The 144,179-nt window shown below is 43.0% G+C and overlaps 2 protein-coding genes across 6 annotated transcripts; both read left to right on the top strand.

Moving 5' to 3' along the window:
• The first annotated feature begins 33,193 nt into the window (after nt 1–33,193).
• ARFGEF2 (ADP ribosylation factor guanine nucleotide exchange factor 2) lies at nt 33,194–98,286 on the top strand. 4 transcript variants are annotated; one of them, XM_060230826.1, is made up of 39 exons: nt 33,194–33,535; nt 44,252–44,282; nt 46,166–46,289; nt 46,775–46,921; nt 48,402–48,581; nt 53,927–54,146; nt 56,883–56,954; nt 57,237–57,400; nt 58,892–59,022; nt 60,549–60,783; nt 61,017–61,116; nt 63,152–63,291; nt 65,176–65,284; nt 66,953–67,154; nt 68,401–68,512; nt 69,641–69,846; nt 70,755–70,839; nt 71,716–71,887; nt 73,904–74,055; nt 74,676–74,804; nt 75,765–75,923; nt 77,214–77,361; nt 79,670–79,769; nt 80,771–80,811; nt 80,906–81,075; nt 82,404–82,555; nt 82,670–82,842; nt 84,052–84,212; nt 85,058–85,188; nt 85,290–85,419; nt 86,325–86,460; nt 87,734–87,872; nt 87,952–88,006; nt 88,274–88,388; nt 89,959–90,089; nt 91,626–91,794; nt 93,185–93,323; nt 94,335–94,452; nt 97,146–98,286. In XM_060230826.1, exons 1-39 carry the CDS (start codon nt 33,391–33,393, stop codon nt 97,320–97,322), a joined length of 5,400 nt encoding a protein of 1,799 aa, XP_060086809.1. In that variant the 5' UTR covers nt 33,194–33,390; the 3' UTR covers nt 97,323–98,286. The 4 variants fall into 4 exon arrangements, with proteins under 4 accessions (XP_060086809.1, XP_060086810.1, XP_060086812.1 ...); XM_060230827.1 differs by lacking the exon at nt 56,883–56,954; XM_060230828.1 differs by lacking the exons at nt 33,194–33,535; nt 44,252–44,282 and adding an exon at nt 45,761–45,881.
• Nucleotides 98,287–106,028: 7,742 nt separating this feature from the next.
• On the top strand, nt 106,029–143,952 carry CSE1L (chromosome segregation 1 like). 2 transcript variants are annotated; one of them, XM_060230824.1, is made up of 25 exons: nt 106,029–106,214; nt 114,751–114,846; nt 116,595–116,737; nt 117,901–118,002; nt 118,780–118,925; nt 119,084–119,174; nt 120,040–120,147; nt 120,782–120,874; nt 121,135–121,302; nt 121,395–121,524; nt 122,707–122,772; nt 129,642–129,844; nt 130,931–131,015; nt 131,626–131,687; nt 132,544–132,680; nt 133,003–133,106; nt 134,031–134,128; nt 135,774–135,924; nt 136,781–136,989; nt 137,632–137,729; nt 137,838–137,923; nt 138,520–138,601; nt 139,505–139,651; nt 139,846–140,077; nt 141,843–143,952. In XM_060230824.1, the coding sequence occupies exons 2-25, from the start codon at nt 114,762–114,764 to the stop codon at nt 141,930–141,932; spliced, it is 2,916 nt and encodes a 971-aa protein (XP_060086807.1). In that variant the 5' UTR covers nt 106,029–106,214; nt 114,751–114,761; the 3' UTR covers nt 141,933–143,952. The 2 variants fall into 2 exon arrangements, with proteins under 2 accessions (XP_060086807.1, XP_060086808.1); XM_060230825.1 differs by having other exon boundaries at nt 106,112–106,220.
• Nucleotides 143,953–144,179: the final 227 nt, after the last annotated feature.

The following is a 144,179-nucleotide window of genomic DNA, read 5'->3' as shown; positions in this document are numbered from 1 at the left end:
AACTAGGAGAAATAGTCTTGCTTTCTTCAGGATGGAAAAAATAAGAGCATGCTCTTCATTCCTACACACTTTATAAAGCAGGAAGTAGTGTTTAGCACAAATGTGGCTATTTGGGTTGCAAAATCTGCTGTTTCTTTACAAAGTGGTTTGCTTCTTTGCTTCTGGTCCTTCTCCAGTGGTTGATCTCCATTATAAGAAAATTCCTTGATCTTGTATTAGTACAATTGGCATTCATGAAAAAGGGGATGATGTCGAAGTGGTTAAAGAAAAAATAAGTCTGTGTTTAAATATTCATGTGAGACTCACACATAACACTAGGGAGAGGTAAACCATGCAGCCAGGAAACACTGGTTTCAGTATGAACTGTTTCACTATATTTTGTCTTAAGTGGGCTTTGCTAAAAGGACTGCCATATCTGTAAAGTGGTTATGTGGATGAGCACAGAGCTGCTTCATGTGTTACTTGATTTGTGTTTGTTTACTTGCTTTACTGGCTGTTAAATACTAAAACAGACTCCAATTTAAAAGAACTGTCAGGAGAGAACTATCTACAGATTAGGGTTGCCAAGCCTGTGTTGGAAAATACTTGGAGACCTTGGGGGTGAATCCATGAGAGGGCAGGGTTTGGGGAAGGGTCTCAGCATGGGACAATGCCATAGAGTCCACCCTTCAAAGCAGCCATTTTCTCCAGGGGAGCTGATCTCTACCAGTTGGAAATCAGTTGTAAAGGTGGGAGATTTCCAGGCCCCACCTGGAGGCTAGGAACCCTCCTACGGATGGCCCATTCACATATGACTCTGAGCTGCATCAATTGATGATCATACCCAAAGCAGGGCATCCCAGTGACTGTGTGAAGAATTATCACACGAGCATTGGAACAGTTTTCTGGGGGAGGGGGGCACACTGCTAATTTCACAGACAGAATTAGTCTTTAAGTGGACTGACTGTATCCCAAATGGTAATTTTGCAGTGCCCTGGCCTGAATGGCCCAGGCTATCTGGATCTTCTCAGATTTCAGAAGCTAAGAATGTTCAGTCCTGGTTAGTACTTGGAAGGAGACCACCAAGGAAGTCAAGGATTGATACACAATTGCAGCCAATGGCAAACCACCTGTGCTTGTCTCTTGCCTTGGGAATGCTATGGGGTGACATTAAGTCAGCTGCAACTTAACAGCAGTATCCACTATCACTAGTGTTGTGTATTGTAATGATGTTGGGTTGCTAGTCCTGCCTAGCTCATTGGAGCCTCTACGCCTGAGCTTGGGGACACTGTAACAATGGGAAGCAGGATTCTACTCTTCACCTTTCCGGACCAATAGCAAGTCCCCTGCTGTTTCGAGTGGTCCAATGACGTTCTAGCGTGGGAATCGGAGTTGTATATAGTTGGCCCTGTTGGCCAGTTCTCCAGTCTTAGAGTAACCTTTGCAATGCTGTAATCACTAATAAAGAGCTGCAATCACTCTGTAATGACCTTGTGGCGGAACCGGCCCGATTCTGCCTTCAGGCCCGGTCCCGTCAGCTCCCTATGGAGTCGCCAACTCCTGGAGGGAGCTATCTCTCCTCCTGCCCCTTGGGCGCGCTGCCACCACCTGCTCAGTCCCGGGGTTCAGATTGAGAGGAACAGGACTCCCAATCCCCCTCTCCAGCTGTGAGGCCAGGCCTCAAGGTCCTCTGCCACCCTGCACTTGGGTTTCACAGAGACCTCAGCGCTTCTTTGGGGCACCCCTGGAGGATTGGCACCTTATCCAACTGCATGCCTTCCCCCTTCCCCGGGGCCCCCTTTATAAAAACAGCGTGGTCTAAAGCGGTCTGGGGATCTAGGTGGTACAGAGATTGACTGCTAGCATTTTAAACAGAAAAAACATTTATTTAAAAGGGAAAAGGATAGGGGAAGAAAAACAAAACAAAAACAGTTGCATTTAAAAAGTTAGCACAGCACAGCAAAGCACAGCAAACAGCATAACAAAATAAAGGTGGTTTTTAAACGCATCGTATTGTCCCTGGTCTATACTTGATCTGCCTAAGAAAATGACTTACTTTGTCTGCCTGCCTGGGGGCCTCATTTTCCTGAGCAGGCCCCCCACAGGCCGGAGCTCAGAGGCAAGCAGCCTCTCTTCCCGAGCCTCTGCTGCAAACTGAGAAACTCTTCCTGCCTAGCACATGGCAAGAACAACAGCCCTTCCTGCCTCTCTAGGAGACTTTCCCCCTAGCGTTGTTGGTTTGGCTCTGGAAGGGAGGGGGGGAGTGAGGGGAAGGCTACAAAGCCTGCTGAATGGATTTACTGATCCCTGCCTTTTTGGATGAAGCACCAACACTCTCAGATGGCGTTTCTCCACACGTCCCCCTCCTTAAATTCTGAGCCGGAGGGGTTGCCTCCTACAGAGGTGACCCCGTAGCAGAATCCAAACAAACAAGGAGAAACCCGTTAACCAAAATATTTCACAAACATTCAGGTATTTCTCCAATAATACACAAAGTCCAGCACCCTAGGTGCCCATGTCCTTTCTGGACAAAACGTTGCATGGCTGCATGCAGCAGGAATGTCCAGTCTTTAAGATGTACTCCTCCATCTCCCAGGACCACCTCTGGAGTTTGGTGCTCTCCCTTCGTTGCTGCTGTTGCTGGGGTGAGTGGTCCATCAAAGGAGGAAATTCCTGGCCCCACATATGGGGTTGGAAACTGTCCAGTTCCCACACAGTTGCTTCTTCTTTATCCCTCATTGGTGGAATGTTCCCTCTGTCCACTCTGTCCTCCCAGAAAACTACCTCTGGTGCTGCAAACAATTGCTGTCCCAGCTTCTTTTTGTCTCCTTCCTTCCTACCTATATGCAACACCATGGGCCTCGCAGAGACTGGCTGTGGTACATTCACCTGCACCACTTTAACTGCCTTTCCCATTTTCTCCATAGCCACCACATAAGTAGCCTCGTCTAGGTCATCCACAACCACATGGGGTCCCACCCATTCCACTTTCCGTTCACCAGTATGAAGTGGCAGGGAAACCATCACCCTATCCCCTGTCTCAACTTCTGAGAACTCCACTTTCTGGTCCCTTGCCAACTCACACAGTGGATCCAGCCTAGGGTCACTTTGAACCTCAGACAGGAACATTTCTGGCTCCCCCAGACTTCCTATCATCTGTTCCTTCAAGCCACCCCTAGTCCCACTGTTTCCAGAACACCCAGCCAAAGTTTGATCTGGGTTCTCCGCCCCCTCAGTTGGTTTTTCAGTGTCAACCAACTGAGCTTCTTTCTGCCTGGAAGACTCCACAGCATCCTGCTGCCCTTGCGGAAATTGGCACCCCTCTTCCCATTGGGCACACCCTCCTGCAGGGTTTGAGACAGACTGGTCCTCCCCCTCCCTGGTTGGTGGTGAGGTGGCTGCCCTAAAGTTGCCTTCCTCCCCCCACCTTCCCCTGAGGGTTTGGCTTGGGTTCTCAGTCCCCTCGGTTGGTTTTTCAGCACTACCCAACTGACCCCCTTCCTGCCTGGAAGGTCCCACAGCTTCCCAGGACTCCTGTCTGCCCTGCTTCAAGACAACCTGTTCTGAGAGCGTCTCGGACGATCCCACTTCCTGATCCACAGCTACTTGGTGAACCGGTTCCAACCTAAGGCCACTCCGGACCCCCTCCTGGAACCGCTCCCGTTCCCCCAAGCCTTCAGCTATGTGCTCCTCTGAGCCCACATTAGCCTTGCTGCTCTCAGAACCTCCTGTGAAATCTCCACTCTCCACCTCGGTCTCTTCAGCTTGCACATCCTTTACGCTAGACAGGTTCCCTTCCTCGCTAGGAACATCCACAGCCTCTTGCTGCACTTGGGGAAAGCTACACCCCTCTTCCCCTTGGGAACACCCTACTCCAGGGCTTGAGATAGGCTGGCCCTCCCCCTCCTGGGTGACTGCCCTCTCTTCGTCCTCAATAACCTGGGCTATTTCCCCCTCCCTGGTTGGTGGTGAGGTGGCTTCCTTAAAGTTGCCTTCCTCCTCCCACTTTCCCCTGGGGGTTTGGCTGCGGGGTACAGCCTTGATAGGGTACTGGCCAACCACCAAATCCCGGCCCAATAACACTGGAACTGTTTGTTCCTTCATTACCCCACATTCAGAATAGGATTTACCTTCTTGTGGAGCCAAACCCCTAAACTGCTTTCGGGAGTGGTCTGGCCCCAGTTTAAACCTTTTAAATACAGTGGCTTTATAGGCCGCAAAAGTTATCCCCCCATCTTCCATAGGCATGCTGTAATAGATGGCTGAAAGCTCTCCAGTCAGGTTGCTACAGAGGTAAGACATATAGTCCTCCTCTGCAATCCCCCACTGTTTGGCTGCCCTCTCAAAGTTGGAGAGGTATATGGAGGGGTCTTCTCCCTCTTGGTACACTGCAAAGTCCTTAGGGGTGACTTGGATCTCTTTGCTTAGTTCAGCTTCCAGACGTAGCACCTCAAGCTCATGGCGACGTTGCTCTTCCTGCTCCCGTCTGTAGATTTCAGCTTTCTCTCTTTCTTCCTGTCTGCGGATCTCAGCTCGTCTCAGCTCTCTCTCTCTTTGTCTTTCCTCCCTCTCTCGTTCCTCCTGTCTGCGGACTGCATCCCTCTCTGCTTGTCGTTCCTCTCTCTCTCGTTCCTCCTGTCTGCGCTCTTGGTACGCCTTGGTACGGATTCTTGCCAGTTCCAACCGTAGCCGCAAGAGTTCTTCTGACTGGGTGGGAAACACTTTTGCAAGTGCCCCTGCATGCTGATGATACTCCAAAAGGAGGTCTTTCATATCTACTACAGTCATGTTGTCACACTCCAGCTTGTGCCTTGCACACTCTTCCTGGAGCTGTGGCTTTGTCATCTTCAGGATTTCCAGCATCTTAGCACGCTCCATCCTAACTAGCTAAACTTTCCCTACTCCAGTTGACCCGAAAATAAAACAAAACCGCTGTTGCTTCCTCTGGGTGCTTGCACGTATCAAAAAACAAAAAATGCCTGGCCAATCAAGTTCTCTGTTTGTTCTTATCCCACCGCTGCCGCCAAGTGTGGCGGAACCGGCCCGATTCTGCCTTCAGGCCCGGTCCCGTCAGCTCCCTATGGAGTCGCCAACTCCTGGAGGGAGCTATCTCTCCTCCTGCCCCTTGGGCGCGCTGCCACCACCTGCTCAGTCCCGGGGTTCAGATTGAGAGGAACAGGACTCCCAATCCCCCTCTCCAGCTGTGAGGCCAGGCCTCAAGGTCCTCTGCCACCCTGCACTTGGGTTTCACAGAGACCTCAGCGCTTCTTTGGGGCACCCCTGGAGGATTGGCACCTTATCCAACTGCATGCCTTCCCCCTTCCCCGGGGCCCCCTTTATAAAAACAGCGTGGTCTAAAGCGGTCTGGGGATCTAGGTGGTACAGAGATTGACTGCTAGCATTTTAAACAGAAAAAACATTTATTTAAAAGGGAAAAGGATAGGGGAAGAAAAACAAAACAAAAACAGTTGCATTTAAAAAGTTAGCACAGCACAGCAAAGCACAGCAAACAGCATAACAAAATAAAGGTGGTTTTTAAACGCATCGTATTGTCCCTGGTCTATACTTGATCTGCCTAAGAAAATGACTTACTTTGTCTGCCTGCCTGGGGGCCTCATTTTCCTGAGCAGGCCCCCCACAGGCCGGAGCTCAGAGGCAAGCAGCCTCTCTTCCCGAGCCTCTGCTGCAAACTGAGAAACTCTTCCTGCCTAGCACATGGCAAGAACAACAGCCCTTCCTGCCTCTCTAGGAGACTTTCCCCCTAGCGTTGTTGGTTTGGCTCTGGAAGGGAGGGGGGGAGTGAGGGGAAGGCTACAAAGCCTGCTGAATGGATTTACTGATCCCTGCCTTTTTGGATGAAGCACCAACACTCTCAGATGGCGTTTCTCCACAGACCTCATGCATCGAACCCAGTATTTTACAGCTAGTTAAAGGCTTTAATAGGTGGGACACCTCCAGTTTCTCTACCTCTCTTATAGCTCTTAGAACTCACCACAGAGAGGCTGCAACACAGTAAGCTGAGTGCTCCATTCTGAATGGTTTACTACATGGATCAATGGCATTGCTCTCCACAGAATACTTCCTCACACCCCCTTCCTTAGCCACCATCAGGCTCACTGAAATTCTCCACATGGTGGGGGGGGGGGAGAGGAGGAGGAGATTGGATTTATACCCTGCCCTTCACTCCGAATCTCAGAGCAGCTGACAATCTCCTTCCTTTCCCCTCCCCACAACAGACACTGTGTGAGGTAGGCGGGGGTGAGAGAGCTCTTTCAAGAACGGCTCTTGAGAGAACAGCTCTGCAAGAATCGTGACTAGCCCAAGGTCACATCAGCTGCACGTAGAGGAGTAGGGAATCAACTCCCAGATTAGAGTCCACATTCCTAGAGTCTATACCAAACTGGCTGCAAAATGACTAATGTGGCTAACAGTCCTGTACATCACAGCCAGTGAGTAGAGCATTCAGTGATGTTTTTCAGCAGTGTCCCTACAATGTGCAATGTGATCACTAACTTTGTCAGTTTAGTTAAAGCTCATTAAAACTATCCCATGTAAATGTATGCACAGAGTCTCACGCTCATATCTATGTGATTTTACCCAAGGGATTAGCACCTCTCTATATCTAAGCTACCCTGGGAGGCACTTCCTGCCTCAGCATCCTTGTGTAGCAATAGCTTCCTCAGGATTTCAATATAGCTGTACTATTGTTTAGAAGGCTGGTATGATCTTCCTAGGCCTCTTCTGCTTTCAGAAGTGATTCACACTTACAGGCAATAGCATCAGTGTAAGAGCTACGTCCTTGCCATTTCTTTTTCTTTTCTTTTTTTGCCCCACACCAGGCTGCTGACGTGTGCAAGTAAAAACCACATACATGGGTGGGGCTAAAAAGGTGATGCCTCCCGATGTTTATGTTGCCCCTTCTGCCCAATTCTGTGACACTATAAAAAGAAGGAACCAGATTATTGTCCTCACAAGCATGATTCTTACTTGTACATATGTGGGGAAAAGCCATTGGTGAAACAGAAATGTGAATCAAATATGGTCAGGCTATCTTTACCACAGTGTTTCCTTCTATCTGTTTATAGTTTTCTCACTTAGCTTTGCTACTTTGCTACTGATTTGGCCCTGATCATTCCTTTACCTACAGCAGCCTTCTGTGACCCTGAAATAGCATTATTAGGGATCTCTGGGGTGTGGGGCGGAGCTGCAATGAGGAGTGAAAATATTGCCCTGCTTCATTCTTGCATCAAGAAAAGGTGTGCGCTACCATGCAAGAAGAAAGTGGAAGTGATCTAAGCTAATTTCCTTGCCTTCATACAGCCCATGTCTGGTGGCTTTTCCCCACAGGAGTTCCACAGCCCTCAGCAATGGCTTTTAAGGCATCACATCCTTGGGAAAATTATGTCCCTCTGTGATCCCTGTGGTTTTGCAATCATGTGGGCTCTTAAAAACCAGCTGATTAGGTGCTGGGCAAACATCTGTGGAGTGAGAGTTGCACACAGCACACTTGATCTTCTTAAGGTGACCTTTGAAACCAGGCAAATTTCTATAGGAGTCAGTGAAATGTCCCAGTCCCAAACTGAAATAATGATGTACAGAAGACAACCTAAACAGAGGTTTGGTGCAAATAAATGTTTTCCAAGCAAGAAAAGCATAGCATGTGGACTGACTTTTTGTAAATTAGATTATTATTGAGCCAACAGTACAATAATATAGGGCTGCCAAGCCCCTGGTCCAGGCGGGGATTCCCCCGGCCAGGAGGTTCCCAACCCTACATCGCCAGTGCGATGACATCATCCAGAAGTGATGTTATCATGCCAGCAATGGTGTGCAGCAGCCACTCTAGGCATTTCTGGGGAAACTCTATGGTTTTCCTGGATGCTCTAGCAATTTGGGAGGGAAAACTCTATAGGTACCATAGAGTTTTTTCCCTCCCAAATGGGTAAAGTGTCTGGGAAAACCAAAGAGTTTTCCTGGAAACACCTAGAGCAGTCGCACGTGGTGTTGCCAGCGCAATGATGTCACTTCCAGGTGATGTCATTGCGTTGCATGAGCGAGAAAGTACCCCACTCTGGGACAAAGAGGACTTGGCAACCCTACAATAATAGTTTTCCATCAAGTCACAAACGACTCATGGCAACCCCAGAATCACGGTGTTTTCAAGGCAAAAGATGAGCAGAGGTGGTTTACTGTTGCTTTCCTCTGCATAGTAACCCTTTGTCTTCCTTGGTGGTCTCCCATCCAAGTGTTAACCAGGGTCAGCCCTGCTAGCTCCTGAGATCTGACAAGCCAGGGATATTCCAGCTGCTGGTCTCACAGTAGATGGATGAGGTTTTTTCCGTTTTCCAATTTTCCCCAATGGACTGGCTTTGTTAAAGCAATGTCAGCATTAATCTTGTTAATTATTATGATTATTTTTGTTAATTATTATGTCTAAAAGCATCCACAGTAACTACAGACTGTGCATCAGTAGCATGTTGTCAGAAGTGCAGGCATGTATGAGTTTAGGAGGATAGTGAAGTTGAAACTACAACAACCTTATCGAAATACACACAAGTCAAGACAAGTGTCAAGTTGGCAATCAGATGCCTGAGAGTCTATCAAGTAGCTGCCACTCCACACCAAGATTACCAGAGAGCCTCATTATCACCTCTCTTGGATGCCGGAAGGAATGCAAAGTGGGTCGTTATCCAGCTCTCTGGTGTGGCACATCTCAGATCTTGAAATGCGCATGAGGTACAAATTCTCATTTCTGCCCTACTGCTTTGTCAGGCATCTTATGCTTCAAACAAAGGCCAAAAAAAAAATCAGCTTTCCCCCTTACCATTCATTCCTCACATTTCTATTTCACTCTTCCTCTCAGGAGATTAGAGTGGGATTATCCCATTCTGCCCCCCCACCAATAAATCCTTATGAGGCAGGTTAGGCTGCAAGTGAGAGATGGGCCCAACATCAGTCATACAGCATCATGATCTGAGCAGGGATTCAAGCCCAGGTCTCACTGGTCTAAGACCAACACATACTAAACACTGCATCTCACCCATTACGCTGTCACTTAAAACTAACAGTTGTTTTTGGAACCAAAAAGCATTATTATTGTACCTACTGTTAGTAGACCCAGCCAATTCCATTTTCATCCACGTAATGGTATCCATTCATTTATGTGTGTGTGTTAACTGCAATCAAGTTGTTTCTGACTTATGGTAACCTATGAATCAGTGACCTTCAAAACACCCTTTCCAAATGGGTCTTTCATACTGAGGGTCGTAGGTTCCTTGGTGGAGTCCATCCATCTCCTGTTGGGTCTTCCTTTTTTCCTCCTGCCTTCAACTTTCCCTGGCATGATTGTCTTTTCCAATAACTTTTGTCTTCCATAATGTGACCAAAGGACATTAGCCTCAGTTTAGTCTTTTCAGCTTCTAGGGAGAGTCCAGGGTTGATTTTATCTAGAACCCACTTATTTGTCTTTTTTGGCAGTCTACAGTGTCTGTAAAATTCCAACACTACATTTGAAAAGAATCAGCTTTCTTCCAGTCAGCTTTATTCATTATCCAGTTTTTATACCCATACACAGTGATGGGGAATACTATGGCATGAATTCTATTGATCTTGGTAAGCAGCAACATATCCTTGCTCCTAAGAATTTTTTCTAGCCCCTTCATGGCTGTCATTCCCTGTCACAGTCTCCTTTGGCTTGGTTGCAGACAGTCTCCCTTTTGGTACCCTGACTTTTTTCTCAATGGGGATACAAATAAATTTACACCGTTCTCCACTCCTCCATTTTATCCTCATAACAACCTGAGAGGTAGATGAGGTTGAGAGTATGTGACTGACCCAAGGGCACCAAACAAGTTTCCATGGTAGAGCAGGGATTTCAACTGGGGTCTCCAAGATCCTAGTCCAACACTCTAACCACTACACCATGCTGGTTCACAGAGTGTATGATATGTGGCAATAGAAAGAAGGTTGTTTGGAGTAACTCTCCCACAGCTTGTCAGTCCTATACTATCATACCCAGTATTCTCTGACCCGTAACCAGAGGGCAGAGAAAATGAATTTAATCTTGTGCAGTGTAACCTCACCCTTCCAGTCTCTGCTAATTCCCATATATGAAGGAAACAGGACATGTTTTATTTATTGATTTTTAATAATTCTACCTGCCCTTCTACTTAGTAAGCCTTCAAGGTGGCTCATACACAATAAACATGTGTACATTAAAAAAAAAGTATAGGTTCCAGGATATGCTCAGTCATCACCATGCCATTTTAGGAACTGGGGGTGAGGGTGGTAATTTGACAGGTTCTCCTTTTCTTCATACTTGGGGTCTTTTCAAGCTGTAGTCCTATTTTATAAGTGGATGGCCTAATTTTGCTGCTTATGTGGTCACAAGGGTCAGACCTTACTGTCTGATACATTGATATTAGGGGCAGTGTTCCCTCTAAGCTGAGTTAGCATGAGCTAGAGCATAGATTTTTAGCCTTCAGCTCACACATTTTTGTCTTAGCTTAGGAAAAATGGTCCCAGAGCACAATAATTTATGCAGTAGTTCACAACTTTAATGCCAGTAGCTCACAACTTTAATAGTAGTAGCTCACAAAATAAGAATTTTTGTTCTCAAGACTGCAACGTAGAAAAAAGATTGAGTAGGAGTTGTGTGCATCACTGTCTCCAGACAACTGCAGAAAGGGAGACCATCAGAAATGCAAAGAAGTTGTCATGGGGAAGTAGGAATGCCAGCCTCCAGGTGCGATCTCAGAATTGCAGCTCATCTCCAGATAAAAGAAATTAATTTCCCTGTAGAAAATGGATGCTTTGGAGACTGGACTCTATGGCATTGTACTCCATTGATTTCTTCCCTATTCTCCCCAGGCTCTACCCACAGTCTCCATGAGTTTTCCAGCCTGGGTCTGGCAATCCTAACCCCCATCTCCTGCTAGTGGCCAGGAGAGACCTGGCAACACTATGGGGAAGCAACACATCTCCAACTGGGCAAAACAACTTGCTTTTCCTGATCTCTTCAAATGGAAATGCTCTGGAACATCCATCGGGATTTTAGCACAACTATTTTTTGAAACCAGGCATTCTGAATCTTAAGATCTGACATTCATATGCATAGAAACATTTTTAAAAAAATATTGCGTCTGGAATCAAGAAATAATAATTAAATAAACATTGCGTCTGGAATCAAGAATCAAGTGGCTCTGCATGAACTAACCACACACATGATAATAATAATCATTTTATTTTATTTATATCCCACCCTCCCCGCCGAGGCAGGCTCAGGGCGGCTAACAACATCAGTCAATACAGTAAGTTATACAGTGATTTAAATAATAGGTAACAATTATTAAAATTCTAAAAACAATAGAACGATAAAATTAACATCTTGGTGCTATTCCAGCAGGTGACAAGAATCATTTAAGCAGTCTCTCAGTTTTTAGTCGGTGAAGGCTTCATCAAAGAGGATGGTCTTGCAGGCCCTGCGGAACTGTTCAAAGTCCTGCAGGGCCCGCACTTCTTCTGGGAGCTGGTTCCATAGGTGTGGAGCTACGACGGAGAAAGCCCGGGTACGGGTACTCTGCAGTTTTGCTTCCCTTGGCCCGGGAATAGTCAGCAGGTTCTTCCCTGCTGACCTCAGTGCTCTCTGGGGTTCATATGGGGAAAGACGGTCCCTCAGGTAGACAGGTCCTCGGCCATATAGGGCTTTAAAGGTAATAACCAGCACTTTGTAATAAATCCGGTATGTAACTGGCAGCCAGTGCAGTCCGCGCAGCCCTGGCTGTATGTGCTCCCATTTTGGGAGCCCCAATAGCAGCCTAGCCGCCGCGTAGAGGGCATTACAGTAATCCAGTCTCGGGGTGACCGTTGCATGAATCACTGTTGCTAGGTCCTGGCACTCTAAGAAGGGGGCCAACTGCCTTGCCTGCCTTAAATGAAAAAAGGCTGACTTAGCAGTGGCTGCTATCTGGGCCTCCATTGATAGTGAAGGCTCCAGTAGGACTCCCAAGCTCCTGACCCGTCAAAAACCAGGAGAGGTATTTCCCTCCCAGGAGCGCCCCGGCCCACGCAAAGGACTTCTGTCTTCGCTGGATTCAGCTTCAGCCCACTCAGCCTTAACCAGGTTGCCACGGCCTGCAGTGCCAGGTCCAAATTCCCTGGGACGCAGCCAGGCCGGCCATCCATTAACAGATAGAGCTGGGTGTCATCTGCATATTGGTGACACCCAAGCCCATATTTCCGGGCAATCTGGGCAAGGGGGTGCATATAGATATTAAATAGCATCGGTGAGAGAACCGCTCCCTGAGGCACCCCACAGTCTAGTGTGCGCCTCTGGAACAGCCCACCCCCGATTGCCACCCTTTGTTCCTGATCTTCGAGGAAGGAGGAGAGCCATTGTAAAGCCAACCCCCTAACCCCTACGTCGGCGAGGCGGCGGGTAAGTAGCCGATGGTCGACCGTGTCCAGCCCTATGCATGTTTAGTTAAGTAAGTTCCACTAAGTTCCATGGGGTTTAGTCAAAAGTATGCATATGATTGCATCCTAATGCTCCATCAACATGCCCATGCCTTCACTCTAGTTCAGGGTTGCAACACAGAGGCAGGCAATGGCAAACCACCTTTGTTCCTCTCTTGCCTTAAAAACCGTACAGCATTACCATAAATTGGCAGCAATTTGATAGCATTGTACACACACACCACCGGGACTGAGCTCCTTATTATTGACATCATTTTCTGGCATCGCCAGAGACTCATCACTATGCAAGACTTTTAAAAAGGTCTGCCTGGTGAAGAACCACAGCATTCTATTGGAAGAATTGGGCGCTAGACCATAACAATTTATGCAGGAATGTAATTTTGTTAGGCTTGGATGCCCTTGAGAGTCCTGTTTGTTTTCTTCGGAATAGACTAACACAGGTACCCCTCTGGAATTATCATCAATAAGAACCAAACTAGATGAGATCCATTACTGGATCTTCCCAGCAGTTTTTGTATAGCAATAGGAACTGAGTGCGGGGCTCTGACACTCGGAAAGAAGAACAGGTGTTTCATTCTTCCATCCTCATACATTTTGACTAGCTGAAATCAATCCAGCCTCCAGGTGGGACCAGTTGATTCCCCCAGAATTACAACTCATCTCCAGACAGCAGATATCAGTCCCCTTGGAGAAAATGGAAGCTTTGTGGGATAGAGCCTGGGGAAGACAGGGACCTCAGTGGGCAACAATGCCAGAGAGCTCACCCTCCAATGTCTAAAAATTTTCCAAACCAAAGCTGGCAACTCTGTCCCCCACCCCTGCCAGTGGCCAAGGGGCACCTGACAACTCTAACCCTTACACCTGCTAGTCGTGGTCTTGGAGAGGGGGAATACAGGTAACCAGGCCCACTTTTTTGCAGAAAAAGCCCAGCAGGAACTCATTTGCATATTAGGCCACACCCCTGACATCACAATTGTTTCACGTAGAGCTTTTTGTAGGAAAAGCCCAGCAGCAACTCATTTGCATATTAGGCCACACCCCTTACACCACCATTATCTCACACAGGGCTTTTTGTAGGAAAAGCCCAGCAGTAACTCATTTGCATATTAGGCCACACCCCTTACACCACTATTGTCTCACACAGGGCTTTTTGTAGGAAAAGCCCAGCAGTAACTCATTTGCATATTAGGCCACACCCCTTACAGCACCATTGTCTCACACAGGGCTTTTGTAGGAAAAGCCCAGCAGGAACTTATTTGCATATTAGGCCACACCCTCTGCTGGCAAGCATTCCTATGCGTTCCTGCTCAAAAAAACCCTGCAGGCACCTACCCAGTTAGATCCTAAAAATATGGGCACTCGTCTGGTTAGACCTTAAGGTCATGGTTGAGGATAGAATCAAATCAGCTTCACCCTTTCAACATTACACCTCAGCTCAGAAAATATGGAGCAAAAGTACCGCTGAAAATTCAGTTTCAGTTCACCAGAACACTTACAGAGATTCTTTGAGCACAGATGGAGGTGCTGACAAGATTTCTTTGGTTCAGGAGATGCTGAGGGTATAATTTCTATTATTTATTTATTTATTTAGGATTTTTCTATCATGCCTCTTCAGAGTCTGAAAAAGGTTCCTCCCCCCATATTCATGCATCAAACTGCAGTCTCCCTGTAAAAGGATGTTTGAAAAAAAGTTTTCTGTTGATAACAAAATGCTTCCTTCATTAAAAAAAATGTTTCAGTTTGCTTAATTGGTTTCCCTTTGGAAAACAATAGCTTCAAAAAAGATTTCACACCAGGTGGCTGCCTAAGACTACATAGCAGAAAGAGATTTCCTTTTTAACTGGATGATACTGTCGATTGCTAATATGCCTAGCACTGGGAATTAGGGAAGGGATGTGCTTATTAGGGCACCCTGACATCATATCAGCTTCCCAGATGTTTCAAATTAAAGGTGTTTCCTGTTTACCCATCTAAGAGCAAAGGCACTAAAAGAGGAGTTGGTGATCCCATAAGAACATAAGTGAAGCCATGTTGAATCAGGCCCATCCAGTCCAACACTCTTCTGTGTCACACAGTGACCCAAACTCAGGTGCTATCAGGAAGTCCACCTGTGGGGCCAGAACTCCAGAAGCCAACTGTTGCCCCTCAAGTACCAAGAATACAGAGCATTATTGCCACAGACATAATGTTCCAAATGGCTTCTGTACATTAGCTCACCTGGAATCTCTATAGGAGCCTGTATCAGGGCTGTATTCAGGCAGGAGGAGGTCTTAAATTCTATTTAAGAGGTTGATTTAGTCATTTTCAGTATATACCAAAAAGAACAAAACAGGATTATGAAGGAATTACCACACATGTACAGGGACAGATCTATATGGACATACAAGAACCTTGAACAAGCATTTACTATAATCCTCACAAAACACACAACTGAATTGGATCATTGGCCAATCATGATCAACATGTTCTGATCCGTCTGTCAGTGGCCCTCCAGGGTCTCTGACTGAGGTCTTTCCCATCACCTACCTTCTGATGTTTTTAGCTGAAGAGGCCAGGGGTTGAACCTAGGAGATTCTCCATGAAGCATGAATCATAGCCCCTTCCCATTTTGTGCTTTACTGTCTTGCTTTAGAACTTAGAGGACATTTCATCACCGAATGTACATTAAGGCAGATTTCCAGTGCAATCTTAAGCATTCCGTGAATGCAAAGAATGCAGAACACAAAATCAGAAGCTCTTGAGTCAGCAAGGAGGTGATGGGGAAAGACGAGAGCACTACACTGGGGAAACATGGGGTGGTTTTACACTTCTGGGCAGTGCAAGAAGTTATTACTTTTTTTGTGAAACCACGGAACATGTTTTAATTTTTTGCAATACTGGAAGTCATCTGCAGTGCAATTCTCTGCAGAGTTACGTACATTCTAAGCTCACTGACTTCAAGTGTGTAACTCTGCTTAGGATTGCACTGACCATCTGCTGCTGTCTAATTCAGCTACAGACTAATCAAAGCACCTGCCCGTAACTTCCCAAATGTTGTCTAGAGTAGGTAAACAATCAGCAGCAAAAGTTCCAAATTGATTGCATTTACCTGGATGCTCCCACTGTGGGTGTGTGTGTGAGAGAGCCAGTTTGATGTAGTGGTTAAGCGTGTGGACTCTTATATGGGAGAACCAGGTTTGATTCCCCACTCCTCCACTTGCATCTGCTAGAATGGCCTTGGGTCAGCCATAGCTCTCGCAGAGTTGTCCTTGAAAGGGCAGATGCTGTGAGAGCCCTCTCAGCCCCACCCACCTCACAGGGTGTCTGTTTTGGTGGAGGAAGATAAAGGAGATTGTGAGCCACTCTGAGACTCTTCAATTTGGAGTGGAGGGCGGGATATGAATCCAATATCTTCTATCTTCTGTTTTAGCCCAGCAGAAAAAAAGCTATGCTTGCTTTTCTCTGTACTCAGTTTCTTCTCCTTTTTAAACTAATAACAGGGAGGAAAAACTGCTGAAGTAGACACTAATAGGGCTGTTGCTCCTCGTACATTCTCAATGTCAGATTTATCGTAATTTTTGCAAGCTTTGGCGTTCCCAAACAAACTGAACATAGACAAATTTTTAGACCACCACATCCATATGAGGGTGGTTCCACAAATCCTTCTCATTTTTGAAAACATTAGGTATGACTTCATTTTTCTCCCAATAGCAAACATCAGCAGACAACTGAGCAGAAATTTCCCCAAATGTCACAACTAGCTATCCAAGCAGTGTGAAAGGGGAAAAGATACAAGTTAAAAAAAGAAATGAAAAAAAGGAAACCCCATGGGGCATGAGTGTCCAGCAGAGCTTTTTTGTGACAGTGCCCTGACCTAGGTGGCCGAGGCTAGCCGGATCTTGTCAGATCTTGGAAGCTAAGCAGGGTCAATCCTGGTTAGCCTGTGGATGGGACACCACCAAGGAAATCCACTACACAGAACCAGGCAATGGCAAACTGCCTCTGATTGCCTCTTCCCTTGAAAAACTTACAGCACTGCCATAAGTTGGCTGTCCAGTGTTTCCTCTAAGCTGAGTTAGCCTGAGCTAGCTCACAGTGTTTTAGCCTCTGGCTAACACATTTTTGTCTTACCTCAGAAAAAATGGCTCCAGAGCAAATTAATTTATGCAGTAGCTCATAATTTTAATTTCAGTAGCTCACAAAGTAGAATTTTTGCTCACAAGAAGCCACAGCTTAGAGGGAGCATTGGTGACTTGATGGCACTTTCCACAACTGAGTACCAGTATCTTTTGGGGAGGATGCTCATCCAAGTCCTGATCCTTGTGTGCTGACCCGCTCCAGTCAGCCAGAGAAAAAAATGGTGAACCCTCAAAAGGGTTGCCAGGTCCCCCCTTACCATCAATGGGGGTAGGGAAGCAGGATTGATAACTCCAGGTTGGAAAGCTCCTGGAGATTTGGATATGGCACTTGGCAAGGACCGGTACCTACGTGGGGTACAGTGCTGTTGAGTCTACTGTCCAAAGCATCCATTTTCTCCAGGGGAACTGATCTCTGTAATCTAGAAAAGAGCTGTAATTCTGGGGGATCCCCAGGTCCCACATGGACGCTGGCATCCCTAACCTTCAGGAATAGCCTAGTGGGGATTTGCAGGAGAGAACTGATAAAAATTGGCACAAGCGTAACCAGTGTAATGTCAGTAGCCTGGACTAGGTGTAAACAGAGGACTGGTAGATAGATAAAGCAGGAATATCCATCCTGATTTCAGGTGAAAGATAAGAGGACTGATGTAGCTGTTTAGACTCAGTAGGATCAGTATCTGTGACTGGCCTTTTCTACCAAGTGAGGGGACTCACACAGCCTCGGGGTTTTAGGGAACCAAGTTTATTTTAAACTATAAATCTTGCCCTCAGTTATAGAAATGGGCTCACCGCTGTGAGGTAAATTTTGTGGCATGCAAGTAGAATACAGAGATCATGGAGGTAGTATCAGTATATAAAAACAAAGACATTTATGGGTTTTTATTTTATGGTATTTATGGGTTGGCTTCAAAGAACAGATGAGCAGCACAAGTCTCCAGATATTCAGAGGAGAAACCTGTCCGAGGCACATAAACTTAAGTTAGTTATGACTTCAGAGTGTGGTTTAAGGCACACTTCAATGCTTTCAGGCAGAAACAGGCATTTACAGATTAGCCACTAGGTCAGATCCCACACACAGAGGATTCCATCCACACCAGCCTGCCCTTTCCCAAAAATCAGACTAAATAGTACAACGTCTGCTTATTGCCAGAGACAGGCCTAACAATCAGGTTCTCTCTTCTGTCTTTCAAGTAGAGCCAAACCACTCTGCCACATTACCAAGCAGAGCTGTGCTTCAAACTGTCTGTTCCTTTGATGAGCCAGGCCTGAGCTCTCACTGCTCTTCCCCTGAGGCAGCTCTGAACTCCTCCTGCCATGTTTCCTTCCCATATTCCATCCTCCTTCTGAAAGGTGATAGGAAGCTGGCACAGCACTCCCATAGGCTCAGCTGAATGGCTGTTCTTCATGGGTGGAACATCCTCCTGTGCATCACAGTATCTAATGGAGTTATCTGAGAGAACAGACGACCAACCTAGTGCAGGGCAATACAGGACATCTACTAGGACTGGACTGTCCCCTGGGTGCACCTAAGCACTTGTGTAGAGTGCCAGACGTAAAGGGGAGCAAACCAGCCCTATTGCCATCCTACCTCACTCACCCTGGAAGCAGCAGCCCTCATGGGTCCTCTTCCTCCTTACCACTCTGTGGTGCATAGAGAGGGGTGGGGCAGAGTCTTCCTGCCTCTGCATGGAGGAGAGTGGGCAGGGGTTTCCTGTCTCACCACAAGAGACCAGAGGCAGCCCTGACATCCAGAAAAGCATTGAAGATATCAGGTTTTGCCAACTGAAACATAGTACAATGCTGTCTCTGTGTGAGAGGGTTGGGGGTTTTTTTGGGGGGGAGGGGAGGTATCTGTCCTTTTAAAATCTGGGCATTTTTAAAAATGTTCCTACTGGCACAGGAGTCCTTGTTTCAGTCAGCAAAACTGGGTAGGGATGATCTTCTGGCATTCCTGAACCAGACTGTCTGGGGATTTCTGAACCAAAATAATCTAGGATCCTGTTCAATTTCCCTGGTAAATAGTTTGAACCCCCCCCCCCCCAATTTATGTTTGAATAATTCCATTGATTGGAGCCTCAGAATGCATCTCATTCTATCAATGTAACTTCCTTGGCATAAGACGTGCAACCTCCAATTATTACAAATTCTCACATCCGGCAAGCCCAACTTGACCTAAACTCTGTTAGAGAACATCTCTACTAGCTCTGTGTACCTCATCTTCTGCAACAGCCTTTGGTCACCTGACCTTAAATAACTCTTTTGTGGAAGGAGCTCTCCAGGCAAGAAAATGCTTTAGGAAAAGAAAAGGTCTCTAAAAGAAGATCCATTTTCCAAACCATGCCCTGGATTAAAGACAGAACCAGCTGGAGGAAGTTAAAAAAGCAGAAACAGGCACATTTCTGCAAAGCAGAAATAGAAAGCTGACTTCCTCATAGTCTCAGCTACCCTGACAATGTGGGGAGACAGGAAAGACAGCCTCCTGAGCAGGGGGGGAAAAAAAGCTTATCTGACTAAGAAGAATGTTTAGAGCATCAAATGGCACGGGAGGTCCTAGCCTTTGTATTTTTAGCCCCTAGCATGAAAGTAGGAACAATCCTGGCCAAAATGATTTGAGGCATACTTGCACAAAAGCAGAAAAGTCTGAGCTGTCTGTCTGCTGCATTGAGACCTTTTTCCCAGCTCACAAGATCAGAGGTAAAGCCACATCCAGGACTTGTGTGTGTAAAGGGCCATCAAGTTGCAGCCAACTTATGGTGACCCCAGCAAGAGGCTTTCAAGGCAAGGTTTACCATTGCCTTCCTCTGCAGAGTCTTCCTTGGTGGTCTCCCTTCCAAGTACTGACCCTGCTTAGCTTCTGGGATCTGAGAAGATCAGGCTATACCATGCTGCCTTGACAGCCAATCCAGGATTTAAGAGGATGAGAAAATTGCATATGTAATAAGGTATACTTTGGACATATTTTCCAGTGTGCATACCAGAAAGATGAGCTCCCACTGGTAATCTAAAACAAGGATTCTCAACTACGTTTCTCTTCCATCCAGCCGCACATAGCAACTTTCTGCCAGATCCAGTGCCTTTATTCACTTTTACACGTGTTGTTGGTGGATGAAACAACTGCACAGATTGCAGCAAAGAAATAAGATAATCAAACTGACTGGGCATTTGGAACATCAAATACAAAAATACCCAGTGCATTAACCCCACCTTGCCCCTGGAAAAAAACACATTGGGCATGTGTAAGACATCTCTTTGCATACGACATCAAATGACTGCTCAGTTGCCTGCAGTGCCTGTGAATTGGATTTAACAAGAGCTTTGTGGCTTGCATGCAGATGCAGCTGTGAAGAGAAATGAAGGAAGTGGTTGTCTAATACTTATAAAAGGCTTCTAAATCACCCCTTCTGTTCAAAGAACGCTGCGGAAACATCTGAGCTAACCAGGGCTGGAGACAAATTCAAAACAGAAGCTGTGCCAATCTGCAGCTTCCACATTAAAAAAAAATGAAGAGACTTCTTGCATCACTAAGATCTAGCACAGATCCAGACTCAACTTTTAAAGGGAAAATCAGGATGTACATCCTGTGCATTATCATTTATCCCACCCTTCTGTTTATCCCACCCTCTCTGTTTTTATCCCACCCTTCCTTCAAGGTATTGGGGGTGCCACATGTAGATCCCAAACCATGCTGTCCTCACAACAACCCTGTTAAGCCAAGAGACAGTGGCCCATGGTTATTCAGTGAGCTTCCTGGCTGAGGAAGGATTTAAACCCAGGCCTTGACAATCTAACCCACTATACAACAGGCTCCACACAGAGAATCATCATCTTGTCTAATGCTGGTATCAGATTAGGATCTGGGAAACCCAGGCTCAAATCCCCATGCTGCCAGTGAAGCTCACTTGGTGACCCCTAAGCCCCATTACTCCCTCTCAGCTTACTCTGCCTCATAGAGTTCTTGTTGTGAGGAGAAAATGGTGGTGGGGGGAGATTTTTTAAATTTACTTAATTTATACTCCACTTTTCTTTCCAACAGGGACTCTAAGGGGTTTACACAGGGGCCCAAGGGCCGGATCAAGCCCCTGGAGGGCTCCTATCAGGCCACAAGCAACTCACTGTCATCTGCTTCCTTCTCTCTCTCTTACTTCTTTCTGCATCACTGCTTGCTTTGCCAGGCTTGCTCAATCGCACATGAGCTACAGAGCAAACCCTTTATTTTCTCCATTGGCTGACCAGCACATGAAGCAGCTTATGTACAGAAGCTTTCAATGCCCAGCCATTTCATATTTTCTCCTGGGTCTTTAGCTCAAAGTATTGACTCATGAGGTTTCTGTAATGAATGCCAATAAATCAAAAGTAGGTTTGCAACTTACAGACACACACCTGAACAAAACCTAAACAGCATACTCAAAATCGCTACAGCAGAGACATTGTCTCCAGATTTTGATCCAATAATTCAGAGCAAGAGGTGTCAGTTATCAGACACTGTTAAATAAACAAAATATTGCAGGAGTAATAATCTTTTAAGCATAATCTATTTTAATATTTTAAATAAACTTTAACTGTGTTTGTCTGTGTCCTTTATAAAGTTTATATCTCCACTACCTGGCATTTCATTTTATGACACACATGGCCCAGCCCAATAAGGTCTCATTTATGTCAGATCTGGCCATCATAACAAATCAGTTCAACACCCCTAGTTTGCAACATTCTCCCCTGCTACAACTTATCCTCACAACACTGTGAGATAAGCTAGGCTGAAAGTGCATAACAGTGGCACCAGGCCACCCAGCAAACTTCCATGGCAGATCCCAGATCCTAACCTGACGTTCTAACCATGGAAGCCACTTGGGGTCCCCACTGAGGGAGAAAAGTTGAGTATATCTGAAATGAAAATAAATCTATCCCTGCCCATCTTGAATGAGCTGTGCAATAAACAAAATGAGCTATCCAACAATTTGGATGGAAGCATTTGTACTACACCAAGCATAACTTCTAAAGCAGGATATCGTTTGTATGGAGCTATCCATGGAAGGCAGGAAGCACTCACTAACAAATTCACAGGATAAAGTGTTACTGACTGTGATTAAGAATGGTAGTTTGCAGGGCTTTTTTTAAATGGGAGAATGCATGGAACTGAGTTCCAGAGCCGCTTAGTGGAAACAAAATTCTCAAAAAAAGTTTAAAAAGTTATTGAGGGGCACCCATGTGCTTCTCCTTCATTTCCCTCTTGAGAATTCCAGCACCTCCGGAAATAGTTCCAATATATTGCTTGGGCTTTGTACTCTTGAGCTTGTACTACTTTGTACTGCTTTGAAGATGCAACCTTAAACACATCTACTGGGGAGTGATTTCACTGTAGTTACTGGTTTATTATTATAATTATTGTTAAATCGGCTATAGACTGTTACAATTATTGAGGTCAGTAAGACCTACCACTTAACAGGCTTAGAACTGTGCTACATAAACTACAAAGGACTCCCCAGCGTCTTATCACAGCAGTGAACTAGACCAATGGTGCCCTCAAGTGGAGAACAGTAGTTTCAGATTTAGCTAGAATCTCAGTAAGATTGCAAAGGGGTAACCAAGCTATTCTATTGCAGCAAATTAAACAAAAGCCTGCCCTTTTAAGGTGCCACTGGACGTTCGTTTCCTTTATGAACAGCACATCCAGCAACCCAACCTGCACTGGCAGTTGGTTTGAGACAGAAGATAAACCCTGTTTAGAATTATGTCACGTATTCTAATGGTGAAGTTGGCAAAATTTGAGGATATTTAGATTAGGGGATTTGAGCCCTGAATGGACAAGACAGATCTTTCTACAAACCAGGAAAATGCCCCCACATTTGCAGAAAAATCTAAAGAAATATATGCATTGGGGCTTTAAAGAAACCCAAAATAATAAAAGGAGCACCTTATACTTTAAGAAACAGAAGCCCTCAGTGGCTATTGCTAGGCAACCACAGCATTTTTGTCAGTAAAAAGCAAGGGGAGCTGGTGGGATCCCTTCCAGGGCTGTTTTGGCTTCTGAGGGAGGACTCATAAGAGCCAGGACTGGCAGCAATCAATGGGTGACTTGATACCACCCAACTTACATGAGTCACCTAGGTGCGTGCTACTGTTCAACATAAGACACCCTATGAAGGCCCATGTGACGTAGCAGTTAGAGCAGGGGAGTCAAACATGCGGCCCAGGGGCCAAATCAGGCCCCTGGAGGGCTCCTATCAGGCCCCCAAGCAACTGTCTCTTTTCTGCTTCCTTCTCCCTTTCTCTTGCTTCCTTCTGCATCTCAACTTGCTTTGCAAGGCTTGCTCAATTGCACAGGAGCTACAGAGCAAAACCTTGATTTTCTCCATTGGTTGAGGCTCCTCCCCCTCCTCGTCCCCTGGGGAAGGAGGGAAAGAGCCAGAGCTTCCTAGTTCCCTAGACCATGGGAGAAATGCAAAGAAAGCACCTTTAAGACCAACAGGTGCTAATGTTTTAGGCATGTTTTATTTTAATGGGTTTTTTTAAAGATCTTTGTCGTGTTTGTCTGTGTCCTTTAAAAAGTTTATATTTCTGCTACCTAATCTTAAATAGGTACACACATGGTTCGGCCCAACATGGCCCAGCAAGGTCTCATTTATGTCAGATCTGGCCCTCATAACAAATGAGTTCAACACCCCTGAGTTAGAGCTTCAGAACAGGGTCTGGAAGACCCATGTTTAAGAGAATCAATTTGCCATGGAAACTCATTAGGCGATGTTCCCTATCTCTCTCTTCATTACTTAACTAGAGCGATCTATGCAATAGTCACCTCCAGGCTGGATTACTGTAATGCACTCTATGCAGGGCTACCCTTGGGGTTGACCCAGAAACTTCAGCTGATCCAGAATGCAGTGGCACATATCCTCACAGGGACACCACTATGAGAACGTATACATCCAGCATTTCGCCAACCACATTGCCTCCCAGTTGAATACTGAATCAAATTCAAGGTGCTGCTTTTAAACTTTAAAGCCCTATGTCATCTGGGACCAACATACCTTCAGGACGGTCTCTGCTGGTATGTCCCCCAAAGAACGTTACACTTTATGGATCCACATCCGCTGGTGATCTCTGGCTCAAAAGAGGTCCACTGAGCCTCAACCAGAGCCAGAGCTTTTTCAGCTCTGGGGCCAGCCTGGTGGAACACTCACCCAAGAGAGATGCAGTTTTGAAAGATCTGTAAAATGGAGGTGTTCTGCCTTGCCTATGGTTGAGGTGGCAGAGATCTATCAGTATTGGTTTCCTCTACCTGGCACTACTCTTCTCTTCTGCTCATCTCCCTTGATATTAGTCATCCTCTACTTGCACACAGATATGGAGCTCATTTGGGAGTAGATGTAGTAATTGGTGCTATTACTTGTTATTTAACTGTTTACTGATTGATTGATGCTTGCTGGATTTTATGATTGTTATTTCTTTATCTATTGCATTGCTGTCATGCCCCGATATTCCAAGAATGAGATCCTTTGTTAAACAGATGCATTCATTAGAATTCAGGTGATACTGCACTGACGTGGTCAGTGAAAAGACTGAGGAAATACCAGCTACACAATCACTATATAGGATAACATAAACCATTACTAAATGGTGGCAATCTTCAAACCTAAAGGTTACCAGGTTAACATAACACAATAATTCTATACTACAAAGCATTCTAGCAGGGACCTGCGAACAGATAAGGACTCTGAGAATCAGGGAGGGTGACATCTCACATTCCACAGCAGACACAACAGGAACCATCCTGGGCAATAAACAATAGCATGCCAGATTGCCAGGCCAGCTAAGCAGTAAATAACAGAAGGCCTTGAGCAACAGAGAGAAAATGGAGGGGCTTGATATACTACCCCCCTTTAAGAGGCCTCTCGGGATTTATTGGGATATTGCTTGTAAAATTGTTTAATTAAAAGCGGGGCGTCTACATTTTCTAATGACACCCATTCATCACATGATGGTGGGAAATGCTTCCATCTGATTAGGTAATACAGGACCCTTTGTTTGACTTTAGCATCCAAAATTTCCTCTACTTTGTGATGATTCTGATCCCCCACTGAGATCGGGTCCAACACCCCCAGTTGAGGGTGCCACCTCGTCCCACTGGGATCCCTGTGGAGCAAACCGTAGTGGCGCCATTAGCTCCTCGACCTGCTGCTTGGTGCCGATCAGTGCAGATCGTTCTCGTTTCCCGTTGGTTTTTCTTCCCAGGATTCCTCTCCAGATTTCACTACCAGTATGATCTCCTCGGTTTGGGGCGAGGCCACTGCAGTTTTGCCTCGAGCCAGTTCCTTCTGGCGTGCCTCTGCTTTCTTTGGCTTGGGTGCGCTGGTCTTTGGAGTAAGGGGGGCCTCGAGGTCTCTCTGGGCAATCAGTCGCTAAGTAGTTCATGTCTCTGAATCGGAAGCAGCACCGGGGACCTGGGGTTTTCACTTGTCCTCCCCTAGGACCTGCTTTCTTCCCTTCTGACTTTGCCCCAGACCGAGACTCACGTCCCCCCTTTCCCCCTTGCTGCTGTTGGTGTTGGAGGGTGACATGTCGCATGTGGGTCTCCACTTCCCCTGCTAGCTAGATCCATCCCACCAGTGAAGTTGGTTGGGCTTGATTCAGGGCCCTGTCCAGGATGCTAGCATTCAGCCCTCTCTGGAATTGCTCTATCTTCATCTGCTTGTTCCACCCGCGAACTTTTGCAGTGTTGGCCCGGAACTCCATGGCATACTCCATCACTGAGCGAGCCCTTTGCTACATGTTGCAGAGGGTGGTAAGGGCCCAAGTCTCCTGCAGCGGGTCTTCATACTGGATCAGTATGGCCCTTAGGAAAGCCGCTACTGTATCCAGCTCGGGGCTGTGGGTATTGTAAAGGCTTACGTACCATCTCTTAGCTGCTCCTTGTAGCTTCGACCCAAGATAGTCCACTTGGCTGAATTCATTGGAGAAGGTGTGCCCCCAGTAATGCATAAAGCTGTTAGCTTGTATAGTGAAGTATTCCACTTCTTCTGGGTCTCCGTCAAAGGTAGCCATTAGTTCCCAGCCTGTCCCGTAATCCACCGGTGGCAGGGGATGCGACGGTGGTTGGGCCGGTGGCTGTTGTCTCCCCAGTGGGTCAGGTGGCAGCAGTGGATTTAGGACTCGGTTGAGCTGCCACCCCACTTCTTGGGCCATGAACGCGTTGTTCACCCTCCTCTCTTCCCGCAGGTTGCATGCCATCTCCACCATCTCGAACCTCATGATTTGGAGGAAATCCCTCGGATCAGGATTTTGCTCTTCCTCCTCTCCCTCATCAGGGATCAAGTCTGTACCCTTTTCTTCTCTCTCCTCACTCCTGCTCACCTCCAACTGACCCCACGCTTCCTCTTCCTCGCTCTGGATTTGGAGGGGAGGTAGTCCTAGGATTGTGTCTCATCGTGCCGGACCTGCATCCATGAGGCTTGTGGATCTGTGGGGTCCCCAGTCTTTTGGGATGATGAACAGCCACTGGATGTGCAGCGGGGAACCTCTTCCCACGGGTCTCTGTGCATCTATAATGTACCACAGAAGTTGCATCGGGATGGCTCCAGTACCTCGTTCCTCTGGCCCTGGTGATGCTGGGGTTTACGGGGCTTGACCGTTGTCAGGGGCTTTTTCCGCCATGGCGTTAAAAAGTCTCTAAATTCAGTTCAGTCCTGTAGTAGGAGTCTTTTCACAATGTCAAGCCCCAATATTCCAAGAATGAGATCCTTTGTTATTTCAAATAGATGCATTTGTTAGAATTCAGGTGATGCTGCACTAACATTGTCAGTGAAAAGACTGAGGAAATACCAGCTACACAATCACTATATAGGATAATATAAACCGTTACTAAATGGCGGCACTCTTCGAACCTCAAGGTTATCAGGTTAACATAACACAATAATTCTATACTACAAAGCATTCTACCAGGGACCTGCGAACAGGTAAGGACTCTGAGAACCAGAAAGGGTGACGTCTCACATTCCACAGCAGACACAACAGGTACTATCCTGGGCAATAAACAATAGCATGCCAGACTGCCAGGCCAGCTAAGCCTGGCCTTGAGCAACAGTTAGCGAGAAAACGGAGGGGCTTGACAATTGCACTATTTTATTATACTGTTATAACCTGCCATGAGCCTTGCTATGCAGAGGAGGAAGAGCTAGAAATCAAATAAATAAATAAACTTGCTATACATGTGAGAAGATGTACAGTCTGCAATGCAACATGAAGCTGCCCTCTACTGAGACTGTGATCAAACACACTAAATAATGTGCTTTCAATCCACTTTCCGACTGGATTTTCACATAGTAAAATCCAAACAGAAACTGCATTGAAAGTGGATTGAAGGTGCATTATTCAGTGAGTGTGATCACAGCCTGAGTCTATCAAAGTCACTATTGTCTACTCTGACTGGCAAATTCTTTTAACTGGAGATGCTGGGGATTGTACTTGGCACCATCCATGTACAAGGCATACACGCTAGTATGGTACCACACTAATAGCTGATGTCACTTATTTGCAGTAATTCCACTATTGACATTGTATGGTATATTAATTTTTTTAATAATACTAAGTGAGCAAGCCAGCATGCAGGCAGGGAGGAATAGCTGAGCAGAAGGAAACTATTTGGTTTATAGCTAGTACTTTTAAAATTATTATTTGCCATCAAGTCACAAGCTGACTTATGGCAACCTTGCGGGGTTTTCAAGGCAAGAGTCATGAAAAGGTGGTTTTGCCATTTCTTGCCTCTGTATAATGTCCCTGGACTTCCTTGGTGGTCTCCTGTCCAAATACTGACCAGGGCTGACCCTGCTCAGCTTTCAAGATCTCAAAAGATTGGGCTAGCCTGAGCTATCCAGGTCAGGACATAGGTAGTATTGGACTAGATTTTACAGTTGCTTCTACACCCTGGAGTTTAATGTGCCTTTACTGTGGTTTAGGATTAGGGATGTTCTTTCCCTCTGCCTGGCCATGTGGTGATGACATACTGTATTCATGCCTCAAATGATTTGAGATCAGGCTGTTAGCAGTGCCGGATTAAACCCTGTGGAGGCCCCCAGGCAAGCAAAATCTTGTAAATTATCTCCTAATATCTCCTGCAGGCACCTTCTCAAAAGCCACTTTGACAAAACTGTGGGGGAAAGGCAGAGAGAGGCAAACTGGCCTGGGCCCCCTAAAGGTATGGGGGCACATAGGCCAGTATCTGCGGCCTATTTGTTAATCAGACCTTGGCTGTTGGTCTTCACTTATCTGAACTAGCTAGATAGTTATGTGTCTGGTTACAACCTTCAGAGGTCTGAAGACCACACAATGCATAATGCTTATGAACGCAGCAGATCTGTCAGAGGTCTCTTGCTAGATTCAAAAGCTGCTTGTATTCTGATCAGTGAAGTATCTCCCAATACATCCATTTCACAGCAAGATGTCACATCCAGGAATGTCACTTCTTAGATTTTGTTTGGCATTAAACAAAACCTGACAAGCATGTCTCTGGAAAGCCAAGAAGGTTAATTGAAAGAAATGGTGGCTGTCAGGACAGGTTATGTTCAAGTTGAGAGCATTTGTTTATGAGCATCATAAGAGCTTTGCTAAAATGTTCCTGTACAACCAAAACCGCCTGCTAATCTCAGTACTTGTGAACAAAAGTCAAAGCCTTCTGTAGAAGTTCAAATACAGTCTTCATGATCCACATACTGTAATTGTATGATCTCCATTTTACAGAAGACAATTTGTATCCATTTTGCTATGCTAAATTTGCCTGAGGGGAAAACCTCTTTGGGAGCAAAACTATACAAATCATTCAGTTGGCTAGAAATATCTGCTTTGTTTTCTTGTTAACCTGTGTTATACCTTGTCTACAACACTGATCACATTTAAATCTCACCCTTCCCCCGAGGCACTTAGGGCAGCCTAAAAGTTTCCCATCTCATTTTGTCCTTCTAACTTTGGGAATTAAGTTAGGCTAAAAGACAGTGACTGAAGCCAGGTTACATAGCGAATTTCAGAGTTAATTTGACCAAGGTTAGAAGTGCTACAATGAACTAGAGTCAAGATTAGAAGCAGCCAGATAGACAGCCCAGAAAACCAAAAGCAGGAACTGTGTCCTGAGAATGAATACAGGATGGGCAGGGCTGATATTGAGACCTCAAAACAAAAGTACACCTTTGGCTTCTTCCCTTTGCTACCATTAACCAAGTCCAAGCTGCCTTGGTTTGCACATGGATTGCAGTGACTTGGGTCCAGGAGGCAATGCCAGTCTGTTCCTGCACTGTTGGTAGCTGGGAGGGAGCAAAATCCTAGTTTGTAGGGTTGCCAAGTCCAATTCAAGAAATATCGTGGGACTTTGGGGGTGGAGCCAGGAGACTTTGGGGGTGGAGCCAAGATCAAGGCTGTGACAAGCACAATAGAACTCCAAGGGAGTTCTGGCCATCACATTTAAATGGATGGCACACCTTTTCAATTCATTCCATAGGAAATCATGAAGGATAGGGGCACCTTCTTTTGGGGCTCATAGAATTGGACCCCCTGGTCCAATCTTTTTGAAACTTGGGGGGTATTTTGGAGAGAGGCATTAGATGCTATACTGAAAATTTGGTGCCTCTATCCCAAAAAACAGCCCCCCGCCGAGTCCCAGATACCTGCAGATCAATTCTCCATGATTTTCTATGGGAATAAATCTTTATAGGGAATAACAGAGTTCCCAGGAGACATTTCCCTCCCCTCCCCCCGCTTTCTGACGACCCTGAAGCGGGGGGAGGGCCTCCAAACAGGGGGATCCCCTGCCTCCACCTGGGGATTGGCAACCCTACTAGATTGGTGGCCTCCTCATAACACTGACATAATCAGCACATGGTAATCAAATTGCCAGCTGCTCAGGCCTGCATCTAAAGAAGCTCCCTGCTATCCAGCAGGAGGCACTAATGGACAGTACAAGTCAGCCCTGACCTTGATAGCCCAGGCTAGCCTAACCCTGATCTCATCAGATCTCAGAAACTAAGCAGGGTCAATCCTGCTTAGCATTTGGATGGGAGACCACCATCATGACCTAGAGATTACTTCTTCAGATGCAATCCAGTGGATCTTCAAGGGCAGGCCAATTATGTAGGAAGTCTGGGGGGAAAAAACATGGTCAAGGGCCCGTGAAATGCAGGAAGATCTGGGTGAAATGTAATTATGTAAAATGCAGGAACCATGCGCTAGTTTTGCTGAACTGGCTCACACCTGTAATGAGTGGGAAATCTCAGGTTTTCCTAAGAAAGTTAACAGTAAGAGTGAGTCTATAAGTGAGAAACTGTAAGTTCCTGTTCAGTCCTGGGTGGGGAAAAATACCAACAGCCTCCTAACTTAAAATAGCTTCTTACCAGAACAGTGGGCCATCAAACCTAGATAGAAACCCATGAACCTGCAACAAACCACGATGCCAAATTTGTCCCTATGCAGGGACAATATTACTATAGAATGCAATTACATCTGCCATATCATCTGAGCTTATTCATTTTATATCCTCCAGTGTGATACATGCCACCATGTGTCAGTAATGCCCTTCTGTTTTCTACACTGGACACAGATAAGTTCTTACACAGATACACACACACATACATCTGATGTTAAACAGTTCAGAAATCAGTGGAAGAGCACTTCAGGCTTCCAAAACACTTCATCTCCTGCACAAGTTTCCCTCTAGGTTACCTGTAAACAAGGTTATTTTTAAAATATGTAACCACTGTTTTATACCTAGTTTTTATATAGTAATTTCAAGTGTTCCAACCCTGCATATAGTTTCTTGCAACCTTTACAGCAACCCTGCATAGTAGGTCAGTTGTCCCTAAAGCAAGAGAGGGGAACCTTTTTTCTGCCAAGGGCCATTTTGAAATTTATAACATCATTCGTGGGCCAGCAGGAACTTGTTAGCATATAAGGCCACACCCCTAATATTAGCATATTAGGCCACATCATCTGGAATAATCAAGTGGAAAGTGAACTGGTGGTAGCTGGCTCCCACTCCCAACCCCTGCCACCCCTGCCTCCCTTCATGCAGAAACTGCAGCTGCTCCCACCAGACCTAAGGCACCCACGTACCCCAGCAGCCATCCTTCACAACACCCACCACTCAGGCTCCAGAGACACAGAGAGAGAAATAAAGGGAGATAAAGTAATGAGAGGGAAGAAAAGGAAATTAAAAATGTGGGGAAGAAATGGGGGAAAAAAGGAAATAAAGAAAGGGGAAGAAATGGAGGAAGAAATGGAAATAAAGAATTTGGGGGGGGGGGAGAAAGGGAAAGAAAGAAAGAGGGAGAAGAAAGGAAAACAAAAAGGGCGAAAGAAATAGAAAGGGAAATAAAGGAGGGGAAAACTTACTTGAATTTCCACAGTGACCCCTGCAACGATCCTGGGAGGCTGCAGCAGTGCGGCTGGGCCCCATGACCCCTGCCAGCCAGCCGCCCTGGGGAGGCCACTATGCAGCGCGGCCCAGCCCAGCAACCTCAGCTGGCCAGCTGGGTCCAGGGAGGCCGGTGTGCAACACACCTGGCCCAGGGATCCATGCCAGCCAGCTGGGCCTAGGGAGGCTGGCACATGGCGCGCCCAGCCCAGGGATCCCCACCAGCCAGCTGGGCACAGGGAGGGCTGCACACAGCGCGGCTGGCCCGCAGATCCCCAGCAGCCAGCTGGGCCCGGGAAGGCCACTGCAGTGGTTCCCCATCTCTGCCCTAAAGGATGGAGTCTTGTCTAGTGAATGTGTGGCAGAGGTTAAGATGATAACTTTAGAATTCACTTTTTGAAATCACATTCACTTTGGGCTTTCATTAACATCAACTGTTTCTTTTACTTGAGTAGATGATGTATTTTTCACACAGTATTTCACTTTACTGTGGTGGTTTAAGGATGGCTTCATCCTTTCCTTAGCTTCTTGTTTGTTAGCCCTTCTCCATTTCCTGCTCCCGCCTCCACAATGTCTCCCTAATTCCTCCTCCACCCCTTCCCTGCAAACTCCTGGGTTGCTGACTCAGGTTCCACCCTCCATATATGTGTCTCTGTGGTCATGTAAGAATTACTTCATGAATCTGATAAAGTGAGCTGTAACCCACAAAGGTTCTGCTAAAATATATCAGTTAATCTTTAAAAAGCTATTTTTTTTAAAAAAAAAGGTGGGAATTAGTACATATGAATATCTGTCCCTTCAGCTGTTTTACTGCCAAATTATTAATGTTTCAGTAGCATGTCACAGTTTGGCATACAAAGAGAGTTACAATCCTTGTTTCACCTTACACCAGCTTTGTGATGGCCACTGTAATCCCTCCATTGCAGAAGCAGGCACAAAGGCTGTATCCTCACAATTATTTATTTGTTTACTTCATTTATAACCCTGTTTTCTCCCCAACAAGAACCCAAAGTGGCATTCTTCTCTCCTCGTTTTTTTTTAACACTGTGAGGTAGGTTAACCTGAGAGTTATTTAATAGAGGTTTGTGTTCCTTGCTCATCCAGCATGTTCCCATGGCAGTGTGGGGATTCAGTCCTGGGTTTTCCAGATCCTAGTCCAACAATCTAGATCTTAGCCCAACTGTCACCACAGTGGTTCTCAAAAAACAGATTTATACCCAGATTTTCAGTCCAACAGGGACCCAAAGCAGATTATAACATTGTTCTCCCCTCTTCTATTCCCATCCCCTCACAACAGTGAGCCTGTGAGAGGAGAAAAGAGCAAGAGTCCAGTAGCACCTTAAAACTAACAACATTTGTGGCAGGGTATGAGTTTTCATGAGTCACTGCTCCTTTCGATACCTGTCTGTAGCAGCAGAAAAGAGCAGAGGTCAGTATAGCTCTTTTCTGCTACAGAAAGACTAACACGGCTACCCATGTGAACCTGTGAGATAGGCTGACAGAGGATGGCCCAAGGTCACCCAGCCAGCTTGAATTGCAGAGTGGGGATTTGAACCTGGCGCTTCCAGATCCTCGTCTGACATAAAGAAATCAAAAGGAGAAGATATTGGATTTATCTCGCCCTATATTCTGAATCTGAGCGGTCACAATCTCCTCTACGTTGCCCTTCGTACGTATTCGATAGTTGGCCTCAAGTCTAAAACGAAGTTTCTGTGTTCTATCGTCCATGGAATTAATATTGAAACCCTTAAAGCGATCCTAAGTAAGAGCAATTTTTCATGCACATTCTCAAAGCTGGTTTATAACGATCCGCCTTGAGCTCCTCGCTGGAAGGGCGCCGTACAAAAACATCACAGGGGGATTATAAACGCGAGCAAAGATTTGAGCCGAAGTTTACGCCTTTTCACCTTACAATTCTACTTGCTGTATCATGCTACTAGTCCTCAGCAGAGGGAGACTTCTCTCTCATACCATCAAACTGACTGGGACATTTGCAGCACAGCAGAACGGTAACTTAAACCACTAACATTAGTCTGTACAGACTAACATTTTTAATGTACAGACTAACGCAATGTACAACGCTGTAAATGTACAGGCTTCGATTCCTTCCCAAAAATTAACAACCCAAGAATGCAAGGATCCGGAGCGTGGACAAGCAAGCTCCGCCCATTCTCCCTCCCACCTGGGAGCCAAGCCCCGCCCCCTGGCGTCACTAGCTCTGACAGGGCGAGAGTCGTTCGATAAGGTGGCCTCAAGAAGCGGAGGAGGGTCACGTGACGGTTCCAACATGGCGGCGCCGTGTCGCTGTCCACTCCCTCTGAGGGAGTCGCGTCTCTTCCGGATCATGGAGCCCGGCAGCGGCCGGAGTCTTTGAGTGCCGTTTCCCGCCCTTCGGCGAAGGACAGGCACGGGAGTCGACGGCTCGTCACGGCCATGCAGCCGCCCTCGGCCCGTGAGCAGCAGGACACCCGTACCAAGAGCATGTTCGTGTCGCGGGCCCTGGAGAAGATCCTCTCCGAGAAGGAGGCGAAGCGGCCCCCTCACGGGCAGCTGCGGAGAGCCTGCCAAGTGGCGCTGGGTGAGTGTGCGAGGAGCCACCCCCCCCCCCCGCCAACGCGTATTCGGCCACGGTCCCCCCCCGCGCTTCCCCTCAGAGGGAGCTCCTCAGATGTCAGTGCCCACCCACTGCCGCCTGTCCCCAGCCTTTCTTTGCAACACCTGGCCCGAAACTATCCTTCGCCAGACCCTGGCGCGGGACTGTTGAGGCGGACCTGTCAACGGTCACTCCTGTTCTGCCCCCTCCCCCTCACTGTTTGGCCTCTGTATTCGGCAGAGGTTTTCATGGGACGAACTTCTGTAGAAATTAGAGCGCAACCTTTGCATAAGCAGGTGAGGGGGACCAGCTAGGGAGGTGTCCCCTTAAAACTTGGAACCAAACCTTCATTTCATCTCCTGTAGAAAAAAACCCTGTTCTCGCTAACCCTGTCTTCGTTTTAATAGATGTTTGTTTCACACCTCTGATTAAATAAAACAGGAGTGCTAGTGGCACCATAACAGAATTCTCCCCATTTTAACATAGTTGATTAATATACAATGGGATTTGGCAGGGGTTACTGGCCTGGTTTCAACCAGATCCTAGGCATGTTTGCTTGAAAAACAAATTCTGCTGAGTCCAATTCCCAGTGTTGCTGTAGGATCTCTGACCAGAACTCATTGATAGTGTAACCCAACAGAACTGAATGAAGGACCCCATCACCACATTTTACAGCCTAGTGTTTATAACTTTTTTTTATGCCCTCATTTGATGGGGAGGCCCTGTGTATTGTGTTCTTAAACATCTTATAGGCCACGTGCTCTTAAAGTTTCATCATCCCATGAGGCATCTCTGTTCATCATCCCCTAATGTGGGGATCTAGGTGCTTGGAGGAGCCCTGTCAACCCCCCTGGGCATTTTCTGGTATATACCTACTTTCCCCAGCTTTCCCAGTTGCCAGATGAGCATGTTCCAACTGGCATATATTAACAAACAGCTGAGTGTACTTAGTGATTGTAATTGTCATCCGTTACTGTTTGTCAGATTTACCTGCCACGTTGGATCCTCCTCTGCTTATGAACAGGTGACCTAACTGCCTTGTCTTCTTTCAGGAAGTATTTAACAGATTCTCTGGTTAGACTTGCTTGTGGACAGAAGTGGTAAGGGTTCCTCCCCCTTCCTGAAAGAAAGCACAAGGTTCATTTTGCTTATCTGATAGTAGCAGGCAGTACTAACTACTGCAGATGGTTTGGAGCTAGGAGCAAATCTTTTTATTTAGCCAGTGACAAAAAATGGTTGGGCTGTCTCTATGTGAAACATTTTTCTGTAACTGAAAACTATGCTGTCTGTAATATTTTGATGAATATAGTTGTATTTTCTGGAATCATTTGTGGCAAACCATTTTATAAATTTGTTATAAAAATTAAATTTGCTGTATTACTAAAATTGTGAAAGATAGTTTTAAAAAAAAGATTAGCAGGATGAAAGCAACTAGAGCCGTATTTCTTGGAATTAGCAGTTTGATGTGACCATTAAGAAATGGCCACCACACTGTCACCAGTCTTTATTCATTTATTATGGCTTTACACTTTTTCCTGTATAGGAAGATTTGCAAACTTTCCAGTTAAAGTGCATTAAATGCCTTTTCTAAGCACTAAAACTGAGATTTTATCATTTTCTGTATGTTTAAGGTAGGCTGTCTATTTAAATAGTGTTGTTAACACATTTTAACCAGTTAATTTAGACATCTGAGATGTGTTTTAAAGTGCCAGCTCAGCTGTGAGTTGGTCTTTGGCATGTCTCTATTAAGTTTCTCAGCTGTTCAAGATCCCTGTCTGTAAAATGGGAATTATTGTGGCCTGATCGAAATAAATTTTGTGAGGATTAAGAGATCACTATAAAGAACTCCACATGCTGAACAATACAGCCCTTCAACTATTCTTGTTTTGCTGTATGAAGAAATTGTTATTGGCATTCCAGTTGTAAATGGTAGTATTTGTGCAGGAAATCAAGTGCTATATAAATGAAATTAATAATAATAATAGAGTTCAGGGGGTAGTGGACAGAAAAGGAGGACAGCATCTGTGTTTCTATGCTGTATCATGAATGAGAGCTCAGGGTGGGCATCTGCTTTGTATGCAGAAGGTCTCATGTTCAGAGCCTAGCATTTCTAGTTAAAAGGGTCAGGTAGTAGCAGGTAGGAAAGACCTGTACCTGAAGCTCAGCTACTACCAGTCAGAATAGATAGTGCTGACCTAGATAAACCAGTGGTCTGACTGTATGAGGCAGCTTCATGTGTTCTTGTGTCTTGAATCATGGAGAGTGAGAAAGAAGAGATGCCAGCTGGAGATAGAATGCATGTGTCAGTGCAGTGTACTTCTGTTGTTTACCAGAGCATCCACAGGGTTCCTTTCTATCTCCTGCCACACAGAAGTTGTCACTGAGACAATATATGGGGCAGGAAACAAGAGTGAGGAGCATTGCTTACAAGTTGGTAATGGTTTGAAGTAAAGCATGGAATCATCTTTATGAAGAGGTGACATTTGGTAATTAACAGAAGAGGCATGATGACAGCCAATGTAATAGCTAGGAACATTCTAAGATGGTAGTAAGACACTTAAATTGTATGCAGTGCAGCAAGAGAAGCTGAGGAAGAAATAATGTGCATTTTGAAAGCATAAATGTATAAGAGAAGCAGTTTTAAAAAAAACATGGCCTATCTGGTCTCTTAATTGTTCAAGCCAATGGGATTGATCACATTTGCCATGGGTAAGTAAAATATATATCTTGAAGGTTTATTTGGATGGTTGCAAGTTAATGATTTTGGACTTCTTGTGCAGCAGTGAAGAAGTGGAGGGTTATGGGCAGTCAGTGCGATGACAGGAGATTGCAAGATCAACTTTATACAATGTCTTAAGACGCTTTAGCAAATCAAATTTAAGATTAGTCTAACTAGCAAGCAGCTGTTTGTATGGGGCTGAAAGGAAGCACTTTATGTGCTATTGTAGCCACCAAGGTAGTTGTGGATGGAAAGATGCTGGAGAACCTAAACATTTATTGGCATGTTATTATATCACGGCATGACAGTAAATGAATAGTATATGAGCTGTTTGTGGACAAAGAAGTGTCAGGGGATAGACTTATGGGATAGATTGCTAACCACACTTCACATGTGTGTGACTTTCTCGCCTAGAGCAACCTCATTTTCTCTCCCTGTATCAAACCGACTCTATCCTCTTTTACTTCTCTTCCCAAAATAACCAACTTTTGGGAAGGCCCTTCGTGGACCCCTGTGTGTGTGTGCAAAGTGCCATCAAATTGCAGCTGACTTATGGTCACCCCAATAAGAGGCTTTCAAGGCAGGTGAGAAGCAGAAGTGGTTTGCCATTGCTTCTCTCTACAGAGTCTTCTTTGGTGGTCTTGTTTCCAAGTAGTGAGCCTGCTTAGCTTCGGAGATCTGATATCAGGCTATACCATGCCTCCTTCCCTTCCCTTACAGACTATTGTAGCCTTATATTTATCTTGTTTTTACCACCATTCAACCTTCCATACATAATGAGCCTTGCTTATGCTCTCTGTTAATTTATTCATTCTTATTTTTTAAATTAAAAACATTTTGCGTGGTGCTAATCACACTGTTGGTTGGAATTGTTCAGTACAGAGTTTGTGGGCACTGAGGCACACAGCTGTGTTGCACACTAAAACTCCCTGAATATTCCCAATTTCTTGGAGATCCATGTTCCACAATTTTGATTGTAGCCAATTTACTTTGGACCACTGAACTTAATGAGAATAGCTGAGAATCAGTGAAGCCTCTCAGTTCCATTACTGACCATGCTGTACTGTGACAAAGAAACAAAACCCTCTAATGAACAAAATTATAGATGTATAATCACATTATCAGATAGCTTTAAACTAAACTTTGTTTAATGAGACTCTAATTACTTGCATATTCTATAAAGTGAGAGAGTACAAGTTTATAAATGACCAGTGTTGATTTTGCTGAAGAATAGATTGCATGCTGATTGTAGGTTGGTGTCTTATACTAGCATTCAGTAAATAATTTCTAATGGTAATTAATTCCGCCACAGATGCTTGTCATGAGATTTCTCACATCAACAGCATTAAATGTCATGCTGCATGTAGTCATGATGCTCAAGAACATTGTTCACAAGCCTCCCTTTTATGTACAACCAGCTTTACTCAAAGGCCATATACTGTGCAATCCAATGCACACTCCAGTCTAAGTTGATTGATTTCATTGAGTTTATACTAGAGTGACTTTGCAGCATAAGGTTGCATTGTTAGTCTTCCGGTGACTGGATTTGATCTTCATTTCATTTTTGCTTTAAAAATCGTACATGTAAGTAGATTTTTTTTAATAGAAACATTTCTTTAACAATATTCTGTTTTCTATATTTTAATCATGATCACATTCAGCAGGTGCCATTTCTTTCACATGCTACTTCTTTTGTAGTTCTATCAAGTGAAATACAGTAGAAATGTTATTTTGTTAAGACTGTGCTGTAGTGTTGATAAATAGGAATTATAAATGCAATAGGATTCTCAAATAACAGTATATATATGTAGCTTCTTGGTAGATATTGGTGGCTGCTTGAGAAATTTTGCTCTTAGATTTTGTAGTTCTGGCTTAGATGCTTTATACAATTATACTTTTACAAAATTGTTTGCCCCAGATGCTGCCATTTTGATATGTTCCATGACACACGATTCCAGATTATGGGTATAAGGCCTTATTTAGAGCTGAGTTTGCAAAAGTGATTTTATCTGCAGTTCTCCAGATCCAAGAAAGAAAGGAAAGGTGTGTGGAATCTTTCTAGAGTCTGCTGATGTGTTATCTGTAACAATTTCACACAGTTAAACATGGTAGCTTTGAATCCATTCATCCCTATGTGAAGGAATACATTTGGTGTGCTTAAGGACTTGATGGTTCCAGATGAAGTTTGTTGCTGTTTTGAACAGAAGATCCCCTAACCTGTGTCATAAACTGTTTTCAGAAAGTCTCCTAATTTTCAGAGGCAGTGTACCGCGTGGAATGGGGAGGGGATGCAGGAGGGCTATTGTTCAATAAATAAAAGCCCGAAGATACCATGATGACATGGAATGAGAAATATTTCGGTCTTTGTTGGCTGCTGTGAATGTTTGTGCAGATTATAGGGTTGCCAGGTCCAACTCAGGAAATACCTGGGGTCTTTGGGGGTGGAGCCAGGAGACTTTCCCATTCCCTAAAAATATAAAGATACAACAGAGCAGTTCCCCTGAATACAGTCTTCACTTCCTCATCCTCTTTTTTACCTTCCAAAGCATCCCCAGCAGCTGCACTTCCACTAAATGAAAGTGAAATTTCCTACTCCCTCCCAAGTCCCTTATCATGGCTTTATTAAGGGGCACTCACAAAGCAGACAAAATAAATACAGTTTCCAAGCCCACACTTTTGTGATCTCAGTGGGGCAATTTACTCACAGGAGTTGTTGAATGTAACAGTCTTCTGTATTTCAACCACCTTCTTCAGACTAACAAAGGAAACCAAAAGTAAGGAATAAAGCAGTCTAGGGGGTGGAGTTTTCTAGTTTACTTTTTACTATCTTTTTTACTATGCAAACAACTTCTGAAACAAATACAAAAACAAATGGAGGGACTGGACTCTACTTTCTCACAGCTTCGCACAATCACCAATAAGAGCCACATGTTTCTTGCTGTTTTGAACAGAACTTCCCTGTTCTGAACAGAAGATTCTGCCTGTTTCCCCACCCCCATCCAGCTTTCCTCCTATTGAGGTTCAAAGACACACACAGTCCAAAACACAAACACTTTCCAAGCTTCTTCTAAGCCTGTTGCGATTTAAAGGCACATGATGGCTGTTGGGGTGGGATTTCTCCCGCTGATTTGGTGGCGGGGAGGAGCCTGCAGAACTGGGGGATATCCTGCCTAGACCTGGGGACTGGCAAGCCTAGCAGATTAGAATGTAGAATCTTTGTGGCTTCCAGACAGTGAACTTAAAAATGCAAGAGAAACAGATGTATATGCCTAGAATTTTTAAATCTCAAGATAAAATGTTTGCTTTTTTCTAGAGCTGACCATTTGCATCAGACTCAGTGTCTGCTTTTTAGTGAAAGCAAAAAAGTCTACTCCTTATATGGGAGGTATTATATTCATTGCAAAGAACTTGTTCTGGGATGCCTCCCATTTTGCCAATCAGTGCCTTCCATTAATTTTCTGGAAAAAACAGTTTTTATGAGCTATCACCCACTTAACAAACTTTGTATTTGTTGCCATTTAACAACTAATAGGACTATTATTCTGACCCACTAGTTTTTGCTCTTAGTAGACTACCCCAGTCTGCAGATCCATTCTACTGTTTTCTTATTCCACTCCAGTTCTTTCACAAAAATGAAAATTCTGATCTACAGCTTTTAAAAACTCTAATTATAACATAGTTCTGGAGATTGGCAGAAAACACTTCTAAGGAAAGGAAAGGTCCCCTGTGCAAGCACCAGTCATCAAAGATTTCAGGTTTTCACGGCTGGTAACATCATTAGGGTTTGTAGAGTCTTTCGGGTTCAAGTGCTGTGTTCTACTGGAGAAAGTTTTCCTTCCAGACGTTTTGTTCTCAGCTGCGGAGAACATCCTCAGTGGCGTTGCAGCCGGAGCAGGCGCTCAGACCTTCTTGGCTGCTGTGCATTGAGTGAGGCCAGGGCTGCTGGAGAGTTGCTATTTCTAGGCTGGAGTCCTTTCTACGGTCTCACATTATCATACCCGCCTGAACAGAGAAGCTATTGAGATTTACAAACACCAGCACAATTTTAACAGAAAGGAAGAAGGCATTTTCATCCACCAATCTTGGTACCCAGCTCTGCAAAACACCCTACAGACTATAAATTGCAGAAAGTCTCAGAACAACCAGCAAATTCCACAGAACAATCAGCACAGTCAACAGCCATCTTCCTTATCTTCAAACCCCTTCCAACCCTCCCAGCAATTAACACGGAACAATGGTCACATTCAACAGCCAGTTTCCTTATCACTACCCTTACAGGAAGCCCCACCAAACAATGGGCACATTCACAAACTAATTGCCCTTTCATCACACCCCCTCCAGCCTAGAAATAGCAGCTCTCCAGCAGCCCTGGCCTCACTCAATGCACAGCAGCCAAGAAGGTCTGAGCGCCTGCTCCGGCTGCAACGCCACTGAGGATGTTCTCCGCAGCTGAGAACGAAACGTCTGGAAGGAAAACTTTCTCCAGCAGAACACGGCACTTGATCCCGAAAGACTCTACAAACCCTAATCAAGCACCAGTCGTTTCTTACTCTGGGGTGACGTTGCTTTCACAACGTTTTCACGGCAAACTTTTTACGGGTGGTTTGCCATTGCCTTCCCCAGTCATCTACACTTTCGCCCCAGCAAGCTGGGTACTCATTTTACTGACCTTGGAAGAATGGAAGGCTGAGTCAACCTTGAGCCGGCTACCTGAAAACTAAGCTACCACTGGGGATCGAACTCAGGTCCTGAGCAGAGCTTAGGACTGCAGTGCTGCAGCTTTAACACTCCGCACCACAGGGCTCTTCTATTCTAACAATTCTAAGCAGCCACATTAAAGTTTTAAAGCATATTGGCTCTAAGTGGCCCTTTCTACTGAAGAAGCATTAGATTTGTAACTTGTAATGATTCAATGAGAAGCAGAAGTTGAGCAGAGAATCCTGTGCTGTACATAGAAAGCAGGTTACAGAGAACTGGTTGTTCCCACATTTTCTTGCTTCTCCAGTTTTTGCTCACAAAAGCCAGTCCCTCCCACATGCACTTACATTTTTCAGGACAGATCTCAGCAAAGGGAAGCTGTGATAAATATTTATGCACTTACCCTCCCATTGCACAGTGTTTTGACTGTCATGTTTTATCTGCTCTTCTTCCAAGGAGCTCACTGTGGCACAGGGGGTTCTCCAGTCCTTCATTTTCAACTCTCCTCCCTCCCCCACCAATCCAGCCTGTGAAGTAGGTTAGGCTGAAGAAAGTGCCTGGCCCAAGCTCTCTTTCATTGCTGAATCAGGTTTTGAACTTGGGTCGCCCAGGTCCTTGCTGTCTCATGCTGGCCTGTAAGGAATGGGAGGTTTTGCTTTCATTAAAAAGCAGCCGTTCACTTAAGCGCCACTGGCTGGTTAGCAGGTACCCTTTCCTGCAGCCTGGATCTTGCTGAATAAGAGAACAAGAACATAGGAGAAGCCATGTTGGATCAGGCCAATGGCCCATCCAATCCAACCCTCTGTGTCACACAGTAGCAAAAAACCCTCAAAACAAAACAGGCACTATCAGGAGGTCCATCAGTGGGGCTAGGACAGTAGAAGCCCTCCCACTGTGCCCCCCAAGCACCAAGAATACAGAGCATCACCGCCCCAGACAGAGTTCCAACAATACGCTGTGGCTAAAAGCCACTGATGGACCTCTGCTCCATATGTTTATCCAATCCCCTCTTGAATAATGTCTTTGGTTCTCATAGTTCGCCCCCTGCTGATCTAGCACCATGTCTGATGCACTAGCATGACAACACACACCTATTCTTAAGGACCTGTCCCTTACAGTAGACATTGTGGCATAATTCACAAAGAAGTAGGACCAGATTGCCCTAGCTACAAATTCCCTTGCAATTAGATGGAGAATACTGGTGATCTCTAACAGTCCGTGGCTGTCGGAGTCAACATTCGCACAGAAAATCTTATGCAACACCTTCTCCATTCTGTCTGATGCTGTTTTTCCTGAGAGGCCATCATATGTTGGTTAAGCTATGAGTTTGGTTTAAACATGGATTATGTGCAACTTTCTTATCTCTTAAAAAGTAGCCTGTGTGGGTTGGTTTTGTACTGGACATTTCTTATATAATTTCCCAGAGGCTATAAAATGCAACATGGCAAAAATGACTTAAAGCACCTTGTGTCCAATGAACTGCCATAGAAAATATGTGGATTTCCCCTAGATTCTTTCTTCCCTTGCAATTGCATAAAGTTTATTCCAGAAGTCATGTGGCCCGTGTGAATTAGTGGCCATGTCAGGGATGGGGAATGTAGTAAAGACAGAGTAGGTGAATTTGCTCCCTCCTTTCTCTCGCTTCCATCAACAAAGTTCCCCTGCCTTGATCACATGGGCTATCCAAGGCTGCATTTCATTAAAAACATAAACACTGAGAGATCCGTATGATGTAGTTCAGCCCTTATAGCAGGAGAGAGAAATATCCTTGTTTTTTAAAGATAAGAGTAACAAAATTTCTGTGGCACATGTACAGTGTGTAGTATGTAGCAAGGATTCCTGGCCACTTTTGAAGTAGCAGTTTGGTTAGGCACAACATAAGTAATCTGCTTTGTTCAAGTAGAAAATTAAAAGGTTTCTAGATAATTGAAGCAGTATTGAATATGTGACCTCCTACATAGATAACTTCAGAACATGTTCTACTATTGTCTATGATTCATTGCAGTCCAGTGCTTAAATTATTTAATTTAAGTGACTGCAGTTGGAACTGGACTTCTGGTTTCTGAATCATACTGATCTCCTGCTGTTTCAGCAAGAAACCTTTTAGCAAGTGGATTACTTAATAAAACATGCCTGATTGCATAAAAGAGTAGGTATCATTTGAAAATAGGTATTATTAGAAGTGTAGGCCTACAATACTCACAATGGGGGATTCACTTACCCCTCCCCACTTTTGTGTTGCACTTGTGCCTTTTTCACCTGTGAGCCCGGTGTGACTCCTGGGCTGCTCCTGGAAACCCCTTTTGTAAAACTGCAAGTCATTAATTTTCTCAAATGGAAACAGTGGGGAAATGCATGTGTTGTCGCCCTAACTTTTTGCCATTGTCCAGTACAGAGGTCAAGTGGAGTATGGCAATGTAGGAACTGTAAATAAATGATGAATAGGAGTATAATATCAATTTACTATTAAAGTATTTGACATTATAAATGCTTTGAGATTGATATGTGATAAATTGTTGCACTTCTCTGTAACAGTGTTTCAATAGGCTAGGATTTAAAAACTATTAGTACCTTTTTTCCAGGTATATACCCAAGCACAGGTTTGGTAGACTTCCTAAGCCAAGGTCCACATGATTCTTGTTACTGGTTCATATACTTTTTAGGGATTGGTTCATTTTACATAGGTTGAGTGCCATAGTACCCAGGAAGGATTATTTCTCCTATAAACGTTTGTTTCCTGTTTCTTCCTGGCTATAACATTGTTAACTGTGTATGGGTACATTGGGCAGTTTGTATAGCATGAAGTTTCTCTAACTTGGATTTGCAGCACCCACAGGGTGAACAAAGTAATCTTATAGGCTGATTCCTACTAAAGGGCTACCAGTTGGTTATTCCTGTTGAAGACATTCAAGTGTTTAGAGAGTCTTGTATGGTGTAATAAGAAATTAGTCATGCTAAATTGTCATTAGCTGTTGAAAAATATTAATGACTGGCTTCATGAGAAGTGTTGCTGTCAGCAGAATTTTCAAGCAGCTGTTTATCCAGCATAATAATCTGTTGTTTATCCTATATTTGTAAAAGAATTCTTTAAAAGGCATTTGGAAAAATTAGTCTCCTGTCAAAACACTGCTATTCTATATGCCTTTTGCTCTGTCAGTGTAGCATATATTCTGGTGTCTTTTACATCTGTGCTAAAAGTTACTAAGTTTTGTCTAGCATCAGCAGTTAGTTCATGGTGTGAATCTGTGGCATAAACAGTTCTGTGTTTTTTCCCCTTTTGCCAGATGAAATAAAAGCGGAATACGAAAAGCAAAGGTGAGTACATGCTGTAATTTGGAGGCTGAGAATCAAAATGCAAATGTAAGCATGGCTTCTAGCTACCAACATGCTTGGTGGTATGTAGGCAAAGGCATGTCCAGACTGCATTTATCTAGGTACCTTAGGTGACTTTCTAAAACCTAATATACCAGTGATACACAAATGATGCACTATCGGGTATGTTTTCTTTTGTGTGCAATGGTAGTCTCTGAATGCATGTTTCAAGGCTTGCTTGTGCATGTATGTGGTGCTGAGCAATGAATACAGCAAGACAGTTTGGGATGTGGTAAGTGCACATCAAATGGTATCTCCAGTGGAGGTAGTTGCATCATATGGGAGATTATGGAGAATATGTACAGGTTTAAGAAATTCTTACAGTTGCAAGTGGTCAAGATAAAACTACCACTGTATTTCAGTTACAAGAAATAACTTCCCATACATCCTAAAGATGTCGTTTTTACCACTTCCTTTTCTTCCAACTAGATTTTTCTTTCAGTGTTTTTGATGACGTGGCCATTATTTACTAGCAGAAAATCTTAGTTTCCTTTCTTTCTTTGTAACCTTTCTCATATTGGCCACAAAATATGTATTTAATTGGCCTGATCAGACACCAGTTTACAGTTGTAATTAACTGTGTTGGCTGTTGATGTTTGGTTTTCTCTCTGATGTTTTCAGCTTTTAAAATTAGTTCTATTGTGATTTCCTGCATCTGTTTCCTTAATGGATGCTGCGGCTGATTCAGAGGTTAATGATATTTTAGGAAGGGTCTTAATAAGAGTCTTTTGTAACACTGAAGAAGCGCAGACAAAAAATTGTTTTGTTACCTTTCACATTGGACTTCTTTGAAATTTGGTGTTTGTGCTTTTCCGTTTCTCTTCCTTGCCTGTCTAAAACTGTTGAAAATGTGGAGGCATGGTTCTGCCTCCATAAAAGCTGCAGTTAGTTGCTTGATTTGGAGGAAGCCTGACATATAGTCATTATTTTCACAAGTCTTCCCCTGCCCCACTCTGTTTGTATGTAGGTATGTCTGTTAACCCTTCTCTTTTCATGCTTAAAAAAGATTTTAGACATGGTAGTGACATGTAGGTGTATTCCCATTTTGCATATATGTAATATGGGGAGTTTTTGGATTCATATGAGATTTCCCCTCCTAAATTATCCTGATGCTAACAATTAAAAATGTTTAGGTTGATGTTCTTTCACTTTAAGCCAAAAAGAAAGGAATAATTTTACAAATTAAATGGATTCACATCAACTTTAACAGAAATATCAGAATTGAGGCATGAAAGGAAAATTTTGATATGCCTTCTTGAGAACCATTCAATTAACCCACACGCTGTGGTCCTAAAAACCAAGCATACATGCAAGAAGGAGTTTCTCCATAGATGTTTCTCAACCAACAAATATACTCAGGATGCAGCTAAGCCAATTGTCATGTTGCACAGTGGAACCTGGCAGTGAGCTGCAGTCTTGCAGAGAGTATGGAGAGAGCCCCTGCTTGTGTGTCTGCTGCTTTTGAACAAACATGGATATCTGGGATTGTGGCCCTGGTCTTCAGGTCTTCATTCGCCTGCTCACTAATTTATTCCCAAGCAGGTATGAAAGATTGCAGTCCTACTCTTTGACTTGAGATGGACTGTCAGTGAAAGATGTGTGCAGTCATCTCTATGTAGTCTACAAATCTATCTTGAAACTGGTTATGTACATCTAGTTTCTAGTTTTCATGCATAAGAACAAGTGGGATCTAATTCCATATTTTAAAATTGTACTGTTAAAAATGCGTTTATTTACCTGCTTTCTATGGCTGAGAAGTTAATTGGAAAATAGATGTCTATCAATTCATTAACACAGTGATTTTATTTCATTTTTTTTCTAATTAGCCAAGGCAGTGTAACCACACCGAAAGCAAACTTCATTGAAGCAGATAAATATTTTCTGCCATTTGAATTGGCCTGCCAGTCAAAGTCCCCGCGAATTGTCAGCACCTCCTTGGACTGCTTACAGGTATCTCATTTAAACTAAGATGTCACCAAGCTTTGCTGCAATTTTATTTATTATGTGTAATTTGTATATACATATCTATTGCTAGTCGGCTAGTATGATATTAAAAATCTGATTATATTAGTTTCCTTTCCTTCTCAAATTTCTGAAGTTTCTTGAGTCTTTTGTTTATAGATTTCTATCACTATTTTTCATTCTAGCTTTGCAAGCACCTCTACCATTTTGCATACGAATTACTCTGGTTAATGAACACTTCTGATGGGACTTTTATGTTATACAGATCTATGGGAGATTTCAGATGCAGCATCAGATTATACTTTAAATTTTTTGTCAAATTTTTCTATCAGTGGCTGTAACTCATTTGATCTCCCCCCCCCCACATTCTGAAGGTATTACTGAAGCTTTCCTGATATGTTGTAGTCTTTGAGTGACTTAAAGTCTTTAGTGCTTGAAAATGGTGCTGATGTGGTTTGCTATTTTTTGCCTAGAAACTCATAGCATATGGACATATCACTGGTAATGCTCCTGACAGTGGAGCTCCTGGAAAACGCCTGATAGACCGGATAGTTGAAACAATCTGCAATTGTTTTCAGGGTCCTCAAACTGATGAAGGTGTGCAGCTACAAATAATAAAGGTATTTTGGGTTTGTTATGTTTAGTTTGAGAGCTTTGTTCACAGAAACAGCTGTACAGATAATCAGAGAATCCCCAAATCTAATTTAGTGAGACTCACCATTTTATTCCTTCAGGTACCAAACTGTGTATTCACTGGGTTGACATCTTGCTAAATATGAATGCTATCTGTATGGTGTGCCCTGTATTTATAGACCCAGTTTACTTTCTCAGAGTCTGCCTCTTATCTCTTGGAATCTGATTTCACATTGCCTTGTGGATATTGACTGACTATGTATAGTGGTTATATGATATGTCCTGCTGCAGCTTCATCTCTACTATTTTAAGACTCCTTTTGAGCTAGAAACAATCTCAATCTCAATTACTTTACGAGTAGAAAATCCACTGATTTTAAAGGCCTTTCTAACTTTTAAGTTCAGTGATGAGAGTCCCAACTTGTAATAGGTATCCAGAAAGAGCTTGTGCCTTTGCTAGCAACAGTCTGCTCTTCTCCTAGGCTTCCCAGTCCCCAGGTCCCAGCGGGGGATCCCCCAGTTTTACAGGCTTCCCTCAGCCAGCTGGTTGGTGGGGGAAGCCCCTCCCCCACAGCCACCATGTACCTCTAGATCTCCGGCAGGACCAGCAAACAGGTCCAGTTTTAAAATGTGTGTGTACCTTTAAATTGAAGCAGGAAGCAGGAAGTACTATTACAACAACAGACCTCGTCAGAGTGCAGTCCCTCCATTTTGCTTTTGTTTCAGACAAGTGAATGTGTGTGTAAAAGAGAGCAGCGTGGCCCCTGTACTTTCCAGACCTCATTGTGGAGACACCAGAGACAGTTAAGCATGTGTGTGAGTAGGAGAGAGAAAGAAAGCGGGGGGAGGGGAGGGAACTCTATTATTCCCTTTGGAGACTTATTCTCATAGGAAATAATGGTGAATTGATCCACGGGTATTAGGGGCTCTGGGGAGCTATTTTTTGAGGTAGAGGCACCAACTTTGCAGCATAGCATCCAGTACCTCTCACCAAAATATCCCCCAAATTTCAAAAATATCGGACCAGGGGGTCCAATTCTATGAGCCCCAAATAAGGTGCCCCTATCCTTCATTATTTCCTATGGAGAAAAGGGATTTAAAAGATGTGTGGTCCCTTTAAATGTGATGGCCAGAACTTCCTGGAAGTTCAATTATGCTTGTCACACCCTGGCTCCGCCCCCAAAGTCTCCTGTCTCCACCCCCAAAGTCCCCGATATTTCTTGAATTGAACTTGGCAACCCTATCTTCTCCATAGTGCTTCCCCAGTCCCCCACTCCCCAGAAAAATGGATGTGATGTGCACTATTACTATTTTATGGAATGATTTTGTTTCTTTAATCCTTAAATGGAATTATACTTTTGTTTAGAATGCTATATATTGCTAGTACTGTTCCTGTGTGTGCATATAAATATAGATATATAAGATTTGTTCCTCAGTTGTTCTCTGGTGTTTTGTTTTGTTTCTTCAGGCTCTTCTTACTGCTGTTACATCCCCATATATAGAAATTCATGAGGGAACAATTCTTCAGACCGTTAGAACTTGTTATAACATCTATCTAGCCAGTAAAAATCTCATCAATCAGACAACTGCCAAGGCTACCCTCACTCAGATGTTGAATGTTATTTTCACACGGATGGAAAACCAAGCAGTATGTAGTAACTTGTTTATCTGTCTATCTGTTAACATGCCATCTTGAAAACATGTATTTTACTATTGCTTCCCTTCTGAGGCAATTGTAAGATAGAAAGAATGACTTGATTAGCAGTGCATTTTGACTGTTAGTGTAACGTACTCGGAACGGAGACGAGAGTAGGGCAACATGGTTTATTGGGAGCACGTAACAAGAGAGCGAACACGCGGGCCGGGTCCCGCTTATATACAATCCCGGGTATAGCCTACTGGGTTGGTCGGGCCAATCCTGCCCAGTTGAACTTCCCGCCACAGCTGGAGATAGGCGGGGAACTGGCTCCCGGCGCTGGGGCTCCTGGGACTGCCCAGTGGCCCCCCCCCGTCTGGTCGCATGACATTTCTTGATACACTACACCCCTCCCCCCCTGGTTAATGTACAAAGTCCTGTAAATATGCGGGGGGCCGGCGCTCCCGGGTGGACCGTCTGGGGGTTTCGGGTGGAGGCGGCGCGGCCGCCGTGGATGGTGCTTCGGGGGGTCCTGGCGTGGACGGGGGCGGCCCGTTCGGTTCTGCGGATCCCTCGGGTTCGGTCGGCCCCGGTACCTCTGGCGCCCGCATCCCGGATGTTGGGATCGCGTCTTCTAGGCGGCCTCCGTTTGGCTCCTCGCGGGATATAGCCTCGTCTGTGTCTGCGGGTGCCTCCGGGAGAGTGCGGCGCCTCAACTGGTCAATGTGCCGCCGTAGCACCTGGCCCCCCTCAGTCGATATGTCGTAGTGGCGGGACCCGGTTACCCTCAGTACCCGCCCCGCCACCCAATCGGGGCCCCTTGCATAGTTTCGGGCGTAGACTGGGTCGCCCGCGAAGAAGCCCCGGACGGTGTCTCGGACTTCGGGACTCCCGCGGGTGTCTGAAGCTCGGTCGGGATGCAGCCGGTCCAGCCTGGTTATGAGTTTGCGTCCCATGAGGAGCTCAGCCGGGCTGACTCCTGTGACCGGGTTGGGTGTGATTCGATTATCGAAGAGGAACGCGGCCAGCCTGTGGTCCCAGTCCCCCTGTACAATTCGGCCGAGGGCCTCCTTTGTTGTGCGGACCATCCGCTCTGCCTGGCCGTTGGTGGCCGGGTGGAAGGGAGCCGACCTTATGTGCCTGATCAGATATCTTTGCAGGAACGCCTGGAAGTCGGCTGAGGTGAAGGCAGCCCCGTTATCAGAGACTATGGTGTCCGGGATGCCGTGTGTGCATAGGACCCTGCGCAGAGCTCTGACCGCGGCTGTGGACGAGGGGGACCCTACGGGGATGACCTCCAGCCATTTGGTGTAGGAGTCCACTATTATGATGAAGGTTTGCCCCTGGAAGGGGCCCGCAAAGTCGATGTGGAGTCTCGACCATGGTTTCCGGGTGGACTCCCACCTAGTGACGGGGGCGCTGGGCGGCTCGGGCCGCGATTCCTGGCAGGTCTGGCATCTGCGGACCCAGCCCTCGATCTCCCCGTCCATTCCCGGCCACCAGACGTAGCTCCTGGCCAGAGCCTTCATTCGCACTATGCCGGGGTGAGTCTCGTGTAGGGATTCTAAAACACGCCTTTGGAGCGGGGGCGGAATCACTACCCTACTGCCCCATAGTATGCAGCCCTTGTGTGCGGCTAATTCCTCCCTCCTCGCCTTGTAAGGCCTGAATTCCTCACCCATGTTTCCCTCTGGCCACCCCCTCACCACCCAGTCGAGCACCCGTGCCAGTGTCTTGTGTTTCTGAGTGGCCTTGGCCACCTCTGCGGCGTGGAGTGGCGGCTCCGGGAGGCTCTCTATCATCATGACTTGGTGTGCGGGTGCGGGGTCCGGACCCGTCTCCGGGAGCGGCAAGCGGCTGAGCGCATCCGCGTGGCCCATAGCCTTGCCGGCCCTATGAACCAGTGTGTATGTGTATGAGTTGAGGAATTGGTTCCACCTCAACACGCGCTGTGAGAGTATTTGGGGGGTCTGTCTGTCTGGGGCTAGTAGACCTAAAAGGGGCTTGTGGTCCGTGGCAATTGTGAACCGTCTCCCATATAGGTACTCATGGAACTTGCGGACCCCCGCCACGATTGCCAAGGCCTCTTTGTCGATCTGCGCGTAGTTGCGCTCGGCTGGGGTGAGCGTGCGGGAGTAGTATGCGACCGGTACCTCCCTCCCATCTGGCAGCTGATGCCCCAGGACTGCCCCCACCCCATACGGCGACGCATCGCATGCCAGGATGACGGGGAGGGCCTCGTCAAAATGGTGGAGCACCGCATTGGACACCAGGACGTCCTTGACCGCCTGAAACGCGGCGGCCTGTCGTTTGCCCCAAACCCAAGGGGCATTCTTGTCCAGCAGCCGGTGAAGGGGCTCCGCGAGGGCAGCCTTGTGGGGGAGGAAGGAATGGTAAAAGTTGAGCACCCCCAAGAAGCTTTGTAGCTCCGCTTTGCTCGTGGGGGCCGGGGCTTGTACGATGGCTCGGGTCTTTTCTTCCGTGGGGTGGATTCCAGTTGCGTCTACGGCGAACCCTAGGAACTCCACCCGTGGAACCCCCAGCAAACATTTCTCCCTCTTGACCTTGAGCCCCGCGGTCTGGAACCGGCGGAGCACCTCTCGGAGGCGGTTGCCAAATTCTTCGGGGTCCGGGGCGGCGACTAAAACGTCGTCGAAGAACGGCTGGACTCCGGGAATTCCTTTCAGGAGAGAGTCCATTATGCTCTGGAAAATCCCCGGAGCGACGCTCACCCCAAACTGCAGCCTCTTTACGCGGAAGGCCCCTCTGTGTGTCACGATCGTTTGGGCCTCTGCCGTCTTGCTGTCTACTGGGAGCTGCTGGTAGGCTTGGGCTAGGTCTAGCTTCCCGAATATCCTAGCCCCCGCACCGGATAGGGGTTGTCCTGTAGAGCCTTATTTATGGTGCATTTATAATCGGCACATATCCGCACCTCCCCGGTTGGTTTGATGGGGGTAACGATGGGGGTTTCCCAAGTGGCGTAGTCCACCGGCTCAAGGACGCCTTGTGCCGTGAGGCGGTCTAGCTCTGCCTCAATCTTAGGTTTCAAAGCGAACGGGACCCTCCTGGCCTTGAGCCGAATCGGCCTGACTGTGGGGTCTAGGGGCAGGGAGATGGCCGGCCCCCGGTAGCTTCCTAGGGACCCATCGAATACCTCGGGGAATTCCTTGCAAATCTCCCCGAACCCACGCGGCGTTAAGGTCTGCCCCACCCCCTCCACGCGGATTCCCATGGGTTTGAACCAGGCCAGACCTAGCAGGGTAGCCAGCTGGCGCTTTACCACCAGGATGTCCAGCGGGCCGTGGAAGGACCCCCGCTCGACTTGTACCCGCGCCCACCCTGCAATTTGCACCGGGTTCTTCTGGAAGTCCCGGAGTATGAAGTCTGCCGGCCGAAGTTGCAGCCGCTGGCGGGGACACAGTTCTCTTAGGGTTTCCTCCGCTATGAGGGAAATGGAGGACCCTGAGTCCACCTCCATTTGGCAGGGGTTCCCCTCGATAAGGACCGTCACTTTGATTTTATCGGGGGAATCGTGGGGCAAGTTCAGTACCTGTAGGGACGTAGAGTCTATCGCGTGGGACTCCGCGGACTCGTGGTACGTGGTCGGCTTCCTGCGGTTGGGCTTGGCTCGGCAAGCCCTGGCGATGTGGCCGGTCTTCCCGCAGCTCCTGCAGTCCCAGGTCCGGTACTGGCAGTCTCTCCTCTCGTGGGGGCCGCCGCAGCTGGCGCACTTGGTGGCCAGGGCTCGCTCCGACGCTGGTGGTCGATCGGCCGCTCGGGGGCGTTGGGTCGCTCTGTTGGGTGGCCCGGCTGGGCGGCGTAGCTGATGGGCTTCCTCCTCCTCGGGGCCGTCGTGGTCCAGCTCTTCGTGGTGGGCGGCTTCCATCTTGGCCCGGGGAAACGTTCGGGCGGTTCGTTCCCACGCCACTGCCTCGCTGAAGGCGGCCTGGAGGGTAAGCTCTTCTTTGGTGAAGAGCTTTTGCTGGAGCCTTTCGTCGCGGAGGCCCCACGTGAATCTGTCCGCCAGGGCTTCCTCCAGTTGGGGGAGGTTGCAGTTCCCGGCGAGTTTGCGGAGGGCCGCCAGGTAGTCCGCGGCGGACTCGCCCGCGATCTGGTCCCGTTTGTGGAACAGGAACCTGCGAGCCACCCGCGAGGGCTGTGGTGAGAAGTGTCCCGTGAGGAGTCGGATGATCTCGTCATAGGATTTCTCCGCCAGACGGGCGGGTGCCGAGAGACCCTTGGCGATCTCGAACGTGGCAGGCCCGCAGACGCTCATGAGAACGTCCCTCTTTGCTCCGGCGTCCGTGATCTTGTTGGCCCGGAGGTAGAACTCGACCCGCTCCGCGTAGGACTCCCATCCCTCTGGATTTGTCGGGTCGAAGGGCTCGAGGTAGCCGGTGATTCCTCCTTGGTTGGCCATGATGGCGGCGGCGGTCGCTTGTTGCCCAGATCTCCGCCGTAGCCGCTGAGGCTAGTATCCCATCCTCGTCGCCAGTGTAACGTACTCGGAACGGAGACGAGAGTAGGGCAACATGGTTTATTGGGAGCACGTAACAAGAGAGCGAACACGCGGGCCGGGTCCCGCTTATATACAATCCCGGGTACAGCCTACTGGGTTGGTCGGGCCAATCCTGCCCTGTTGAACTTCCCGCCACAGCTGGAGATAGGCGGGGAACTGGCTCCCGGCGCTGGGGCTCCTGGGACTGCCCAGTGGCCCCCCCCCGTCTGGTCGCATGACATTTCTTGATACACTACAGTTAGTCCAATGAATTTTGATATCCAAGGGCAAACTGTGGGCTTACACACTCCCTCCACTTCCCTGTTGCCCACAGAGTCCTCCTTCCTTTCCTGATTTGTTGGAACTATAGCTTTTCAGGATGTCCAGAATAGGCAAATCATGATATGCTAGCCAGGAATATGCTCGCAGATCTGACAAAAGTAGCTTTGACTCTCAAAAGCTCATATCCTAAAAATCTTCTGGTCTGAATCTAGCAGTTTTATACATGAGAACCCTAAATTAATCTTGGAATATCCATTACTATCTTGGTAATGTTGAAACTGAACTGCTATAGAGAGCTAACAAAATGGAGAGACAGTCTGAATTGGGAAAACCAAGAATCGCATCCAAACACAAATGGCTTGTGAAACACTTCCCATCATTATGGGTTGGAAAGAGGAAGCTTAATGAACCTCACCTAGTGGGCTCTGGCTCATGGAAGTTTGATATAGTAAATTTGTAGGTTACTTAGGTGTCATGAGACCTCTTGTAGCTGGATAAAGCAAACTTTTTCTATTAAATACTGCTTTGTTTATGCTGTGATGTATGCTGAAGAAACATTTCCGCCTTTATTTTTTAGATACAAGAGGCCAGAGAGTTAGAAAAAACAAATCAACAAAAATCCCACTCTCCCATAATTTATACTGCATCAGGGTCTCCAAAGATTGGCCGACTGCAGCATAACCTACCGGAGAGCAAACCTTCAACTCCTGTAAAAGCCGACCTGACTAATGGTGAGGCAGAAAGTGCAGAAAATGGAGAGCAGAAGCCAAATAACAATTTGACTCCTCCAGTACTCGGTAAATAAGCTTGTGATGTTTGTGCTGACATAAAGTAAAATGATTTGTTTTGAAGAAGAATGCTGATTTATACTTCCTCTCAGGAGACTTTTGCATTTCTTGGAACTTTGATAGTGTTCCTTTTAACAATCATTATGAAGTTAGTTTCTCTCCTATTTTTCTCCATTTTAACATACTTACCAAGAACAAGCAAAATTGCTTCTAATCCTGTTTAGGAATTGACTTGCCGCTACACATTGCAAGTCACAAAAGCTTTTTGAAATTAATAAAATGTAGTTAATCTGTGAGTATATGTGCAGTCAATGGATATGTGCAGCCGCCCTAAGCCTGCTTTGGTGAGGAGGGCGGGATATAAATTAAATAATAATAATAATTATTATTATTATTATTATTCTATTAGTTTCCTCCAAGTTTTTGGTGTAAAATTCAGTCCTGCAGGAGATTCGGTTCCTCAAGGCCTGTAAAACAGAAAAGTTGAGGCAGCAAAGTTTCCATTTATTTGGCATCCCGCAGTGCCCTCCTTGATACTGATACTCATTATTTGTACCAACTTCACAAACACACAGGTAGCACAACCTCACTCAGATAAAAACTGCTATTAGTGCCTAAGTTGCCATCTGATTTTATATTTGACTGCTATTATACTAATTTGCTTTTAATAATTAATTGTATTATTGTTTTTTACTTGTTGTACCGGCTCTGAACCTTGCAACACAGGGGAGGGGAGGGTAAAAATCTGAATAAATAAATGAAATTTTGAAAAGGACGGTATTTGGCAACATTAAAAAGTATTTGCATGGCGAATAGGTGGCCAAGAGGGAAAATGGACAAGGAGACAGAAACGTCATTAGCATAACCAGCTATTATTTGATTTTCAGTACTATATTTGAAACTGTGATACAAAGTGTATAACCTTTCTGGAGACTGTTAGTAGGGGAAATTATTATAGATGTGTAAACACACTGCAAAAACAAAGGCATTATGTCTAAGCTTTGAAAACTAGTGATTTGTTCGGTAAGAAATGAAGCAAATCAGGTTAAAATTATACTTGGATGTATTACATCTGGGGCTGGAGCTCTGTGTATTAGACATTTATCTATAGAATGAAACATCGGGGGAGCAACTTAATTTAAACCACTTTTAAACCAATGCAGGCATTGGATTGGATCTTTTGAAACATTAATGGAAGAGAGATCTGACAGCGCTGTTCCTTTGGCGCTAGCTGTTTAATGTTTGTGTCTTTCTTTGGTGTACTCCTGAGGTTGTGCAATGGCTGCAGTCAGATTTTTGGGACAATTTGTAACTGAAGCACTCTTGCCCATTAGTACAGCTTGTTCCCATGTGGCAGCACTCCTCTTCATGCTTCCCTTTCTCTCCTTCATAGTGCACTGTTTGAAATTTCCTGGAATAGCCCCTAAACTGTGTATCTGGTTAGACAAAGTATGGAATATTTATACATTGGAAAAGATTACAGATCATTTATTGCAATCTGAACTCTCCCCTAGACAGTCCAATTTCACTGAGAAATGGTTGCCTGCTATAGAATTTTTTGTCATCCCAAGATATAGTTCCAGACAAAATTAAGTCTCTTAACTTATTTTAATTTTTCTTTGCTACAAGTCATTGTTCCTGATACTTGGTTAAAGATTCTTCAATTACTTTGTTTAATGTTTAATATTAAATGTTGACTATGATCGTTTGTGATGTAAGTTACACCTCTTTGATATTGGTGAAATTCCTGTTTTATGAATGGATATTACTTGTTAACTGTTATTCTAACATTCTTATTCTTGTGAAACAACTGTTGAATTCAAAGTGTTCAAAATTTTTTTTTAAAAAAAAAGAAATTTCCTGGAATGACCATACTCCAGTTGGTTATGATGTGCTTTGGCAAATACGTATTTATATATAAAGAATCCAGACTTCTGGTGGAATAAACATCAGGTTACTGAGGCAGCTCTGTTTGGATGTGATTGCCTATTGGAACTTGATGTCCAGGAAGAGTTTTCATTGAAACTTGCAGAAGAAGAGAATGGAGGGCAGAACAAGTGGACTCCCTTGCACTGGCAAGATGCCACACTCATGGATGATCACCCTTTCACCTCAGCTTTTCCTGAGATGTTATTGCAGACCCTTGCTGTAGTAGAAAGCCAGGTTAGGGACAACGCAGCACACTTAGTGTTAGACCACTCTGTGACCACTTGCTGCTGTTTGCTGGTTATATAGTAATTATCCCAATGTAAGAGAGATGCAGTATCGAAGACCTTATTTTTGTTTTATCACTAGTATCAATCCCTGGTAATCTATATTATGATATGAAGATGATTAAATTAAAGTGCCAAGAATTGCTATTACTCTGAATCCCAAACTTTCTGCTCCATGCACTGATCATTGGTTTGCTAGGGATGACCAAATGGCCACTGTGCTTCCTAATAGTAACAGTGAACCACTGGGAAGTGAGAAATATGCAGTGGTAGGACCATTTCTGCCTCAGGCAGCTTGCTTTGTGTCACTTTAGAAATGCACTAAATAAATACATAATTGGCTTGAATATTTCTGATCAGTTTTTCATAACCAGAGGTTCATACTGTGTGTTAAAAAAGGCAATAAAAATAAGACAAACTTTCACCTATGAAGATGCGTCTTGTGTAACTTAATTATTTGAAAATATCCTTTAAACAAATTTTAAAACACTGGAAACATTTTCAAATGACCTTTTGATATATATTTTATCAGAAGAAGAAACTGATGGATGCAAACAAATTGTTAAAGAAATCTTGGAGGATGTGGTCACTTCAGCTGTTAGAGGTAAAACTTCTTTGGGAAAGTCTCTTGCTTTCTTCATGCCTTTGAGGAAATAGCCTCTTTTCTCCTAAACTATAGATCTTGAATGTGTTAAATAAGAAATAAATGCCTTCCTCTTATAAGATTCTATGTTGTAACCTCTTATCTCTGTCATAAAACAGGAGAAATGTTATCTGATTCTTTAGCAATCCTGTGTTCTATCAGTGTTTTCCAACTGATCTGTGTGAGATTATTAAAAAATAAATATTTATGGGAAAGTATATGGTAAAATGTTTGTCTTCTTAGCCTCTTTAGAAGAAGAAACAAAAATGCAAGCTGCATCTGAACTGGGTAGAATTCCGTCTGAGCTGGAAACTGTAGCCCCTGCCTCTCCCAGTGCTATTAGTGAAAATGCACAAGCAAATGGAATTCCAGATGATAGACAGTCGGTCTCTTCTACTGATAACCTGGTAGGATTCATAAGTGTGTAGTGAATTTAGTTTAGGATCATGACTTTCTGGGAAGAATTGGTAGGAGGCAAAGAGAAATGAAATTCAACTAAGGTGCTTTATGCACAAAAGTGGTCTTTTACACACATTGTTCTCTTGATCAGAAATCATGGGCTTATATTATAGGGATAATTACAAAAATCTTATTAGATCAACCTGTACAACTGCATCAGGTATTCTCCCTTCCTCTGTGTCTCAGTTGCTTAGATCAAATCCTGATCTATTGAACTTCCAGCGAGCAGGGTTTTTGTGGGCTGTGGTTCCAAACGTCCATGCTCTTGTGGTTTGAAGATTAGAGCAAAAATGCCCAAATCATTCTGTTACAACACAGCCATGTTTCCTATTTAAAAATGCCCTCCTGAACAGTTCGGTTTTACATAGTTTGTGGAAAACCAAATGTGTGGAAGACTGACCTCAGGCAGGCCATAGAGTGGGCACTACGGAGAATGCACATGTACAGGCAATTGTTGATCATGCCCATTGGAAGGGTGGCACCAGTAGAAGGCCCTGTTTGGATGAGCAAAGATGTCATAGCAGGATATAAGGAGGAGAGGTGATCCTACAGACCTAAGAGTCCAAGGCTATGAAGGGATTTGTATGTACAGTATTTGGTTAAGTAGCTTGCTTGGCTGAGGGCTGACCAGAAATATTTTTTTCAAAGTGTGTATGTGTTAAAATGGGTGAATTCACAGATTCTAATACATGTGCAAGTTGATATTTTCAAGATAAAACTTGGCTGATAACCCTTATTCACAGTGCTCTTCTAGAAAGCTAAAGGTTAGTTCAGATGCAACACCAAAATAATGGCTTAAAAATGTGTGAATGAACCCTGTGCTTGTGTGTTGTTTTCCTTCCAGTTATATGCAGGTGGAGTTGATTGTGAGTTACCACACACAACTGTTTGGTGTTACATCTGAAGTGGCAAATGATGGGCTGCTCTCCCTCTGAACCAGGTTGCAAATCTACTTCAGCTACAGTAAACTAGTGTGGCTAGAATGCAATGCCAAGCCATGGTTTATGTTAAAATGAAATTCACCGACTCTGACTCCATGAGTGGGGGAGAGAAGAGGAACACACAAGCACACGGCTGGTTCACACAGTTCCAAATCATGGTTTCATGTTCTGTCCCAGCATTGTAGTGCTCTTAAATACAATAAATAACTGCTTAATGTTGTTGGATTTTTATCTTTCTATTTCTTTGTCAAGGGCTATTGTGTTTATCTCATTTAGTGGGCTGAAACCAAATTAGCTTAGTTCTTGAGTTCTCTTACAGTGTAAACTGTTGTTCTTTTGGCTATAAATACAACTTTCTCTCCATTCTTAACCTGACATAAGCATTGCAGCTGAGAAGCATTCCTGTTTAGGTTAAACTTAACACTATAAGCCATATCCTGTTTCTAAACATCTGCACATTCTATATCTGTTCTTCTAACTAGTGATTTTCTGTTTTAGGAAACAGATGTCCCTGGTCCACAGACAACTGCCAAGTTCTCCCATATCCTTCAGAAGGATGCCTTCCTTGTGTTCCGGTCACTGTGCAAGCTTTCGATGAAACCTCTTGGTGACGGGCCACCAGACCCCAAGTAAGAAAAGATAAATCTTCCTGAGTTGTACCCCATCCAGAATGTTTATAGTCAAAATGAAAGAACAAATCAAACCCTAGTTGGCAGCTTGGTTTTAACTATCCGTGCACTGGAGCTAGTTTGGAAAATTCAAACAGTGTGCAGTGTGCAGAAGGCACATGGAAGTTTCCCATGTTCCTCTCCTTCACTGAAACGTCCTCTGACTGCTAGAAAGATCACTTCTGGGATCACTGGATTTGCACAGAGAAACAGCTGTGTGGGTCTGTAAGCTGGTATGAGGAAGGGCAAGGGAGTGAAATTTTTCTTTTCCCTCATTGGAGCTGGGTGCACAGAATGGGGAAGAGGAGCATTTTCAGCTCCTTGTCACTCCTCACTGCAGCCCCCCTCTCCACCAGTGTGGCTGTTCTCCATGTAGATTCCACAGTCATGGGACTGTTCCCTTTTGAAGTCAGAAACAGCCACACCAGTGGAGAGGAACGCAGAAGACCTATACCTGGGGTGGTTAAATTTGCTTAACATAAGAGACACATAGAATAAATGTCAGATGTTTGAGAGCTGTAAGACATGAATGCCAGATGTTTTAGAGCTGGAAGGAAGGCAAATAGATGGGGAGAGAGGAGAGGTGAAAAGAAAGCAACTTTAACTTTAAATGTATTCTCCCAGCTGCCAGCTGGCTTGGCTTTGAGAAGTGATTTCAAGAGACAAATGCCTTCTCCGAGCCGGCCAATGGGAGGGAGGACTTTGAGAGTCACACAAGAAAGAGTCACAAGTGGCTCCTGAGCTGCAGTTTGGCCACTCCTGACCTACACCTTCTGCCTGTAGAGTGGTAGGATTCTGTCTGTTGCCATATTAAAAATGATACTGTAAGGGGCAATCAGTTTTTAATGAATATGCCTTGTGGCTGTATTGGTGTGTCATTGTTGTTAGCGTTCCATTTAATGAAACTAGTAAGTGATGGTTTTCTAAATGATGATGGCTGGTTCCAGTTCAGGAGACACATCCTGAGAAATTCTGATGGGGGCAATTGCTTGGCTTGGCTTCACAGACTCAGAGGATTTGTATATTATCCTGCTTCCTGCAGAAAAGAAAGACTTGAGTATGTGTATGAGTTAATTACTGTATGCAAAAGAGAGAACTATATTTAGCACCTTAGGGATATTTTCTTTATTTACTTAAAACATTTTTATGCCACCTTTCTGCCCCTCTATCGATAAAGGCAGAGGATCCTGAAATACTCTTGAATGGCTGTTTAGTTTTTTACAATGGGAAATGGATGAAGGTGCTTGTGGGGCATATAAATGAAGGGCATTATTAAATGGCCTTCAGCAGAACTCTAGCATTGCAAAGGTCAGCATCTGGGAAGGTCTGTTTCAAAGTAATGGGTGTAGCCAAAACTACTATGTGTACTGAAATGGCTTAGAAACTATCCATTATTGAACACTGATGCGCAGTCTGGAACACTGTCAGACTGAAGCAATCTGTAACACAGCCCCACAAAGAGTTTGACTCAGTTCTCCTATTTTCAGGTCCCATGAACTGCGCTCTAAGATAGTGTCCCTCCAGCTGCTTCTCTCAGTCCTGCAAAATGCTGGCCCAGTCTTCCGGACTCATGAAATGTTTATAAATGCAATCAAGCAATATCTCTGTGTAGCATTATCAAAAAATGGGGTGTCTTCTGTTCCTGATGTCTTTGAGCTGTCCCTTGCCATCTTCCTCACCCTTCTTTCTAACTTTAAGACCCATTTAAAAATGCAGATTGAGGTAAGAGAGCTTTATTGTTTAAGTGTGTATAGTCTTTCTGTTGTATGAAAAAAATAAAAGGAAACATACATTGCATTGCTTTATATATTTCTGTCTCAAATTGGTATATTACCTAGTTGGAAATAAGTGGTGAATGGTTTCTTGTAACAAATGACTGTCTTCGGAAAAAGGTAATGAGGTACTCAGAATATGGGTCATGTTATGTCATCTGTGTTTCCCTTTGCTTTTAAAAGGTGTTTTTCAAAGAAATCTTCTTGAACATTTTAGAAACCTCTTCCAGTTCCTTTGAGCACAAATGGATGGTGATTCAGACGTTGACTAGAATTTCTGCAGGTATTTCATTTTAGAAATAAGTATCTTCACATCACTGAGGGGCCATTTTCCCTTTGTAGTTGCTTAGAATATAAATATAAAAAGAGTATTGGAAGGAATAGAGAAGGTAGATATAGTGCGTTGGGTCCAGACAGCTTTCCCCCTCACTCTTCCAATTTCTCTCCTTACTCCCATCCCACATGGGTTTTATCCACACATGTCCAGTGATTCCCAGCATAGCCTTTTCCACCAGAGGAAGATGTGGTTGGATCCATTTCTCTAAATATAATTGAGGGAGAAGACCACTAGTGTAGAATCCTTAGATAATAGACTGTGTGCTTGAGGTATTTCCTAGATACACCTGCCTGGACCAGAAAATCCCTAAACTATGAGGGTGGTTGGGCAGAGGGTAACAGGAGGAAATAAGGCAGTTGAATATTCCAGAAAGATCTGCAGAAGGTTGAATGCAAAGAAAAACGGGCTCAGGAAGGGCTTTTCATCATTATAATCACTTCTTTGTCTAGGATTTCTGGCTCCTGTGGCCTTCCTAGGTCCTCAGGGCAATAACTGCGTCTGTATTTGGATGCCTTAACCCAGGGCCTCATGTCTAATGGGGAATTTCTGTCTATGGGACTGAGGTACTAGTCCTTTTTGTCCTGCCCAAAGTTCCCAGGGCAAATTCATGAGCTCAGAAATGGTCCTGGCCCATTCTGGAGGGGAAGAAGAAGGGGCAAAGACTCTGGGGAAACATCTCTTAAGAGTTCAGTGTGCGTTTCCTGGAGTTGTTAGCCAGGTAGTTGCTGTGAGTAGGAAAGTGTACCCTCCCACAAGGAAGTGTGGGTTTGTTGGTTGGTTTAGGGATAGGAACCAAGGTGGTATGGCTGAACTAGGAAGCAATTCATGGTAGGCTTGTTAAGAACTTTACTCCATTAGCCCAGGGAGAAAAAAATTGAAACTAAAGTTTAGGGCATCTTTTAGTTATTTTAAAATTGCAAGCTATTATCAGCTGTTTGCACTTTGTTCTTTTTGTCCTTTTCTGTTAATACAAAAATTTTCTGTCCTTTTAATATAACTTTTAAAAACTGTCTCACAGGTTCAGTTGTGCATCTAGACTGCACTCTGCTAATGAAAGGAGGTGCTGCCCAGGAAGTTAGATAGTAGGGATTGGCTGGATCATCTCCAAGTTACAGGAAAATCCTAAATCCCGGTTGGTGGCAGCAAGACCATGGTCTCCTCCAAGGGTTAACAGTGACAAGTGGAATAGAAAGGGCCAAGGGTGTGCAGATTTACCTGCTGCTTGCAAAAGGGTACCTCAGTTGGATCCCCTTTCCAACCAGAGTCTTCTCATTCCATTGACAATTGTGCTGAGGGTTTTATAAAATCAATGAGGGTAGGCTAAAGAAAAGACTGAGGGACAGTGACATGCTTAGTGTCTGGCCAAGGATTTAAAACTGAGCCTCTGTAGCACTCTACTTTGCTCATATATTTTGACTGATATAGACTGTAGTCAGCCAAAGGATAAAGACCAGAGATTCTTGGGGATATAGAGGAAGGTTAGATGAAAATAAAGGGTCTTAGGGTTGCTGGCCTCCTGGTGGAGCCTGGAGATCTCTTGCTTTTACAACTGATCTCAAGACTACCAGGATCAGCTCCCCTGGAGAAAATGGCAGCTTTGGAGGATGGACTCTATGGCATTGTACCATGTTGAAGTCCCATCCTCCCTGAACCCTGCCCTTCTCAGACTCCTCCCCCCAAATCTGCAGATATTTCTCGACCCAGAGAGGGCAGTCCTGGGTCTTAAAGATATGGATGAACATTAGGCATTTCTTGCTTTCTGAACTTTAAGTGCGGAGTATCTTTTTTAGAGGGGGAGCTAAAGTGTTTTTGTAAGCTAATTTCTAATGTTCTAGTACACCAGTATGTTTTGTTATCTCTTCATATGCCCCTATCTTATACATTTCCTAAATTAAAAAAATGCTACTAGTTGTGAAGTTTTGTTGGATTTGTGCAGTATTTCCAGTTAACTGAATTCTCACCTTGTAAACCTTTGTTTCAGATGCCCAATGTGTAGTGGACATTTACGTTAACTATGACTGTGATTTGAATGCTGCTAATATTTTTGAAAGGCTAGTAAATGACTTGTCTAAAATTGCACAGGGACGGAGTGGACATGAATTAGGAATGACGCCTCTACAGGTAAGACTTTTACAGTGATATCCTGTGCAGAATTAAACAGTCTAAGCCCATTGAAATTAATGTGCTTTAGACTAGAGTAATTGTTTAGGATTGCACAATTAGTGACGTTTTGTTGGTTTGTTTGTTATATTTTTAAGCCCCCTTCCCTACACACAGGGCTCAGGGTGGCTTTTTGTTGTTCAGTCGCACAATTGACTCCGACTCTGCGATCCCATAAACCAAGTCATGCCAGGCCCTCCTGTCTTCCACCATTCTCCGAAGTCCACTCAAATTCATGCTTATAGGCAGTGTTGCTTGGAAGAGAGTGAGTTAGCTGAACTGATTGACAGCTCATGGCTTGGGAGACTTTCTAGTGTGAAAGGAGTCTAAAAAGTAGAGTCTGTTTCAGAGCAAGTGTGGTGTGGCTTTGTAAAAAGGAGAGGCTCTGGAGGAGATGGTTCAATTAATTTAATCAGTCTCTGTGTGTAAAACAAAGAGACACAACTCGAGAAGGGAATTAGTTCTCCATTTATAAGCTTAATATCCAGTGTGAAGACACTAAATCTGGAAGATAAGGATTTGGAAATGGTTTGAAGTGGCACTGAAAGGTCCTAAACATGCCAAATGCCCAGGTTATTGATCTTAAATAGAAGATAATAATCTTGCCAGACAAAAAGGGTCTAGTAGGAAAACTAGTCTTAAACACAAAGGGATAAAGCTGAGTACATTCTCATGAATATTAAATTCAAAAAGAATCATAAGGAAATCATGAGCAAGTAATATCTAAGCAAAAGCATTGTAACATCATTGTACTACCTTCAGTGTAATACCGTCAGCCTTAAGTCTCAAAACGTCTCTTTTATATTCAGCACCATGAGATGCAGTTTTGTAAATATATTTAACTTTCTGTCTGCCACTTCCACATCCTAAGCACTATGTAAATATTGATTCCCTTCCCTACCAGCTGGTTCAAATGAATCTAAACACTGTTAAATCTTTAAGTGTGCCTAGAGTGCCATTTCTGAAGGGGAGTATTGGAAAATTGATGCAATGTAAGTGTGATCATTTTGGAGGTGCTTAATGAAATGGTCACATAGTTACAGGGGCATATTGAGAGAGGCAATCCCAAAGGTGTGTGGTTCCGTGATGTTAGCATTTCACACTACTGATTCCTTGAATTAGTATCTTCTAGTTTTTCTGTTAACTTCTACAGCTTGTTCTTAAAGACAGTTTTGGTTCATACTCGGGATAGCACCAGTGGGACTTTGTTTCAGATTGGGTGAAATTAATGCAGATGATGTTGCTGACTCTTACACGGGCCAGGGGATGCGGGGGGAGGCCCCACATTTGCATAGTCAGCCTTCAGTCCCTAAACCCTGGTTAATTGAATGTTTGCACCAAAAACATAGACATTTGCTGATTGGTAATTCCTATATCCATGTCGATTCTACATTTTGGTTTTAATTCAGATATTTTGCCAAATTCCAAGGCTTAACCATGGCTTAGTTAGACTTATGCACTAGGAGAACATGGCTTGAGATTGACTGGCAAATTAGAAATCATGGCTTGAATTTGGCATGCTGTCATATTTGGTTTATAGCCGTATTTATGTTAACTGTAATCTGGGGTGATAAACCACAGTTAAAGCTGTAGCTGTGCTTCTGGAGGCCATTGAATCTAGAGACTAGAGTCTTAACCATATAGAGAAGAAAATCAAGGAAGGAGATCTAAACCGTGCTCTTTCCTTTGTGTTTGGAATTTCAGACTGTGGTTTTTGTTCTCAATTCTGTCTGGCTTGATGTCCAAATGGAACCTATTCCTTTAATTCTTGGTACCTGAAGTCCTTGACCTGTTGATAGTATAGTTTCTCCTTCTTTGTTTTGTTTTGTTTTTATTTCTGTACAGGAACTAAGCCTAAGGAAGAAAGGTCTTGAATGTTTAGTCTCAGTTTTAAAGTGCATGGTAGAATGGAGCAAAGACCTATACGTGAACCCAAACCATCAGGCCACCCTCGGTGAGACATTGCTGTGGTTTCTGCATATAGAAGCATACTTAAAATAAGGGTGCACATGAGTTTCCGGCTATTTTCCATCATGTTCCAAAGGCTTGATTTTGGTAATTGGTGTTCTGTTATCCCAGTGCAGGAATTTCTGAGACAAGCTTTGCAATGTGACTTTAATTTTTTTTTTAACTAAAGAACAGTGAGCAAGGATGTACATCATGGAGTGACTGCGGCTTATATAGATGGCAGCTTCCTGATTGGATGCTGCTGCATAAGAACTATCCTGATGAAAAAAGGTACCTCTTGCCCTGAGGCATCCAATGTTCACTTCACAAAGCCAGCTGCCCCTGCCATGGGCCTGTAAGAAACTTGTGGAAAAACATGAGGTTGAATTCTCACTTGAATTTCTGCAGGTGAAGGGCTGGGGGCAGTTTTCACTAATTCTGCCCTCCATGGGAAACCTCTGATATAACTACAAGCTATTCCTGGGTCCATCATCACCTAGAAGCAACACTTCAGGGGGTGTTTTGGACTGTTGATTGAGAGGGGGTGGGAATGTCCACAAAATTTACCTCCCCTTGCATCTGTAGAAATTCTAAGTGCAAGCCTTAAGAATTAGTAAACTGGTGGGCTATATTACTTTTTGGTCTCTTCTAACTCTAATTCTGTTATGTAAAATTGTTGGTCAGTATTTGTTTTCTTTAACAATAAGTGTCAGGCTCTGTAACTCTATCATACTGAAATTATAAAATACTAACCAAATGGACTTTTCTATACGAACCCCTAGCCTTTGTGATATTGTAGTCACCATGCATATCAAAGGGGACGTTTGAAGTGTTAACTTTGTTTAGGTTGTTAAGGGAGCAAAGGAATGTGACCGTTAATAGATACCGCCGCTGGCCAGCATCTTCCCAGAGGCTAGGAGATAAGCAGAAACTCTCGTGTGAAAGTTTGCACCTTCACTCCCTGTTGTTTTGAGAATAATGTCTTTGTTCAGATATTGCTTTGATATAGATTCCATAAGACCGAGAAACACCCCTGCCAAGGTGTTAGTCTCAATTTCTGTTTCAAGCTATGAGTGTCCAATAAAGTATTACATTGTCTCAAATGAATACAGCCTTGAGTCTCCATCGCCTGACAATTAGCTCCATTGACCTGAGGTCTTGAGCTGAACAATACAATGTATTTAAAACAAGGATCACGTCAGAAGCATTATGAATAATATTTAAAAAAGGATTATATCACTAATAACATTAAAATATATAAAATCCTCAAAGTCGTTGCATTAATGCAGAGGTGCATCTTACAGATATCATAAGAGTAAAAATTGGCCACAGCCTACATTGCCTCAGGTTTAACATCAGCCAACAGAAAAGAGTCTACCTAGAGTTCAATGGCAAGATTATATTTGCTCAGATCCAATGTTCTTGTAATAAGGACTATTGATTGCAAGGATAACAAAACATGATCAATGGTTCTGATCATGCCAGATGCACAAGAACAAAGACAATCAGAGAATGGAATTTGTACAAATCACCCCCTCAATTCAGCTGTGGGCAAAGAATTCAGCCTGCCAAGCATAAAGGTGCTGTGATTGCTGAGAGTGGAGTATCTGTTTTCTGCCAACTTACTTCATTCATCACTTGTTTTAATTAGTATCTCCTTCACTTTCACATGTAGGTCCCGATAAGTCTTCTGATCAGGAAATGGGTGAAGGCAAATGTTTGGACATGGGAGGAAGAAGAAGTAGTGCAAGCTCCTTAGATTCAACAGTTTCCTCGGGAATTGGGAGCGTTGGCACCCAGACCATGCTCCATGATGATCCTGAGCAGTTTGAGGTTATCAAGCAACAAAAAGAGATCATTGAGCATGGGATTGAATTGTGAGTTGGAGTTATTTAAATAGAGTGAAATGTGCATTTCTTATGGGGGTTTTTTTGGTTTGCTGAGTTTCCTTTATTATTTACTGCATGAATGAAATGAAAAAAAGGGCATTGGCAAAGGAAGTAAAAAGAGAGGTGTGCCCCATATTGGTGTTGTATGGGGAGTTATGCTGGAATCCTGAACACACCTCCTGGGGAGTAAATCTCATTCAACTCAGTGGGATTTAAATCTTGAAGTAAGATTTAGGATTTTGTTGCTGCTGTTGTATAAAGTGTGTGTGTGAAGTGCAGTCAACTCGCAGCCAACCTTGTAGACTTTTTGAGAGACTAACAGAGGTGGCTTGCCATTGCCTGCCTGTGTGTAGTAACCCTGGACTTACTTTTGGTCTCCCATCCAAATACTAACCAGAGCCAACCCTGCTTAGCTTCCGAGATCTAATGAGATCAGTCTGGCCTGGGTCATCCAGGTTGTATAAAGTTTTATCCTGTAAATTTTTTAGCTGGCATGTTTGAGAGATTCACCTCTTTTGTATTTCTTATGTGTTATGTCATGCAGCTTAAAGAGAGACTGGCAAATTAATAACAGAATTCTTACAGACCACATATTGGAGATTGTGGTGAAGGTTACAGTGACAAAAAGATGCCTCTGCTTGTTGCTTAGTTGGCCTGTAGAGTTAGTTCTACCATATTGGATGAAAAATATGTAGCTTTTGAAAAAAACTTGCATCTCATGTGGTGGTAATTACAACTTGTTGAACTGATTTTGTACAGCTTTCCTCTAATTTTTGCTTTTCTTACTTGAGATGCTGTGCATATAAACATAATGTTCCTTTTTTAGAAATAATGTTGACATGTACTGGTGTAGGTAAGCCAGCCTCCTGGGGATCCCCTAGAATTACAACTGATCCCCAAAGAACAGAGATCAGTTCCCTGAAGAAAATGGATGCTTTGGAGGATGGGCTCTATGGTACTGTACACCGCTGGGGTCCCTGTCCTCTCCAGGCTCCAATATCCAGGAGTTTCCTGACCTGGATCTGGCAACTATACTCCCACCGCATCCTCTGCCAGGGGTGCTGGTAACCCTACACTGTAGTATACAGTTGGGATTCAAGCAAGTGTCTTAAATCTGATTTATATTTAATAGCTTCTAGACATGCGTACTTCAGGATGCACATTTACTTTGATCTTTTAAGAATACAAATGATTTCTTTTCTGAATCTAACTGATCTTTCCTTCCTCATTGTAGGTTCAACAAAAAATCAAAGAGAGGCCTGCAGTACTTGCAGGAGCAGGGAATGCTTGGCGTAACAGTAGAAGACATAGCACAATTTCTGCACCAAGAAGAGCGCCTCTGTTCTGTAAGACTGGATCTTGCATTAGCTCCCCTTCAGTGTGATTCTTTCAACATTGGTGTACATCATTGTGCACTTTACACAGCATATCACCTGGGGAATGTGTGTGTGTGTATAGATATCACACCATTGTGCACATCATTGTGCACTTTACACAGCATATCACCTGGGGAATGTGTGTGTGTGTGGCTGTGTATAGATATCACACCAGTGAGCTTGCCAATGGTATTTGGCTGCTTCCTTCTGCAGGAGCAGAAGCAGTATTATTTAGTGGAGGGAGTAGTGTGCTTTGTTGCTTGTGACTTCCTTAAGGCTTGTTAACATGCCTTGCAGTTGTGTTTTGCAACTTAAACGTCAGGCATGTTTTTGCAATGGTAATTCTGTTTTTAAAATACTAATATTGTAGAAGGTATCTTTCTAGATTTAATTGAAATCAATTACAGGTGAAAGAATTCTGTAATGCAGTAGGAGTGTCTGGTGTAATTTCCTGTGTGTTCGTCTGTGCTGCATTGTAAAATTACTGACATGAGGTCTTGAAATACTTGTGATGCCCCCATGACCTGGATAGCCCAGGCAAGCCCGATCTCATCAGATCTTGGAAGCTAAGCAGGGTCAACTGTGGTTAGTACTTGGATGGAGACTTCCTTGAAATGTGCATCTAGGAGGAACAGGGACAAGCTGTATTCAGGCCCTCAGTAGGGGTCAGTCACCAGACTTCGTGCAGGCAGATAAACACACATATATTTGCACAAATATACAAATTATACAAAAAAAGAGAGATACTTGTGATGCTTTTAGATCGTGCTAATATTTGAAGAAAGGTACAAACAGTGGGCTGGGGCTGTGAAGAAGATCCTACTGGGAACATGAACATACGTGATCAGGTTCCAATAAAGAGATTGTACTTAAAATCTCTTGTTTCTGTACAGAAAATAAACCACTTCACATTGCTTACTTTCCACTGATGGCTTTGAATGTTGTGGTAGTGCTGATGGTGAACATGATGATTTGGCTTTGCGATATATTTTGCAATGTCATTAAAGCAATTTATCAGTGTCAGATGTTCAAAATGTTTCACAAGTGTTTTTTCTTTATTTCTTTTCTGTGTTGTTTTGTCTTCCTTTGTGTTGTCAGAGCCAAGTGGGAGAATTTCTGGGAGATAGTAACAAGTTTAACAAGGAAGTGATGTACTCCTATGTAGACCAGCTTGATTTCTGTGGAAAGGACTTTGTCTCTGCTTTGCGTATATTTCTGGAAGGATTTCGGTTACCTGGTGAAGCCCAGAAGATTGATAGGCTAATGGAAAAATTTGCTGCTAGATACATTGAGTGCAACCAAGGGTAACTTGAAACTCATCAGTCAAACCATCATTTAAACAAATTAATCTTTAGAAATATCAGTTTGGAGTAGATAGTTCTTAGGCTACCTTTGATTATGAGCATGCTAAGCAGGATGTCCAGGCAGAAAGTACATTCATAGTTATTTAAAGAAATACCTTTTTAATTACCAAGCATTATACCTATTTTATTTAAATAGGCTGTGATCAGCAATGCATGACCTCTTCAAATCAGCAATATGTATTCTAAAAACACAAACTTCTTGTGTCCAAATTCTAACTAGATGGTTAGGGGTCAAGGATCTAGGTTCAGATCTCCACGTTGCCATGAAGCTGCCTGCATAACCGTGGGCCAGTCATGCACTCTCGGCCTAACCTATCCTGCAGGGTTGTTGTGAAAATAAAATGGGACTGGAGGTCCATTCTTGCCTCTCTGATGTTCATGGAGAAAAGAAATGATTTTAAAATGTGCTAGGTAGATACAAAAGTGTAGTTGTACCTGAGGAGAAATTTGTTTATTATTTTTATATTGTAGTTATTAATCACTGTGAGACATTGAATTCTGTGTAAGCTCAGGCAGAATGTTTCTGCAGATTTTTAGCGCTTGGTATTTGGCAAGTGGTCCTCCCCCATTAAGGTTGAATGAATAGCATGACTCTGTCATATTCTGAATTCCTGAGCCTACGGAATTATAGAATTAGCAGGCCCCTGTTGATCTTTGACCATATCTGTACAAACTGTGGGGACAGCCACCACCCACAGCTGGACAAGCAGCTTAACGTCTGCTTTTCATTAGGAAATGGCTGCAGTGGAATCTTTCTAAAGGTGTCTTCTCTCAATTGGATCTCTACATGTAATGAGATGACTGAGCAAGCTTTAAGGTTCTAAAGGTCTGTTTTCTTTTCTTTTCAGACAAACTCTTTTTGCTAGCGCCGACACTGCCTATGTTTTAGCGTATTCTATTATAATGCTGACAACAGACTTGCACAGTCCTCAGGTATATTTTTTACAGTGTTACTAATATGTGAAAAATTGCTTCCCCTGCGACCCTTAGCTCTTTTATTTTTTCCCTGTTTCTCCTCCTCATTGTGGCTACTGCCACCAGAGCGTTTCGTTACCAAAGCAACCCCTCCCAGTGGCGAGGTCTCTGCCTCACATTGTGCTTTTGGCAGTCTGCTGCAGGTTTTAGTTCCCTCTGTCAAACATCACCTAATGCTTGAAGGAAAGCACCAATATCTGCTGCTGATTCCCCACGGATCTCATTCTTGTGACTCAATTGTCTCAGTAACTCAGAAGGGTGGCCAAGAACTGGTCATGTGTTCTTGCAAGAGCTTAGCCAACAAGGAAGTTTGTGGTTTCTTTTTGTGATGTCTGTGCACATGCATATATCGTTCTTTATTTTACTGAGTTGTTAAGGTAACCCACTTCAACTTTTTGTATTTTTCTGCAAATTTTTTTTTGGGGGGGGAGGGTGGGTGGGTTTCCTCTGAGTTTGCAGAAGCCTACAATGTAGTGCTGTATGGTCCCTTTCCTGAGCTAGTGTGATGTAGTGACTAAAGTGTTGGATTAGGATTCAAGAGGCCCAGCTTTAAAACCCTTCTCTGCAGTGGAAGTTTGTAAATGTCTCTCTCAGCCTGGCCTTTCTCACAGGATGGTTATGATGATAAAATGGAGAGCAATGATGTTAGACATTTTGGGTCCCCGGTGGGGATAAAAGTGGGCCACAAGTATCTAAAATACATGAAACAGTAAGTGTTTGTGGATTTAATCTGCGCTGTATGGGTGAAGCACATGTGGCTGGTAGATATATAGATTTCTGAAGATATAAGGATCTCTGTACAGTTCTCAGAACGTATCTATTTTGCCTTTAAAGGTGAAGAATAAGATGACAAAAGAGCAATACATAAAAATGAATCGTGGCATCAATGACAGCAAAGATCTTCCAGAGGAGTACTTATCTACTATCTATGATGAAATAGAAGGGAAGAAAATAGCAATGAAAGATACAAAAGAATATGCAATTGCAACTAAATCTACTAAGCCAAGTAAGGTTTCAGCAGCAAACCTCAACTGATAAAAGGATTAGGCTTTTTGGTATTTTATTTTCTCCGGGTATCTACTTCTGGCACATTGGAATTGTGATTATTGGACTTTGAGCAAGGGAAATTTGGGTTTGTGTTCTTATTCAGTTCTGAAGCTCAGTGGATGATTTTGGGCCAGTCTCTCATATAGAGTCTAAACTACTTCATAGGGTTGTTGTCAGGATGCAACTGTGCATATATTTAATTCCTGCCTTTTCTCCAAGAAGGTACATGTACTCATGGGACCTTAGCATGGGAGTGGATTGGGTGTGGTGGGTAATTTGATCTTGCAGTGTAGTGTGGAGTTCAGACTGCAATCTTGCTAGCTCTGTAAGGTAATTTCAACTTCAGCAGCATACATTCCTATGCATGAAAGAGAAACACAGGAGATGAGTAAACAAGGCATAATGTAATACTTTGGATTTCTGTCTTATCATTTCCCAAATTTAAGCTCCCATAAAATTGATATGAGATTAAAACTCAACATTTGAAATAACTTTCAGATCTTTGGCACACAGCAACAGTGGAGGAAAAGAGGCTGAGGTGGTATTGAAATGTAGCTGCATAAAAGATAAGCTTTGTTTTAATATGCAACTGGACTGAAGCTCAGATAAGAGGAAGGCGTAAACTGCGCATGGTTGCTGTTTCAAAGGGAAACTAAGCTGGTATATCATGAGACCAATCCTTCTGGGTGAAATAAGTTACAAGTGTTAGGCTAGGGAAGACTTCCAGCAGCCAGGACTCCTACGCACTGTTATAGATCTCTTGGGTCTCTGTCCTCTGCCAGTCATAAACTATAGACTCTCATTTGATTGTACCAATATCTGGAGCATGGACTGCAGGTTTGGGAATTATAGCAAGACAGAAGCTACGCTGTTTGCTGCTGCTTCTGCCTATAATTTTGCTAGGAAAAAGAGCTTTCAATTGTTGCCTCAGCAGAACCCCTGAGTGATCCAAACAACTGCTAATGGAAGCAGGTTGTTCTGTATGGATGCCATTAGCTTAATTTAACTCTGGTGAATTTCCCCCTCTGATATTTCCCCAGGAAACAGGTCTGAGAGAAGTGGCAGGGGAAGAATGATAATAATGATAGCAACCATTGCACGTTTGAACACTGCAGATTTTTCTTCAGTCCTATCCATAGCTTAATGAAGGTTGAACATTTAATTGGAATGAGAGAAAGTGGGGGTGTGGAATCTATTCACTGTCTTCCTGAAATCTGCAACAGATAAAAGTCAGGCTGAAGTGACAGTGAAAGATGGAGATTGTTTACAATTTTTTCCAAGCCCGCAAGCTTAGATAAACTCCTAGGGATTTTTTGTTCATGTAATGTGAGCAAGGGAGAGAGAGTACACCAACTTGGAAAAGAAGTTAAGTACATCTTCTGTATTCCAAAGAACTTTCTGCTGTTCTGGAACACAGAATAATGCATCAGATTTCATATTTTGTGTGTAAATGGAAAAAAATGGCATTAAAGAGAACACTGCAATTTTAATATTATGGTGTTCTTTAATTTATAAAGATATATAATATTTTTAAAAGATGAATGATACAATAAAATATAGTGGTAACTGCAAAATGAAAATCGTACCAATTTCCTAGAGGAAAGCAGACATGAATTAGCTAGTTTTTGTCTGCTCAGAGCTCTTAAGTTTTGATGGTAGACTTCTGTTCTGATGGTAGTCTTTTGCCCTCTCAGCGAGGAGCAGGGGAAAGAAACAAAGAAGAGCAGAATTGTGACACTGGTAGCCCTGTATTTACATCACTGAAAGTCACTTGAGATATACCATAAATTAGCTTTATGTTTTTAGATTGTTTTATGCTCAATGCAAAATGTTAATTTCTTTAAAGTCCTGTTTCTTTTGGGATATGGAAAGTAGTATTTGTTTGGAAGTCTGTATCATGACTTGTGTAGAAGTTAATACCTGGGATTGCCTGAATGACATATTTTAATAGTTTTGTGTCTATGATGTTTCTTAGATGTAGCCAGTGAGAAGCAGCGACGGTTGTTGTACAACTTGGAGATGGAGCAGATGGCAAAGACTGCTAAAGCTCTGATGGAGGCAGTAAGCCATGCAAAGGCCCCTTTCACTAGTGCCACTCACCTGGATCATGTCAGGCCCATGTTTAAAGTGAGTACAGAACTCTAAAGTCACAGATGACTTCCAAACATGCCAGTTGTGAATTTTTTGCATCTCTTAAGGGCACGTTTGCAAAGAAGATGTAGCAATTCAAGGATCTGCAGTGATGAGTTGTGCAATTGTAGAAGGGGGGCTAGAAACAATAGAGTGATAGGGCATGAGAGCAGGTGGAAGATACTGTCATTTTTTAAAAAAATTATTGTGATACTCCTGATAGATGACATGTAAATACGGATCTCTAAATTAAGTACTCATCTACGGCAAAATGTAGTTGTAATCAGGGCTCTTTTTTTAGTAGAAACGCACAGGAACGCAGTTCCAGCTGGCTTGGCAGTGGGTGTGGCCTAATATGCAAATGAGTTCCTGCTAGGCCTCTGTTTTAAAAAGCCCTTTGCGAAACATTGGTGATGTCAGGGGGTGTGACCTAATATGCAAATGAGTTCCTGCTAGGCCTTTGTTTTAAAAAGCACTTCGCAAAACAATGGTGATGTCGGGGTGTGTGTGACCTAATATACAAATGAGCTCCTGCTGGGCTTTTTCTACAACCCCCCCCCCGGTTGTAATTGTAATCAGACAAAATGTACAAACTTTTATTTTTTGTCTTCTGTTAGCTCGTGTGGACTCCATTGCTGGCTGCTTATAGTGTTGGCCTTCAGAACTGTGATGACACTGAAGTTGCATCATTGTGCTTGGAAGGAATACGATGTGCTATTCGAATTGCCTGCATTTTTGGCATGCAGGTTGGTGTGTAGCAGGCTTTCTATATCTAGGCCAGTATTAAGAGTTCCTGATCTTGTCAAAATGGTGTTCAGAAGCACAAGTTTTATAAATTATAGCATGAATTTTCTGTCCAGTTGCAGTAAATTGCCTCCCTAAGTATGAATATTTTTGTGTAAAAATCTAGCTCATAGAGCACTACATTAATTTAAACTAAGACCATTTTTGCACACAGCTTACCACGCAGTCACATTCCTGTTCTCTCTGCAGCTTCTGTCGGATTTCCCACTATCTGCGCCGGAGTTACAGAAAGTGCCACAGCTTTTGTGTAGCAAATGTAAACCGCTAAAACCCAGTTTACGTTTGCTTCGCAAAAGCCGCGGCACTTCCTGTAACTCCGGCGCAGATAGTGGGAAATCCGATGGACGCTGCGGAGAGAACAGGAATGTGACCGCATGGTAAGCTATGTGTGAAAACAGTATAAGTGTTTATGGGTCCAGCCTAAATAGGCAATGGCTACCAATTGCCCCTTCCTACTTCAGACACCCTCATGTCATTCCTCAGGGTCCCCTATTCCCAAGGATCTCGGTTTCATGGAGGCCAGTTGGAAAAGGGAGGCAGGAAAGTTCCATTCTGCCACTGGAAAATTTAGTCTGGATCCAACCCAGTGCCTACCAGCCTCTTCTCAGAACTGATATCATAAATAATATTTAATCATCTTCTCCAAGGGAACGGCACTTATTCAGCCTAGCTTTGGTGTATATTAAAAAGCATTTTCCCCCACCACGATTTCATTCCACTGTATTCCCACTGTGATGATTAGTTCTTCATCCCACTCCATTCAGATGTCCTCTGTTTTCTGACTGTCTCTTCCTTGCCCCCACACTGCTTAAAAATGGAGGGTTCTCAAATGTTCTACAACCCATTTATTTCATCCTGCTTACTCCCATGCTTATGTCTGCTTTTAATGTCTTATATTGTAGCTTGAGAGAGATGCTTATGTGCAAGCCCTTGCCCGCTTTTCCTTGTTGACCGCCAGCTCCAGCATCACAGAAATGAAACAAAAGAACATAGATACGATCAAGACTTTGATTACTGTGGCCCACACTGATGGCAACTATCTAGGGAATTCCTGGCATGAGGTAAACACCATGTGAGATTTGGAGTGTGCTGTCTGTCACTTTTGTAGAAAGCTTGCTGCCTTGAAGTAATCTGATTATGGGGCCTAATTTACTCAATATCTGTGACTGTAGAATTTTTTGTGAAAACATCCCACTGCTCTATTTATGTGTATGTCTTTTAAGGGAATGGTTTTACATAGAGTGGTTTTTATAATGTGAACTGTGTGATGGTTTGGCTAGCTTTTCTAACATTGCTTATTATAAGCTGGGTGTTACCTCACCTGGAGTCATCACTAGAGTTTAGTCTTACACTTTGTCCCTGTATTGCTGCCCAGCAAAGTGTACAGTGCAGTTTATGCAAACTTTGACAAGACTGGGGTAGTCAGGGCTACTTCAGGCTGCTGCTTTTTACATACTAAAAATTAAATTTCCACTTACTCTGGAAGTTTATGATTGAAATTAGAGTCCTTCTATTCTCTGCAGTAGAAAGAGCCAGCTTCTGGCAGTCCCCAAGGTTGCCATCATTTCAAGTTTGAAGTATCATGTATTTGGCAGTCTCTGTTGTTGTCTCCAGCAGACATTGAGTGGCAGAAGTAATAATAACTAGGAACCTGCTAACATTGGCTTAGCCTAAATTAGCATCATATAAAAGCACAGTCTTTCTAAGAGCTGACTTGGCTTGTGCCCTAAATCTTTCTCCAATGAGTTCCATTTAAAAAAGGCAAAGAGGAAAGTTAATATCTTCAACTAAATAAAGCTTGTAATTAACTTCTATATGCAGACTTTCATTGATCTTAGCTTTTTTTCTACTGTTGTTTATATACTTTCATCTCAATGAGCATTTATCAGTACATTTTACATACTTGTATTTTAATGCCCTGGACTGATGTATACTACAAGCTCAGAATCAGCCAGTGCGCCTTAGGAGTCTATACATTATTGATCTAACAGAAGTGTTCATATGGAAATTGGAAGGACTCTTGCATGTAGAGGAACTTTGGTCATAAGCCCTGCCCTGGAAGTATAGGGTCCTTGGCAATTTCTCCACAAGTGACCCCATATTTGGCAGTGGGATAGCACCTCAGAGTTGTGGCCCAGAGGAGTATGTTTGCATCAGAACTGTGACCTGCTATGAAAAGGGAGTGTAAAGCTCTACAGGAAGTATGTACATCAGCCGGTCTTTGAGTATTGTAGTGAGTGGAAAAGTCTTGCCCACGTAGACTTTTGTGTTTGTACTGGAACTCTAGGGAGCTTTTTATCATTAGCCTATAATTGCTTGCACTAGAACTAAATTTGAATATATTTTGTTAGATCTTGAAATGCATCAGCCAGCTGGAGCTAGCACAGCTCATAGGTACTGGAGTTAAAACACGCTACCTCTCTGGGTCTGGACGGGAGAGAGAAGGAAGCCTCAAAGGTTTCACATCTGGAGGTGAAGAGTTCATGGGGCTCGGGCTAGGTAAGAAGCATATATTTGATTCTCTTCTCCAAGTTAATTGAAGTCAGGTGTTCTGTAATTGTGATGAATGATCTATTCCTTTATTTCAGATTACATCAATAACTGCTTTAGCCTTAAGTGCAGGGAGACTTGATATTACATAATTGATGTTCATTTTGCATATTCTACTGGTTTGAAAATAAAAAAACTGAGCAAGAGACTAATCCTCTGGATCAGTTAATAGAATGCGGTGGATTGTTTACCCAAATATACCATGTGCTCTACGGTCTGTGTAGTACACCTACATACATTGCGTCAGTTCTATATTAATCCTTGTGGATCCAGGAAAACCATCTAATATTACCTTGTTCTTCAAAAGTCATTGTGACTGAGAATTTGTTAATACCCCATCCTATGATGTTTGACATCACTACCATTTTAAACTGTATGTGTGTCTTTTGACAGAGGGCGACAAGTGCAATATTAAAAGTGGCTACCTGTTTGCAAGGTGATGTTTACGGGTGGGGTACTAAACCTGGTATGGATGGGTTTATGTTACATATTCAAATAAGAGGTAGGCGTGTCCTCTTCTAAAAGATGTCTGGCTTCTAAATAAAATAGCACATAGAAACTATTAAAATGACATTATCAAAGATTTCAGGTTTCCACGGCTGGTAACATCATTAGGGTTTGTAGAATCTTTCGGGCTCAAGTGCCGTGTTCTACTGGAGAAAGTTTTCCTTCCAGACGTTTCGTTCTCAGCTGCGGAGAACATCCTCAGTGGCCTTGCAGCCGGAGCAGGCACTCTGACCTTCTTGGCTGCTGTGCATTGAGTGAGGCCAGGGCTGCTGGAGAGCTGCTATTTCTAGGCTGGAGGGGATGTGGTGAAAGGGCAATTGGTTTGTGGATGTGCCCATTGTTTGGTGGGGCTTCCTGGAAGGGTAGTGATAAGGAAACTGGCTGTTGAATGTGACCATTGTTCTGTGTTAATTGCTGGGAGGGTTGGAAGGGGTGTGAAGATTGTGGATCTCTCATATCTTGGCCGAGCGCAGCATGTGGCGGCTCTGTTGTGTGGGCTTGAGTCTACAAAATACCCTGCTCCTGTGGTGCAGTCTACATTGGCACTACCCAACGCAGTATCAACACCCGTCTCACCGAACACAAGAGACACTGTCGCTTCTTTCAGCCAGAAAAATCAGCTGTAGCTGAACATGCACTTCAAAAAGACCACGTCATCCACTTTGAAAGAACTGAAGTCCTTTCTACGGTCTCACATTATCATACCCACCTGAACAGAGAAGCTATTGAGATTTACAAACACCAGCACAATTTTAACAGAAAGGAAGAAGGCATTTTCATCCACCAATCTTGGTACCCAGCTCTGCAAAACACCCTGCAGACTATGAATTGCAGAAAGTCACAGAACAACCAGCACATTCCACAGAACAATCAGCACAGTCAACAGCCATCTTCCTTATCTTCATACCCCTTCCAACCCTCCCAGCAATTAACACAGAACAATGGTCACATTCAACAGCCAGTTTCCTTATCACTACCCTTCCAGGAAGCCCCACCAAACAATGGGCACATTCACAAACCAATTGCCCTTTCACCACACCCCCTCCAGCCTAGAAATAGCAGCTCTCCAGCAGCCCTGGCCTCACTCAATGCACAGCAGCCAAGAAGGTCAGAGCGCCTGCTCCGGCTGCAATGCCACTGAGGATGTTCTCCACAGCTGAGAACGAAACGTCTGGAAGAAAAACTTTCTCCAGTAGAACACGGCACTTGAGCCCGAAAGATTCTACAAACCCTAAAATGACATTATTTTAAAATAAGCTTCAAAGAAATCTGGTGCTCTTTGTACTTGATGTGGCAGCGGTGAGTGAGCAGCAGTGTGCTCATCACTGTGTGAGAAAGACCTTGACAACTGGCTCTGCAGACGGAGCCATGCCCTTTTAATGTTATGGTGGAAGAATGGATGAACCTAGCTCTGACATCTTAAGAGCACTACACACTACTATCATCTAAAGAATGCCTCTGACTACTATCAAAGTGCTTGTCATTATGCCAGATAATGGAAATATTTTTCAGTGGCCTATGAGTAACTCATCCTTGAGTGCTCAGTATAATTTGTTGTCTTATATGTAACTTGCAGAAAGACATTCTGGAACTGAATTATATTTCAGATCTGTAGTTCTTACTTTGAACCTTTACTTTGATCCTATCCCTCTGGTCCTGCATTTTCTTTGGTTACTGTCATAACAGATACTAGTAGTGTGCTCTTCATTGGATTTAACTTTTTTTTGGGGGGGGGGTTCTTCTTGAATAGGCAATCTTGTTGGTGGAGGAGTTGATAAAAGGCAAATAGCTAGTATTCAAGAATCTGTGGGAGAAACCAGTTCACAAAGTGTGGTGGTGGCAGTCGACAGGTAACTATAGTGTGTGTTGACTTTGTACTTAAATAGGAAGCTGTATTTTCCTTGTTATCACAATATCTTCTACTTTAGGACTCAAATAGAAGGGTTTTTTCAAAAAAAAAAGTTGCAAAATACAGCAATATTTCACGATTGGTCCCGGGGCTGGGTGTAGAGTGGCCCAAGATGCTAAAAAAAGTTTGACTGGGGAACAAAAGAGAGGTGACCATTGCTATATCTCAGTCTCCACTTTCTCTCTTCAACCCCCCTCCCCTCCCCAGGATATATTTCCTTAAGCCAAAACCAATTTTTCCCTAATCAATGTGGAATTCTATGAAATGAACACTTCCCTATTAGAACATTCACTGCATTAAATCCTAACACCTACTTGTGTAAGCAGAAGACCCTTCTTCTTGTGTAAAGTTGATAGCAGTGGTCTCATTGTTTTTTCACATTTCCCCTCCAAATGCAGTCTTCCCTGCTACATCTCCTGCTGTTCCTGAGGGGCCCCTCTATCTACAGTAGCAGATTGGTAGGGAGTTCAGATGCTTTCATGAAAGAGGAGGCGAGAAAACCCCTTTCTGTGAGTGGAACTCTGCTCATGATCCTGTAGATCAGGGATCCCCAAACTTTTTGAGCCTGTGGGCATCTTTGGAATCCTGACACAGGATGGTAGCCACATTCACAAAATGGGTGCCACAGGAGGTGAAGCCAACCACAAAATGTCAGGGAGAGAGGTTATTTATGTCTAATAGCACTTCTTCAGCATTTCAGGCAGAAGTTCTCTGTAACAGAATGCCTTTCAATCTGTGCAGCCAGTAAGAAGCCCTGCTGTGCAAAAGCCCTGTCACTTTCTAAAAGGTCTTGTGGGGTGGGGTGCCATTGTGCCTACAGTCACCATCTTGGGGACCCCTACTCTAGATCCCACCTTTCATGTTTGCACTGTAGATATTTGTATACTGTTCTTTCAAACATTGACTCTGTTCTTCACTGTCTGTGCAACTGTCACTCCACAGAATATTTACTGGGTCAACAAGACTGGATGGAAATGCAATCGGTATGTACGTTTTGCAAAATACACTGACATGAAGAGCAAGTTGCACTGGACACCTTCTTTCTTATTGACATGTGTCTACTCTTAAAATATTCAGTTGACTTCGTTCGATGGCTGTGTGCTGTTTCCATGGACGAGTTGGCTTCTCCTCACCATCCCCGCATGTTCAGCTTACAGAAGATTGTTGAGATCTCCTACTACAACATGAACAGAATTAGGCTACAGTGGTCCAGAATATGGCATGTGATTGGAGATCATTTCAATAAGGTATGTAAAGCCTGTGAACAAGCTGCTCTTAGCTTTCACCTTAGATCCAAAGTTAACTGGTGTACACAATCACATAACTTCAAGCTCCCATTCGCTTTATCACCAAGACTGGACTGTTTTAGAGACTGGACTTGCTATCCACACTGCTAAGTAGAAATATGCTGATCAACACAGTGAGCTTTTTCATTCAGTCTTGCTTAATTACCTTCCTTACTACATCCCATGTCAAATGGGACCCTACCCTCCCTTTTTCACCCACGGAAAACCTGATTGAATCCAAGCTTATATGACTTGACTGGAAAATGTACAGCTAGAAACCTCTACAAAGGTGTTTTTTTTATTTTTGTAAAGTAAGTTAAATGCAATTAGAAAGATCTTCCAGGAGATTTGAAGGCCCCATGTGATGGCAAGGTCAGTAATTCTGCCCATTTCCTGCATGGATACCTAACTTCTGTTGGGCATAGCTTTGTTCTGCTTCAATGTGAATTACACTTTGGGAGCTTGGAGGCAGCTGCAGGTAAAAATGGTTCGCATTTTGAAGGTATCACAACCTCACAGATTGAGAAGCTTATAACAGTTTAAATTTTAATTGGCCAACAAATTGTTTAAAATGTAGAAACCTCTCAAAGTGTGTGGTAGTTCTCCATTAGGTCTGAACATCTGTAGAGAAATATTACACTGTACTCAATGCACAGCAGCCAAGAAGGTCAGAGCGCCTGCTCTGGTTGCAACGCCACTGAGGATGTTCTCCGCAGCCGAGAACGAAACGTCTGGAAGAAAAACTTTCTCCAATAGAACATGGCACTTGAACCCGAAAGATTCTACAAACCCCAATGATGTTACCAGCCGTGAAAACCTGAAATCTTTGATTACACTGTACTGTTTGAGGCAGAGTCTCTATGCCATCCTAGGTCTACCTTTCTGTTTTGTGCTGCTTTAGTGTGTTTTCCTTTGGTGCACTTGCTTGAGACTGATGGGAACCATTGTCTTAGCTACACATGAATGCGCAAGATTCCCCCTCCCCCCCACAGGGATTTGTATGTTGTTCAAAAACAGGGAAATAAGCCTTACTGAAATCAGCATGGTTCTCCCAGTAAATGATGACTGAACTGGAAGATTAGGGTGGCAGAGGCTCATTTCACACTTTTTTTTTTAGAATCTCATCTCTAGGTGAGCTCTGATGTCTTTGGCTGTTTGTCTTTGGCTGTTTTGCATAGCCTCTACAACCCAATCATATTAATGGTTGTCTTCAAAGAGTCCAATTACTTTATGCCTATGTGTGTTTAGAATACACCTTTTCTGAGGCAGTGCCTTTTCCTCCTTGGTAGGTTGGTTGTAATCCTAATGAAGATGTGGCCATATTTGCTGTTGATTCTTTGAGACAACTGTCAATGAAGTTTCTTGAAAAGGGAGAGCTGGCCAACTTCCGATTTCAGAAGGACTTTTTGAGACCCTTTGAGCACATCATGAAGAAAAATAGGTAAGTGGTCCTTACAACTCTGGAGGTTAACTTGCTTTCTTACAAGCATTCTGCTGGTGTCATGCACAATATCATAAATAAGACAGTGTATTTTTCTTTCTCTCTGAAAATAAGATCTCCGACGATTCGCGACATGGTGATTCGCTGCATTGCTCAGATGGTGAATTCTCAAGCTGCTAATATCCGCTCAGGGTGGAAAAATATTTTTGCAGTATTTCATCAAGCAGCATCAGATCATGATGGGAATATTGTGGAGCTGGCATTCCAGACAACAGGACATATAGTCAGTAAGGAAAAAAAATTAAAAAAATAAATAAGTAAAGTTTGGCTGATGTGACAAAAGAATGCTAGAAGCCAGGGTCAAAACAGCTAACCTGCTTCTAGCAGACACACTTCAGGTAACTTTTTTCCTTCACCTTAGGAGAATCTCTAGAATTTTATTATTATTTTAAAAATCAAAGGAATTCATTTTAAGGAGAAATTGAATCCCCTCTGATATCTCACTTGACAGACTCTCCTGCTTTCTCAATTTCTCATCGCATATGTTCAAAAATTCTCTCGGAGCTGTAGCTCTGCTTGTAGCAACAAGTGATGCAGGTCTGCACGATTCCAGGCATCTTGCCAATGTTCTCAGTGTTTACCACTCTGGCCTGGTGCAGCATGCTCGAAATGGGAGCAAGCCTTTGCTGCTCATGTATGATGCATGGGTAGAGCTTACACTGAGAATGAGCAGGACTGCTTGCTGCATTGTCATCGAATCTCCAGTTAGCAAAATCAGAGCTGTGGCTTGAATTCGTACTCTTCTTCTACTCCTCCTCCCTCTCCACAGGCATGCTGCCTTCCCACATTCCAATCAATTGTTGCTACTGGCAGCTGTCAAAAATCATTTATGAGTAATAAAGTGCTTTTTAAATCCCCCTCTTAAAGACAGTGGTGGAAATAATTGGAAGCAATTGCTGTTAACCTTTCTGACACTTGGCTTCCAGCATTTTAGGAAATGTAGCTAATTTGTACTGTAAGACCTCCTCCATGACTCTGAACACTTAATCCTAGACAAGTCACATGGAGAAAACGTCAGGCAAGTATAGTTTTATGGTGGATTTCACTGTCGTGATCCAAGTATATACAACGTGTGATCCATTGAGCCAAATAAAGCCATTAAGTGTGGCCTGCAAGTGCTTGACAACCCAGTTGTATTTCAGACCTGGGCAGGTAATAAAAACAGGTGATTTCTTCAGCCTTTGGCTGCATGTTCTGCATGGTGGGAAGGTCCACATTATACAGGCTAAATTCAGTTGATTAGGTGTCTGAATTCCAACTGTGTGATGTGTTGGCATCAGTAAATGTGGGTTTAGTGATGTCATTTACAGCCCAATAGATTGGGCTTCCATATCTGTTCAGCTATCTAATCTACCAAGATGTGCCTGCACAGTAGAAATGCATTTGAAAGATGGTGATTTTTTCCTAACTATTTCATCTTTTTTCTCCCCTCTCAGCCAATATTTTTCAACAGCATTTTCCTGCAGCAATAGATTCATTCCAGGATGCCGTCAAATGCTTATCAGAGTTTGCTTGTAATGCTGCATTTCCAGATACCAGTATGGAAGCAATTAGGCTTATCCGGTTTTGTGCTAAATATGTTTCAGAAAGACCTCAGGTATTTCTTTTTCCTTCTTGATTGATTGTATTTCTTTGCTTTTGCAGAGGCTTAAACTCGGTAATGCGCTCCTGACCTACTTTAAGAGGATCATGAGTTTGTTTTCTAGCTGGGGAATTCTTATTTCATGTTTCTCCATTATTTTTAGTAAGAAAAAGGGTTTTTTTTACCATCACATTAAGAAATCATAGTTTTCCTTTCCTGCCACAACTAAGATTAACATGCTTCCGAGAAGTCCTAACATTACCATGTAAAATATCCTAGATTTTTACTGTCATTAAATTATTTTTACTATTAAATTACTATCATCACCAATAGAGCAAAGATACTAATATGTAAATACCAAACATATTTTAAAGATCTAGAAAGAGAGAGCCAGTGTGGCATAATGGCTAGAGTGCTGGACTAGGTTTGGAGAGACCTGGCTTCAAATCCTTCCTCCACTGTGATGTCCTGTGGGTGAAGTTGGGGCTAGTTATTCATACTCAGAGTGACCTATGTCACAGGGGCTGCTATGAAAATAAGACTGCCTCATTGAGTAGTATGGGATTACTTCTGAGCAGATATGCTTAAGATTGCTCCCTAAATGAAAGAGAGGAGAGCCACATATGCTTCCCTGAGCTTCTCGGAGGAAAGGGGAGATAAAAATGCAATGGCTGTTGTTGGGCGATTTCCTGGCATTCATAAATCTCAGTGCTTCGCTTTATAGTGAGCTTTTGTCATTGCACTGAGTTGTTGAACTTCTGACTTTTGCAATGAGGCCTGATTAGGTAGCATAAGCATTTATTTAAATTGGATTGCATTGTCACTTCTGTATGTGTGTGTATATACATCTATGTTTACAGGTTTTAAGAGAATACACAAGTGATGACATGAATGTTGCTCCTGGAGACAGAGTCTGGGTCCGAGGATGGTTTCCTATTTTATTTGAGCTTTCTTGTATTATCAATCGGTGCAAGCTAGATGTACGAACAAGGTAAACAGCTGAGAAATCACTTGGGTCTTTCGAACTCTGTTCAGCTTTTCAAATTTCTTCCCTGTTAACTTGCATTCTTATTGTATTTTTTCATATTGTAGAGGCCTAACAGTTATGTTTGAAATTATGAAGAGCTATGGCCATACCTTCGAGAAGCACTGGTGGCAGGACCTCTTTCGCATTGTGTTTAGAATATTTGATAACATGAAGTTACCAGAGCAGCAAACGGAGGTACCAAGAGCTCTTACAAAAGGGATCCTTGTAATCCAGTAATCTAAATTCCTCAGAGCAACAATCAAAGCCAGCATTAGAAAAAATATTTATTTATTTAGTTGTTGTTGTCAAGTTATAGCTGATTTATGGTGATCCAATAGGCGTTTCAAGGCAAGAGGCAAACAGTAGTTTCCCATTTCCTGCCTCTGTGTAGCAACCCTGGGCTCCATGGATGGTCTCCCATCCAAGTACTAGCCAGGGCCAGCCCTGCTTAGCTTCTGAGATCTGATGAGATAGGGCTAGCCTGGGCTTTCCAATTCAGGGTTTTAATGAAATTAGGGGCTCTTAACTGAGAAGGTGGTATTTTCTTTTGTGATGCGATGATAACTTTGTCAAAAGGCAATATTAAAAAACTGTAAATAAATAAGAAATGAACAGCAAAGACAATGCTAATGCAAGGGCTTTCTCTCTCCCTTTTGCCCTTATGCTTCACTCAAATTAAGGAAAATGACAAACACCCTATTCCGCAGTTGATGTTGTTTTAAACTGCATCATGTGTATAGTATAGTAGTACTAACAAGCAAAAAATGTAATTTTTGACAGTGGAAGAAGAAACAGAGGGTGGTCATGTGCAGTGTTCCCTCTAGCTAGCTCACAGATTTTGAGCCTCCAGCTCACACATTTCTGTCTTAGCTCAGGAAGGATGACCCCAGAGCACACTAATTGATGCAATAGCTCACCACTTTAATGCCAGTAACTCACAGTTTTAATGCCAGTAGCTCACAAAGTACAATTTTTGCTCACACGACTTTGCAGCTTAGAGGGAACATTGGTCATGTGTTTTATAAACTGCTTTGTGGTTTTGATTAAATGAATTTCCTGTCTATCCCAGTAAGAATTCAGGCCTGTTTTTCTCTCAACAGAAATCTGAATGGATGACTACTACATGTAATCACGCACTTTATGCAATCTGTGATGTATTCACACAGTTCTATGAAGCTCTGAATGAGATTCTTCTTTCTGACATATTTGCACAGTTACACTGGTGTGTAAAACAAGGTAGCTTATTTAAATACATGTCACATTATTCTGAATGAATACCATTTGTGGGAAGGTATATATAAATCATATCTTCATCTCCCCCTTCTTCCATCACTGTCTGATGATTTTGTACAATAAACTCTTCAGATAAAAGGTTTAAGGTTTTTTCTTGAAACATGTCATTTTTACTACCTTAAGCATGGGATGCTTTTAGCTGCCCATTTATTAAACCTTTTTTGGTGCTGTAGCTAATACTGTGTTGGAAAAAAACTATTAATATTTTGATATGAAGCTTTTTTTTTAACTTTGATTTCCGTTATCAGGAATTCTGTCTTTAAAATGCTCCCTCATGCCTTCACACTTGTGGGTTTTTAAATGCTGAAACTTGCTAAATTTGTATCACATCTTTGGAATTTCAGAAGATCAGCTAAATAGTTGTTGCAGTCCTATTAGGGCTGTTTTGAATATTGGCATGAACCAAAATCACCCTCTAAACTTTTCTATATATCTTGGAGTCAATAATCAGCCCCTAGATTTAGTCATGTTTAACTCCAACCTCCCCCCTCCCAGAAATGAGAAACACACACAAAAAGGTGCTTTAAATATAAGTGCTCTCTTGGTAATCTCTGCCAAGGAAACTGTCTTAATATTTATTAAAACATTTATATCCAGCTTTCTTTGAAATACAACACTGGGATATAATATCCCCCCCCCCAAAAAAATTACATCAATATATTCAACAGATCTTAAACAGCCTAAAGAAACCCTGCAGCTTATGCCAGTCATGCACCCCAAATTCTAACCCCCTCACTGAATTAGGGCACCTTTACATGCCCTACAGAAAATAGGGACCAATGGTGCCCTATTCACCTCGTCAAGCAGGCCATTCCATAATTCCATAATTGTCACAGAACCCCACCTTCTCACTTGCCATTAATCTAAGGTTTTTTTCTTTTTATCACTGGTACAAACAATGCTTAATGCTGTTTGTGACTAAATTGGAAAACCCAGGTTTGATGTATAAGCCAACATGATTTTAAAGTCTGGTTTTCCAAGGGCACCATGGTTACCATGGTTAAACTACAGTTCTTTAGAGATTGGAGAAAGAACTGCTTCTGACTGCATTTTGCAACATTATGTTGGGTCATCTGGTAATAAGCATTACATATCAGCCTATCCAGTTTTCAGCTCAGGTTGCTTACAAACACCTTTGGATCCTGACAAAATAGTCACAATAAATGTAAATTTTGTTAAAAGGATTTTTTAAGACAACTCTTATTTTTTCCAACAGATAATGAGCAGCTGGCTCGATCAGGAACCAACTGCCTAGAAAGTCTGGTAATATTAAATGGGCAGAAATTCAGTCCAGATGTTTGGGACCAGACCTGCAATTGTATGCTAGAAATTTTTAAAACAACAATTCCTCATGTGTGAGTAGAATTCCAGACAATGCAGAACATTGCCTGGTGGCTCATGATCACTGTTATAATCAGATTTATTCATTTGCAGATTACTGACATGGAGGCCAGCAGGGATGGAAGATGATTCATCTGAAAAGCACTTGGTAAGTGCTCTCACCTTATCCCCTCTGGGAAAAAGGGTGCAAAATAAAGGCCTCTGTGACTAGGAAAAGTTAATGTGAGGAGAGAAGGCATTTATAGAATTCTTCTATTCATAGGTATGTATTGTCATTGTAAAAACTTGAAGGAAAAGATTTTTTAAAAAAACTTGAAATTAGTGGTAGCAGAAGTAATTTGTATAGTGTATAAAGTAAGAAATGTTGTAACTAATATATGAAACAAACATAAATGCAGATTCTGTTTATTTCTAGGATGTGGAGCTGGATCGTCAGTCTTTAAGCAGTATTGATAAAAATGCTTCAGAAAGAGGACAGAGCCAATTTTCAAATCCCACAGATGAAAGTTGGAAAGGTGGCCCTTATTCAAGTAAGTTTGCACTTCAGCTTCCTCAGCATCTGCATATATGAAAATGACCCAATCCTTGGGTCCTTACAAGCAGCCCCACCCTAATGCCCTAAGAAGAAGTCCTAGTGGTCTACACCATGATGTTATGGAGCTCTTCTGCTCTTTGAAAGTACATACATGCACTTTACATACACAGCTCTACACATCCACTGTAGCGCTCTACACATCCAGCATACCTGTTGTGGGATTTGTACCGCAGGAGCAAGAGGCTTGGAAGCTTTAACTCAAATACTATGAACAGTTCACAGAAGAGAACTTTGCCACCTCTGTCTTCCCCCTTTAACTCCCCAAGTCCATCCAAAAGCTGCTCCTGATAGTCAAGAGAACATTTAGAATAGTATGGGATTAAGGATGGGAACTGGGAAAAGTCGTTCTCTCCTCTTGTGTGCACCTTTCATAAAAAGATCAAAAGCTCACATTATGGGGAGGGCAAGGGAGAGCAGTTGCTTCCTGCACCACATCCCAAGTCATTTTGAAGGGCCCACTGACTCTCAGGCGTGGCTTTTAGAAGTCAGACCTCAAAGGACTCCAGTAAGAAGCAGGAAGTGGCGAATATCCTTTCTGTGAACTCTGATCTGGTCATGGTTTATAGCAGGGGTGGCCAAATTGTGGCTCAGGAGCCATATGTGGCTCTTTCACATATATTGTGTGGCTCCTGAAACTCCCACCACCCCACCGGCTGGCTTGGAGAATGCATTTAAAATTAAAGTTGCTTTCTTTCCACATTTTCCCCTCCCTCATCTTTTCCTTCCTTCCTTCCTTCCTTGTCTTGTGGGTCAAACACCTGATGTTCATTTCTTGCAGCTCTCCAATACCTGGTGTTTATTATATGTGCCTCTTATGTTAAGCAAGTTTGGCCACCCGTGGTTTATACGATCCAAGCCCCTAATTTCTACGTGTATGCTGTGTGTGTACGCTTAAAGATTTATCAGTCAACATTCAATAGCCCAGTCATGCTTTTCTAGTTCCTTGCTTTTTAGCTCAAGTCAAGTCAACTGATTTATTTACCTAAAACTGAGCTTAGGAATACGAGCCCTGATGTAGCTATAACAAAAAACTTGCTAGCTAGGGCATGGAGTTTTGTGTTTGGGGGTGGTTTTTGCGACTTTTAATTACAAGCAAGGCTCATTTTGTAGCAGGAGCTCCTTTGCATATTAGGCCACATATTATTAGGTCTGCAATAAGAGCCCTGTAAGCTCTTGGAGGATTGGCTACATCAGGGGTGTGTGGCCTAATATGCAAAGGAGCTCCTGCTACAAAATGAGCCCTGATTACAAGAGAGAATGTATTCTGTCATGAAGTGCTCACAAAATGACACTGTCACCAAGAGTATGGTAGTAGTTTAGGGTGGCATTAGATCAGGATCTTCATGGGTCCCTGTTTGCAAAGCATGTCATACAGTGCATGCTTATGAAAGAAATGGTCTGGGAGCTGTGGGGTCAAAGTGGCTTACGTGTCTACATCTGCTGATCTTTGTGAACAAGCTGAAATTACTTTTGGATTAAAAGCCAGCACACTGGTATTTTCCCAGACCAGAAACTTTTTGCCAGTCTCCTCATCAAATGTGTTGTGCAACTGGAACTGATTCAGACCATTGACAACATAGTATTTTACCCAGCAACAAGCAAGAAGGAAGATGCTGAGCATTTGGCTGCTGCTCAGGTGAGAAGTCTCTTATATATTATGAGTCCACAACATCTTGTATATTTGCTGATCTATTAGCATTTGTTTCCTGGTACGGCTGAGGGGAAGAAAAGAGGAAGGGACTTATGGATTGCATTTGATGTCTTCCTGAAACAATTATTTTAGTTCATCTTAATGAGAGTAGAGCTCTATCCTAGCTATGCAGAAATGCATAGCAACTGAACCATGCAAGTTTTTCTTAAACTATGTATCGCAAGTCACTAATTGTACAAAGTCAGAACAGAACAAAGTTTGAGTCCAGTGGCACCTTTAAGACAGTGTTTAATTCTGCATGCATGCAAAAGCCTATACCCAGAATTAAATTTCGTTAGTCTTAAAGGTGCCACTGGACTCAAACTTTGCTTCTTGCTTCAGACCAACATGGCTGCCCACCTGAATCTAAAGTCAGAACAGACAGTGATTAGGAAGGATAAGTCTGAAATGGATATTGCCCTCGTTTTCTCCAGGCTAGAGGAAAAATTGGATAGGCCTCTGATGGTAGAACTACATTTGTACTGAGAGCAGCTGTAGCATAATGGCTAACAGGCTGAGGAAGTCTCTGATTTAAATGTAATTTCCGTCACAAAACCACTAGGTATGCTTAGGCAAGCCATCCTTTCTTGGCCTCATTGCCCTGTCTATAATAATGAGAGTGATAATATTGACTGACTTTACATGGCTGTCGTAAAGATCACACCAAGTAATGGGTTAGATCCAGACAGGTTTTTGGCTCTTGAAAAAGGAACCGGGGTGGGAATCCCCTTGGAACACCAGAAAGGCTATTCTGCAAATCAAAGGACCAGCATGGACAAAAGCCACGTGGAACAGAGGCCTGTGGTAAGAAGGGGAATTGGGCAAGATTGAGTGGAGAAGCTGACTGGATTCAACCCAATATATGTGAAAGTACAATGTAAATCTAAATATTATAATTAACAAAACCTGAGACTGAGACTGTGCTTTATATTTTCCTTCAGTGTAGCAACTATGATTTGTTTCTGTGTGTGTTTCCCTTCTCACAGTATGGAGGAGAGACTACACATTCATATTATAACACCATGTTTCTGAATCCATTGTGCTTCAGCATAGCATATGGACTTTCACTGATTGTGTCACACAGAATCTTTAGGATGTGTTTCTCTGATTCTGGTTGTGTATGGGTCCTCAGTGCTTTCATGGTGCATTTACGAATATGAGTGGTGGTCTCATAGAGGGGAATACAGGGCAAATGCCCCACGTACTGCACTGGGAGCCCACCACCACCACCACCACCATGTAGTCACCACTCCTATGCTGCCTGAGACTGAGGTACAGGGAGAGAGTGATGAGTTATAGGCTAGTGGTGACCCTCATTGCCCTACAGCTGATCCCCCATCCAACTCCCTAAGTGATTTCAAGGGCCCATCCTTAAGTTTTGCCTGGGCCCCACTAAGACCACATCTGTGCAAACTGTGAAGTACTTGGGAAATGGAGATGATATTTGGACAAGACTTCCTGTAACCTAATTTTCTTCTTTAGAGGGATACCCTAGATACAGACATCCACATTGATACTGAAGATCAAGGAATGTACAAATACATGTCTTCGCAACATCTTTTCAAGTTGCTAGACTGTCTGCAAGAGTCTCACTCATTCTCAAAAGCTTTTAATTCAAATTATGAACAACGGACTGTCCTGTGGAGAGCTGGTAAGCATGTAAAAAGTGTAAAGTAAAAAGGTTGTAAAATGCCTTTCAAGTTTTCCTGCATCGTAATCTTACAGATTATACTGTTTGAAATCTTAAACTGAAAAAAATTAAAATATTCATCTAATGACATGGAACCATTGCTTTGGTTTTCTTGTTGAATATATCATTTAGAATGTTCAGCAAACTTACATCACTGGTGTAGTTATCATTGTATGCAATAGCTGCTCATGCTGCTTGCATCACTGAACAGTTCAGCAGATTTCATTCCAGGGAACTGAAGTATTAAGGTGGTAGAGCCAACTTTGTGGACTTTGGGAATGAGATTGTCCCTCAAGGCATATTTCTCTGCAGAACATACAGTTTTCATTTAAGCCCTGAACTCAGCCTTGTGATTCCCAGCTAAAGGCCAAACTACCCATTTCACATACATGCATGAAATGGTAGTCCAAATAACCCTGCTTTAAACTGGAAAAGCCACTTCAGTTAAATCACAGGGACACTTTCTTGGCTAACAGTGGGATTTGCCCTGTCAAATTGTCTGAAACTCTGCAGGATTTGAATCGGAGGAGCTGTGGACAACTAAAGGGTTAGACATCTTCCTCCTGTACTTCTACAACCATTTCTCATAAATCAGTTGTCCCACCAAAAAGTGGCTTTTCCATTTAAAAAAGGACTGTTGGACTGTCTTATGTTCCCAAAGATGTTAGCTAAGGGTCTGTATGTTTGGTGGCAAATTCCATTTATTGATGTTGAGTTTCTTCCACCTACTCAGCCTCATCATCTTGAATTCTTGAGTATTGACTATGAGTGTTTTTCCCATGGTGGCTCTGCTCAGTGATATGCAGGTTTTGTAATTACTCTGTATTACCAGCTGTCCTAGTGATACAGTATGTAAGCAAATTGGCTTGAATCCTGTGTCTACATTCCACATGCTGTGGTCCAGCCATATCCCAGCTTGCTTTGACTGCTGTACCACTTCTGTTTGCCCGCTTCGGCGGGGGAGGGCGGGATATAAAAATAAAGTTATTATTATTATTATTATTATGTTTGTGCAAGGCTTACTGAAAACCATTGATCTTGCACAAACAGAAGTACTTGTTGCAGATGAAGTGAACGGTGAGGTGTCTGAAATGAAGTGTGTGTAGAACTTGGCTGCAGGATCCAAGCCTTGGTGCCCGTCTTCAAAGGCTCCTGGTTTTTGAGGCTTGCAGTACTGATAACAGCTAGATCTTTCAATAACAGGTCAACATTTAAATCTTTAAGAAGCAGATCTCAGATCCTTTGGGCTCCATAACTAGGCTACTTCTGTTAGCTTTTAGATGTGAAATTGATTTTGCCTTAATTACGCCTTTAAGTCAGCTAATTCTTTGTACTGCCCTTGTTTTTCTAGGATTCAAGGGTAAATCGAAACCAAATCTTTTAAAACAAGAGACCAGCAGTTTGGCTTGTTGCCTGAGAATCCTTTTCCGAATGTACGTTGATGAAAACCGCAGAGATTCCTGGGATGCTATACAAGAAAGGCTTCTGAAGTAAGAATTATTTCCTTCTTTGTGGCATTGGGATACAGCCTGTTCATTGTTTATGGCTGCAGGATTCTAGTGCCTATGCAGATTTCTGTTCTCTAGACCATTCTATTCATTTCACTATAGGAACCTCGTCAAGACATGAAAAAGGATACGCATGCAGACTGAATGCTTCTGTTGAAGCTAGTGAATGTGAAGGTTGGATGTGCTCATAGATACCTAGCTTAGGGTACTACTCTGTACAAGAGGCTATTGAGCCTGATTCCAGTGTGCCGCTGTTAAGTTTAATTTCCAGTGTGATAGGCAAAGTTTTTTGGAGATGGAAAGGGGAAATGTTGTCCTATTGGAAGTGTCCAAGTAGAACAATAATCACAGGTTCCAATGTTGGTCCATTAAAGGGGAAAAAAACAAAACAGACCCAACAAAATGCTTTTTATTAACCAACCTCAAATGTCACAACTAGAGAGCAAGCCTGTGACATTCTCCAGAACTCATGAGGACAGATGTTCAAAAGGAAAATGGAGGGAGGAAGGGAGAGATTTCAGGGTATATGAGAAAGCCCCAAGTCTAAAATTAAATGTTGGAAATGTTGCAGACTTAATTAGATTTGATGGCACTAGATGCTAAATGGGCTTCAACTTGTAGCAAAAATCCCTGGACAAAGAAACATGGCTATTTCCTTGGGAAAATAATAAAAGACAGATATAATTACCTCTTGCATTGTTCAGTAGAATAATGGCAACCTTTTGTATGCCAGATGAAGAAAATCACCAGTCTGTTGAGTCAGTGACAATACTTGCAAACTCAATACGGTCCTCAGCAGTATGATTTTTAAAAAGGTATCATTAAGTTAATTAATGTTTCAATAAAGCAGGTTTCCTCCTGTCATTAAACTGCACCAATCAAAACCTGCATCTTTCACTTTACTGGAGTAGAGGGGAGGTAGGAAAACCTTCTTACGCTATTTGCTTACTGTTCCTTTTTATGTGAATTAATGTGTGCGTAATCTTCCTCTAGTGTATGCAGTGAAGCATTGGCCTATTTTATTACTGTGAACTCAGAAAGCCACAGAGAGGCCTGGACTAATCTTTTATTGCTGCTTTTAACGAAAACACTTAAAGTCAGTGATGAAAAGGTGAGACAAATTTGTACTAAAGGTTTTTCTCCTCTCCTTGGTTTATTCAGTCTTTGTGGTAGTACCAGACAAGAAAATTTTACTGCCTGGCTTTTTAAATTCCCTTTCTGTTAAGCAAAGGGATTCTAATTTCACATAATGCATGAAGAGTACATATACAGATCAAAGATGGAGAAATGCCCCAGGGCAATGACATTGACTCCACGCAGGAAACTTACGAGCTAGCAATTCATATTTTTAGAATTGTTATAATTTAGTAATTTTGCACATACTTTAACATTGGTTTGGGTCCCAGGAGCTAAGTTTTTATCAGCCAAGTATCATGACCAGTGAGCAAGCTCTGGATAGAACAAAAAGATCAAAGGAAAGGTATCCTGAGGTGAAACAAGCAGGACAGTGCGGTTGGGAAGAGGGGGATGTGGAGCTGTCCCAAGACACTGAAGCCTTTGACACATCACCATCATGGGGAGTTAAAATTCACCATCAGCTGTAAATTCTCATGGGAACTCATTTCTCAAACATGTGGAGGCTTAATCTGGATTGGGGCTGCAGCATTAAGAGGACAGGAGCTCTTGCTTTCCGCTGGGCCATTTTCATGACCTGAAACAAGAGCTGGGGGCTGTTATGGGTTAGAAAAATTGCATTGGTGGGGGAGGCCCTGCACTCCTGAGAACTGAGTTCCAATAAGTCTGTGTGGCCACCTAACCTATATACTTTGCTAAACACCATCATGTGCTCTCAGTTGGTCCTGTGCAACAATGAGAGCTAGGAGCCTGATTTGAGGTTTCGAACAAATCGTTAGGCTATTTATCACCTTAGTTTCACACTTATACTTTTGCACTTCAAACTGAAGCTGCTGTGTCTTCTGTAATAGCATCTGGCTCTGGAAGAAGATCTACGCTTCTGATTCCAAATGGGTTTAGCAGGACAAAAGAGGTCACATAGTGCATTGCAAGAAGTATATGTTATATATGAAGAGTGTCTGTCTGTGTGTATAGTGCATGTATATGAAGTTTATATATATATAAGAACATAAGAGAAGCCATGTTGGATCAGGCCAATGGCCCATCCAGTCCAACACTCTGTGTCACACAGTGGCCCAAAAAATATTTGTACACACACACACACACACACATATATATATACACACACATACACACACACTGTGGCTAATAGCCAATGGCCCATCCAGTCCAACACTCTGTGTCACACAGCGGCCAAAAAATTTATTTATATGCACCCCCCCCCCCCCACACACACATATATATACACACTGTGGCTAATAGCCACTGATGGACCTCTGCGCTATATTTTTATCTAACCCCCTCTTGAAGCTGGCTATGCTTGTAGCTGCTACCACCTCCTGTGGCAGTGAATTCCACATGTTAAATCACCCTTTGGGTGAAGAAGTACCTCCTTTTATCCGTTCTAACCTGACTGCTCAGCAATTTCATCGAATGCCCACAAGTTCTTGTATTGTGAGAAAGGGAGAAAAGGACTTCTTTCTCTACTTTCTCCATCCCATGCATATATATATATGAGGTTTTATATATATATATCTCGCTCTTTATCTATCTGTCTGTCTGTCTATCTGTCTAGTGCATGCTTATGAAGTTATATGTATCTTGTACATGAAGTTATACAAGAGATGCAGTCTTTGTCTAGTAGTCAAAATAACATGCAAGAAAGCACCACAAGCAGTAAGTTAGACTCTGGACTCTTTCTGGCTACTGAGATTTCCCCAGAGCCCCAGAGAGAAACTCACAAAATGGTAGAAGCTGACCAGCCCATTCATTTGCTGTACTGGCACTGATCAAAATTACCTGACTGAGACTATTTAGAGGAGGGGTGTCAGATGTCCAGCCCACCCAGGGCTTTAATCAGCCCCGCTGAGCTCTTTTCTCCCTGCTTTCCCTTCTGTCCTTACCCTTTGAAGCTCCGAGGCTTGCTGAAATTCCCTGCTCTTTCTGCCTTGTCTGGCTGCAGCATGAAACAAAGCTGCAAAGAAAATGTGGAGTGGATTTTCCATTAAGGTCTCTGTGCCCAGATAGATAGGGTCCAGAGACCTTAATGAAAAATCTATTCCACATTTTCCATGCAACTTTGTGCTGTTTCAGCGTACCTACTGCCAGTCGAAGCACATGCTTCCTGGAGTTGGGTCCTTGCAAATAAAGGGTTAATACTTTGAGCCAGTTTGTCTCTGCTCAGTGGACCTGAGAATTGGTGCATGGTGAGTATTCTGACTTGGGAAGCCGCAGCCAAAGGGGGATATTACATTGGAGAGCCATTGCCAATCTGATTTTGGGGGGTGGGGGGAGAGAGAAGCTCGCAATGCCATTTAATTATTTTCCCAGGCTCAGAGCATTTTGTATTTGTAGTTTCTGCTCTACTTTGAGCCTCAGCAAGAAAGACGGATTATAAAGTAAATACATAAAGAAAAGGAGAGAGATCTGGCTCATAGGTTGTCAGTTAGCAGATCTGCACTAGGTAGATCTTGGTTTGATAAGAAAGTAGTGAATAGGCTTAGTGATGGACCCAAGACTTGTTGACAGTTCAGTGCAGCATACCAGGATATTGCTATACCACAATCTTACTAAGTCAACAACTAAGTTAATAGAAGTTACCTTTTCCCCTTTTTCTTGCTTTTGTAAGGTCATTAATTTTTTTGCCCTTTCTTCTTTTTTCTTCCCAAGTTTAAAGCTCACGCTTCAACATATTACCCCTATCTCTGTGAAATCATGCAGTTTGACCTGATTCCAGAGCTCCGAGCCGTGCTGCGGAAGTTCTTCCTCCGTATAGGTGTAGTATTCAAAATCTGGATTCCTGAAGAACAGTTACGGACAACTGGGACACATTCACTTGCATGGTAGCTCCATGGCTGCTTTCCCCCAAAATCTATTTAAAGAATGATGGTTGGAGGAGAAAAATTCATAACTAGCAGGTCTGTCTGAAGAAAAAGAAGAAAACCCTTGGGAGCCGCAGGGTTAAATGATCAAGCTGGTATTTCTGAACGAAACCTTGTCATTCTGGCTGCTCTATAAAAATAGCTGTTAGCATTTTCACAATTTAATGCAGTAAATGTCAAGTCATTCCTATCACTAAGCTTGTCTCTTCAAATCTGTTTGCAATGGTTCCCTCTTTTAATGCCTTCCAGTAAATTCCCTTTAATCTGCTGGAACTGATTAATGAATGGAAACTAATTCCCACAGATAATACTGAATATATTCATATAGGCTTGTGATGTTAGCAAATATATTAATAGTAAAAAAAAGGAGTGAAGATCATTGGGAAAATCCTGCTGAAATATTTCTCCTTTCCTCATTGCTGTGCATCCAATTTTAAACTGGGTCCTTTTTCTGCAGTGGTTTGGTACAGTCTCTTCTGTAAACACAAGAGAGTGTTTGGGCAGTCTGAACCAGCAAAAATCCAAAGCTGTCTTTATCTGCACCCATCTATATTGCCAACTAGCTGTATGTTATAGGATACATGTAGTATGGTGGTGCACAGATAGCCCATACTAGATTGGCCTGTAGCTGATAGGGTTTTTTCCCCGCCACTCTTTGATACGCTGTGGTCTCCAACTTCAACAAAGTCATTTGGGAAGAGATATTGTTACAAAGGAAACACAGCCCTTCAAAAACCTGGCATGCAACCATAATCACAGCCTCTTGATCCAGTTTGATATCTCTAATAATCTGAGTGGGCAAGACTGTTGAGATCTTTGGAAGTCCTTCTGATTTTTCTATATTTAATAACATGGAGCAGATGGCAAAATGAAACTTTAAATCTCTGAAGTGCACATGAAATGAATTAAAATTTATACTGGTTGATCAACCCTTTTTCATTTTTGAATAGTACCTAGAATAGCATTTGGGTGGAAGCCGTCTATCTTTAAGTAAGGTGTGTTAAGATATATTCTATTTTTACTGTGGAACTGAGAAAGATGGTTGTTTGATTGCTTGGTTAGTACTGATTATCAGTGGTGGTATGAGAGAAAAGTCTGGTTCCTTTTGGGACCACCTGATTAAGTGCACATGTACTTGCAACAAAAGTCTGTTTGTTGGGAGCAATAGGAAATAAATTTGGGATTATTATCAGTGCAGTTCTGTTAGCTCTTCTGACTTTTGTGGCTGCAGGATTTTTTGTTTTCTTCTGTAAGGCCGCATTTTAGTATTCTTGGCCCACTGACGGCGATAGTAGTTTTGTAAGGTACGGCAGGCTCGCGCCCATATAGTTGTATTCAGGACTGATATAACAAGTATATTATTTGTACGAGAGGGGAAGAAGAAAAAGGATTCTGTCCACGTGTATTAAAAATGCAACTGCAGAAGTATTATCAATTATATGCCACCGATATCTGCAAATGAGAACTGCTAAGAGTATTAAAGCAGGGGGAGGGGGTGTTATGAACTGTAATTCTAAACAAAAAATCTTTTCAAGTGAGTTCCTTTGAAGATGGTGGCTTCTGAGTTAAATTGTATTTAGCATTGGAGGCCAATGTGTTTAACACTGAATGACCAGAAGTATTGCCTGGGTTTATTTTGTTATATACTGGTGCTCTCTTTTTTTCTGTCAACTTAATTTTTGTTTTTGTCATCAATAGGATGAGTGAAAACTGTTTTGAGATTTAATTTCTTTACCAAAGAATTTTACAAGTGCAGCATTTTGTCCCATGTAAAGTATGGTGGCAAAACTGCAGCTGACTTAAAGATTAAATGCAAAAAAATTCTCACTTTTTTCTGCATAGAAAGCAATTAAGATTTACATTTTACAATTTAAAGAGGCATTTCAAAAAGTACTGCAAAATCATTTATTTTTATATTGTTTAATTCTTTATCTTGCTCCACATTCTTATTTATTTTTCACTGTTATAACTCTATTAATGTGTAGTACAAATATTCCTATTTGTCAAATGTCACCTGTTCAAATTTGCATCCATTTGATTCATTTTAGGAACCACGGCAGCATTACAACTAATCCTTCAAATTTGAATGAGAAGTGCAATACATACCGATTCAAACAGTTTCCAAATCTTTTCAATGTAAAATACTGTGAAGCTTTAGAGATCTATGAGATATTTGCTTATACGTAGAATATTCTGGTCATAAAACATAGAGCCTTTGAAAAGCCTGAGAGTTAAATGGCTTTATTTCCTTAGGAAACTATGTTTAGCAGTCAACACTTGCATTTTCAAATGACTGAACTTTAAAGATACTTGGAAAATAAACTCTAGATTACTATGTGTGTTATCATGGGATGGGAAGAGGCTCCATAACAGCCTTACTCCAGATGAGAGTTTGTGTGTGTATTAGATTTGTAGAGAGTGATACAGTAGTACATGTAATGTCTGAATGTGTTCTTGCAGTGGCTGTTTCTCCAGTATACTCTATTTTTCCCCTTTTTCTCTTTGGCAACACTAAGTTCCCTGGACAATCATAACAATGACATGTATTCTCCTCAGAAATTCCATCTGCCGCCCTTCCAATGCCCATGTAATCATGGCTAGGAGATCAAGAGGAAACTATGAGCTCACATGGAAAACAGGTGCCCTTTTGCCCTGTCTAGTGCAATTTCCTCTCTCCGTCCTTCCTTGACAGGTGTTATCATAGTTAAAGACTGCATTTAAACTGTGGTTAATCACGGGAAACATTAATAGGCTTTCTCCTACTCCTGGTTGGCAAACCTGCTTCAAAGCTTGAATTGAAGATGTGTACCCTAGTTAATGCTAATCATAGTTAGAGCCAGTGCAGATGTAATGTCAAACCATAACTGAAGCAGAAAAGGGGAGAAATTTCTACCATAGAAGAGAGGAACACAGAAATCTACAGTCTGCTCCTGATCTCTTAACCATCACTGAATTATTACTGCAGTGGGCCACCGTACTTTCTTTTATAGCTTAAATAAATAAATATTTACAAGTTCCGGTTACAGAAAGCCATGCTACAAATGAGTATATAAATATCTAATTCTGTCAGTACTGTAGTGGCAACCTACATGAAACAGGTAAGACAGAAGAGAGTGAACCTGTTGAGAGAAGCCCTCAAGAAGACTTTAATTTTGATCTGTGCATTATTATGTAATGGAGCAAATCGCATTTATCTTCTTTTACAACCCATCTGGATGAGAGCTTTTATTTATGCAAATTCTAAAACATGAAACAAACATCCAGTACAGTTTCTTTTATTAAAATTTGGTAATACAACTTCACACCAGGACTATACAGGCGACAGATGTCTTAAGCCTGCATATTTGCACGTAAGCTGGCTGAGTTTTAATAAAAATGGATGGAGTCAGGTTAGGTGAAATAGTTTGTACATTGCATTTTATAAAAGCAGTTTGGTTACTGCTGAAGTTAATGTAAGCCAGTGTAAGTGGCCAGGAAAATTTAGCCCCTAAATACTTTAGAATTAACCAAATGATGTGCTGTGATGTGATCCATGGCTTTTAAAGCAAACAACAAAATAGTGACCTGTGAGAGGTGCAATTCTCTAAATGTCTTGACATTTTGTCCAGAATATCTTTGCAACTTTAAATAAAATATACTTTGTTCAAATGTATGTTTTATCTATATAATGCCTAAAATGAGTTACAAGCTACTTTTTCTTAAGAGATCTTCTATTATGAAGTGCATTTAATATCATTAAGTTAATGAAAAGCATTCCTTGCCCGATGGATGTATACATTTTTGAGAGAATAGCAGAATAATTATATAATATGAAAGCGATGTAAAGTTTTTTACATAAAATATTATGTATAATACTGTTGTATTCCATGCTTTAATCTGGTGGTAAATAAAGTTTAAAAACAAATGTCAGTTTTTAAATGTAGTGATTTAAACCTTACAGAAACAATTTGTTTGCATCCAGTTTGATGGTGGCACTGTGAAAGCTTCTGCAAAGGAAAACAGAGACATGGTCCACACATAGCAGTAAATCTTGTTCATATGAATCATCTTATGTCGCTTTTGTTATTTCCAGGTTTGCAACAAACTATAGTTTGCCATTTCATCTAAACTGGCAACTATGTTACGCATTTTCTCTACAAATCAAGATCAAACTACTGCTTTTATAGCAAATGCAAGCCACTGTTAGGTTTTCAGATGCAAAAGTAATTAATTTTATCACTGTATATGAGGGAAGGAAAGAGGCTGAAGTAGCTGGAGAACCTCTTCAAGGCTTGTTCACTCAGCAACAACCCATGGTTTATTGTTATGTCTGAACCATACCACGTGTTTGCATCTGTGAAGGGACTGAGTTGATGCACTGCCACAAAATGGATAGGCACAAAGGGTGTGGTATCTCACATAATAATGAGGTGTCTAATACATGTGGAAGTCAAACTGTCTTCCAGATGTTTGCCCTGTACAGAAAACACTTTCTCTCTCAACAGGTACCTTATGGAGGAAATGGCTGATTGGAGAGTTAAGTCTATGGCACAATAATCTTCTGAGGTCCCTCTCCGCTTCAAACCCCACTATCCTCAGGCTCTACCCCTCAAATCTCTAGGAATTTCTTAACCTGAAGTTGGCAACCCTATCTCCTTGCCACGCAACAGCCATCCTGCCTTCATCTGCCCCTCTCTGCACTCTGGCAGCCTCTACCTAGGAAAACCATGCCCCAGTACTGTGGTGGAAGCCACTGGGCCAGGGCCGCTTGCATGGTAGGGAACCCTAAAGGACTTGTGGGAGAGGGTGCCTCACTTTCCTCTCCCCATAATATTTCATATTTCCCTTATTTTCCCCCTCTACCTGCCTCTTTTTCTCCTCAACCATTCACCAACCTACCTTTTATTTGCCTCCCATCTTATTATTTATTTTTTTACTGGAGAGCAAGTTTGGTGTAGTGGTTAAGTGCGCGGACTCTTATCTGGGAGAACTGGGTTTGATTCCCCACTCCTCCACTTGCATCTGCTAGCATGGCCTTGGGTCAGCCATAGCTCTGGCAGAGGTTGTCCTTGAAAGGGCAGCTGCTGTGAGAGCCCTCTCAGCCCCATCCACCTCACAGGGTGTTTGTTGTGGGGGAGGAAGGTAAAGGAGATTGTGAGCCGCTCTGAGACTCTTCGGAGTAGAGGGCGGGATATAAATCCAATATCTTCTTCTTCTACTATCATATCCCACCTTTTTCCACAATGGGGACCAAAGCAGCTCACATTCTCTCCTTTTTATCTACACAATGGCCCTGGGAGGTAGATTAAGTTAAAGTATGTGATTGGCCCAAAATCAAACCCAGTGAGCTACAGCATGATGAGGAATGGAACCTCCATCTCCCAGACCCTAATATGAAGTTCTAACCATTATACCACACTAGTTTTCATAGGGTGGCTGCTGCTGAACAGAAAACAGCCAGGCTTAGTTGAGTTATAAGCAAGTTGGGTGGTATCAGCCAGAGCTTGCTGCTAGGCCTAGGGTTGCCAACCACAAGGTGGGACCTGGAGATATCCCAGAATTACAACTAAACTCTAGACAACAGGTTTGTCCCCCTGAAGAAACTGTCTACTTTAGAGAATGGAGTTTATGGCATATCCAGCTGAGTCCTCTCCCCTTTCCAAACCCTGCCCTCCTCAAGACTCCACAACAAATTCTCCAGGAATTTCCCAATCTGGACCTGGTAAGCTTAGTCAGGCTTGGGCCCATGGAGTCCTCCCTCGAAGGCCAAAATAGGGTCCTTTCTTCTGCTTTTACTGACAGAACCAAGCTTTCGAATGCTGTGGTTGCCTAGAAACAGCCACTGAGGAAATCCATTGCTTAAAGCTACAGGTGCTTTTTTATCATTTTGGGAGTTTTTCTATCATCTATCTGATTTCACATTTTTCTACAAACCTGGTGCCCTTTTCAGGCTTGTAGAGAGATCTGTCTTTCCTGTTCACATTGTCAGTCACCAGATTTAAGTATCCAAAAATCTGACTAACTTCGCTATAGTACATACATCATTTGGGATTATAAGCCAAAAAAAAAGCATGGCACCAAACTGCCACTCACTTTTGAATCCTGGTCACATGAACTAGTTGTCACATTTATTGCTGTTTCGCTTCCTCCAAGGAACTTAAAGTAGCACACACAGTTCTCCCTTTTATCTTCATAACAGCCCAGTGAAGAAGGTAAGGCTAGACAGAACAGCCCTGCTGAATTAAACCAGACCAGTGGTCCATCTAGTTTAGCATCCTGCTTACATAATTTACCAGCCAGTTGCCCTATGGTTAAAAGAACACTGTTGCCTCTTCACTTTCCTCCCATTCAGATACATACTTCTTCTAGACATGAAAGCTCCCTTAAGTAAAAATGGCCATAGTCATTGATGGACCTCTCCACTATGTCTAATCATTTTTTAAACTCCTGTTTTATTTGTCTCCTGGCCATGGAAAGCCCAGGCAAGCCTGAGATCGGTTCTTTAAGCCAAGCAGGGTCAGCCCTGGTTGGTATTTGAATGAGAGACTACCAAGGAATACCAGGGTTGATATGCAGAGACAGGCAATGGCAATCTTAACTCTGAATGTCTCTTGCTTTGAAAATCCTACAGGGTCACCCAGAAAGAAAAATGCCAGTGGTCCCTACATCCATTGGCTGCAAATTCCACAATTTAATTTTTATTCATTGAGTAAAGCAGTATTTCCTTTTGTCCATAATGAATCTATAGACTCATTGGTGTCCCAGAGTTTGAAGTCTTATGGAAGGGGGAAGCAAGTTCACTAGCCACTGTCCATCCATCATTTTGTAAACCTCTATCATATTCCCACGAATAGTTGTCTTTTTCTAACATGAAAAGCTTTCCTCAGATGAAAGGTACTCCAACCCCTTAACATCTCAGTTGCTCTCTTCTGCATTGCTGCACTGAGACATGGTGAGTAGCCCAATATTACTCAGTGAGCTATATGGCTGAGCTAGGAACTAAATCCTTTTTCAAGCCCTAATAGAATACTCACTACTTAAAGGAAGTGAAAAAGTGAGCACTGACACACGAAGGCTCATTCCCTGCCACAAATTTTGTTACCCTTTAAGGTGCTACTGGACTCTCACTCTTTTGTACTACTACCAACTGACTTAACATAGCTACCCATTTTGACCTACTCAAAACACAGGCTTGGATTATGAAACAGAGAATACCAGTTCTGCAATTACTCTAGATAAGTGGTTCTCAAACTTTATGAAGTGATATCCATTTCTAAATGCACTTTAAAAAAAAAGACATTTGCAAAGTAACCCCATGCTTCTTGATAAAATGGTGGATTGACAAGGTTAGACAGAGGCCTGGTCTCTATATAAAACATGAAATGGTAGAGTCAGACTATGAGTCTCCTATAAACAAAAACTTCGCCTCTTTTGGAGGGGAAGAGGGCATCTGGGGAAGTGGTAGCCAACCCATAAAAGCTTATGCGGTAATAAAGTCTATGTTTGAAGGCACCTGAAAACTTTCGTTTGTTTCCATATTGCTCCACTAATTTCCTCTCCCCCCCCTCCACTCCCAGCATAATCTCTACTGGTGTAAACTCATGCAGCAGTTTCTCTCAGCTCACCAGTACCAATTATTCCAGCCCCTCCAAAGTTGGGCGTCTGTTGCTGCCTGATAATGGACTTTTTCTGTGGCCTCCCACAAACAGTCTCCCAGAAGAACATCAGGAAATTGCTGTCTCTATTCCAATTCCATAAAGGCTTCAAGGTTGAACTTTTAAAACTGCATTTACTGTCCCTAGGTTAGTTTATTTTGCGGGTTGAATTTTACGAAGGGCAGCAGTGTGTTTCAGACATTACATTTAAGGTTTTTAACTTTGTGTATAGTGCAGAACAAGACACGAGACCTCTGTGAAGAGTAAAAAAAATTATTTCAGCATAAGCATTTGTGTGATATGTTGGTTTAGCTTTTGTTATGTGTCCTGAGTTTCAGTCATCTGAAACAGAGGTGTGCCTATGCATGTTTTAAATAAAACAAAATATATGCTTAGGGTTGCCAAGTCCGACTCAAAAAATATCTAGACTTTGGGAGTGGAGCCAGGAACAAGCATGATTGATCTCCCAAGGGAGTTTTGGCCATCACATTTAAAGAGACTGCACACCTTTTAAATGCCTTCCCTCCATTTGTAATAACTGATAGGGGCACCTTCTTTTGGGGATCATAGAACTGAACCCCCTGGTTCAATCTTTTTGAAATGGGGGGGGGGGTGTTGAGGAGAGGGACTCGATGCTATGCTGAAAATTTGGTACCTTTACTTCAAAACACACACGCCCCGATATCCACGGATCAATTCTCCATTATACCCTATGGGAATCAGTCAAACCTGGGGATTGGCAACCGTATATGTGCTACATCTCCTAATTACATCCTCCCCACAGACACACAAACAGTAGCCTGAAGTGGCACATTCCGCCTTAGTATCCCCACCCTCTCACTTAGCCACCTGCGTAGACCGGGCCAGTCTCCTCTACGGGCAAAATGATGAGGCAATCCCCTGTAGCCATACTTAGCTCGCTCGATAAGGCTTGGCCATACTCCGTTGCATTCTGGGACGGCCCTGCGAAAATGCAGGAGCCCATTGGTTCGTCCGCTTCAGAAAGGACCGTGTTTGGGATTGGCTGGACCCCTGGAGAAGCCGGCCTGTGATTGGTTTCAAGCGAGAAAGCGGCGCGGCGTCCCGCGTCATTACGTCAGCACGCCGCCGCCGCCGCGCCCTCTTGCCGAGGTTTGAATGTGAAGCGGAGCTGGAGCTGTAGGAGGCGTTGCTGCTGCTACTCCAGTCGCCCCTGCCGCCAGTGTTGTCGGGAGACCTGTCAGGTGAGGGTGCGTCGCTGAGAGCGCTAACCTGCCTCTCCTTCCCTGAAAGCGGAGTTAGGCGGACGGGAAGGCCTTGAGGGACCGTCGAGGTTCCCATATTTTTCCTGGGTGGTGGTCGGGCTGCGGGCCCACAGAACTACGGAGGGAAGCATCTGAACTTGCTGTGTCCATCTGAGCCCGCCCCTTTTTGGCTGCGCGCGCCGGTGTTGGTTCCTGGGTCTGTTCCGCTACAAACGGGCCCCGTTGATTGGCCCTCGTAGCTGTCACTCCCTCGGGTGACTGGCTAGTGTGGCCTGAACACCCTCAATCACACCGTCTCTCTCGCTCTTACCCCCACTCCATTTTCCTTCCCCCACCCACCACCAGAGAAGAGCAAGCCCTTCTTTTGCACCTTAAGTTCGAATTAGGCGGGGAGGCCTTCATCCCCAGGAAAGAAATAAGGGGGTGTAAAGAATAGCTAGTGAAGAATGTTCCCTTTAAGCTTCATTCTTGTGAGCAAAAATTCTACTTTGTGAGCTACTGGCATTAAAGTTGTGAACTACTGCATAAATTATTGTGCTCTGGGGTCATCCTTCCTGAGCTAAGACAAAAATGTGTGAGCTGGAGGCTAAAAATCTGTGAGCTAGCTCACACTAACTCAGCTTAGAGCGAACACTGCTATTGAACTTTAATATCTTTTGAAAGAAGGTGTGGTGGGGTTCAAGCTTTTATGGAAGTACGGTGTCCCCAAATACAAGATGGCCAAAGGTTTGGTGCAGGCACCAAATAGTAAGAGAAAGCCAATCTGCGCCTACTCAGAGCACACTATTTCTTTAAAGCTCATTGTGCTTAAAGCACTCTGCTCCTATTGTTTAAGTGTTCCTTAATCCTCCTTAGGAAAAGGTCTTTCACATTACCTGATCCTTTTAACTGGAGACACCAGGGACTAAATCTGGGACTTTCATGAAAAGTTGAGGCACTGGTGCTGTACCTGAGCCGCAGCCCAACTTTGTCATTTTCCCTGTAATCACTGGTAGTATCTTTTAAGAGTGTTGTTACATTCACCACAGTTTTAAGTAGATCCAATTCATTTCAATGTAGAGACTGGGTCTGAGGAGTGCCATTTCTTCACTTTGCCTAAATCCATTGGTTTTGTAGAGTGCAGTTAGCATGCTGGTAAAAAGGTCTGCTGCAGAGTGCAGAACCTGTATATCCTTCTTCTGTTTGTGTGAGCTTGCACATATATTATCAAGTAAAATATAGCTGGGGCAGTTCATCTCAAGTGTGTTCTTGAAGTATCTGTATTGCTTTATCTTCATCTTATTCTTTCCTTCTGTCCCCCATTTTATTGTTTTTTCTACTATGGAAAAGTAGATAGTTAGCTCCTTGTTTTCTGTTTGTTCTAAAGTGTCCTATATAGTGCATAAATATTTGGTAATAAAAGTTAGTTTAGAATTATAATCATCAATCAGTAATTGATGAGACTAACTATTCAACAGTTTGAAGTAACTAAAATCAGTTTAAGGGAAAATTTACAAGTTTATAAAAGAAATGTGTGCGCTGTTCACTGAGGTGAGGTCTGTAATGCACAGGAGAATCTCTTTAGAAATAAGCAAAAACTGAATTGTATGTTTTGCTTCTGAAAGCAGAACAAGTTTTGTGCTGCTTGTGCTTATTTATAAGTGGAATAGTGGGTTATAACTGACAGTATTCACTTTATTGGTTTTAAATTATTTGTCTTCAGTATGGATGTTTTTGTGTGGATATATCTTTAATTTATTTGCCGGCTTCCCCTCACACAGTGTCTCCAAGTTCTGACTCAGAACAGAACACTCTGCTTCTTGGACGTGTAGTCAATGCAACATAGATGCCTGTGTCATTTATTTTTATTCATTTGTAGTCCACCTTTCTCCCATAATTATGACTTACATAATTCTGTTTTCCATTTTATCCTTACAACAACCCTTAATTTGGTGTTAATCTGATGGTGACGGGCTTCCTCCGAAGTTCTTAAATGCCAGTCAGTTGTATGCTAACCAGAAGAGGACAGTCTTGCAGGCCTTGTGGAACTGCCCAAGGTTCCTCAAGGCCCTCACTTCATCCGGTAACTAGTTCCACCAGCAGGGGGCTGTGATTGAAAAGTCCCTATCCCTGGTCGATTTCAGTCGGGCCTCCTTCGGCTCGGGAATTACTAGCAGATCTAAGTACTCGCTGGGGAACATGTGGGGAGAGACAGTCCCTAAGGTGGATAGGTCCTAGGCCATATAGGGCTTTAAAGGTGATAACCAGCACCTTGTAACGAACCTGGTATACTATTGGCAGCCAGTGCAGTTCCTGCAGTCCCGGCTGAATGTGCTCCCACCTGGGAAGCCCTAATAACAGCCGGGCCACATCGTTCTGCACTAGCTGCGACTTCCGGGTTCGGCACATGTAGAGGGCGTTACAGTAGTCCAGCCTCAAAGTGACCGTTGCATGGATCACTGTTGCCAGGTCGCCGTGCCCTAGGAAGGGGACCAACTGCCTTGCCCGCCTAAGATGAAAAAATGCGGATTTAGCAGTGGCTGCTATCTGGGCCTCCATTGTCAAGGCAGGCTCCAGTAGTACCCCCAAACTCCTGACCTTGTGCGCCATTGTTAGTGGCGCACCATCAAAGGCCGGTAGGGGAATTTCCCTTCCCGGACCACCATGACCCAGGCAAAGGACCTCTGTCTTCGCTGGATTTAGCTTCAGTCTACTCAGCCTAAGCCATCCAGCCGCGGCTTGCAGCTCATGTTATTTGCAAGATAATTTTCTGTTTTACCACACTTCAAAACTACAGGTGATCTCTTTGAGGAACCTTAATTAGATATTTAAAAGTATGAGTAATTGTATGAGCTAACGTGCTGGACTGGCCAGAATACTGGACTAGGCTAAGGGAGCCCCAGAGTCAGATCCCCACTGCCATGGAAACTCCCTCAGTGACCTTGAACCAGTCACACATTCTCAGCCTAGCCTAACTCATGAGATTGTTGTGAGAATGTTGTAAGTCAGTCTGCCTTCTCATTGGGGAGACAGGTGGATATAAATAAAGTACACCTGTTGCAAACATACCAGCTCCCACTGAGCTGACCTCAGTAATGGTCATCTTCTGATAATTACTTCACAAAATAGATGGAGCCCGTTGGAGAGCCAGCCATGGTAAACTGATGGTTGTTTGAAACATATTAAGCGAATGATGTGGTTCCTAATGTCAGAATTCAGTGGTTCCAATGAGATTAACAAAGATATATTATGTATATTGATATCAAAGTGATGATCTACCAAGGCTGTTAAAGCTGTTTGTCCCTTTTTGCAGTCTGTGGCTACAATAAAAAATGGAGAGGAGGGACAAAAAGTTTGCTTTAATCCTCCCCCCCCCCCCCGGATCATCATCCCCTAGCAGGGGCGTCAAACATGCGGCCCGGAGGCCAAATCAGGCCCCCGGAAGGCTCCTGATAGGCCCTCAGGCAACTGACTGTCATCTGCTTCCTTCTGCCTCTCTCTTTCTTCCTTCTGCATAACAGTTTGCTTTGCAAGGTTTGCTCAGTTGCATAGGAGTTACAGAGCAAAACCTCTGTTTTCTCCATTGGCTGAGGCTCCTCCCTTGGGGAGGAAGGGGGGGATGCAGAGCTTGTTTTTCAAGGCACTCTCAATCGCACAGCAGAGCTACTGAGCCAATCCTCTCTTCCTTCTTTTGGCTGAGGCTCCTCCCCCTCCTGATCCCCCGGGGAAGGAAGGAAAGAGCCAGAGCTTCCTTTGCCCAGTTCCCTGGATCCCATGGGAGAAATACAAAGAAAGCACCTTTAAGACCAACGAATGCGAACATTTAAAACATGTTCTAAGGGGTTTTTAAAAAAAAAAAAATCTTTAATTGTGTTTGTCTGTGTCTTTTTTAAAGTTTATATCTCTGCTCCCTAATCTTAAATAGGTATACACATGGCCTGGCCCAACAAGGGTTCATTTATATCAGATCCGGCCCTCATAACAAATGATTTCAACACCCTAGCCCTAGAGCATCCCAGTTTCCATTTGGATCCATAAGTCTTCACGGCAGACTAGCCTAATCAATCCTCCACTTTTTACAGGAGCTAGTCATTGTCTTAAAGCAGGTAGTTATCTGACTGTTGCAGTGGTATAAGAGCAGAACCTCAGTCACTGCAAAAAAGTAATTCCAGCAAGTGTGTGCCGGCCATTTCTGTGGAGTCCACAAAGTTCTGAGTTACACCAAACCAGAGATTGGCATGGATATTCAAGTTACCCAGCACCATCTCAGACTCCCATAATAGTTTCTTTTGTGCTTCTCCAAAAAATTTCTGACACTTTGGTGGAATTCTTTGATGATAAAGATAATTATGATGAGCAATGTGCTTCCTAATTTTGATTATTTTGCCAATATTCAATATGAAATAGTGTTAAGGGTCAAGTATATTGCAATTACTTGCCCTGGACTGGCACCAAAGAACCATGTGGGCAAACAAGAATTTTCACACATTAAATGGGGCTCTCTGATATTCTCCTTCCAACTCTGCCCCCATCCTATTCCATCATGCTATGTTGAAGAAAGTGACCAAGAGGCTCTAAATTTTCCAGAACGACTTTAGAAAGCAGATAACTGGTGCACAAGGGCTAATTCAGAAATTGTGAGGCACAAGTAAATGTTCTGTGTTGTGTCCAGTGTCTATGCAGCACCAGCAAAAGGCACTGGAGATGAAAAGCCACACAAGGGGGGCGGGGTTGCATCAGGGTGCAGGAAGCAAGCAAAATTGCCCTTGTCTGCCTTTTTGCATGAGCAGATCCTCTAGCACCAAAATAGACCTGCTTTCCCCTCTTCACTACAGCCAATTGTGTTGTATGGCTTTAAATCCGTACGCTTTCTGAGGCTCATCGGTGGCTGTAGAAAAAAATGGGAAGGCAGGGGAAAATCCACTTTTGCCAGTACCTTGTGCTGGAGGTGCATAGGATTCAGTATCTTGTTGCTGAGGTTACCAGAATTGTCAAAGTACACTCATTTTGGATTTTTTTTTTCCTGTGTAAAATTAGCCAGTGGCATTTATGGAAAATTTTCATATGCCATATTTTTCCATTTTAAAAAAATCGTTGTTTACTAATGATAATTAGTAAACTAATAGATAATTAGTTTACTAATAATAATTAGTAACATACTGAAGCATCCCCAGTCAAATTGAGCAGTTTTAGAGTTCTAATAATTTTTTCTAAGTTTCCTCCCCTAAGGAATTGTGCATTGTTATACCTACACACACAAAACATATCTCAATTGCCTTCTCCAAGCTTTATGGAGAGACCTAAATCTAAATATTTATAATAAATTAAATATTTATAATAAATTAAACATACCATATTAAGTATGTCTTACTGCATTTTTTATATATTTCTGTTCAGCTTCTTTTCATTATTGAGAAATAACTGAATGGTTTACATAATGGGTGGGGGGCTGTAAGAGTCATGGGGGGAATTCCAATTCCTCCACTCACCCCTCAGTACCAGATTAAATCTTGTGGAGGCCCCTAGGCAGTCAAAATCTCCAGGGGTGCCCTTGCAAATTATCTCTGAGTCAGAGCACCCGCCCCACCACCCGCGGTCCCCGCTGCAGCCCCCTTCTCAAAAGCCCCTTTGACAAAGCTGTGGGGGAGAGGCAGAGAGAGGCAAACTTGGTGACAACACCAGCAGCAGCTGCACCAGGCAAGTTGGGCAAAGAGTGGCTCAGTGGCTGGCTGCACATGCAAGCTGGAAGGGCTGCAAGTAGGAAGAAAACAGGGTGGAGGGAAGCCAGCCCAGGGCTCCTAAAGGCATGGGGGCCCATAGGCCAGTGCCTGCTTGGCCTAATTGTTAATCTGGTCCTCCCCCCCCCCCATTGCCAGGTCCAGTGCAGCTCCAGGCCTCACCACACCCGCCTTTGAACCCGCCTTTGAGCTGTCTGGAGTGGCTCCCAGACTCTGCCACTACAGCTGTGCAGAACCAAGGCAAATACATTGTCTTTGCCTGCACAGACATTATTTTCTTGAGGGAGGGGGTTTAAACTCCCCAGTGTATTCTTTAACTTCGTAGTTTTTTTCTGCAAACCTGGAGAGCCCCCCAGATTTGCAGAAGAATCTGTCTATAGTCATTGTGGCCCCAGATTTAGGTATCGGCTCACACTTGGCTATTAGATGCATAGATGTCAAATTAACATGGTTTATTTTGTTGACTAGCTGATTATGTAAAACTGATTGTGACTCATGAAAGCTTGTGTCACAATACATTCATTAGCCCTCAGGGTGTCCTGAGATTTATTTATTGTTTTGGCTGTAGTGATCAAATACAACTTCTCACCTGGACTTCTTTACTTTTTTTATTAAATACAAGTTAAATAGACATTCTGAGGTTGTTTATGTGCTATCAAGATGCTTCTGACTTAAGGTGACCCTGTCATTAACAGCCTTGCTCAGGTCTTGCAAACTGACGCCAAGCCATTTTCAGTGGGAAATTATTCAAACCATTTTTTTTCTGGGAAAAGCTACATCATTGATTGTCGTTGTTTTTAGTGTTCACTGTAGTTTATTTTTAGAAGTACCGTATTTGCCGGCGTACAAGACGGCTTTTTTGCCCCGAAAAACATGCCTCCAAGTGGGGGGGTCGTCTTATACGCCGGGTGCACTCCGCCGCCGCCCGAGGAAGGAAGCCCTGAGGAGGCTATGGGATGCGGCGGCAGCGGCAAGAGCAGCGCCCAGAAGCCGGCCGCGCTCTCGCCTGGCCCCATGGCCACACAGGGCTCGTCACCGGTGCCGCTCAGGAAGAGGAAGAAGCCGCCGGCACCGGAGCCTGTACAGGACGAGGCGGCGGCGGCTGCTGCACTCATGGCCCCCATCCCCACATGCTCCGCTTCGCGCTCGGACCCTTCCCTCAGCGCCTCAGCAGCCCAGCCATAGGGAGAGGGAAGGGGAAGGAGGCCCACCGCCGCCCCAGCCAGCAGCGCCTCACTCACTCACTGACAGGCGCTCGACCCTTCCCCTTTGGCTCTCGCGCGCACCCATGCGGGAAGGGACGGGGGGGGGAGAAGGGATCAGAGCCCGCCGGACCCCGAGCACGGGGCGCACTGACGTCATGTCACCATGCGGGTGGGAGCGCTCTGTCTCTCTCTCTCGTTTCCTCCTTTTCTACCTAGCCTCCCCACACCCCTTTCGGGTGTCAAAGCGGCTGACAACGGGACGCAACTGAGCCTGCGCAGCGAGGCCCCCCTTTTCTTTTTCCGCCCCTCGCCTCAAACATAAACATTGTCCCACCCTGAGGGAGTGCGGAAAGCTCATGCGCATTGGTGGAGCTCTTTTCTTTCCTTTTCGTCCAATGTTTCTTGAGGAGAGTTTCTGGGAAGGCGGGAGGGAAGGAGGAGATAGACGTAATAATAATAATAATAAATAGGAATGGTGACTAAATAGCAAATAGAGATTAGAACTGTGGCTGGTGTTTCTAACAATAATGGGTTTCGGTTCAAATCTCCAATTCCTGTAAGAAATGTTGGGGGGTCGTCTTATACGCCCAGTCGCCTTATACGCCGGCAAATACGGTAATGGTCTTTTCAGCCGTTGAAAATATACAATAAGGGTAGTCATGAAAATTAATATTCATTTTCTAGCTTACTAGATGGTTGATAAGCAAAGAAGTGCTAACCTTGTTTAATTTTTCTTGTTTGTTTGGGTAGTTTTTGTGTCTCAGAAAAATTTTCTGAATCGTAAAGGCTGTTGTTGAATGAGTGTTGCGGGGAACATGAGACATAAAGGATTGTGCTGTGAGGAGAGGAGCAATACTGTGGATTATGACAGATTGAAGAATATGATGGAAAAATTCTAGAAGCCTGGTAGCCTGGGTGCTTAAATACATGATGTCTGCTCATATAAAAGAGCTGAAAGATAAGTTGTGCAGAAAAGTGAATTATATGCTCAAAACACATATTAAATGGTGTATTGTGGGAAAATCCTAGTTGGGTACTACAGATGTAAACTAGTTTAGGTTTCAGGGCTGTCTGTCTAATAGCTTGCCCCAGCATAGTATTTCAATTTTTTTTCTGTTTTGAAAGTCTGCTGTACTGGAAACATTTATCTTGAAAGTTTCCAATTGCAGGAAAATGCTACTAATGATTCTTTGAACCTCTGGGTCTCAAAGTGGACTGTCGCTGTGACCTGCAGGACTGTCTGCTGCTTTCCGTAAATCAATGAATCGGATCAATGCTTCTGCTACATTAAAAGAACTTGGGGGCAGCATTTCAGAATCCATGCTTTAGATGCCTAAATGGATTGAAGGAGCCACACAGGGTGTAACAGTTGACAGCCATGCATTTAAATGACAAATTATTTCTGCTTTTTTTAGCTCATTTTTGTCGGCAGGAGAGTATCCAGTATATTGTACTTTCTGCCATCACAGGGAAATGTTCTTAACACTAATGTCCTTTTAAAAAATTGTGTGCAGAGGTGCTTGAAATGGGTCACTTAGTTCTGTGTATCTAATACCTTAAAAGTGTACTCAAGAACATTTTGTTAATTTTTAGGTTTTACAGTTATGGAGCTAAGTGATGCCAATTTGCAGACTCTGACTGAATATTTGAAGAAGACGCTAGATCCTGATCCCGCTATAAGGCGTCCTGGTAAACAGTTTGTGTTCTGAAAAATGGTGTCTGTTTTGCTATTCTCTGCCTAAGCATTCACTAGGTTTTTTTCAGGCGTAACAGTACCGCCCAAGAATTAGGGACTTTGCAGACTAACAACATCCCATGTTAAAAGAAGGAGGCTTGAAACTTTCTGGGACATGTTTCTCTAAAACAACAGGCATGGTCCTCAAATGAATAAGCAACAGAGCTTCACATGTGCCAAACAGGAGGGTGTCTACCAGGGCTGCAAAATAAGTGTTGGGAGAAGAAGAGAATATTAAGCCATGATGTGGAGTCAAGCAGGTGCTTTTGCAGAATCTGAAGTTTTTGCCAGTTTTCTTTTCAGAATTCACAAATTGTTCTTGAAAATTCCAATTTCATACAGAAATCAGTTTTGGTATAAAAGCTGCTATTAGCAAGGTTCTGATCGGGTGAAACATGTGGGAATTGTAAGAGACACAGAAATAATTTCAGTAAGATAAGGGAAAAGGGAGGGAGGAAGTCATTTTCCATGTACTTATTAACCTTAAGACAAATGAGGATAGGAAGGTTTTTCCAACTATTAGCTTCTCAAAGACAGGGTAGCAATTCAATTCTTTTTACAAGCACAAATGTATTGTATAGTGCAGAAGTCCCCATTGTGTTGCCTGTGGGCACCCTGGTAGCTGCTGACACCTTTTCCTGGTAATTGCCAAGGTTGTTTTTTTTTTTAGAAAGAGGGTGTGATCAGGTGGTGCCAGCAGGGCTTCTGATTGGCCATTGGAGACCTGCCCAATACTGCCAGATGAGTGTTTCTTAGTGAGCTCTGTAGGCATATTTTTGTGTATACAGTATGTTCATTTTGAAAAGCATCCTGCTAAACAGAGCTTCTGCCTGAAATGCTGAAGAGCTAAAATCAGAGTTATACATAACCTGTACCCCTGACATTCTGGGACTGGCTCTGCCTCCTGTGACAAACATTTTGTGGCTGTGCCCACCAATGTTCCCTCTAAGCTGCAGAGTCTTGTGGGCAAAAATTCTACTTTGTGAGCTACTGTCATTAAAGCTGTGAGGTACTGGCATTAAAGTTGTGAGCTATGCATAAATTAGTGTGCTCTGGGGTCATCCTTCCTTAACTAAGACAAAAATGTGTGAGATGGAGGTGAAAAATTTGTGAGCTTGCTCATGCTGGCTCAGTTTATAGGAAACACTGGTGCCCACCACTCTGTGTAAGGTTTCTAAAGGTGCCCATTGGTTCAAAAACACTGGGGACCACTGATATAGTATATACAAAACAGAAAACTTATTTCATTAATCAGCTTTTCCCAAACTGATTTTTGCAGGACTCTATACATTTCCTGACTTCAAATATCTTAGTAAATTGCCACCTTTCTTCTCTCAACTTAATGCAATGTTACCTTTAACAGTCAGGAATTAACTAGGATTTTTCTTAATCAGGTTTGGAGCTGGGTGGATGCTCTTTTTTTTTGTTGGTCTGCCAACAAGAACATTGTTTAGACAATGCTGGTTTATCAGAAATTAGCGGGGATTCAGAATTTTAAGCAGCCACAGCTGCTGAATCTATATTCAGAACTGGTTGCAGTTGACAAGGCAGAAATGGAGCCATGGTCAAAGTATTGTAGATATGAGAACTATTCTCTGTTTCTTTACTTTATGAGCCATGTTAAATGTTAGCAACTGCTGACTGAAATAAACTCTGTGGAATTGTTCAGACTTTTTGCTAACTTCAGGATATTCCTTTACAGCGGAAAAATTCCTTGAATCTGTCGAAGGAAGCCAAAATTATCCACTTCTACTCTTAACGCTGCTAGAGAAGTCACAAGATAATGTTATCAAAGTCTGTGCCTCTGTCACATTCAAGAATTACATCAAAAGGAACTGGAGAATTGTAGGTATTGTGGTAAATCAAGCCAGAGCATAATGTTAGGACTGGATCCTATAGAACTTCAAGTACCCTTTGAGCTTGTGTGGGTAACAGTGGAAATTTCACAACTGGATTCATCCATTACTGGCTCACCGTATTTGTATCTCTTTTGTGAGGCCGGCACCAAGCAGAACCTTGCTTGCTTTGATCAGCAAATTCCACCCATCTTGCCTGATGCATTCATTTTCCCCATACAGAATGTACAGCTGGGGCTATGTCAGACTTCTTTGATTCTAGGCTTATTGGACTTTTTTATCAGAGATGGGAAGTAGGGAGGCAGGTTTCATGCTTCCATATGCCAGCTAGACCACAAACTGATGCCAAAGTCTTGACCCACTACCTGGAAAAATATCTTGTAAAGTATTTGTCACTATTATGAAGTACCCCTTGAACATGAGACACATTGAGCTTCTCCAGAGTGTTCACTGTGAAAACGTTTTTATGCAGAGATACTGTTAGTGTTATAATTCCTGGTAATGCTGATCAATGCGGCTGTAATCTTGAGAGAATAGATTTTTTGTAATGCATTGTATGTGAGGCTGGCTGTCTTTGATCCTGTGCACCAACTACGGTTGTCAGGTACATCACTTTCGGCAGTCTCCTCTATTTGGGGAGGTTTGCTCATGTGCAGCACATGCACACTTATTTTTCATTGGCCATGGTCACAACAGCCTGCTGGATATGGTACAACAAGCCTTTCATATTCTCTCTTCCATAAAAGGTGCAAAGTAGAATTATTTGATGTGTTTTTGGTGGAAATAATGAGGGCTTTTTTGTAGCAGGAACTCCTTTGCATATTAGGCCACACACCCCTGATGTAGCCACTCCAGGAGCTTATCAGGGCTCTTAGTAAGCTCCAGGAGGATTGGCTACATCAGCAGTGTGTGGCCTAATATGCAAAGGAGTTCCTGCTACAAAAAAAGCCCTGGGAATAATGAACAATAACTAACAGCTGTCTCTGGCAGCTGGTTATGGTATATGTTGCAACAGTTGCAATTAATCTGATGTAGATATTTGTGTGTGTTTTAACTGTGTATGTTTCCATTTTGTAAGCCACCTCCAGATTTGTGGAAAGGCAGGATATAATTTTTTTAAAGAAGTGAATGAACTTAACATTTTGTTTGTAGATTGAAGATGAACCAAACAAAATCTGTGAAGCAGACAGGATAGCCATTAAATCCAACATAGTGCACCTGATGCTTAGCAGTCCAGAACAAATTCAAAAACAGGTGAGGAGACAGTGACATCAAATAGAAGCCTTATTTCAACAGGGGAGGTATGAATGCAGAGAAGAGTGTTGTGTTTGGTGTGGAATATTTATTTTGTTGGGTTTGTGTCCCGCCCTTCCCACAAGCAGGCTCGGGGTGGGTTCCATCACATGTCTGCAGCAGTTAAAACCACAGCATTTAAAATGTACAGATTAAAACAGCTAAAATTCAGCATCAATAGCCAGTGCATCGACAGATACAGTCAGCAGGTGCAGATGGTCATTCGGGGCCCTGGGGGAAGGTCTACCAGTAAGGAGATGCCCGCTGCCTCAACTAAAGGCCCGGTGGAAGAGCTCCATTTTACGCATTGCAAAATAAACTACAACGCTCTGCAAAATAAGATACAGTATATGATTCAAGCAAAAATATTTTTTTCAAACCAAGTTAGAATATCTGCACATTCTTCAAAAAATATAAATGATTCTTAGCAGTTAATTGATAACTATCACATTGTCCTAAAAGCCATGATTTCTTTGACAAACAGGAATGGGAATCCAGGTTCAGTGGCTTTGGGTAGCTCATGCCTTGCTAAGCATGACTGGGGAAGAGATGATCATGACTATGATATGATTGTAGTTTCACGTTACTGGCCTGTATCCTACTGTTCCACTCAGCTTCTTCACGTTAAGGCATGCTTCCTCTAGTGCAAGGGCAACTTAAGTAGGAGGAAGGCTCCCTGGTTAGAGGACAGGTTGGCATTTTCTTTAAAATCACTACACGTTTATACTTCCTTTTCAGTTAAGTGATGCGATTAGCATCATCGGTAGAGAAGATTTCCCTCAGAAGTGGCCTGACCTCCTGACAGAAATGGTGAATCGCTTTCAGAGTGGAGACTTCCATGTTATTAATGGAGTTCTTCGCACAGCACACTCTTTATTTAAAAGGTACAGAGAGACAACATAAAATTCTGAATTCCAATTTTAATGCCAAAGCTTTATTTTAGCAAGAATAGCTTTTGATTGCTGCCTCCTTTCCTTTACGTAGTTGGCTGTCAACCCACCTAAAAACTATCAGATACAAGTTGTTATGACTTTTTTAACAGGTACCGTCACGAGTTTAAATCAAATGAACTGTGGACAGAGATCAAACTTGTCCTTGATGCCTTTGCACTACCACTGACAAATCTTTTTAAGGTACAGCATTGTGAAATCTAGAATTTACTTAAGAGAGCTGAATTCTAATATCTGTCACCTATGGAAAGGTATTTTTTCCATCACATCTGTCCTTTCCATGTTGCTGTAGGCTGTGAGATCGCTACTTTTATTTTATTGGCTAAGAGACTTACCATATGATTCCAAATAGCTAGCCTAAATTGGTCTGTAGCAGCAAAATAAAGCAGGAGTTCAGTGGCACTTTCGTGACTGACCAGATTAATTCCAGCATCATGTTTCATTAGTCAGAGTTCACTTAATCTGGTGCATGAAATATACATTCATAAAGTTGATGCATTTAGATACAGTGGCTCAGTTTTGTTGCTGAGGTGAAATTTGCACCCAAGTTTCTCACTGATTGGATGATACATTTCCTCCTTCTGTGAGACAGTTTTACTTTAGGAATGTTTTTAATGAGCTGGGTTTCTGAGTTTAATCATTTGGGGGAGAGAGCAAACATCTGATTTTTATCCTCTAGAATTATTTTGCAGGACTTAAGCTGATTTCTCCTTCCTACCCCTTTTTTCTCTTCTCTTACCATCCTTCACCAATCTAGCACATTTTAGTTCTCCCTTTTTTCTTTTTGGTTAATTATAAAATCACATTTTTGCACAGTGAGTGAGACATTCCCACCATTTCTGTGGGAGGTTTGGGTTTTGTTTCTATCATTTACATAAGGGCTGATATGTTAGTGATGTTGGTAATAATATTGAGTCCTTTATGCTGCTTAGCTGCTGGTTTTGTTTTGATTCTACCTCTCACTATAAATATATTTTAACCAAAATGAAACATTGTCAGGTACGTTGTACTTACATCTGGCTGATGGTGCTGCTCTCTTTTCATCTAGGCCACAATTGAGCTTTGCAGTACTCATGCAAATGATGCCAGTGCTTTGAAAGTGCTCTTCTCCTCTCTGATTCTGATTGCAAAGCTGTTCTACAGTTTAAATTTTCAGGTAAGCCATCTTTGTTTTAATTTGTTATTTTCCCAGTAGCTGATAGATCTGCTCTTCAGAGCCATCGCCTAACATGTCCATGGTGCCTGAAAATTAAAGCAGCAGCTTCAATAGAGAATGGCTGAGCGATCAAAGATCTCAGTATTGCTAGTTGAAAATGTTGAAATATTGATAATTTCTCAAAAATCTGGCTTCATGACTGTGTTAGTATAAATTATTTAAGCTGCATTAACATGTCTAAAGGAATGTGCAAGTTCCCTCTTGGCATTAAAAATACAATTTTCTTGATCTTTCACACTTGAATGCTTCTTCCATTCCTTCTGATAAGAGTCAGTTTAATAAAGCTTGTGATAGGAAGCAATAGGAGAAAATGAATAATGGCTTTTGACAGCCAAGATTTTCTGAGAGTGCTGGGCCTATTTAAGTAAGAACAGACTGTGATCTTTCCAGTTAAAAAGTTCTTTCCCTATATAGCTAGCGTCCTCTGTGGGACAGGATTCATGAGTTGGGTGTATTGGTATTCTTCTTCAAGCAAATACTTTGTCCTTTTTTGAGCAGATTGCCTGCCAAAATAGAGCAGAAAATATGCTGCTTCTAACTGAATAAATTAAAATCCGCATCTTAATTTTGTTAGGACCTTCCTGAATTTTTTGAAGATAACATGGAAACTTGGATGATGAATTTCCACAACCTTTTAACTTTGGATAACAAACTCTTACAGACAGATGTAAGTAATCACATAAATGTGTTGTAAGGCTTCCATGTAATGAGAACTTTTGTTAATGTACACATTTTTCAATAGTTCAGGCTTATCTAACTAACAGGTACAGAAATAATTGCTTATACCATCCAGCTTAATAACAGAATATTACCTCTGTTACTGTTACCTTAATGTTTTATGACATAAGCACATTTGTATGACGCAGGCAGGGAAAATGGCAAAATTAAATAATAAAGGGTTTGGGGTGTACTTTTATTTATTATTAGGATGAAGAGGAAGCTGGTCTGCTAGAGCTTTTGAAATCGCAAATTTGCGATAATGCAGCCTTGTATGCCCAAAAATATGATGAAGAATTCCAACCTTACCTGCCACGTTTTGTCACCGCAATCTGGAATTTATTAGTCACAACTGGTCAAGAAGTTAAATATGATTTGGTAAGCTTAACTGTGTGTCTCTTTTCTATCCAGATTGAGGGGAACTTTTTAGTACTTATTTAAACTAAGCTCACTTTATGTCTGTCTTGCAGTTGGTAAGCAATGCAATCCAGTTTCTGGCTTCAGTTTGTGAGAGGCCTCATTATACACACCTTTTTGAAGACCAGAATACGCTGACGAGTATCTGTGAGAAAGTCATTGTTCCCAACATGGAATTCAGAGGTAATATTTTTATTTCCTAAAAAAGTAGCTTAATGGGATCTGCTGACTGCTCAGTGGAGAGGGTTTCAGGACATTAGGTATATTACATCAGAAAATTTGTGATAACCTATGGAGTAGCTTTTTGCTAACTCAGATCTTAAATAGCATTACAACATGCAATTGAGTAGGCAGAATGATAAAAACCCACTTTGCCTGTAGATGTTAATAATGAGAAGTGAAATTCCTTCAGATACCTAGAAAAGTTGTTTTACCTCCAACTGCCTCAAAGTTTTATTTCTTTCCAATTTAAAATGGAGTTTGCTTTTAGCTTATTAAATAACTGTGGCAAGAGCTCTTGAACCATTCTGTTTTTCCCAGTCTATTCTCAAAAGTCTTCCTATTTTTAGCAGTCATCAAAACATACTGACTATTGCACAAAATGCATGCCAGCTTAATGCAGGAGCTAATGAGGCTCATGCTGCTTGCAGTAGTCCAGATGAATAGTTCTCTCCCCACCCCCGCCCCTTTGATGACAAAGGGCTTTAAAATCATCCCTTAGCTTCTCAAGCAGTTTGTTGTGCAACAAGGGGAGCGGGGGGGGGGGGGGGGGGTTGCTGTTCAAAAGTGCAAATCAGTGTCCTCTATGGGCTCATGAAATACTCAGAGTTCAGTCAAATTAATGAACATTCAGATATGGCAAGACAAAGTATTGATTTTACACTGCTTTCAAAGATTAATTTAAGGCAAAACACAGGGAATGTAGCTCCCCCTGCAGATATAAGAATGAATTACATATGCTTAATTATAACTGCCATCGATAAAATGGCTTTGGGCTCACAAGATACCATGGATACAGTGATCTTGGGACAGTATGGGAGCCTACTGACTTTACATAATGGTTACAAATAGAATAAAAAATTATACATTAAAAAAAACCAGATTGCATGATGGTTTGGATCTTGATCTGAATCCCAGATATCAATAAGAGTTTTGCATTTACCAATTCCAGCTTGCACATATTGGTGTTTCCCCAGCCTTAGTTAAGTACCTCTCATAGACCTTTCTTGATCCTAGTAACTTCATCAAAAAGGGTATATTTTATTTTAAATGAAATAAATATATTGCAGACTTAACATATTAATTCCATGAGTGGATTAATATTAATACAGATTAATTATTATTCTGTGGACTACTTTTTTGCAGCGGCAGATGAAGAAGCTTTTGAAGATAATTCTGAAGAATATATCCGAAGAGACTTGGAAGGATCGGGTAATCACAATTTTTTTATATTGGCACTAAGGAACTGAAGCAGTTGCCTGAACTTTGATAGGGAAAATTGAAAATCTTCTGATCCTTGTGTAGGTGATCAGTTGTTAATGTTTTAAATACTACTGTCCTTCAGGCTTTAAATATATAATGGGTGTATTTTTGCATTTGTCTTGAGATTCTGGCATCACACAAGGATTAGCACTTACTGGGATATATCTGATGGCCCTTGAAGCATTTCTGAGCTTGTGTTTAGTAATGTGTAGATTTGGATATACAGGACCCCCCCCCCCCCCCAAAAAAAAAGTGTTTCTGGGCGGGGGGACCACCAAATTCCTATTCTAGTATGATGTTCAGATTCAGGGTTTTTAAAAAAAAATCCTGACTTCTTGCTGGTTCTATTATAGCCTATGGGACCATTATAGTCAATGGGGAATCTGTCTGGGGATATCCAGGGGTTGGGGGTGGGGGGAGGCATTTTTTGAGAAAGAGGCATCAAAATTTCAGCATTTAAGGGAAGGCTCCAGGTTTTGCTGGGCACTAGTACATTATACTGGTACCACTTAGCACTCTGTACATGTACTGTCAGATTTCTGAGGCAAAGGCAGCAAATTTGCAGCATAGCTGCTGGTGCCTCTCCTCAAAATCTTCCCTAGTTTCAAGGGGTCAAATTCTATGGGTCCCAGAAGGAGGTCCCCCCCATCCTCCATTGTTTCCGGGGGGGGGGGGGAATGCCTTGTGGGCTGAAGTAGAAATCCCTGAGCTGCCTGTTAAAATTTTGTGTGCCAGCACCCCCTAATACAATTTAGCAGGAACTGTACTCAGGACTCCACTGAAAGCCAGTGTGGCTGGAGCAGCACAGGTTGTATATGTGCCACCTGTGGTGTTTCCTTCAGGACTCATGCTGCCACATTCTGGATCATTTGGAACTTCTGAGTCAGTCTCAAGGGCAGACCAGCATACTGAGTTACAGTAGTCTAGCCTGGAAGTGACCATTGCATAGATTACTGTGGCTATGTCAGGACACGATAAGAAAGGGGCTAATTGGGACACTTGGTGTAGGTGGAGAAACACCAGCCTGGCAATATTCATGACTTCGGCCTCCATAGTTAAGGAGGCATCCATGATCATGCTCAAACTCTTGATGGATTGCATAGTGCCAGTGGTGCCCTGTTAAGAGTGGGGAGCGGGAGTAGCAGAGTGAGGGAGATGACTTGCCCGACACAGGGCTTCAGGAAAGAAAATCAGGCAGACACGTGCAACTAGTGCCAAAAGGTGTATTAACATATATACACAACAAGTGCTCTCTTGTGCAGTCTATACAATATCACCTCCACGGACAAAGTGCTTCGCCTAACCACCATCTCACAGGGAGAGACCTGTGTGATGCACACACAGATCATATATAGTCCAAGCAGCCAATCCTGGCCGTGCTGACTCAGCAGATTGCATCACTTGGCTTCTGCCGGCTCAAGCCGGTCTGCTGATCAGGTCACTGTGACCTAGCCTGGCAGCTAGATCACCAGCTGTCATACTGTAGCTGTCAGACTGGGTTTATGTAGATTCTTGCTCCAACACACCTCCTAATCTATTTAAACCCAGTGCACCAAGACACTTCACACAGTTTACATACATGTCCACCAGCAACATTACAGTTCATATTTACGTAGCTCGGAACCCTTTCCGGAATTCGTTCAGGAACTCATCATGATTGTAAAACACATCATCGTGTTCCTGTTCAGCCAGCTCTTTCAGACGCTTGGCTTCAGCCTCCTTCTCCCTTGCCTCGCACTCTGCCACCCAGGCTTTCCATTTCTTAGCCTTTTCTTTTAACATTTCCTCAAATCCGGGTGGGTCTGGATTGACAGTCAGAGTGACATAGGGACACTTGTACCTAGCGGGACGTTGGCCTTTGGTGGACCTGGCAGACACCCGTGGCCCTGTGCTTGGACCAGCTTTGTCTTCTTCGGGTTGCTCTGTTCCCACCTCCTGGGCTGGTTGCTCTGCCCCTGTAATTGGGTGTTGAACCTCCTGACTCTCACACTTTACCTCCAGTTCCTGCATTTGAGGCTCTGCCTCCTGATTCTGCTCGTCAGGCTCTGTGCCAGCATTCGGCTCACCTTCTCCAGCCCCACTGGGTGCCACCTCCTGGGCTGGAGTTCTGGGCTGCGCTCCAACATCGTTATCGCTACTTGGCAGCAGGACAAATTGTTTCTGCAAGGAGTGCAACCTTGGCCAGCTGCTTTCTTCATTGAACTGGGCACTCTTATTAAGTGTTATCTTGCTTTTGCTATTGCAGAAACGATAACACCTGGCCCTTGGCTTGTAGCCCAGAAAAATTAGGCTCTCTGCCCGGACATCCCCCTCCCCGCTACTCGTGGAGTGGATGCCAACCCGAGCCCGTGACCCAAAGACTTTTAAAGAACTCAAATCTGGGGTCTTGTTCAACAGTAACCTGTAAGGCACATTTTTCACAGTATTACACCAAACCCTATTTTGCAAAAAAACAGCTGCATGTATGGTTTCTGCCCAATAGGTCATTGGCAGTTGTGCATCCTCTAACATGCAATACATCACATTCTGCAATACAGCCCCATGCCCATTTTCTCGGGGCGTTGCCGGGTTCGTCAGACGGTGGGCAATGCCCTTGTTCTCCAGCCAACGTTTCATCTGGTTAGATAAGAATTCCCCCCCTCTGTCGGTTTGTACAGCCAGGAGATTAACCCCTAATTGTCTCTCCACTGCTTTGACCCACTTGGTGAATGTCTTATACACCTCAGACTTATGCACCATGGTGAAAACCCACGCGTACCTCGTGTGGTCGTCGGTGGCCACCAAGCAGTATCTCCTCCCCGACAGACTCTTTGGCAATGGGCCAATAACGTCTAAATGGACTAGTTCCAGGGCTCGTGTGCTTTCCCTTGAGCTTTCTTTAGCAACAGCACACGCCTTGCTTTTGGTCTTCTTGCAGACCTGGCAATCCAAGTAACATTTGCAAGGATTTACTTTCAAACTAGGCACAAGCTCCAGGGTTTTCTTTAACGTCCTAAATCCGCAGTGCCCAAGTCTCCTATGGAGCAAATGTATACAATTATTGTGCACAGGCTCATTCGACACCTGAGCCACCTGGGCACAATCACTCTGGACCACATACAGTTTACCTTCCCTCTTTCCTGTCACAAGCAACTTTCCCCCACCTCCCAGGATTTTGCAGCAGGTTTTCTCAAATCTCACCTGGTATCCCTGGTCAACCAGTGTGCTAACACTCAACAGGTTAGACTGCAGTGAGGGTACATACAACACATTTTGCAACATACATTTCAGTGCAGGAAATTCCACATTGCCTGAGCAAACAGAATTGGCAGTGGTCCCATCAGCCAATCTCACATACTTATGCTCAGGACTGTCAATGTTTTTCAACAACTCCTTCTCGCAGCAGAGATGGCTCGTTGCCCCGGAGTCTAAAATCCAAGCAGACCCTGTGCTCTCTACTGCAGACGTGACCAGCCGGGTTGCTTCTTCACACGGGCTGGCGGTCCTCCGCTCTCGCCGCACACGCCCCCGCCTCTTCTTCCTCTCAGGGCAAGCTCGGAGCAGGTGCTGCGACGACCCGCATCCATAGCAGCGACGGACTGCAAACGCAGTCGGCTCCACTTCCTCCACCTTCGGACGCCTGCCAGCAGCAAAAGCTGGCTCATTCTTGGCTGTCTTCCCGGACACACCGATAACAGCACGCTGCCCGGCCGACACCCCCGGACAGCTCACGGCCGCAATTCTCTCTTGGAAGTCAAGCAGGTGGGCACAGACGTATTCCATGGTCAGGGTCGCTACGTCCACCGTCTCCAGAGAAGTTATCAGGGGAGTGTACTCAGGTGGCAACGACGACAGCAAAATGTACACTCTGTCGTCTGGAGCTACAGTCTTGCCTCTTGCCTCCAGCTCAACGAAACAGTCCGTTAGCCGTTTGATGTGATCTTTCACACACCCTCCAGCCGGCATAACGGTGCGGAACATCCTCCTTGTCAAGGCCATGAGGGAACCAGCAGTGGTGCTAACATGCACCGCACTCAACGCGTCCCAGGCAGCCTTGGGAGTGTCCTTCCCTCGCACATAAACCAGCTGGTCATCTCCTATAGATAGCACTATGTTGGCCAGTGCCTTATCCGATAACACAGTCTCGGCAGGAGATAAGTCAGCAGGGGGGTTACTCACGAACAGCCATTGCCCTTCACGCTTGAGGTAGTGTTGCATTCTCAGGCTCCACACCGCGTAGTTGGCTGAGGTGAGCTTCTCAACGGCTACTCCAAGCTGTTGCTGAGCCATCGTGCCGACTCCTCCTCACAGCTGGCTGCCGACGTCCCTCTGGCTCTCAAACAGAGAACGGTGGTGCTTCTGTGTCCTTCACCGGCGTTCCTCGCCTCCGGCTCTTTCCAAACTCACAGTCAGCTCAACTCTCAACTCTCTCCTCCGCGCAGCGGAACCGCCCTGGGCCCATAACCCTGTCGGAGCGGGAGTAGCAGAGTGAGGGAGATGACTTGCCCGACACAGGGCTTCAGGAAAGAAAATCAGGCAGACACGTGCAACTAGTGCCAAAAGGTGTATTAACATATATACACAACAAGTGCTCTCTTGTGCAGTCTATACAATATCACCTCCACGGACAAAGTGCTTCGCCTAACCACCATCTCACAGGGAGAGACCTGTGTGATGCACACACAGATCATATATAGTCCAAGCAGCCAATCCTGGCCGTGCTGACTCAGCAGATTGCATCACTTGGCTTCTGCCGGCTCAAGCCGGTCTGCTGATCAGGTCACTGTGACCTAGCCTGGCAGCTAGATCACCAGCTGTCATACTGTAGCTGTCAGACTGGGTTTATGTAGATTCTTGCTCCAACAGAGTCTATGCCCCAACCCTTAGGTTCCCCCTTCCCAGCCACAGTACCTCCATCTTTGTTGGATTCAGTCTCAGCCTACTCTTTTTTCAACCATCCCACCATGACCTCCAAATCCATGGCCAGATTATGTGGGACAGTGTCTGGGTGGCCATCCGGTAGCAGATATAGCAAAGGACATCATCAGCATACTGGTGACAGTCCAGCTCAAAACTGCACCAGCTGGGTGGGGGGGCACATATAGATGTTAAATAACATCAGGGAGAGGAGTGCACACTTGTGGAACTCCACATATTAAGGGGTACTTAGTTGACACCTTCTATTCCAGCACCACCCTCTGTATTTATTTGTATTGTATTGTGATATTTGTTTACTTTATAACCTATCTTAGTTGCTGAGACTCAAGGAAGATCACACAGTATAAATAATGTAATTGGACAGCAAAAGGCATCTGCTGAACAGTTCAATAGGATCCGGATTAGAATATAAGGAAAACAATGAAAGAAAAAACAGTATCATACAAGATAGTGTAGTCCGTGGCCATAAAGGGGTTTATAACCAATATCTTGATTTTGTACCTAGTAACAGATAGATAGGAGTAATTGCAGAATGGGTGCAATATGCATACTCCACATAACTCCTGGTAGTATCCAAGTTGTGACACTCAGTACCAGCTGGAGTTTCCAAGCTGACTTTAAGGACAGATCCATGTAAAGTACAATGTAATAGTCTAACCTCAAAGTCTATGTGTTATGGATCTATATGGCCAGGTCAGCCAAGCTGAAATAGTGAACCATCCTGAAAGCTAAATAAAGGTTGTAGAAAGCAATTTTTTTTGCCACTGAATTATCTTGTTTCTCCAGCTGGGTCCAGAATATCCCCTAGTCTGTTAAGACCAAGTCAGCAGGGGTTAGCTAGACCCTGTCAAATATGAGAAGCTGTGTTCTTCAGGATCACAGCCTTGTCATCCAAGACTCAGATTCTCAGGACTTAAATTCAGCTTGCTCACCCTTAGACGTTTAACCACGGCAGTCAAGCAGTGGCTCAAAATCACTACAGGGTCACTAGACCAAATTTGGATAAAGAAATGCTGAGCTGGCTGTCATCAGCTTGTTGATGACAACCCACGTTGATGACCACTGATCCTGAATGTCAGCCCTCTTGAGTCCAGTTCATGAGGACTTATTTAAACCACTCCAAAGCACATCCCTTGATTGCTAAATATCTCAATAGGATGGTGTCAGCAGCTGCTGATAAATCTAAGAGCTACAAAGATGCCTGGCTCCTATATACATTGAAACTGAGGTTATGAACTAAAGCCACCAATGCTGTCTCCTTCCTTGAGCTCAGTCTGAAAGCAGACTGAAAGGGGTCCAGAGTAGATGTGTTATCCAGGAAGACCTGAAGTACTGAAGCCTCTATCATATTGCCCCAAAGAGGCAAATTAGAGATTGCAAGTTAATTGCCCACATCATCCTTTGTTAGCAATGGTTTATTAAATAATGGACAGAAAAAAATCTTTGAGAGGCAGAGGAAAGGCACCCTGTGTCAATGATTGATTTGTGATGGACATCAAGGACTCATTAATATGATCCTTACCTGTTTTCAGCAACTAGGATGGACAAAGTTCCACAACACAGGTGGTAGTTTTCACATTCTGAGATTCTATCTACAACCATCATAATAACTGGGACAAAATGAGCCATAAATGCACAGGATGTTGTATCTCCTGTCTGAACTATATTACAACATTTAGTAATTCTTTATTGCTACATCGATCATGATTAGAGTAGGCTTCTATTACCCTGTTAAATTGCTCCACCCCTATAAAATGATGGGCTTGGGCTTCAGTTGTTCTGTGTTCACAGTGGAATGGATCTGAGTTCCATGTGCTTGCCAAGTAGCTCTTCAAAATCAAGTTAAGTCTATGTTGATTGTAACCTGCCATATATTTTATTTTCACTTGTGTCTTCTACAGATATTGATACCAGGCGTAGAGCAGCTTGTGATCTTGTGCGGGGTTTATGCAGATTTTTTGAAGGACCTGTAACAGGGATCTTTTCTGGCTATGTGAACTCTATGTTGCAAGAATATGCAAAGAATCCGTCTGTCAACTGGAAGCATAAAGATGCTGCTATCTATCTTGTAACATCTTTGGCTTCGAAAGCTCAGACACAAAAGGTACTGTTGGTCTTGATGGGAATTAGCTGGCACTACAAAGGTTACCTACTGTAGGCCCTAAAAACAAACAAAACCATTGTTTAATATTAAGTGTCATTCTTCAGAAATGCCAGATTTCTGCTGTATAACATTATTTTTCTATTTTTAGCCCACCTTTCTTCCCAAAGTATTTTCCATTTTTACCCCCACAACAGTTCTGTGCGGTAGGTTAGGCTGAGAGTGACAGACCCAAGATTACCCAGCAAGCTTCCATGGCGCAGTGGGAATTTGAACCTGAGTCTCCCAAAACTTACTCTGATACTGTAGCCCAGAGTTCTTCACCTTTTTGAGCTTGCAGGAACCTTTGGAATTCTGACACAGGGTGGTGGATGCAAGCAAAAAATGGCTGCCACAGGAGGCAGAGCCAAGTAAAAAAAATGTCAGGGTGTGGTCTGCACAGCCAATCAGAAGCCATTCTGGGCACCACGTTGAGGACTCCTGCATTAGCCACTAGACTCCACTAGCTTTTGAAATATTTATTCCCTTTTCTGTATCTGTCATCTTAGTCACTTCATTACACATAAGTGAATATTAGCACACAGACTGCTTTGGGGATCATCTATTCACTAATAAAATGGGGATTTGCCCTGGGTACTTGTCCTGCGGTCATGGTTCTCAAGTTCACTCTGCACCCACTGTTAAAAAACACTTTAATTGTGGTTAGTGTAACAGTCTGAACATGAATCATGATTAGTTAGAATTTGTTGCACTTTGATTTGTTTATTAACCACAGTTACTCTTAACTATGGTTTCACATGTCTGTATTTGTACTCTGGTGATACCTTCCCAGACTAAGAAGAAAGATAAGTGAAATGAACATTTGTTGAGGCAAACCAAGATTTGAGTAATTATCCGTAAAGTGAATCCTCTTTTTGCAAACTTAACTATAGTTAAAGTAAAACATAATTTTGCATAATACCTAAACCTACGTTTCATGGGAAGCAACTCTTTACACTTTAGAGTTTCTGAAAGATCAGAAAGGACTGATATATTTGTTATGTTTTAAGTAAGTTATTCTGAACACTGTTTTGTTTTGGTTTTTTGTAGCATGGAATAACACAAGCCAATGAACTTGTAAATCTGACAGAGTTCTTTGTGAACCATATTCTACCAGATCTCAAGTCTCCTAATGGTAAGTTTTGAATTCTATGTGCAGTCTCTCTTAAACATATAAATATAAATTGATTAGGACCTCTGTAGCTCCTGCTTGCAGAAAGCCTCTGTGTAACTGCAGGTGAAAAACTTAGAAGTTACCGAGACTGCCTAGTTTATCTTTTGGGGGAAATTTAAGTAGATTTCTTAGAGTAGGAAATAGAGAACAGTTTGAAGAAAAAGTAGGTTATGTATGAATGTGACATTTCACATCTGCAGTCTTAATTTTAATTTAAAAATGGATTTCCATCAATTGAAGCTCAAATGTCAGCTAACAAAACTAATGTAAAAGAAATTATAACAATTAAAGGTACCCAAAGTGTATACAAACTAAAGAACAAGTCAACAGAAATGACCAGTTGGATAAAACAAAGGTACAACAGAAAACATAGAAAATGGATAAATCTGGGTGTCTCTGTCTCACCATCAGTTGGAGAGAGACTCGGTGAAGTTATTGCTTCTGTCTGTATACTGGAATTGTACACTGTAATTTGAGTTATTCCTTCAAGTGCTATACTTATTATGGATTTTTTCCTCTACAATGCAAACTGATAATGTAAATGTTTTCTTTTTCTTCTTTTTTTTTACAGTGAATGAGTTTCCTGTACTTAAAGCAGATGGTATCAAGTACATCATGATTTTCAGGAACCAAGTAAGTTGCACTGTTAGTCTGAATTCTGAAATGTCTAACTGGAATAATTTTATGCAATATACTATTTCATGTGCAAAATATTTTATATGATCTTTAAAAGGTGTTCATGCCTTTGCATAACGTGTTTATTTGCAATGCAATATAGACTATTTGGAAACAGAACAATTGGTTTGTATCCTGACTAAACTTTCCTGCCTCCTTTTCCAACATCAGCCCTCTGATCTCCAAAAAATCTTGGGGGATAGGAGATCCTGAAAAGGGACACTCAGAGGGGCCTGCAGTGGGAACAGGAATCTGTGAAAATTGCCAATTTATGCTGGATTCAACCCATTATGTTAGTTTTGGGGGGATTTGTTTGCTGATTGAAATACTTTCTGTAATGTTACTTGTATCACAAATAGTCCACTGATGAAACGCCTTCTTCTTCTGTGGCGTTCAGGACACCAATTGCTATTGATGGGGAGGGGCGGCGGGGTGCCTCTGCATTTGATTTCCACACTGGACAGCAGGTTAGGGCTTCTGTTTTTGTGTGTGTAATTTCTACAAAACCTTTCTTACTTGTAACTGTTATCCAACAGCCAAGTAAATTTTACTTTGACTTGGCCTTACCATGGGCTTGGTTCAGTGGAATACACACTATCATTTTAAAAAGGTTTAAGAAAGACATGTCTATCAATTAAAGAAACCTGTGGTCTTCTCTCCCCATTGTCAAGTTTAAAAAAAAATTGGAAACAGTTCTCATAACAGATGCAGGTATCAAAATAGAGTAGATGGAATTTGGTTGAATTGTTTTGAGTTAATTTCTCCATGCTTTTTGGTATCTGCTTCTAAAATACTTTAACCTGTGTGTTTTTAGGTTCCTAAAGACCAGCTTTTGATATCTATTCCTCTCCTAATCAATTACCTTCAAGCAGAAAGTATTGTAGTTCATACCTATGCAGCTCATGCGCTTGAAAGATTATTTACAATGAAAGGGACTAACAACACAACATTGTAAGTTTGTTTCTGGTTTTTTTGTCTGTTTGAATGCTCATTTCTTCGTTGCTCTAAGCAAGATTATCTGTTTTTTTGCTTTAAGTATTGTTTAAGTATTTTTAATTGATCACAGCACCCACAATGACATAAAGTACTAAAATCAGGTTCCTTTCAGCTGACTGAACAATTGACTGTTCTTCGGCAGAATGGTTCATACATTCTCTCTGGTGTCCAGTTGGAATAGACTTCCTTCCCTAGAAGGATAGGGTGGGGAGGAATGTGTGCTAAGCAATTTGAAAATCTCTTTTGATCCTTGAATGCCCTGCCTTTTCTTTTGCAGAATTACAGCTGCAGAGATGGCTCCGTATGTTGAAATGCTGCTAACAAATCTTTTCAAAGCCCTGACACTTCCAGGATCATCTGAAAATGAATATATTATGAAAGGTAAGAAGTTGTATTAGGATGAAAAGGCACACTTTGGGATGCTACATGTGTGCATGCATGCACACAAGCTCCGTTGTGTCCCTTCCTGCTAAATACAACTGCTAGTGGCCCGAGAGTTATACAAAGGGAAAAACACAGAACAGCTTCACCTGCCACCCAGCTCAGAGCCTGCGTACAAAAAGTCCATTAACAAGGACTTCTGACCAAGGGAATGCCAGTTCCAGTGGCCAGCGCATTCCCTTCCTTCTGGCACAGATTGTCAGAACAGCCTATTCTGCAAACTTCAAGCAATATCTCTGGATCTCTGGGCACTCTCTTCTATTTTTTTTCCTTGTGTTAAAATGTAAAACTCTTAAGTTAGCTGGGCGCCCTTGAACTGCAATCAGAGGGCAGAGTATGAACACATTTTATTCTGCCCATATAGGCTTGGTAGACTGAACCAACCAGCCATGTAAAAATTTTTATATAATGCTCCTTAACATGCAGAGAGGTTTACAGCTTCCCCCCCCCTTTTTTGTAACAATACTGTAAGGTTGTGGTGATGATTCATTTGAACAAAAGGTAGCTGAACCCAATAGAGACAAGAAGTTGTTCTGAATAAGCTTGGAGTCGTTGTAGCTAAGTGTTGTGTGGGCTAGCACAGGATCCCTGATTTGATTTCCCAAGAATGGTAAGAGTGCTCTAAGGGGCCACATAGCACATCTTCTTGGTTTTTTTTTTCTTTTAGACTTGAGCATCAAAGCCAGACTTCAGTTTGGACTGTTTTTGAGCCTCAGCAAAGAATGAAGCTCAAACAATTCCCTTTGCTTCACAAAATCCTTAGTGTAGTTATAGCCTGTGTTCTGTGAGTCATAAACATGGGTGCTTATAAAAGGACATTGCAATATTTCCTGCCTATATTAATACAAATCTATGAATTTCCAGCCATCATGAGAAGCTTTTCTCTGCTTCAGGAAGCCATAATTCCTTATATTCCTTCTCTCATCACTCAGCTCACGCAGAAACTGCTTGCTGTCAGTAAGGTAAAGATATGTGTGTATATATATAAATATTGGTCTTTTTTAGTCATGCTATCACTCTCTGTTTTCGTTTGGTCAGTCTGATTAGATGCTTGTTAATGGTCATTCTGCAGACCGCAAGTTTTGCTTGTAGATTGGGTACAGTGCAGTTATTACAGAACCAAGCTGGGGGTTAGGTTGAAAAGTATGCTTGCGTGAACAGAAGACACTTTAATGCATGCAAAGGATGAAGAGGAATGCTATTCCCACAGACTTGCTGTCCTTCACTGTTCCCAAGGATCCCCCAAGCTCAGGGGCAGCTTTTCAGGTGACAGAGAGGCCTTCAGAAATCAAAAGCAGGGGCAAGAGAGGAGGCAGGAAGAGGTCTTCTGCAAGTGAAGCCTCCCTGGTCTTGGAAAGAAACTAGACAGGATACAAAAGTACACTCAGCTAGTTTGTGTTCCCAGGTGTGTTTGGGCTTGTTCTTGAGAAGTAGCCCCCCGAGCAGTGAAAATGGATGTTTGTGAGGTAACGAGGAGGGGGGAAGGTCTGCTTTGTCAGAAGTACAATCACATGTGGTTGATCATAAACACTTGGGAGTCTTCATATGAAAACTATAAGTGTTAAATGTACCTCTGGCTGCTATGAGCATTCTACATGCAGCATATTCAGAATCTGACACACATCCAGCATTTGTTCTAATCTCTGATCATCCCATAGATTTTTTTTTCCTGTCCTGCAGACCACATTATGAGCACAAGTCCACTGGAAAACTTTCTTGTACTGACCTTGTTAAAAGGAGTGTGACCTGTGCAAAAGCGTTGCTGTTGGTGTGTGCAGGAGAACTTCCCGTTGTGCTTTTTAGTATTTCTCTTACTTCAGTGACTACTAAAGGATAACTACTTGCCTTAGATTTAATCTTGAAATCCAGATACTGATTAGTTGCCAGAGAAGTGGACGCAGTGTCCAGAACACTGTAAATGGAATACTGACTACCATTCTGCCCCCGCCCCCCCAACTTAGGTGTGTTATGGCTGTGTTTTCATTTACTAAGTATGCAGGTTATACTAGAAGGGCCAGGCATCATTCATGTTCAGGGGTGGAGCTGTAATGACAGTATTTCTGAGTACTCACAATAAGTCCATCTATACCATTGGTACTCGGTAGTTTGGGGGCCACACGTGGCTCTTAGACGAGTCAATTGTGGCTCTTTTGAGTGCTGTTCTATTGCATCTGCCCCATATTTTTAAAAAGTGGGCAAGGCTCTTGCCCTGTGGGGATTGTGATTGGCAGGTGGTTTCTGTCTTGAAACAGCTGCCACTAGAAGAATGGGTTAAGCTGTTATACTCATTCCAGAGGTGGAAGTACATGTGGCTCTTTTGGTTGACGGTAATTGCAAATGTTGCTCTCTATGAGTTCCGCTGATCTATATACTTTAATCAGCAGAAAGCCCTAGTTATTTCAAAGGGGAGATAATGAGTTAGGCTACATACCAATAGTTGAAGTACTTGGCATGATTTGGGGAATTCATGTAAATAGTTAGCTGCATGATGTTCTGTGAGACAATTTTCATTTAACACATGGTCATGGTACATAAAACATCCTGTTTCTAGTTGGTGTGAAATCACATCAGTGACTTTGTGCTGTTTATTTGCTGTCTTGCCTTCAGAATCCAAGCAAGCCTCACTTCAATCATTACATGTTTGAATCAATTTGCTTGTCAATAAGGATAACTTGCAAAGCCAACCCCACTGCAGTTGGAAGCTTTGAAGAGGCACTGTTCCTTGTGTTCACTGAAATTCTGCAGAATGACGTGCAAGGTATGAATAAAACGTTTAAGTTGCTTGAGCTAAAATACACAGATCAGTTGATGGCACATGGCAGATGCATATAGTTCAAAAAACATTGGCTGGGAACTAAGCAGTGCTATAGGAATCATACTGAAGGCACACACACACACAATCCCATCACTCTTCCTCTGCCCCATCATTCTGTGATTCCCAGAACTGGGCTCCTGTGGATCAGTGGGCACCGAAAGAACAGTGTGGGGGAGCAGCAGTAGGGAGAAGTGGTAAAACACTTCTCCTCACAAATGATAAGGTTATTCCGTCAGAGAAGTTGCAACTTTACTGATAGAACAGCGCCTTAGGAGGAAAGCCATTACTTATCTTAGTTCACGTCAATTCACAGCATGATGCCTCACTTGAAATAGATACTGATAATTGTTTCATGCTTATCTCAAGTTATCACCTTGTAGGTTTGCACAAGCTAAAGTCCAGTAAAAAGAATGCACTGTGGTTGTTTGTTTTGTTTGGGGATTTGTTATTCCTTATCCTTTCCAAGTCTTTCAAATGGAAATGTGTTCTTTAAAGTATGTTTTAACATATGAAGCTGTCAAGTAACATGTTGGGCCATTAGTCTATCAAGCTCAACATTGTCTTACTTTCATAGGCAGCAGTTTTCCTGGATCTCAGGCAGATAAAGGTTATTTCCAGCCCCTGTTGTCTCAGATCCCTGGATCTGCCTGGTCATGCTTTGCAAATGGAGAGTCTGGCCACTGAGCCACAGCTTCCCTCCAGGAATATATCGTAAACAAGTGCTCTAGATAAATTTTATCTGTTGTAAACTATCCCCTTACTAGTATGTAAAATCAACTTTCCTTCCCCTTTTCGACAGAGTTCATTCCATATGTGTTTCAAGTGATGTCTCTACTGCTTGAGATGCATAAAAATGATATCCCGTCATCCTACATGTCCTTGTTCCCGCATCTACTTCAGCCAGTGTTGTGGGAGAGGTCAGGAAACATTCCACCTCTGGTGAGACTCCTTCAGGCCTACTTGGAAAGAGGTGCCAATACGATAGCAAGTGCCGCAGCCGACAAAATAGTACGTATAAGTTGATTGCAACACCAGAGTTCTAGACATGTTGTGTTTTACCTTTTAAAAGAAAGTAAAAGATTGGCAGACCACCTCATATTATTGGATGGCCAGGCAAACAAAGATCATGTTAGTAGTTTTTATTATGCTAGGTTTCTACTTAGCTGCTAAAGTGCAACATGAGTCAGAAGGCAATACGAGATGGCAGTCCACAAAGTAAAATCTATGGATTCTACGTATTTTATTGTAGCAAACCAGAAACATGCTCTTCAAGTGCTTTTACATAAATTTATTTACAGTCTAGCCCAGCCACGGGCTTGAATATTCCCTCCTCTCCTGTTATGCACATCTCCCATCTCTTTCCTGTTTATCATTAGCCATAGTGTTGGCCCTTCTAGTCTATATTGAAAACCACAATTTGACTTGGTGAATACTAGCTGCGGTTTTTCAATTAGGGTGCAGGAGCGCAGAGTACAGTGGATTCCAAGACACTCTGGGGTGGGGGGCGGGTTTTTTGGGGGGGGCTGTTTGTTTGTTTTATTGTAGTAAATGTTATCAGGAGACATCTTCCATTGGAGTGATTTTTGTGGCTGATAGTTCTTTTTAAAAAATAATAACCGAAATTTAACATTTTTGTCTTAACACCTGCAGCCTGGACTGCTAGGGGTGTTCCAGAAACTTATTGCCTCTAAACTTAATGACCACCAAGGATTCTATCTTCTCAACAGTATTATAGAACATATGCCTCCGTGAGTACTAAATTCATAGATTTCTGCTGTTACTTGGTAGCCTTTCTAATGATGTAGTGTGTACTAGCCTGAATAACAAATCTCTGTGTGTTCCTTTTATATCTCCAGTGAGTCCATTGATCAATACAGGAAGCAAATTTACATTCTGCTATTCCAAAGACTTCAGAATTCCAAAACAACAAAATTTATCAAAAGTAAGCTCTTCATCAATTGCTGTGTAATTTGGGGGAGACTATTAGATTGAGTAAATTTCCAGTAAGGAAGACTCCTGCCTGTGAGAGATTGGAGCACAACTCCAGTCCTAAGCCCATTGAAATCAGTGGGCTTTTTGACTGAAATAACTCTGAACAGGATTGCACAGTTGGTGATCTGGAAGGCATTACAGCACAATCCTAGCAACACGTTTACCTAGGAATGCTGTTATTTTCAGTAGAGCTTACATTACACACACATACTCTCCCTTAGCATCAGAACATCCACTTCAGCCTTTGGTGTGAGCCATTAAAATGTTTCATTGATTTCCCTCACACGCACACAATGGTGAAGGGCCTGTGAATTGGAACAACAGGATTTGAAAACCAAAGGAAAGGGAGGAACTTGAAAGCTTGGGCTTTGTGTTGGATTAGTTGTTAACAACAGGCCAGGAAGGTTTGTGGCAGTCAGTCACTCTTTATGACAGTAGCTTTGCAAGATAATGGGAGGGGGGATGTCAGGAGAACAAGGGCACCACATTCTCAAACTCTTCCAAAAGTGTCATTTACAGCTTTGTTATTGACTTTTCTCTCAACAGGTTTCTTAGTCTTTATCAACTTGTACTGTGTAAGATATGGAGCAATAGCACTTCAAGAAATATTTGACAGTATACAGCCAAAGTTAGTACCTCTTTTTTTATACTGTTTGCTTCCAGTCAGGGGGTGGCTAATATCTGTAGTTTCAGGGGTGACTCTGTTCTCCAGCCTGAGGTCCGGTGGTGTAGGGGGGCAAATCTCATTGCTTATTCCTTGCTTGCCCCATCTTCTGAGAAAAGCAGGGTGGAGCTGACAGCTGAGTCTAGTGAGCACCGTCTTTCCCCTGCAGCAGCCCCAGACCATGTTTTTTTGGCCGAGCTGAAACACGGCCATGTTGGGAATGAGTCTTATTAGATATCTGTAAGCAACAATATTTCTGATAAATACTAGGGGGAAAGATTTGTAAAAACAGATTATTTTGCTCATTCTTCAGCTGCAATAGTTCTTTAGCAATGATTGTCTACAATTAAGCAATGTTTCCCCCTGTTTGTTATAGCTTGGCTAGTAAAACAAGTGTTGCAGGAACTAACAGGAGCAGTGTTGCTTTTAACTGCTTAGAAGCTTCACGTAAAAGCTTATGGGTCATGGGTGTTTACTGACTCAGTTTTAAGTTTTACCCTGTTTTTCTATTCACCATAAAAGCTGTTGTATTCAGTAGGGGGCAGAGGAGATTTGAGGGGTCAGCAACAGTAGTCCCAGTATTAGTGTTCTAAGGTGGGTGGTGGGAAGGTCCCAGTATTTTTTGTGTAGGATCAAACTGAGGGTATTGAGTAGATGTCTGTTCAGTTAGCATCAGGTTTGTAGAGACTTTCTTCACAAAAATGCTGAACTCTGCACAATGCTTTGCAGGTCTCTTCTCTTTTTAGATACCTGAGTCAATGATTCTGCAGACCATAACTTGTATAGTCTCTAAAGGCTGTTAGTGCATTGCCTAATAAACGTCTCCTGTGGTTAAAATTTAAAATGGTTTATCTTGATACTTAACAGGATGTTTGGAATGGTTTTGGAGAAGATCATAATACCAGAAATACAGAAAGTGTCTGGACAAGTGGAAAAGAAAATCTGCGCAGTTGGCATCACAAAAATACTCACTGAATGTCCTTCTATGATGGACACAGAATACACAAAACTCTGGTATGTGTTCATTTGATAGAGTTCATTCAGATTGTGGTGACTGGAGAATAATACTCTGACTCCCAACCATGATGCAGACACAATTTTCTAAGTCTTCCTCTGCTTAAATTTACTCTTGCTGTTACTTTTGCTCTAGCTCAGATGAGCTAATCTTAACTCAATCCTCCAGAACTGACAATATGTCTCCCATTTAGGACACCTCTACTTCAGTCCCTCATTGGTCTCTTCGAGTTACCTGAAGATGACACCCTTCCAGATGAAGAACACTTCATTGACATAGAAGACACACCTGGATACCAGACTGCATTCTCCCAGCTCGCCTTTGCTGGGAAAAAAGAACACGATCCAGTAGGCCAAATGGTGAACAACCCTAAAATCCATCTTGCACAGTCTCTTCATAAATTATCTACTGCGTGTCCAGGGAGGGTGAGTGACTTCATTGTGTTCCTGTAATCTCTTATTTGGGGGGGACAGAATTGTGGGGAGGGGAACTGTGGTGGAAGAAAGAGATCTCTTCTGACATTGCTCCTAGAAGGCAGTGTGGTCCAAAATTTAAAAAGCTTCTTGTTTTTCACATTACGATCCTGAGTAAATTTTCTCTCAGCTAAGCCCTTTTGAAATGTCATATTTTCAAACATGTAGGGGACTGGAGCACAAGCCTGTTGCAGTATTTGAAATATTTGCTGTGTTGCCTTTCCTATTAAGGAGGATGTAAGAAGATTCCCAGGGAAAATGCATCATAGCACCAAGGGTTAATGACCCCACCTATCTGATGTACACTGCCCTGAGCCCTGTTCTGCAGGGGATGGTGATTTTTTTTAAAAAAATCAAATTTAATAAATAAATCTTCCCAATCAAGACCCAAAGCAACTTGTATCATTCCCTTCTCTCTTTAATCCTCCCAACAACTGTGAGGTGTAGAATACACAACGCCTCTGTGAGGAATCAAGTCAGAAGCTTACTCGGGAGGACGACCACTTTAAATTTTTTCCCAGTCACCTTCCCTCAGTCAGACTCACAGAAATCCTGTCAGAACACTTAAAAATTGGCACCAGACAGTTTTAAAGTCAAAAACCACAAAAATGTTTATTATATAACAAAAGGCAAGGGAGAGGGATGAAATAATATTGATTATAACTGTACAGTATTAAAAAGGCAAATCAGTTGGCAGATGGTTGGCAGAATAAATCAATTACTATTCACAGAGATTTATCAGGCTGAGGAAAAATATAACAATAACAGTTGTTTAACCCTAGCTTTGGCAATGCCAAATAAAAAAAAATTAAACACTACAGTCACTCTTTCCACACACAGAGAGAACTCCTGACTGGTGTCAGTATATTCTCCCTCACAGACCCTCTCACACTATCTTCCAGGACTCGCACCCCTCAATACCGATACGTCTCAGCCCCACAGCTAGTCTTCTGGTCTGAGTCTTGGGTAACCCTGCTGACCACCAGAATCCAGTCCTCCCTTCAGTGTATTTGTGTGATCTAGTTTGTACACGGAGATTGCCTGATGTGCTGGCAAAATCTCCCTCAGAGTTTCAAACTGCCTGAAAACTCTCTCTTTTAGACAGAGACTACACCACTCTGTCTCCCACAAGGAGCCCAAGCCTCACTGGCTGATCTCAGCCCCTCGTCCAGTTAGTTTTACAACTGACCGGCCTAAGCCCATCATCTTCACTTCAGACTCCTTCTCTGAAGACTTCTCTCGAAGACACCCTGGCTAAGACTCCCAACCTGAGGTGATTTACTGCTAAGCAAACCTCAAAAGGATAATTTTTCGTTGCTCAAGCAACGTTCCAGCCAATCGCTGCAAGCCTGTTCCCCAGCTACTCAGTCTAAGTTCCTGAGTCTGTCACAGCCGCCTATTCTTAATAGAAGCTACCCCTTCTCTTACTGTTCTGCTGACATAAAGCTGCCACTGCCTTTGTGCCGAAGAGGCCAAAACATTACAGGAGCTTCTGGGCCTTAATTTCAGGAAACAAGACAAGGAATAGATTGAACTGGTGTAAACTGGCCATGCCTCCGTGAGTAGGCAAAAGTGATACTTGTCAACTGTTGTAATAGAGCAGCATCTGCTCCTTAATGCTTTGCCCCCAGAGAAGCTAAGTTGTACAGCAGAATGGTTCTCACCAAGCTGAAGTTGCTCTTGAACGCATGCGTTAACACCTGTCTTGTGTTTTAAGGTGCCCTCGATGCTGAGCACAAGCCTGAATGCAGAAGCTTTGCAGTTTCTCCAAGGATACTTACAGGCTGCGAGTGTCACATTGGTCTGACCTCTTTATTCCTGGCATCAGAGTTTCAAAAGTGTGTGAAAAGCCGCGGATATTGACTGTCTCCTAAGCAAAGCTCGGAGAGGACGAAGCAAGTTGCTCCTTCAAAAACTCTTTGCCGAATTGTTTGCTTGATGCAGAACCTGAAAGATTTCATTCATACGACCATAGATAAAGAAGCGAAAGTGACTTTCCCATTCCCAGTTTGCTTTCAAAGGGAAATAGTGAATAGGAGTTCCTCATTTTGGGATCGATTGGGGTTCCACATCTGCCGTGTTTTGGGTAACATTTTAAAAGGTGTAGAGCACTGGCTGCAAAACTCATTTTGTGTCACTAAAATTCCTTTTTTTTTTCAGTTTGTCAATTTATTTCTGTTTGTGTCTTTAAAGTTTATCTGAATTGTGAATAAATAAGCTCTTGTTTAAAGGGTCTGCCTAGCAATGTATGTCTTACTCTGTTAGAATATATTGTAACAGTCTGCAAATGATGCATTGGTCCCATGCCATACGCAGTGTGTGTAACTTTGTTTTATCACCCTGACACTATTCATGATGAAGTTAAAATTGTATTTGAAAGGGCACCTTCATAGCATTCTGACATTCACTGGCAGAAGTGTAAGGAGTGCTACTTTACAAAAACATTCAGATATTTTCAGGAAATTCATAGCTATTTAAAAAAAAAAGTAATAAATATCTATTAAATGTAATCCATGCAGGTGGTTCTTGTTAAGCAACTATGTCCCGTTATCTTTGAAACTCTCTGGTGTTCTTCAGTTTGATATCCAAACACTGAAAATCTGTGGTAGAGAGAACTCAGTACCTCACTAAATTTTGTTTTGGGGAGAATTATCAGCTAGTTTTAATAGGGATGTGAGTACCTGAGAGTCTTTTATCCAGTGAAGCTGGTTTGGGGTTTCATATATTCAGAAACAGTTAAAGCAAATGGGTTGCGGTGGGGGAGAGAGAAGGCAACTCTCCGTCTCTTAGTGGCTCCTCGAATGAATGTTGTTGAGTTGACGAAGATTGAGAAGACCTTCACAAGTTAAAAGTGCAATATAAATAAGGGAGCTAGGAGTTTTTGCAAAAGTTTGAAACTTGGCATTTCTTGAAAGTAAAAACCCTGCAGCTTTCCTATTAGAATTCTGAGGCCCAGGGAATGTTGTGGTGATTCATACCGCCATTCTGCAGATGAAGGTAGGTGTGGATCTGTGTGTGGAGATTAGTTCTCAAGCCACTTTATGTAGGAAGAATAGGATAAGGATATCAACCTCTTTTTAAAGAATGTATGTTGAAATTCTTTTCTGCTGGGGACTTGCAATCAGGAATGTAGGAAGTGCCAGAGACTGGTTCTGAGATAGCACAGACCAAGTAGCAAGAGGTGAATCCTTGAACTTTTATGTATGGTTTTGAATATTTTAGTTTCCTGTGGTATAAAGAGCTTTCACTTTAAACCAGAGGCCTGTTTACATGAAATATGTTTCCCCTCCTTTAGCTTTTCTTAGGTACCTGTGTTTACATAAGAAAATGTAATGTCTGAACTGAGTAACAACCACAGATAAGTGGCTGGCTGCAATTTCAGTTGCTATGGAGGCTGCTGTGATCACAAGAATCACTGCCAGTTTACCATTGCAGCAGGGGGGCGATGCAGGGGGAGTCATGATTGCTCATGGGTCAGTGACCCTTACTTGTAAGGGTAATATACGTCTTTTGAATAAAGTGAGAATGCCAAAAATGCTTATTTGCAGCAGACGTTGAGCTACCAGAAAAATCTGGAAACATGTATCTCTTTGATTTCCTGGAAAAAATTTTTTACTCCAATTGTACAATCTTGTTTTGGTTGCACATGGAAAGATCAATGTTTCATAATGTGATTGTATCTGCACAATCTGTTCCGTTTAGGATGTTTATAGTGGGACCTGCTGTTGCATGTACAGGCTGAAACCCTCCCTCAGCCACACGGTGGCCTTGAGCAAATCACTGCTGCATCTTAAGTGGTGAGAATAAAAAGAATTTTCTGTATGCAATGACTCCAAGGCATGTCGGTTCAATAATGTTCTGCCATTACACAGCCTTGAAAATTCTCTTCCATCCTAAAATTCTTGCTATTTGTACCAACAGGCTAAGATTTGGCAAACAGAATCTAGCTGGGGAGGACTCTAATCTGGTGAGATTTCAAGGAGATTCATGACTGAAATGGCTGAGCTTGCGGGTATTGAAAATTTGCTTCACTTCTTTTTTTTTTTTTTACACA

Source organism: Heteronotia binoei, chromosome 2 (assembly GCF_032191835.1).
Source record: "Heteronotia binoei isolate CCM8104 ecotype False Entrance Well chromosome 2, APGP_CSIRO_Hbin_v1, whole genome shotgun sequence".
NCBI classification, from domain to species: Eukaryota; Metazoa; Chordata; class Lepidosauria; order Squamata; family Gekkonidae; genus Heteronotia; species Heteronotia binoei.
This window is presented reverse-complemented; position numbering and strand designations above follow the sequence as displayed.

Excerpts from the sequence above, each read along its gene's own strand:
- ARFGEF2 (XM_060230826.1), top strand. The coding sequence starts at position 33,391 with ATGCAGCCGCCCTCGGCCCGTGAGCAGCAGGACACCCGTACCAAGAGC. Across the intron at positions 68,513-69,640 it reads AAGAAGAGCGCCTCTGTTCT|AGCCAAGTGGGAGAATTTCT; the intron begins GTAAGACTGGAT and ends TTGTGTTGTCAG. Across the intron at positions 88,007-88,273 it reads ATTCATCTGAAAAGCACTTG|GATGTGGAGCTGGATCGTCA; the intron begins GTAAGTGCTCTC and ends GTTTATTTCTAG.
- CSE1L (XM_060230824.1), top strand. The coding sequence starts at position 114,762 with ATGGAGCTAAGTGATGCCAATTTGCAGACTCTGACTGAATATTTGAAG. Across the intron at positions 122,773-129,641 it reads AAGAGACTTGGAAGGATCGG|ATATTGATACCAGGCGTAGA; the intron begins GTAATCACAATT and ends TGTCTTCTACAG. Across the intron at positions 131,688-132,543 it reads TCATGATTTTCAGGAACCAA|GTTCCTAAAGACCAGCTTTT; the intron begins GTAAGTTGCACT and ends GTGTGTTTTTAG.